Genomic DNA, 144,179 nt, shown 5'->3' with positions numbered 1-144,179 from the left:
TTTCTACAATTTCTATTTCCACAGAGGTGTAAAATAGTCCAGTAAAGACAATCAAAAGTGATCACTAGATGTATGAACCAGCAAGGACACACCATAATTTTAGTCTTTCAGTTTTTCCTTACATAGGTAACCTGGTGAGACATAACCAAAAGGTGGTGCTCTTTCTTGACCCCCATCCTTGGGAACAAGCTTTATTGGCCTTTCCTAGGAGAAGATAAAAATGGGGTTGCAACAGAGCAGTTTTAAAGGACAATACTAGGAAACTGAGTAAGATTGAGGCCATTTGTCCTTCCCATCCAGGTAGGGGTAATGTTAAAAGTTTGGGCCCTAGAACCATAGCTGTGGTTTAAATCCCATTTTTGCCACTTACCTATGTGTCACCTATTGCACAAGTTACTTAGTCTTTTGAAGCCCAACCTTCTTTATCTAGATAATGAGGTTATTGATAAGTTTGTTGAAGGGGTCAAGTGAGATGACCTAGTAGAATGCTTAGCATAATAACTGGCTTGGCAAAGTGCTCAATAAATTTTAGTTGTCACTGTTAATATTTTTGTCAATATTACAATTTCATTTTAAGTAAAACTAGTATGTCCAAGTTAAACGAGCTCAGAAATACATAGCATCCAATTTTCTAAAAAGCTTTACTAAGGCATAATTAGTATATAATAAACTGGATATCAAGTGTATAATTTAAGCTTGGTATATAAGTACTGTGAAACCATCACCATAATGAACATATCCATCACCTCCAAAATCTCCTTCATGACTCTTTATGATTTCTACCTTCACCCTTCTCCGTTTCCCCTCCCTATCCCCAGGCAATTACTGATCTAATTTTTGTCATTGTAGATTAGTTTGCATTTTCTCGAATGTTTATAAATGGAACCATACGGTATGTATTCTTTTTGTCTGGCTTCTTTCACTCAGCTTAATTATTTTGAGATTCACTCTGTATTAATAATTCATTCCTTTTAATTGCCAAGTAGCATTCCATTGTACGCATATACCAGTTTATTTACTCATCCACCTGTTGATAGAATTTGAATTTTTGGCCATTACAAATAAAACTGTCATAAACATTTATGTGCAAGTGTTTATGTGGATGAATGCATTAATTGAGTAAATACCTAAGAGTGGAATGGCTAAATCATATGTAGGTGTATGCTAACTTTTTAAGAAACTGCCAGGCTATTTTCTTAAACTTGTATAATTTTTCATTCCCACCAACAGTGTATGAGAATTCCTCTTGCTCTACATCCTGTCAACACTTGGTATGATCAGATTCTAATTTTAGCTATCCTAATAATTATATGGTAACACCTGATTGTGGTTTTAATTTATATTTCTCTCATGGTTAACAGTATTGAGCACCTTTTCCTGTGCTTATCATATACTTTGAGTTGATATAAGGTGCTTTGCTAAAACGTTGGATAGTACATTCATATGTAATGTACTTCATCTAGTTGAAATGCATAGCCATAATAGATAAAATGTAAAATCCATAGGCCGAATCCAAAACATGGAAACATCTTTGTGGCTCATAAACTGACAGAAATATGAATGAGTAAGTGGGACTGAAGTCGAAAGACTGCCAGATGATGAGCCTGGAAACAGAAGTGGGGAAGGGATGGCTCCTGGTGGTAATGAAGATTAAAAATCCTCCACAGGAGATGGGGCACCCGGCCTGACTCATAGCTTAAAGCCAGTGGCTGGAGTGGGACCTTTCCTACTCACCCCTATGAAAGGAAGCTGAAAAAGGAAAGGCCCTGATTTTTTACCCTCCACCTCCTTGCAGCTGACTGGGGCTCACAGGAACATGTAGGCTAAGGACGCAGGAAGCAAGAAGACTTGTAACTGGAAATTGAGTCAAGCTGCCTTCTGGCCCCAGGCCGAAATCCATTCTAAACCCATAGGTTGTAATAGCGTGGGATCCCAAAAACAGATTTTAAGACTCAATTCTGAACCACAGGTCTGAAGGAGTGGGAGAGTAAGTAAAAGTAGGATAAATAGAGGAGAGAGGCTGAGAACCAAAACAACAAATCGAAGCAAAAGCCACGCCTCAAATGAACCTCATGAAAAAAGTAGTGATAAAAAAGACAACCAACAAAGTTAACAAGCAGAACATAAATTCCCCTCCTATGAAATCAGTTGCGTGGTATAATATGATGAAGATCTTAAAATAAGTTTGTTCTTTCAAAGAAAGAAATTTAAAAAATATATTCATTACAAGAACAAGATTTCATGCAACAAAATAGGCATAAAAAGAGAGTATGTGGATGTGAAAAAAGAGTTACAAATATTATAAACGAGAAACTAGACTTGTAATATAAAATGTAGATGATGAATAAATTCTAGCCAGGTATGGTAAACTATGAAGAAAGGCCATACATTTTTTGTAGCTCCTGCCATCAGAAGGTGGAGTCTATTTCTCTGTGACTTGTTTTAGCCAATGAATCACTAGCAACAGTGATGCAAGTAGAGGCTTGGAAAGTACGTAAGTATTGGGTCTTATACACTCATGCTGCTGGGAATACAGAAGCCGTGGTTATCTCCCGGGCAGTGAGAGATCACGTCCTTAGCTGTCCCACAGCCCAGGGAAGCCCAGACTCGAGCTGACCTGCCACGTAGCTGTAGTTGCAAGAGGGAGTCCAGGCAAGGCTCACAGAAAAACCACCCAGCCAACCCACAAAATCATGAGAAACAATACATTGTTCTTATTTCAAACCACTAAATTTTGGAGTTGTGAGGCAACAATACCTAATTGATACATTAGCATAGTAAAAGAGAAAATTAGGGAATGAGAAGACAGTCTGAGGAATTCACCTAAAACACCACACAGAGAGACAAAAGAGATTAAAATATGAAAAGGTAACTAAGAGATACGGAGGGTAGATGTGAAGATTCTAATGTCCTTCTAACAAGAGTTTTAGAGGAAGGGAATGAGCGACTGGCAGAGAGGAAACATTTGAAGCAATGATAACTTGGAATCTTCCAGAACTGAAAAAAGTCATAGTTTCTAGTTCAAAACTATTAAGGGATTAAGTAATTTACATATACATTAAAATTTACCATTCTTATACGCTGTTTACATGTCGACTTGAAGAAAATGTGAATTCTGCTCAAGTTAAACTGAAAAGGGTCAGTTTCTCATTTTAAAATCTAAGCTTTTAAAAAATTTGATGAGTGGCCAGGATAGCGAAGGGGAAGGCCTCCTTGTAGCAATCGTCCATACACTGAACATGCTATGCTTTTTGTCAAGTCTTTCCCACAAACCACATGGTTTTGATTGTCTCTATATCAAATATCCTCCATTCCAGCTCCAGTATTGTGGGGAGGAGGTATGAACCAAGATACTCCAAACAGTTTTGACTCCCCTAGGAATTATACACTTCAAATAAGCTCATTATAAAAATGCCATACATTCTTGTATTGCACACATACAGCATTGATTTCCTTTATTTCTAAGGATTTGGGAAAGGAAGATGAAGCACACACACCGTTTTGATCTAATCTTTCTTGTGTGTTCTTATTCTGCTTAAGATATCCATTTTTCAAAATAGTAGAAGATAAAAAAGCAGCAAATTTAATATCAGGAAAAAGGCTGCCAGAGATAGATTTATTAGCAGCATTGAAGAATGACAGACTGGAGTCTGATAGTAAGGAAGAAAACTGAAAAACTTTAAAAAGGAGACAATACTACTCAAAACACATTAATGGCATGCTAATGTACGAATATATATATATATATATATATATATATATATATACACACACACATAATATCCTTCAGAAGACTCTGAGGGCCTCCATTAAGTTGAATATACAGTGATAACTCTGTGGGTCATTAAGACATTATTTTTTTTTTTTTTGTATTCTCTGTTAAGGCAGGAAAATGGCAAATGTACCTATACATTTGTAAAAAGACTTCTATCAAAACAAAACTTTTATTGCTTAAAGGAATGAACACTCATGAGTAAAATTTATTCCATAAGGACCTGAACGATTTTACTCCATTAGCTAAAATCTGACAGTTCAGAAATTTATCAATATTTTTTGTTTTTTTCACTTTCTCATGCTCATGTTTTCATAAAAAACACTCTAAAATCCCATGCTGATAAAAATATAATGTTTTTCTTTCCCTGATATGTAATGTTTTCAGTTTTATCCAAGGGAAATTTCTCTTCTCTGTATAATTCAAAATAGCTTTATATTTCAAAAGGGAACACTGTGTCACGTTAGGTTCTTTGTATTTAAAGCACTGACTACTGATTGTTCTCAGTCACAGGAAGATCAGGACCTAATTATTTTTGCTAGTAGAAAATTGCGAGTACTGCTTTCCCCAAATATCCTCTTTCAGACATTTTTTTGAGTTATGTTAAAAAGCGTCCGGTGCAAAGATTCATTTGTCATATTAGGAAATAAAAGATGAAATGAAAGCCCAGGGTTCCCAAGTTAGTTACGCACCCAGGTTAACTAATTTAGTTGTCATTTGGAGCTACCCTTCTTTGAAGGCAGGAATGAATCTCCTGTACAAAACTCTGATGATTGGCATCCAGTCTCTGCTTCAATGCTCCCAGTTACAAGGGGTTCATAGCTTTACAAGACATCCCATCTTACCTTTAGACAGCTCTCATTGTTAGAACACTATGTTGCATATACTGAAGGAAATATGCCTCCCTTTAACTTATACCATTGAATTCAAAACAGTTCTTTTTGTTTCTATATGTGAGTCCTTAACCATGAAGAAGACAGTGGTCTTGGTTCCCCTTTTGTTTTCATTTGTCTCAAATAAATTTTCCTAATTTCTTACCTAGCCGTCTTTTCGTAAGTCAATGAAAACCAAGCGTTATTCCTCCCTCTCTCTATTCATCCCTCCTTCCCTTCCAACTTTTCTTCCTTCCTTTTTTCCTAATTCAGTCCAAAAGCCATGAGGTGCAGCAAAGGCAAGTAGAGGTGTCTGTGGTAGGGAGAAACATGATGATATAACATAGGGTAGTGGAGCCTAAGTGAGATGAGGACACTAGGGCTTGACTGGAAATGCACGGTCAACTGATCTCACCAGGTACTCTTGCCATCTCTTGGCTTCAACAACGGAGTAACAGCCGCTCTAGCTCGAGACTTACTCAAACAAGTCTGGGGTTTGACTTTCTCAATCCCTAACCTTGAATTAATATCTGTGGCGGCCTGGGAATACAATGATTGCTTGAGACTAGGTCACATGCCAACTCCTTTGTTGAACTTGGGGGTTTGAGTTAATTCCACCCAGTCATTGAACAGAGGATGAGAAAAGGATAATTGAAAAGTCTAGGTCTTGCTATTAGGAGGAGAAATAGATACTGGGTAAGCCAAAACAACAGATGTCCACTCTGGTATAACTGTTAATATTTTCAGTAATAATGTCTAGACTTTTGGGTACCTGCGTGGCTCAGTCGGTTAAGCATCTGCCTTCCAGTCAGGTCATGATCTCAGGGTCCTGGGATGGAGGCCTGCATCGGGCTCCCTGCTCAGCGGGGAGTCTGCTTCTCCCTCTCTCTCTGCCCCTCCCTCTGCTCCGGCTCTCTCTTGAGTGTGTGCTCTCTCTCTCTAATAAATAAATAAAATCTTAAAAAAATAATATCTAGACTTTTTTATACATAAATTTTTCTTATAATGGAATCATTCTGTGGAAATTCTATTTTTGTGACTTGTTTCTATTTTACTTAGAACTAATGATAAAAATATTTTCATGTTAATGAAGATTTTTAGAAAATCATTTTGATGGCTACAAAATACCAATTTTATGTAACATTCCTTCACTTTTGAACAAATAAGTTCTTTGCATATTTTTCTTTGCTAAATAACACTGCGAAGCCTTTTTTTTTTTTTTTAAACTTACAGTAGGCTCCATATGCAATGTGGGGCTTGAACTCATGATCTTGAGATCAAGAGTCACACACTCTACTGACTAAGCCAGCCAGGTAACCCCAACACTGTGAAGACTCCACACACAACTCATTGTGTACTCATCCAGGGTTTTTTCTCAGGATAAATCCTTAAAGGTAGGACTATCAGATCAAAGAATATGCTGCTTTTCAAGATTTTCAACCAGTTGTAAGTACCATTCTTCATTTGGCATTTGAGAAACACTCTGCAATATTTGTTGTCTATTATCTTGCCTAACTAGTCCAGTTTGTCAATGCCTCTCTATATTAGTGTCAGAAAGGAGCATAAAACTCCCAGTATATGTACAGATATTGGGATGAATACTTCTTTTTTTCTGAAAAGTATACCTTTATTTTTTTTTCCACTGCTTATGATTGTATTAATTTGTATATTTCACAATACTGCTATTCATACCTTTGTGTTGTCCCCTCCAATGTTTTATCTGAATTGGCCTGTGTGACCAATAGAATACAAGAGAAATTATGGCATGTTCAGTTCTGAGATTCCATTATAAAAGACATTATGGGTCTCTCTATATATACCTTATCTATATCTGTATCTATCTCTATCTCTGTCTTGTACCACTCACTCTGTGGTAAACCAGCTGCCATTTTGTGAGGACAGCAGTTAGGTAGCCTTGGAGAAGCCCACCAGGGAGGGAACTAGTAGTCAATGACCAGCAAGTACTGAGGCCTGCCAAGAGCCTCATGAATGAACTCGAGGTGGATTCTCTTCCAGCTGAGTCTTCAGATGATGGCAGCCTAGGCTGACAGCTTGACTGAAATCTCATGAGAGATTCTGAGTCAGAAGCAGCCAGTTAAGCTGCTCCCTGATTACTGACCCAGAGAAACTGTGAGATAATAAATGTTTGTTCTTTTAAGCTGTTAAGTTTTAGGGATAATTCGTTAACACAGCAATAAAAAGCTAATATACCCTATGCTGCTAAAGAGATTGAACTTTTCATAAAAAAAACCTTTCCACAAAGAAAACTCCTAGCCCAGATGGCTTCACTGGTGAGTTCCATCAAACACTTAATTAATAAATAATATTAAATGTACACAAATTCTTTCAGAAAATAGAAAAGAAAAAACACAATTCCCCATTTATTTTATAAGGTCAGCATAATGCTATTACCAAAACCAGATAATAATACCACAAGAAAAAAAAAAATGAACTAATAATGCTCATAACCATAGATGTAGAAAATCTTAACAAAATATTAGCACATCAAATTAAATAATATATATTAAAACCATAATAAATCACGACCATGGGGGGCTTAGACATAAACATGAGATTCTTTTAACATTAAAAAATTGATGTAATTCAAATTAATAGTTTAAACTAGGAAAAAACTCACAATCACTGCAAGAAATGCATAAATAGTATTGGGCAAAATTTAGCACCTATTCATAATAAAAATTCACACAAAAACTAGAGATAGCTAGAAACTTCACCCACCTCATACAATGCATTTCTGAAAAGCCTACTGCCCAGTGTTGCAATATTAAAACTTTTCCCACTTCTGTTCAACATTGTACTATTTAGACATTCTAGCTAATGCCATGGGAAAGAAAAAAGACAAGATTTGAAGGAAGGAGAACATAAAAACTATTTTCAGATGATATTATTGTATACAAAAAAATCTATAAAAATCTCCAACTAAATACCAACTAAAAGTAAGTGAATTTAACATGTTGAGAATCCAAAATTAGTATACAGAACTCAATTATTTTTCTCTATAATAGCAATGAACAATTGAAAAGAGGTTTAAAAAGCAATCAGCATTTGTAGTAGCATCCAAAGTCATAAAATACTTAGGAATAAATTTAATAAAAAATGTATAGAACCTCTACACTGAAAACTACAAAACACTGCTGAGAGAAACTAAAGCAGACCTAAATAGATAAAGATATACCATATTCTTGGACAGGAAGGTTCAATATTTTTAAGATGTAAAACCTTGCCAAATTGATCTGTACATTCAATGAACTTTTAATAGAAATGACTGTAAGACTTTTTGAGAAATTGTCAAGCTGGTTCTAAAAACTATGTGAAAGATTTAAAGAACCTAAAATGGCCAAAATAATCTTAAAAGTTGGAGGGTTTACATTACTTGGTTTTAAGACTTACATAAAGATATAATAAGCAAATTACTATATAAAAGTATAGTAATATAGTATGAGATTGGTCAAAATACAGACAAATTGGTCAATGGAACAGAATAAAGGGCCCCCAAAGAGATCTATGTATATACGGTCCAATGACTTGATACAAAAGTTCCAGAGTGGTTCTGTGCTGAAGGAACATTTTCAACCAATGTTATAGGAACATTCGGATATCTATACGGGGAAAAAAATGAACGCACCTACACTACCTACTGCATATTATACACTAAAATTAATTCAAGAGGGCTTATAGACTTACACATAAAGGCTAAATTAATAAAGCTTCAAGGAGCATTCGATGTAAAATAGCTTTGCAACCTTGGTGTAAAATGAAAATTTCTTAACAACAACCCAGAAAGCACTAATCATAAAAGAAAGAAAATGTTAATTGAAGCTCATTACAATCAAACACTTCTGTTCTTCCAAAGACTCCGCTAAGTAATGAATAGTCAATTCATAGACTTGGGAGAAAATATTTGCAACGTATGTACCTGATAAAGAACTTATTGCTCATATGTTAAGGAAAAAAAAAAAAAAAGAAGATAGCAGGAGGGGAAGAATGAAGGGGGGGAAATCGGAGGGGGAGATGAACCATGAGAGACGATGGACTCTGAGAAACAAACTGAGGGTTCTAGAGAGGAGGGGGGTGGGGATGGGTTAGCCTGGTGATGGGTATTAAAGAGGGCACGTTCTGCATGGAGCACTGGGTGTTATGCACAAACAATGAATCATGGAACACTACATCAAAAACTAATGATGTAATGTATGGTGATTAACATAACAATAAAAAATTAAAAAAAAAAGAACTTATTGCTCAGCATTATCAAGCACAGGGAAGCAAATTAAAACCACAAGGAGATACCCCTTATTAGAAGGGTTCAAATGAAAACAACAACAAAAAAACTTGCAATACCAAATGCTGTCAAGGATATGGAACTTTCAGAATTCTCATAACGCTAGTAGGAATAATAATGGTAAACCACTTTGGGAAATAGTGTGGCAATTTCTTATAAAGTTAAAAATTATGTATTTACAGAGTATTGTGCTTCCCGCTGTTTATCTGAGAGAAATGAAAATATGTATCAACATAAAGCCTAGTAGAAGAATGTTTATAGCAGCTCTATTCATAATAGAAAAATCTGGAAACTGTCCAGGGGTGTATCCATCAAGAGAAGAATGGATAAACAAACTAGTATACTCATACAATGGAATACTACTCAGAAAAAAAAGGATTAGTGTCACATTCTGCAATATGGATGTATCTCTAACAATACCATGCAGTAAAAGAAGCCAAGAGTCCAAAAAGTACATGTTGCATGATTCCCACGTACATGAAGTTCCAGACCAAGCGCAATTAATCTCTTGTGATAGGATTCTGAAAAGTGTTGCTTTCTGGGTGGGAGGGATTGACTGGGAAAAGGGCACAGGAACTTCCTAAAGAGAGAAATGCCCCATATCTTGAGAAATGTGTGAATTACATGGGTGCCTGCATTTGTTAAAACTGAAAGTACCCCTAAAATCTATGCATTTCACATGTTTTAATCGTATATCAATAAATTTTAAAGGAACATACAACATTTTAATTGTTGTTTTCCCTTACAGCCTCCCCTTTATTATTCCATTAATTAACACATATTGGGCAAGGCCATTCAATTGCCAATGAATCGATCTATCTTTATGCAGACAGTATCCATTGTATCCAAGGATATAATGAGTTACTTCATCATGTTAAATAAAGCTACGCTATGTTTGTGATTCTCCCCAATACGTTAATAGAGCCAGTAATTCAAACTACTGATGAGATTAGACACAGAAGTCAGTTTTAAGTTTCATAATTCTTAAGTGTTCATTTTACACTTATTTTCTGTTTCTTATCATTTATGCCATATTTGTTTTATTGGGATACATAACTCCTTTAAGACATCATATAGTGATTATTGCCTGGCAACTTGTTTTTTGTTCCAAAATGTGAAATAATACAGAGCATGTATAGCGTATATATAAAGGAAGACTAGTAGAATAGGAGTAAACATAAAATCCTAAATTAAATGGTGGGGGGTGCCAGGAGGAGGAATATTAGAGTGGGGATTTGGAGTGTGCCAGGAGCTGTCCGAGGTCTGAATGAAAGAACTGTCATGGAGCCACCTTTTCCAGGATGGTCCAAAAAATGGCAGAAGACTTCATGAGGAAGAAGCCCTAATTTATTTACAGCAAGTCCATTACAAATCTCTTCACTTAGAGAGGCAATTATGGTAAAATACTGTTATCCAAAAATGAAAAATATTCTTTGTAGAGGCCTGACTTAACTAATGCCATATTTTTGGAAGTATTCCTCTCTGTAACTGCTATACAGATTTTTGTTGTTGTTGTTGTAGTAGTGTTATAACTACATTTGGTTCAGTCAATATCTGTCAATGTCCAGTTAAAGGGCATTTGTGTATTACAGATAATACTATTAAGTATTAGATATGTTATTTCAGAATCTAATTATTTTGGATAGTTATTACTGCAATGTTTAAGGATTATTTATAATGTTGATGATGAATTAGCTGATGAACAGCTAATGTTCCTTGAGTTCTTAATATATACTAAGTGCTATTAAAATACTTCCCATGGATTTCTCTAAGTAAATCTCTGCAACAACACTAGGACACAGTACAGTAATTATTTCTACTTTACAGATAAGAAGAGTAAGTTATAACAGCCTATGACACATGTTCAGTGTTACTTAGTTAGCAATGGTGAAATCCAAATCTTTCCTCTTAACCAACACACTATGATTCAAAGAGGTCAATTTACATGTAATTGAATGCTTATATAGGTGCTCTTTTCTTTTAAAAATATTCTATGCATAACATGTTGCTACTTTTAAAGCTCCCTTTTCCTTAGAGTTGTTTATTGTTTATTTGTGACAGCGTCTTCAAAGAACAGGCACAGCAATCTTATTTCTATGTCCTTCGATGTAAAAAATGAAGCTTTTAGCCAGCAGAAAAATATTAATACAATCTTTTCTCAGAGAGAGAGATTATCAGTGAAAGTAAACGACAACACTTTCTGGCAATAAAAATAACGAGACAGACAGGACAAAAGTAATGACATCCTCTAGCATAATCCCGGCAGAAAATAACTAAATCACCTTGAAGGAGATAAATTGTTACAAAACACTATCCTTGTCTAATATGGATTGACAGGGAATGACAGGATCCTTCAAGAGGATGGCAGCCCACAGGCCCATGTGCTTTCAAGGGATCAAAGGGACTGACACCGCCTGCCAGCCCCATCTAAGCAGAAAACAACTAGATTCTCTCCAGGCAGATATTTACACTAAGATATTATTTCTGGGAAAAGATAGCGTATTTGGGAAGGATGACAGCCCTTTCCCTACACATACTGTCATCTGCTGGAGTGGGACTGGGCTGGGGGAAGATGAGGGAAATCTACCAAATCTGTCCTCGGGATCCAGATCCATCATAAATCTTGAGCAAGCTAGGAAAATGGAACTATTCTGTAACAATCGTTTTCAATGTAGAACATGTGGAGCATTTGGTTTACAGATTGTTATTAACTTCCCTTCCATCAAGATAAAACTGTACAAAAATGTTAAACTTTTAAAAAAGTTTTATATAGATTCAGTTTCTTTTTTCTTTTTTTTTTTTAAAGATTTTATTTATTTGAGAGAGAGAATGAGAGAGAGCATTCAGGGTCAGAGGGAGGAGGGCCAAATGGAGGGTCAGAGGGAGAAGGGGTGAGGGTCAGAGGGAGAAGCAGACTCCCTGCTGAGCAGGGAGCCCGATTGGGGAACTTGATCCCGGGACTCCAGGATCATGACCTGAGCCTAAGGCAGTCGCTTAACCAACTGAGCCAACCAGGAGCCCCTAGACTCAGTTTCTAAACATGATATGAAATCCTGATCCCTATGGAAAAGACTGATTTGATTACCTAAAATTATAAAGCACAATTAAAAGGTTGAAAGAATCCACATTCACAATCAATATTACATTCGTTATTCTTCTCAACATAATAAATTTTACAAATGATTAAGGAAAAAACTGACACCTGAAATGGCAAAGCATATGAACAGGCACTTTAAACAGAATGAAATTAAAATGATTACTGAATCTATGAAGAGATATTCAATCTCTCTGCTCATCAAAGGACTGCAAACCCCAATAGTGAAGAGATCTCATTTCTTGCTTATCAGACTCAGATTCAAAAGAGGGACAGTGCTCATTGATGTCGAAGTGTCAGAAATGCACTATCTTCTGTATCATTTGTGAATTATCAAATGGCACATAAGACTAAGGATTTTTTCAGTTTCTCTGAAAATCCAAAATGTGTATATTCCTTGATTTATCAGTTCCACTTGGAATTTATTCTACAGTAACTCCTTTAGAATGATACAAATATTTATAAACACTGATGTTCACTTGAGTACTGTTTACAAAATTTACTCTTGGCATAATCTGAGATTTACAGAAAAATCACAAGAATAACCAAAGAATATAACTTTTACCCTGAATTCCCAAGTATTAACTTTATTACATTTGTTTTCTTTTCCTTCTTTTTCCTTTCTCCACACACCCTTACACAACTTTTTTCTGCAGAGCTTGAGAATGAGCTGTACAGAGTACTCTTTTACTCTTAAATACTTCATTGTATATTTCCTAAAACTCCAGAACATTTCCATATAATCTCAGTACATTTATCAAAGTTCAGAATTGGGTATTATATGCAAACAATGAATCATGGAACACTACATCAAAAACTAATGATGTAATGTATGGTGATTAACATAACATAAAAAAAAAGAATTCAATATTGATACAACACTATTATCTTAGCTAGAGAACTTACTCAGATTTCTTCAGTTGTCCCAGTAATGTTCTTTATGGCAAGAAAATCCATGGCTTGTATTCATTGTCATGTCTCTTTAGTTTCATTTAATCTGGAACCGTTTCTGTGTCTTTCTTTGTAGGTCATGACATTGACATTTTTAAAAGAGTACAGGCCAGGTAATTTGCAGACTTTTTCTTACTTTGGGTCAGTCTCATGTATTTTCATGACTGGGTTCATGTCATGTACTTTTTAGTTCTTCCCTTCGTTTATCAGACCAGGAGGCACATGTTACAGTTTTGTCTTCTTACTGGTAATGTTAACTTTGAACACATGGTTAAGGTGTTTGCCAGGTTTTTCTAGGGTAATATTACCATATTTCTCTTTGTAATTAATAGGTCTTTTGTGGGTACATACTTTGAGACTAAAAGAATTCAGTTACTCTTCAAACTTTCACCCACTAATTTTAGGATCTCATGTTGATTCATACCCAAGTCAGTTGTTAACATGATGGTTGTCAAACAGTGATTTTCTAATTTCATCATTCCTTCTATATTGTTTGCTTTCTACTGTAAGGAAGAGCTTTCTCTTTTCCTGTATATATTTAGATTTTCTTTTTATCAATATGGACTAGTGACTTCTAATTTTATTTTATTTTATTTTATTTTAAGATTTTATTTATTTGACAGAGAGAGACACAGCGAGAGAGGGAACACAAGCAGGGGGAGTGGGAAAGGGAGAAGCAGGCCTCCCGCAGAGCAGGGAGCCCAATGCGGGGCTCGATTCCAGGACCCTGGGATCATGACCTGAGCCAAAGGCAGACGCTTAACAATTGAGCCACCCAGGCGCCCTGTGACTTCTAATTTTAGTCAATAAAATAATCTTTATTAACATACAATATTAACAATTTTATCTTAATTAAGATATAATCCTCATTATTTTGGGACTCAAATTTGTACCAGACTTGGCAAATGGAACCACATCAAGCAAATTTCTGCATCCTTTTGACATAATCCAATCATTTTCAGAACACTTTCCTACTTTCTGGTACAATAAGATGACCTAGGCTCACTGTCCTCATCCTAGCACTGGAATCAGCCATTTTCCTGAGGAGTTCTGGTTCCAGTCCAGTCCTAGAGACTGGTATTTATAAGCTGGGATGTGGTCAGTGTATATGTAGAACACCACTCCTTCTTTGCTTTTTATCTTTTGGGTTTTTTTTGGTATCATCTTAAATAGTAAAAAATTAGAAATAATTTAAGAATTATCAGTGGAATCAGTTAAAGTATGTATATGGAATGGAATACTATACAGCTATTAAAAATAATGAGAAATATTTATTGTACTGATATGGAAGAAGGTCAGATATATATTACATTTGGAAAAAGGGAGTCACTTAAAAGTTTGTATAGTTTATTTTAAACATATGTAAGTGGATATATATTCAAATAGAAAACATTTTTAAATCTGGAAGATTACATATCAGACCACAAATTTTTTTTAAAGTTTATTTATTTTTAGTAATCTCTACACCTAACATGGGGCTCGAACTCAAGACCCTGAGATCAAGAGTTGCATGCTCTTATGACTGAACTAGCCAGGCGCCCCAACCACACCATCTTTTCAAATTTCTGGCAGTGGAACAGAAATAAGATTGAACTTTCATTTCCTTATAGGTTCTTATAACTTTTTTTTCCATTAAGCATTTATCAATTTTTATTTAAATATAAATCTATAAACAATAATTTCAGAAGAAAATAAAGACTGTTTGGGTGTCAACGGCTTGCAAGAGAATAAAAGTAATTTATGGGAGAGGTTAGGGAAACTCAACAATTGCTAAGATTAGTTGTCACTAGTCAATTAGTTTGTAATAATTGCCTCAATCAGTAAGTTAATTTTCCCCAGGTCTCATTTACGAGCCTCATTAGTTAAGTGTTTTCATCTGTAAATAGATTTTCACTTACCAGGGCACAAACTTAACATATGCCCAAATCAAGACTAGTAGATGCCACTGAGGCATGATTTACATTCTCTTGGCCCACTCTTAATTTCAGCTGAATCTACAAGGGGCAGTTCCGTGCCAGTCTGGACTCCCCTTTCACTGACAGTAAGCAGCCTAGATCACATGCAGCATGCTTCCACATTCAGCCAGGGGCCACTCAACTCTAAGATGACTTGGTCCTCTTACACTCAATACCAGGAAGCAGGGAAGTGAGAAAGCTCCTCAAGAAATCCTCCAACAATGGTGGATGGGAGCTTGAGGATAAATGCTCTAGAAGAAACTGGTAAATTTGTTCTGAAAAGGGCCAGGTGGTAATTATATTAGGTTTTGTGGGCCATAGTCTCTGTGGCAGCTAGGAAGCTCTATCCTTATTGCCCCAACACAGCCTTAAGCAATAAATAAACAAATTAGCATGGGCCGTGTTCCAATAAAACTTTATTTACAAAAAAGCCACTGGTCAGATTCGGCCCACAGGCCATAGTAGGCCTACCCCTGCTCTAGACTCCTGCCTTCAGGTGGACAACCCTGGGAGGCATGTTATATAGGCTTCTGAGGAAGCCCCACTGGAATTGAGACTGTTGCTCACAGCAGTGACTTGGGTGATAATCCCTTCATATCGGCTTTTTCGCCTTTTCTGTTCACTCTACCTGCTTCTTCACTCTTGCTCCCTGTGGTAGCTTCTACAATAAAGCTTCGACATACACCCAAGTCCTAATCTCACATCATAAATAAAAATGCTGAATTTCCACATTAAATTGTGCTGTGAATGAACTAAGAATACAAGTGGAAAAGGTACCAACTTTTGATTTCTATGGAGTCATAAAAAGACAAATAAATGTAAAGACTCTGCTGCAGACAATATCTCACACTCCAAAGAGGCCACAGTTCAAGTGTAAGGGGAGTAGGAAGAGAGGTAGCATCATGCTCTTATTTTTTTTACTGTCAAAATTACTTAAATGATCTCCTGTGAATGGTGTAGAACTTGGTGGCTCTCTGACATTTTATACCAAGAAACAAATGATACAATACAGATCTAACCTTAGGGAAAGTGTATGGCAGGCAAAGTTTGTCTTCGGTACCTACGTATTCCCAATTAGGTCCTGCTTCTCTGCTCTCCCATGCACCTCTCCAGCAGTGCTTATGCTGCTTTTTGATCATCCAAAGCTCCTCACTGCATCAGAAATTCATTCATTCAACAAATAGTTGCTGTGTGTCAGGCACTGTTCTAGGCACTAGAGACACAAGAGTGATCAAAATGGACAAAGTCCCTGCCCTCTAGGAAGTAGCGTTTAAGTGGCAAGAGAATGACACAAATAAATACACAGTTAGTCAAGAGGTGGTCAGTGCTATGAGGTAAAAATAAAGGTAGGTAAAGGGGATGGAAGGTAAGATGCTATTTTGTATAATGTGCTCAGGGAAGGCTTTTTGAGAAGGCGGTATTTGAGCAGACACTTGAATTAAGGTGTGCAGATAACTGGAGGAGGACCTTTCCAGGCAGAAAAGCAAATGCAAATGCCCTGAGGTAGCAGCAAGCAGGAGGCCAGTGTAGATAGCTGCGCCTGAGGCCCGTCCAGCAGAGGGTAAGATATGAGATCTGAGGAGAAGGGGGGGAAATGCGGGGGACAGCAGGAGGGTGGAAGAAGGGAAAGATAATTAACATGGATTTCATTTTGAAGAATCAGATGAGTTGAGACATTAACGTTGAGAGGAAGGCAGTTGCCATTTACTGACACAGAGAAGAGAATGAAAAGAAAAGGCTTGGGGCAAATTCAAATGGTGAGTTTTGTCATATTAGATTTACAATCCCTATTTGATATTAAAGAGGAGATGTAGGATATATAAGCTTGGAGTTCACAGGAGTGATTGAGATTGGAGATAAAAAATATAGTCGTTCATTTCTAGATAGATCTTAAAGTCATGGGATTGGATGTAACCAACTAGAGTAAAGAAGAGAGGGGTCCCAGGACTGACCCTAAGGTGCTTCAATACTAGGCTGGGGGAAAAGATGCAGTAATTTACCTTAGCTTTAGATTTCAGAAGTTGGGAGGGGGGATCTAGGGGGAGAGAGAAAGAAAGGGAGAAAGAGTGAGAGCAAGAGAGAGATGAACTAGCAGTTTAATATGTTCATACTTGGGCTCTTCTTTTCTCTTCTTTCTACCTCTATCAAAGTGTACCCTTGGAACACGCCTTATAGATGCGGTAAATGAAATGATCCTAGCATTAACAGCAGCAACTTCTGACTGAACTGTTAGTATTTTAACAGGAACCCTTAATGCCTAGGATACCAGTTTGGGATCATAGGGAGTGCTCTGAAATGTCCGCTGAAAGACATGTGTTGAGGTGTTGATACGGGGATGCGGTATGTAACAGGGGGTGAGAAATCTCCCGACACGGGAGCTTGAAGGTAACTCTAAAAGAAGTATACCTGAAGTAAAATAATCCCATCATCTTAAGTAAAGAAATGAAAGTTTTAAATTTTGGTAATGAGATAAAAATACCAGAAGCTATTCTTTAAACAGAGGATGCACAAATGAAAACACAGGTAATGACCACTGGCAAAATTCTCAGTGTAGACATACAGATTATTTCTTTTCTTGTGAGAGAAGTAAAGATTAAAATGAGTAATAACTAATACACTGTGACATTCAGTTTGGGGATAGCAAATTTAAGTAAAATAGGCTGTTTTAATTTAAAAAAACAAAACAAAACAAAATAGAACTACTGTTTTGGAATTACCAGGCAACTTTAAAGTGTAATAGGAATAATTAGGAAAGATTCTTAGAACTAAGGGAATTTCTGGGAAGATTTTTAGCTCTACTTACAAAAATGTATATATTTTTTGCTTTCCCCAATAGGATGCTCTGCTTTTGGAGAACTTTGTCACTGCTGCATCTGCAATGATTAAGCACTAACTGTGCAAAACTTCATGACTTTTCATCTCATCTTTATTTATGCTGCTTGTATCTAGATAATTTCTCATACATCTGATCATGTGTCATTTCAGTTTCCTAGTTTCTGTTGTATTGGCATCATATTTTTAAGAAATATTTAATTCCTATGTCATTTTAATTTTTTTATTTTAAAAACACATAAATGAACAGGACAATCAATATTAAGAGGCTATTTATCCAATTTTTTAGGATAAACACATAGAAAGAGGAATGTATCTGCCAGGAGAGTATAGGTTATGCCGTAGTAACAAAAAAACAAAACAAAACAAAAAAACCCCAAAATTTCAGTGGTCATAACCACAAGAGTTTCTCACTCATGATATTATGCTCACTGCAAGCTAGCTGTGGCCCTCCTCTATATTTTCTTATCTCCAGGAACTAGGCTGAGGGAGGTACTGTTAACTTGGATGTTGCTGTTCTTGAGGCAGAGAAAAGTGGCACAGCCACACACAAGCTGGCTCTTAAAGCTTCCACTCAGAAGACACACGTTAACTTCTGTTCGTGAACATTCCTAAGTGCAACAGGAAAGGAATGTACATCCCTCCCATCGGGAGGGCCCTGCGGTGAGGAACACTGTAGGCAGAAGAATTAGAAATACAGCTTATTACGAAGGATAGAGAGTTGAAGTCGGAAATGTCTTTGTCTTTCCCCTTTTCCAATATACTGACTACAAACTACTCCATCTTTTCTTTATTTCTTCACATCTGGTTCTTTTCTCTATTTACTCACAATGTCCAATGAAGTATTTCTCAGCCACCAGAGTTCCTAATAATTCATCTTAGGATTCATACCAACTGAGAATCGAGCAAATTCTAGAGCTTGGGCCGTTGGCGTTCTTACCATTGGCTAGTTCTCATCTAATCCTTCTGTGTAACAACTCTTTACCCTTTTTTCCCCCCTCGGTTGTGGACCTTGCTATTTAAATCTGCCCTCATCTAACATCACCTCTGCCTCTATCTCTTGAGTCCTCACAGAATTTTTAAAGAAACCATAAATGTCCTCACAGTGTTAACATAATGAAAAGAACATACTGTTGGAAGCGAAAGGAGGTCTGCGCTCACGGCTGTGCAACTATCTAGCTTTTTCACTTGAGGCAAGTTAACTGACAGTTGAAGAACCTCAGTTTGCTTATCTGTACAACTGGAATAGTCACATCTATGTTAAAGGGACTGCTGTGAGGATTGAATAAGAGCATATTTACATGAAGTGCTTTACAAATCCAAAGGAAAGGGGAAAACGTTAGTTGATGTTACAGTTGCTATTCCTCCAGAGGAGTTAGGAATACACAATCCTGGCATGTTATTAATTCAGAAATGAGGGTAATAAAAAAGTTTTATGGGGCCCGAACATGGTGCTGTTGTTCATATCTTCTAGTGACTCAAATATCCTATTTTGGAAAGGGACCAAATGATGAAATAAGTGGAAAGAATCTTCTAACCTACAGGCCTGGCATTGCTGTACTATATACACGAAAGATCCGACTATAACAAATGAATTTCTACTTGTCAAGGTTCCAGTTCCTTTTTGTCTACAATTTGTCAGGGTTCCCGAGTGACTTTGGCGGAAGCAGCCTTCATGTTAGCAATTTTGTCCCTGGTTAGCACTGCTGTAACTGATTAGCTCCTGAGGTAGCTACTCCACCATGTCAGGATCTACAGGTAGACATTTATAGAAATTTACCTGTCAGCATTTCTGATAAGACTAATCTGCGAGGCCTTAATGCAGATAAATAACAGGTCCTAAATATATCAGGTCTGCACACATTGGAAATTTAATACATTTCATGTACATCTTCAAATTTCCCACCATATGGAACAGTAATTCTGAGGTACTGGCAGGACAGAAATCACAGTAATCAAACTTCACTGAATAATGGTTTACTTTTACAAAGACCTTTCCCACCCCATTTGGTGCTGCCAAGGCTTTATCCAAAGGAAATCTGTATGGATTGGGAAGAGTATTTCTCCAGATTTTTTCAGCTTAAACCAAAGAGGGAAACATCTGGTCAAACTCATTTATCACACTGTTTGTCTGTAGTATGAAGCATTCCTTGGCCATATTCTTAGCTGGTTTGTCCTTGCCAGTAACTCAAAGACCATAAAAAAGTAATAGAGTAGGAAAACAGATTTCAAAAAATTCAGTGAAAAGACAGGTAGACTTCTAACTTAGGGACTAAAGTGATACATGGCATATGATGGGTAAGATAATTCTTTCTTTTTCTTTTTTTTTTTTTTTTTTTAAGTAGGCTCCACGCCCGGTGTGGAGCCCAACGCAGGGCTTGAACTCATGACCCTGAGATCAAGAGCTGAGCTGAGATCAAGAGTGGGACTCCTAACCCACTGAACCACCCAGGCGCCCCCTTTCTTTTTTTAAAAACATTTTTTTGAGGGTTGAAGATGTGCAAAATATGTTGCTGAAATTCAAATATCTCAAAGAAAAAGAAAACAAGGGAGCATTAGTGAAAAACCAGTATGACTGTATAAGGAGGTTTCTGATTAATATCTTTTGTTTAAAAAGATGTGCAAAAAAACAAAGAGGAGACTTAAAAATAAGGACTAATTCAAAAGAGTGCACCAATATCTAGAAATAGTATCAGAAAGATTAAATCGGAGGGGGAGACGAACCATGAGAGACTATGGACTCTGAGAAACAAACTGAGGGTTCTAGAGGGGAGGGGGGTGGGGGGATAGGTTAGCCCAGTGATGGGTGTTAAGGAGGGCACGTATTGAATGGAGGAGCACTGGGTGTTATATGCAAACAATGAATCATGGAACACTACATCAAAAACTAATGATGTAATGTATGGTGATTAACATAACATAATAAAATAAAATTAAAAAAATAAAACAGAAAAAAAAAACAAACCCTGAATAAACTGAGGGTTTGAAAAAAGTTACTGGAAACAGCCCATGTGACTTTTTCAGCTGTTGTTTAGAGCAGGAAAAAGAATAAAAAGAAAGGGTTAGAGTCAATGTTAGAGGCAAATGATTTCAGGTTTCTAGATTTCACAAACAATATCCAGACCCTGTTTTACTTTCATATTTGGCAAGGTTTCCAAATGAAAATGGAAAATCAACAAATTATAGATGCAATCATGGACCAAGGTATGTAAGGAGGTAATATGAACCTTCTGATAGCTACAACTGAGTTTGAGTCCCCAGAAGCATGAAGTGTCATTCTAAGATGGCAAAGAAACTTTTATCAGTTGTCTAAGATGTCCTTGGAAATATTCCAAAAATTCATAGAGCCTTGCAAAGTTTCCTGGAGACTTGAAGGATAATAATAGCCCCATTTCAGAAAAGTAAAAACCTACCCATTGTGAAATGGTAGAATACATTATTATGTAAATGATTAATATTTAGAAAAGAATGTAAGATTTTGTATGGCTTTTTTAGGATATAACATTCCAAAATATTTGATTCTACTTTAACAGAGTTATTAGGTTGGTAGGTACAAAATGTTAAGATCGGTAGAAGATGTTTTTAGAAAAAGGAATTACCGTCATAATACCCTTATGGATAAGCTGGTAATGTAGGTGGGATAATAGTCCAGTTTGGTGTAGTTACTGCTTATTTAACAATCATGGCTAAAACAGTGATGGCTACATTACTTTTAAATATTCACTTGCTTTATTTCTCATGGATAGAGCGCATGTTAGGTTAAGGGATATTGAAGATCTCCCTTTCTTCCTGATGCTGTCTGAAACTCACAGGCAGTTTGTATTGGCGGTGAGAGAGCCTGTATCCATCCTCAGGATGGACACGGATCCCCCTGGAAGACTCAGTAGCACAGAAGGGAAAGCAGTGAGCTCTGTTCCAGTCCTCACTGTACCATTTGGTAGTTGTGTGGCCTTGCTAGCATCCCTATCTATAAAACAAAGATATAATAAATCAGTCTTACAGATGGCTGCAAGGTTTAAATAAGATCATAGTTTTCAAAGGTTTTATAACGTGTATCCAGGCATGAAAATGCAAGATAATGGTGCCCGCAGTATCTCTGTTTCAATCTGGAATGAGAGCGACCATGGAAGACCAGAGGATTCCTTTCCTGAATCTGTCCTAATCAATACTTTGCCCATGGAAACAGAAGACGTAACTATTAGATTTTAAAAGTTTAGCAATGGGTAGTCTCAAGATTCAGAACTTTCCCCCCGCAACCCTGCCAAAGCATATCTCCAGGCAAAAATACCAGATCAAAACAAGAAGAAACTTAGCAGGAAAAAAGCTCTGCTACCTAGACTCAGGCAAATATGTAAGTACAAAACAGTGGGAAAAAAACAGCAGTTCCTGTGAAACACTGTGCAAGTTTAGCTGACCACATGGTTTAAAAGAATATTATGAAGAGTGTAGATCCTTTCATTCTGAGATAATCAGACCGCATTGGCCCAGTGCCTGGAATGTAATAGATACATGAAAAAGTTCCTTTGCTTAATTCAGCACTCCTTCCCCCTTCATTCAAGAGAGACATCTATGATCGGTAGTGACCACCGGATGCTCGCGGTGTCAGGAAACAATGATCTGCAGGAAGAACTGAAGGAACTGAGACAGGTTCACTTTAGGAATCAGAGGAGTGAAAAACCTTAAGAGCTGTCTTCAGGTATCTAAAGGATTGTCAAGCGTTGTTGTGGGGATTATTTTCACTCTGTCATTCCAGAGAGCAGAGCAGGAATCAGGGGGAAAAGCTGAAAGAAGGCAGATTGTTGACTCAAGGCAACAACTTTAAAATCACACTTCAATCTGTACCCCTATGAGAAGGGCTACCTGGTGAGAAAATAAGATCTCTGTTGTAGGAGTTGAAGCCAAGGCTGGCTGTAATCTATTAGGGGAATCCTTACAACACATTTCTGCTTTGGGCTGGTCTCTAAGGTCCTTGCTGACTCTCAGGTTCTACTTTATTAGAAATTTGACTTTCTTTTCAAGACTCTCCTATGTCCAAATGTTTATTTTTACTTATCTCCTTACATCGATATCAATAGACACTTTGCAGTAGACGGTATATTGTTTTTCTGGCCATAGGAAGAAGCTAGTCAACCCTTAAAAACTGCTGATTTGTCATCTTAGAGGTTTCCTTACCCTGCAGAAGTAATGTATTGCACACAATTATGATATGTAATATGTCTATCTTATTAAGCATGAAAAAGCCATGTTTCTGCACTATTATGGTTAACTTTTCTACCTTAGAAAGCCTTAACGTTCATACTTAAGGTTACTATGGTAACCATAACTCAATTCTTGGTGACTATAAATTACTTTTTATTCCTGTATGTTAACTTAGATTCTTTATGTCCATATGATATCTAACTCTTCAAAGTAACAAACTCTCCATAAAGATAATAAATTAAATGGGTTAAAGATCTTTCCCCCTAATGATTATAAAAAGAACTGTTTGAAGCAGATAGTGATACAAGCAAGAATAGAAAAATTAGTGTGTTGTGTAATAAGGGAGGGCAACACAGAGGGTCATGGTAGACAGAAGCATGGATTATAGTGAAAAATAAAATGACCATAAGTCAGTGAATTATATTGTAGGTAAGATATATAAACTCTGCTACTTCACAGATGATTAGGGATGGAAAAAAATACTTGAGCTGTATGCACTGACTTCCCCTTCCTATGCCCATGGCAAATATCAGTAATTAATTATGGCAACATTTCCCTATTGATCTCAAACACATCTTCAGAATCCTTCATAACACAATACTGTAGGCAGTGACCATTAATTGATCTCAATTCTCAGTTCTTCTAGAAATGCCTTAATCACGAATGTTGAAAAGGTAATAGTCTCCATAAACTTTGCGTGGATCAGATTCTGCAGTTCCTACAGACAGATCTAGGAGGTTCGTTGGAGGATTTACTAAAGGAACCGTGATTCTGACATTAGTGATACTACAGGGGAAGGTGACCAAGTTTTATTGAAAAGATGGGGGCTTGGACTCAAGAGGAGCCCTAACTGTGGCACCTGGGGAAAGAATTTAACTTCTCAGAGCCCTGATTTATTTGTAAAATGTATATAACAATAATATCAACAATGTCATTCGGAGGAAAGCATTCATCACATTTTATGACGTGTACTCGAAGAGAGGGGCAGCAGGTACACTTGCCATGTGAATGGCTTCAAAACTGGTGATTCATGGAGTCTGGACTGGTGCAGCAGATCATCTTCATCTTCAAATGAATATGAAGTTTACACTGCAAACTTTATAGTTTAAGCTGTACAACTCAAAAGAACTTGATTAAGTCCGGCTGGGAACAAAGTTTGGGTGATTATAATTTGTTTCACTTCCCTAGCTAGATTGACATTTCCCTGAGGGCAGAGATAACACTTAGTTTGACTTCAAGTCCGTAAAAGAGCCTTGTATTTATGAGACTTGAAAACATTTTAAGATAAATTAAAAAGTTAAGGGGCGCCTGGGTGGCTCAGTCATTAAGCGTCTGCCTTCGGCTCAGGTCATGATCCCAGGGTCCTGGGATCGAGCCCTGCATCGGGCTCCCTGCTCGGCGGGAGGCCTGCTTCTCCCTCTCTCACTCCCCCTGCTTCTGTTCCCTCTCTCGCTGTGTCTCTCTCTGTCAAATAAATAAATAAAAAAAAAATCTTTTAAAAAAAGAGATAAATTAAAAATTAAGTGATAAGGCACATGAAGGTTAATTTAAACCTAATACCTCTTAAAAACTAAAGATAAACACAGAAATGACTTCCACTGGTTTGAGAATATCATGACACAGAATTAAACTATAGCATGATGAATGTAGCTTAGGTACAAAGTAATACAATACCACGATTAAAGATGATAGGACACTGAGACTAGAGTGGTTATAATCCAGTTCTACGGATTGAAAAACCAATGCTATCTTAAGAATATTATCACATATTTTCCAAAATTATTAATTATCAGATTAGACTACCCATAGAAATGATAAACTATCACCTAGATAGTTAACAAATGAAAATAGTTTTCTGATATAATTACCTAGGCCATTCTCAACATCACATTTATTAATCTGCATTCCTTTTGACTATAATTAGTATATTACATATACATATATCTACTTTTAAACATTAAGTAGTACTAGAGTACTAATAATCATAGCAATAGTAATAAAAAAGAATAATCTAGGAAGCTATATATTATCTGATTGGGAATGGTAATTATAATAGCACAATAACCATTTCTAAAATGACAGTCAAGTGAAATTCATGTGGAATACAGGCCTGTGGATGATTTAGAAGAAAATACTTTGGAATAGAAAACTTAGAAAGGAAAGAAGCAAAAATGTAATGAGAAAGAAAGCAGTATTCGGTATACCCGTTTCTTCAAAACAGGTCCTTAGACAAGGAGAGCTATACAACAAAAGAGATATACAAGACTAAACAGGGATCAATAAACAATAACTAGAAAAAAAATGATCAAGAAGGTAATACTATGGACCTTTCAGAGAGGATTTTGACAGTATGACAGGTCTCATCAAAGAGGCTACTCAAGTTAGGATCAAAGCCATCATTATAGGTAGCACTACAAAATTTTTACGAGGGGGCATAGGACTATTGAAGTTTGTCAATAATTGTTTTACTTAAAAAGTTTCTTCTGAATATTTTATGACCACTGTGCTTACAAGAATCTTCTAGGTTTCTAAATGGGATCTAGAGTTGTTAGCAGCATCATGTTCCTAATTTGGGTCCTCTGGTCAACTGGCCACAAGGATCTTGTATAATAATAAATTAGCAATAAAATATACAAAACCTGTTGCTTGTGGGAACAGATTTAAGCAGTTGTTTTGTTTTTGTTAAGAATCCTGGAGTTCTGAGTGTTCTTTTGTACATCATTGTTTGTAAAGAAATAGGACCGTGTGATATCTTGCAAACAGCGGAAATTTTTCAAGTGGTAACTTTCTCTTATTTCAAAGGTGTTAAATGTAGCAACTTCAGAAATGTGATTAAAGAAAAAAAGAAAGAAACTCGCACTGCAAAACTCTGCCTCCCAGAGATACAGCCAGTAGTTGGTATGCTCCTGAGGGCCAGGCCCGGGTCCTCCTTGTTCACTGCTGTATCCACAGTAAGAGCGTGGGATGTGGCACATGGGAGCAAGAATAAATATTTGTTGAATAAAATAAGTGTTGGCATTTTGGTGTATGCAGTCCCAGAATTTTTTTATATGTAGATATTCTTTTAAAATGAGATCATAGTGTGTGCATTTTGAATCCTGGAGAGGAACTGAATTTTGAACATTAATCTTGAATTGATAATACATTCTCTTAATACTATTTTGCAGATTCACGAAGTCTGACAATTGGAAGGGAACTCAAGCCATGTAGTCCAAAGCTTTCATTTTACATACAAGGGAAAACTTGGTCTTACAGCGGTGAACAGATAAAATGGGGGTCTAAAACCCAGGCCTCTAAATTCCAGCCAGATTTTTTTTTCTGTCATATAATATGACTCTTTACACAGTATCTTAATTCAAATTTTTTGAACTGAAATTGAAAATTCATGGTTTTTTTTTTTTTAAAGATTTTATTCATTTATTTGAGAGAAAGCACACATGCACACATGTGAGCAGGAGCATGAGTGGGTGTGGAGGGACAAGCAGCAAGCAGACTCCCCGCTGAGCAGGGAGCCCAAAGTGGGGCTTGATCCCAGGACCCCAGGATCATGACCTGAGCCGAAGGCAGACGCTCAACCGACTGAACCACCCAGGTGCCCCCAAAATTCTGCTTCTTTAAGAATTTGAGTCACTTATATTTGGGTATTCCTTTGAATACTTCTCACTCTGATATAAACTTTAAAGTGTTTGGCTAAATTCTCTGTGAAGATACTTAGTGCATTATAATTACCAAGTCTAGGTAATTTCAAATATTTTACTTTATGTCTTCTGTTATTCAGTAACTTCTATTTATTTTAATATTTAAAATTTATTTTTTTATTCTACTTCAAGATAAATACATATTTATTATAACTTGATTGATATGTGTTTTGAAACCGCCAATGGCTTTTCTATTACCAAAAAAAAAAAAAAAAAAAAGGCAAGAAATCTCTATAATTAAAGTAAGTTGCTATCCTTCAGAGGTAGCATCTGCTTTCCCCCAACACCAGTCAGTAATTAGAAAGATTTATTTTCCTCCCAAATATTTCCATTCTTCATGTACACTGTTTCTTGTACCATTCATCTTACCTGACATAACATGATTTCAATTAGGTTTTTAATGGTCAAGATACATGTCTGAAGATTTTGAAGGTGAGTAGTTACAAGTATGCCCAGCATTTCCTGTCAAAATGCTAATACCTCAGGCTATTTAAGCGGTAGCCTCAAAAAAGGAAACATCAAATTAAAATAATTATCAGGGTATATTTTGAATGTCACCGTGCAATATTATTAAACATAATCAGAATAAACCAAGTCAAATTAACAAGGCAACAGTCCCACATCCATCCCCCCTTCTCCGCCCCATCCCCGTTAAAAGTGATCTTCCGAGCTGGGAATTTACAACCGTCTGGTTTTGAAAGCGTACATGGTAAATCTTTAAGCCATCTTAGTCCCTTCCTCCTGCTTCAGTCGTTTTTTCTAGACTTTCCTAACATGAAAAAATAAATTTTAGTAGCCAACCCCCTTCCCTCCCATCCTTTTAAGTGTAGACTTTTTTCCTCCCTCCTTTACAATATTACAGTATTAACTCAAGGCTTTGAGGAAGTCTGTGGCCCTTTCTGACAAAATGAAGAAAATGACAAAGCTGTAAAACAGATCCTGACTTTTTGTGAGAAGTGAATAGGGAGATGGAAGAAAAGGAGAGGGAGGGTGGTGGAAAGCAGGAAAGAAAGAATATAATGATAGAGATACTATGACTGTCATTTGGCTCTCATGCGGTAGCACTGCCTAACTATTTTTCTTAAGTTTCTTTAATTTTTTTTTTCTTTTTTTTTACTTACAATCAAAGGCTGAACAAGAGCTGGAGTAAGCAACTTCTCCGTATCCTTTCTCAGTCCTCCCATCCCGGGTCTGTGATCATCTGCTCTTCTCCAGCCGGGAACTATTTGCAGTGGGGTTTCCAGCTTAGCTTTCCCTCTAATTGCTATCCATCTGTTTCCATTAAGCCTCTAAGCCATTTGTCTCATTTAAATATCTCGTTCCTTTTTCTGAACACTTCAAACCAAATTCTGACCTCAAATATTTACATAGCATTTCCACAGATTTCTGCATCTGAGGACAGTGTCTTTTGCTTTTTTTTTTTTAAAGAATGTTATTCAGCACCTTTCACACTGTGAAAGTGCTAAATATGCAATCGTTATTACTTTGATAGTAGGGTCGTAAAAAGAAAAAGTTGAATGGAGCTTTAAGTTCATCCTCTTATAAGATATTCTATAATTTAATCTAAGGACAATAGTATCTTCCTCTGATCCAACTTCAAGAGAATTCTCTCTCTCACTCTCTCTTTTTTTTTTTTTTTTAACATTTGAGCTTTTTTCTTTTACTTGAGGTATAGTTGACACACAATGTTACATTAGTTTCAGGTGTACAACATAGTGATTCCACATGTCTATGTGTTATTCTGTGCTCACCGCAAGTGTAGCTGCCGTCTGTCCCCATACAATGCTATTACAACACCACCGACCATAGTCCCTATGCTGTACCTTTTATCCCTGTGACTTAGTCAATCCATGACTGGAGGTCTGCGTCTCCCATTTTGCCCCTCCCCCCTCCCTCCCCTCTGGAAACCATCAGTTTGTTCTCTGTATTTCTTGAGAAATTAGATCTTAAAAATACGATTAAATAAAACTAATCAGCAGTTGGAGTTATCACAGTAGCTCTAGAGTATTCCTCCAGCAATCTAAAACAATATTTGAATGACATCCCTAGTCTCTAAATTCTGCCTTGTTACATATGAAATGAAAGTCTCATAAAAAGCCACAAGTGAACAGATTCCACTTCACATTCACTATGACGTAAGCGCTAACTTATTTTCCCAGAGGTAACTTACTGGGCGTAAAACAGTTCCTCCAAAGACAGTGATGACAACAAGATACATGCGCGCACGCACATTTCATGTATCTGTGTTTAATTGGTTGCTGTTTCTGCAGTGTGAAATCAGCAATGTTGCAGTCTCCAAAGAATCTCCTAAATGTTGCTTCCCCCCTTGTTAGCAGGCGTCTGTCACCAGTACTCTTAGGTGACTGTTTAACCTGTGAAAAGCCAAAAGAAAAAAAAATTCAATATTTTCATCATATCCGTTTCTTGGCTCCTGTATGTTTATTTTTAAAGCTCTTTCCATCAACTGTTTACTTCATTGCTGTCCAAGGTCGTCTTCTATTCCTCTAGGCATCTCTTCTATTACCTCTTGATTATTGTCTCTTATATGCATCTTTTACATCCTCCCCTTTGTACCTTTGCTCACGGAGTTCCTTTCTAATTAAGTACCTGTCAGTCACTTTTCCCACAGACCAACAGTTCAAGACCCAGTTTGAATTTAATTCCAGCCAATGATTCACTTTGCTCTTATCAAGTTACTCTCTTCCTTCCATGTGCTTTCAGTCTTTGAACAGAAGCAGGTGTAAGTGATAACTTACCTTTTGCAGTTTTTCTCTTCCCAGCATCTCAACATACTGTACTTGTTTGTGGGCTTTTCCTCTGGTTGTCACTTCAACCGAGCTTTATGATCTGCAAGGAAAAGCAAAATTCTCTTGTTAGTAGCCTCCCATCCCGGCATACTCCCATACAGGGGAAGTTTTCAGTAATGCTTCTGGAGTTTATCTACAGGGATACTTCTTTTATGAGAAGAATTCTATTTACCAGGATTTTGTATTAATACACACTCTGGAACTTAATTATGATAATATCTTCCAGATCCACTTAAGAGATTGCCTTATAATTGAGAGTGTTATAGATGTGGTTTTTCTGAATTTCATTAAGTAAATATTCCAGGAGAGGGTCCAAGATGATTCTTCCCTATAATAAAATTGATTCTAAAATCAACAGTATTCTAGCAAGGCTACACAATCCACTTGCCCCAGCCCCCACCATATTTAAATGTGCCTTATGGATTTCTACCCTGTTCCTACTCAGGGAAAAGCTGGCAAAAGGGGAACCTTGTCAGAGACTTGGTACTTCAAATAGTCAGTTAGGCTGCACAGTGCCAGATAGCCGGTGTAAGGTAAAGTCCTGTGTAGTTTCCTTCTCCCCGCCCTTTTCTCCCTCCTACCGTGTAGTTCCTTCTCTCCCTCATTTTCATGATCTCTTTCTTGGGCTCTTTCCCTTTCCCGTGGTCTCTGGGTCCCCTTTCCAGTTTGGGAGCTACCTCTCCACATTTGTTTTTATTCATTACTTCAGGAATTTTTCAATTTGGGAACTACACATTTCTACATATTAAGGCATCTTTTGGTGTCTCTGTCTCTGGATAATCATGAAAATATTCCTTTTGTGTATTTTGCTAATTTCTTCTCTCAGTCCCAAAATGTGCCTTTCTTTCCCATGTTGTTCTACAAAGTCTTGGGCACATTGGCTGGTTTAAGACTTACAAACACCTACACAAGACAAAGGCCAGTTGGTAGCTAGCTTGTGCATAGAAAGCTGGGGGGAAACTATCTCTCATCTCCTTTTGCCTTGCTTTACTTAGCATCACTTGAATTCCCTTTAGCTTCCATTTTTTTCTCAACCTTCAACTTCCTTCCATTCTCTCTCAGCCAAAAGCAAGGACAATTTTTCTACCTTCACTCCTTAAATTTTGAGTCAAGTCCATTATATGCCCCAGTGATTTTTCTTGGACACTATTGACATCTGATTTAATTGGTTTGACATGAATTAATCTTGGGATTTACCTGTAGCCTCCTTTGTAATTCTTTGTTTGGCTAGTGCTCAAGTCTTGATTTTCTTGGCAGTAAGTTCTGAATGGAAATACCTAGTTTTCAATGTAATACATAAGATCTCCTAGAGTCTATTCACAAAATTAGACAAGTAGATTATGTAAATTGACCTATAAAGTCTTCTTTCCTCCACTATCCAATCTGTTCTCCAGGTTCTGATAAAAGAAATAGACATGGGAACAGTGTAGAGTATTTTTCACTGGTAGTCTATGTATAGATATTTTAGTATGTGTTCATGAATATCCATTCCTGATTTTTAGGTAATTTGTCTTTTTACCTTGAATGTCCGGTGAAAAGAAATGTGGGCCTTTTCTATTTTATTCCATCTCTTTCAGTGCTACTGTACAATTTAATTTGTATGTATTGGCTTTTCTTCTTTTCTTCTTGGCATCAAATTTCGTATGAAATACCAATACCAATATACTAAATGAGTTTTTTCTTTTTCATTACCCACAACTTTCATTTTCTTTTATTTTCAAAATCCAACTCCCCATTAATAGTTTCCCTTTTTCTATCTTTTACTTTATAAGTTCTATACTCATAGTCTCTACTACATATTAAAAGAAAAATGAAGAAGTTATGTAGCATAGAAGGCTTAAGGAATATTTCTGCCCTTATTCTAATTTATTTGCAAATAAATGATAGTTGGGCATTTGGCTATATAGGTCATACTTTCCTCTAGTTAACTTCAAAATTATAGATTAAAATGGAGTCACTTTGCCACTAGCTACTTGGCTAGGTTCCAAGTCTTGATCTACCTTGCCCATTAGGGAACTGGGTCCCTGTTCTACATGTTTGTGGCTCCTGTAGAATTAGTTTTCCTGGCCTTTGATGCTCCAGCATCAGCCAGCTTAGGGAGATATTATAAGAAAAGGCCTACGACAGTATTAGTGTAGAGATAGAGATGTGTTGTTGATGATGCCATTTACTATATCAAAGAGGGTTCACTTTATCATGATGCATGGGAGAGATGTCTTGGCACCAGATGTCAGCACCAGAAATAACCACATCTCCTGAGCATTTGGACCCCATGTATTATCAGCCAATCATATTTTTCCCTTCAGCTAAATTTGTAGTCTTTCTCTGGCAAGTAAACTGAGCCATATGCATTCTAACCTCACTTTGAACTTAAACTTACTTTTCCTACACTCATTTTTTACTTATCACAGTTTCTGTGACTATTTTATGCTATGGTGCAGCTATTTATAATAGGGCATTGTAATCCTGTTTGGAAAGCAGAGGGGGTATAAACAGACAATCCAATAAAATCACATTGCCTATTACTTGCATATAACTCTACAGGTATACTTTGAAGTAGATATCTATCTCAACTTGAGAAAAAAAAATTAGCTGCAGGATAGAAAATGATGGATATTGAGGAATCACACAAGTTTATGTTTGCACTTTAAATGGTGTTAATTTTTAACAGTAATTTTCCTTAAGACAAGGAATTAGTATTTTTGAAATAGAAACATGAAATTAGTTACATATTTAAATATGGAAAGTAAGGCAAACCCCCAACACTTGCATATTAAAAATATTATTGTTAATTAAAGGTTATAATTTATGGGTAATACTAAAATTATCTCAATAAAATACTATTTATGATTTTCAATATTTAAGACAGCTAGCTCTTAGATTATTACTCAGTTGTTCTTATAAATTGTTCATGAAGGCTTATTTGCAATTATTATTTAGAATTATTTTATAATTTTATATTTGTGAAGTTTAAAAATATGTTTATATGAGCCATTTATTCTCACAGTATTCAATATCATGTTCTTACTTTCCAATTAGTACAGCTATGAACATTTTGAAATTCTTCCAGATATCCTTGTGGCCCTCTGCATTTGTTTCAGGGTGTCGAATAGTGACAGGTAGGTGTATGCTGTTAGAGATCTTTTGCTCCTAAATGTAAAGCTTAAGAATTTAGCAGTACCACAGCTAAAGTGCCCTTTAATGGAAAGGCTAGAAATAGAAATAAAATATATCTTTTAGGTTTCTAAAAGGAAAACTGTAAAAGGCATACAGTATTTGCATTTGCCAAGGGAGCTGGCCACTTTCGTGAGTTATAGTTAATAGGATCCATCAATGTCAGCAAATATGTCCAAGCCATTTCCAATTTGGAACCATCACCCTTCAATTAACGACTCATTCACCACACACTCGTTTTGATCATGAGAAATTTGCTCTATTTATATAAACTACAGCTTTTAAAAAATGTCAGTTTCACAGACCTTTAAGTGGGCAGCTAACAATTAAGAACTGATTTTTTAAAATGGTAATAATTATGACAATGGCAAAGTGGTTAGCATTTTGTAACTTAAAGTGCTTTCTTATATTATTTCTTTCATTCTTCAGAATATTATTATTTCCAAATTTACATATGAGGAAACTGATAAGGATCTCACCCAGGGTCAAATAACCAGTAAGTAGAATAGCAGGGACGTGAAGAGAAGCCCTCTATTTCAGGTCCCATACTGTTTCCAGGATTCTGCTCTAGATCTCAGTTATATATCATCTGTAATATCCAGTTTTGCTTAGGAGCATCAGGAACTATTGTTAAATAAAGTTGAATCGGATATTAATGTGGAATTTTGATAACCCTTCATAATTATAGTAATTAATATAAAGCTTACTAATTTTTAATTTTTAAATTTGGGTCAAATCCTCTTTATAGAACACATTTGTCATTCTGTTATCCTGGGCAATATGAAAGATCCCTGCTGCTATTTACCTTGGTTTACACAATTTAGAATTGCCCCTTCTAGAAGCAGTTTATCACAGATTAATTCCTGAAATTTAAAGCATGTTTCTCTTGCATCTTATTCACGGCCACAAAAAAGTAAAAAGATTACTTGAGAGAATCACTGACATTCAAAAGATAAAATATTGATTTCTTGTTTTAATACAGCATATTGAAAAAACACCTGTGTTATTTTTAAACTGCCAGGGATCTGAATACTGCTTCATTAAGGTATAGGTAGTTCAGGGGCTCAGTAACTAGCCTTAATATAAATTCACTATTGGAATAATATAAATCTTTGGGTTTACTTTTCTTTTACAGGGTTCAAAATGGTGACAAATTTCAGACACCAAACTAATGTTACATTCCTTGGTGTAATATGGTGTTCCTTAGTCCAGACTGCACTGCAGAATCATCTAGGATAATTATGATCACCCTAACCCAAAAGAGTCTGAATCACCAGAGACGGGGCTGGACATTGAATATTTAAAAAACTTTCCACTTAGTTCTGGGGTGCCTGGGTGGCTCAGTCAGTTAAGCGTCCAACTCTTGATCCCTGCTCAGGTCTCAATCTCAGGGTCGTGAGTTCAAGCCCCGCATTGGGCTCCATGCTGGGTGTGGAGCCTACTTAAAAAAACAAACAAAAAAACTTTGCACTTAGTTCTAATCTGCAGTCAAGGGTTAAAAAACATTAATATACTTGAGATTCATATTGGAAAGGAATGATTGTTTTCTCTACCACAAAAATCTCTCTGTACACAGCCTTTCTTCTTAGTTGGTAGCCAACCTTCCTTTGCGTTGTACTTTGCTTTCAAATGCCCTTGGCAGTCCACGGCTCTTCTGACTAGAAGCCTCAGTCACTCCCCAGAAATGCCTCCCAAATGAAATTAAAATGAAACAGACTTTATTTTGAAATAATTATAGACTCACAGGAAGTTACAAAGGAAATACACAGAGGACCTGCATACCTTTCACTCAGTTTCCCCCCCAATTGGTCCATCTTACATAATTATAAAACAGTATCAATGACAGGAATTGAATACTGACACGATGTATGTATGTAATTCTGTATTTTCTCATGTGTAGGCTCCTGTAGCCATCAGCGCAATCAAGATAGAAAACTATCCCATCACCACAAAGATCTCCCTCCTGCTACCCCTTTAGAGCCACACCCAGTTCTCTCCCCCACACCACCCCTAACCTCTGGCAACCATTAATCTGTTTCCCATCTCTATAATTTTGTCATTTCAGGAATATTATATAAATGGACTCACAGTGTATATGTCCTTTTTGAAAAAAAATTTTTTTCACCTAGCATAATGTCCTTGAGATCTCTCCAAGTTGTGTATATCCATAGTTCATTTCTTTTTATTACTGAGCTGTATTACATTTTGGTTGTTTCCAGTTTGGGGCTCTTACAATAAAGCTGCCACAATAATGTTTCATTTCTCTGAGATAAATGCCCAGGAGTGCAATTGCTGGATTATGTGGTAAGTATATGTTTAATTGTTCTAAGGAACTGTCAAACTGTTTTCCAGAGCGGCTGTACCATCTATATTCCTACCAGCAATGTACAACTGACCAAGTATCTTTGTATTCTTGCTAGCATTGAGTATTATCACTATTTTTATATTTTATCACGCTGAGAGGTTTACAGTGATATCTCATCACGGCTTTAATTTGCGTTTCCCTAATAGCTAGTGATGCGGAACATTTTTTCACATTTACTTGCCATCCATATATTCTCCTCAGTGCAACGTCTCTATGTTTTTTGCCCATTTTCTAATTGGATTATTTGTTTTTACTGCTCAGTTTTACAAGTTCTAGATGAGTGCTTTGTCAGATTTGTTTGCAAATATTTTCTCTTACTCTGTAGCTTGTCTTTTCATCCTCTTAACAGAATCTTTCGCAAAAAAAAAATTTAATTTTGATGAGATCAATTTATTGTTTTTTCACTTTTATGGATTATATTTTTGGTGTCATGTCTATGAACTCTTCACTAAGTCTCGGGTCCCCCCAATTTTCTAAAAGTCTTATATGTTTTGTATTTTACATTTAAATCTGATTTGGGTTAATTTTTGTGAAAGTTTGAGGTTTAGATAGAGGTTTATATTGTTTTGCCTGTGTATACTCAGCTGCTCTAGCACCATTTGTTGAAATGCCTATTCTTTTTCCATTGAACTGCTTCTGCACTTTGGTCAAAAATCACTTCCCCACCAGGCCTCTGTTGATACCACACCGGCTGCGACAGGGAGGGACATCTCACTGCCTTCCACATTGCCTCCACTGGCACTGTTGGGGCCATCTTGTCACCACTGAGCGGTGGTGAAAGTCCTGACTCTCTACTAGGCCCTCTCTGACACCGCCACAGTGGGGAGAAAGAGGGGTGCCTATTCCCTCTGGGTGGGGGTGGGAGTCCAAGCCTCCCCTCACCTCCCCCCACCCCGTCTCACATCACACTGATGCCATGGAAGGGGGTCCTCTTCACCACCTGCGAGAGATGAAAGTCTCAGCCTCCCACTCTGCCTTCTTGGACACCACCCTGGTGGTGGGGAGAGAGTTGTAGTGTTCCCTACAGGTGGGCAAGGGTGAAAGTCTTGGCTCTGGGGGGAGTGGGGCGGCAGTGTTTTCTGTGCATCTGGCTGGAGTAGAATGGCTATTGTCTAAATGTCGTCTGCCGTGCTAGGCTGTCCCTTTCCTGGTCCATTGGCAAGGGAGAGCAGACTGTTCTTGGGGCTTTATTTTTTGGCTCTGTGTCATTAGTGTTTTGGGATTCTTCAGTACCCAGTCTGGGATGTGTGAGGGGAGAAGAAAGACCAGGGAATTCACCGTATACTTCCTTGAGTTCTAAGTTCCCTAGTTTGCCTGCCTTCTTCTTCCTACTTTTCAAAATCTTCTTGTTTGTTTTATATATAACGTCCAGGAATTTTAGTTGTGCCTTGTGGGAGGAATAGGGAAAAGCACCCCTATTCATCCTCCAAGAAGCAGAAGTCAGCATGAATTTTGGATAGGACACCTGGCTTATCATTTACGAGAGACTAACCTCCAAATTTGTGAAAAATCTATCACAGTTTTTGAAGACTATGGTCATGTAGAGAAAATGGATTTTACTCACATATGTAATCATGATAATAGTTAATAGTTCTTTGGCGCTTAACTAGTATAAACGGACAACAATACTAGGTCATACAGAATATTATAATCCTTTTACTAATGAATAAACTTAAAGAGGTTAAATAATATTCCTTTTGTTACCTTGGTCTTCCTAATTCCAGAACTTGTGCTTTTTAACTATAATGCAATATTGTTTTAACTACACTTCCAAAGTTTCTTAGAATAATGCAGTGGAAAAAAAAAAATTATGGTAGGAGCCAAGGGACACTATTTTCACACAAATTACACAAAATTCATTTCCTGAATCTGGGCAAAAGCTTTCAACTTTCTGACTCTCAATTTTCTCAACTGTAAGATGATCGGTCAGCCTTGATTTTTAAAATCTTTTCTTGAGTCCTAACTTTATGAATGTCTAAACATACGAAGAGAAATACAACTTGGAATTTCGAGGGAGGAGGGGCATTCTGAAGCCTGTGGAGTCCTACCTGCAACAGTGCAGTCGATGGCGGCGGCGCCAAGTGGGAATGAATGAAGTAGAACGATCCAGAACGTTCATCTTCTATCTTTGCCATTTATCACCAGATGCACGTTTACAAACACCTGTTTCTGAATACACAGGTTATGTGAGCCATGCAAAGATCTCATGAGCCTTGAGACAGTCAGGCTGAAATGACAGGATGCGAAAACCATTGTCACGTGGTGTTAATGTAGGCGGAACATGGGGATACATGTGCTGGGAATCTGCTCCTCCAAATATTGAGCAGGATTATTGCATATTTGGATGCCTCACTAAATGGTGAATGACAATGCTTAATGCCCTGATTAAAGCTCACCTATCATATCTTTTCTGACTGTTCCATGACTTTCTGCCAATCATTTTCATTTTCTCTGCTTCCTATTTCAGCCTATTTGTAATATTTTATGTTCCAAACTTGCTCAAATTTTCTGAAAGGAGGAACATATTGCCATGTGAAAAGATAATGGATCTGTACATCTGCTGAGTGCTCTTGTTCTCACAGAGAAACTTCATATGTACAAGAAAAAATAATTCAGCATAAGTTCTCTTTTTTTTCTGTAGCTCTCCTCAGCTGTTATCTTTCTTTAAAACTGTATTATATAAATGTCTAGCAATGAACAAAGTGATTTTTAACAGATGTTTAATGTAACTTCATAAACCTTTGCAAAACATCTAAAATTTTCCTGGATGGGGGGGTGGTAGGTGCTGGAGGGGGTACTAATGGAATAGCATAAATGGGCTTTTCTAGGAAGAGAGCTACATGTATATTATCTGTGTATGTATAAAAGTTCTCCTAAAAGTTTTTGTTTATGGATACCATGCATGCCATCGTTTCATGAACTGTTTTTCTTATAATATTAATTGTACTGGATAGTGGATTAAATAAAATTTTTATGTTTCTTTGCTGCAAGAATTCTGCCTTTATATACCCCTCTTCATTATTAATCTTCAAGAAGATTACTTAATGTGGAGCATTTCCTCAGATTGTTCCTCTTCTGAACTTTTATCCTTCATAGTAAATAAACATTGGTGAACTGATATTCTATGAACTGGATTCGGGTAATGGTGCTACAAATAAATAATTCAATATCCATATTCACAGTACACATTACTGTAGAGTAGGGTTATTCAAGAAGATTCATAGGGAAAATGAAATTATCCAGGACCTGATGGAATTTCAGGTTGTTCTAGATTTATATACACTCCATTTATATACATCCTTTACATATGAAAAAGGAAAAGCTGGTGGTTATGTGAGAACTCATTCTTTTCCCTTTTATTCTTCCTTTCTCCTCTGCTAACTGGTCCCAGTGCTGATATTCATAAGACTCTGGGCCAACTCTAGGAAAGCAATTGTCAAAGGACTTAATCAAAAAAGAAAGAAAGCAATTTGTACAAAAATATTTATAACAGCACTATTTTAAGCAGCAAAGAAAGTAGGGAACAATTTAAGGCCATAAATTTGGAGACAGTTAAGAAATCCACCATGGAATACCACAAGGGCATTACAAAAGACAAATATGTGGATGGATTTGCTATAAGGTATTTATGTTAATATCAATCGAAAAATCTAAATCCAAAATCACATATGCACGCTAATTATAACTATGATAATTCAGATCTAAATCGAGAGTGCTCAAAGAGATATCTTACAAATAGACTTGGATATTTATTCATTTTTTTGCATAAGTTTTTCTGTTGTTCAGATAATAATTATAAAAACAAAATGTCATCCAGTTTGCCTCTCTTGGGTCAGGTTTTCTGGAGGCAAACGTGGAGATGGGTTTTCGAGTGCAAGGCGTGGAAGGACAGGGAGGAAGCTGGACTGGGCAGAGGGAGGAATTGAACTGACACAGGCTAACAAATCTTTGACCAATCCAGCAGGAGCTAGGAAGGGACTATTGCCCTTTACAGTTCTTCTGCCTTGGACGAAATGCTGGGGCCTTTCAAGTCCTGCCTTGCTCATTCAGCGGACATGGGCTTTCTTGAGAAAGGGCCTGAGCACAGAGGGGTGGCTCCTTACAGCAGAGGTGAGCCCTGGAGTCCCTGCTCTGGGCAGGAAGTACTTTCTTGAGGGGGATCTGAAAGAGCAACTCTGGGTCCATCCCACATCCCTATTACCAGATTCTGTAGAACTGCACTCAGATAACCTCAGAGGGAGGCCAGTTCTGAAAGATTACTTTCCCTACTTTTTGGAGACTCTCCTCAGTGGCACACTAGATAAATATTCCCTTTGCCGTGGTTTTGGCTCAGATTGTCAAGTTGTTGTTTAGTGTTCCAAACTAGACTTATTCCAGACGAGGCCAAACACCAAATGCCAGGCTAAGACATGAAACTGGTACTTAACCTTAATGGTCAGGAAACGTTCGGCACTGTTGAAATGATAACATTCCCATTCACATTTTTGACACTTTCCAGAGGAATAACTGTGATTACTTTAGATGGGGCAGAGATGATTTCCCATTCATTTTTTTGCATCATTTCTCCTGGGCAACAACCTCCTTCACAGAGCCCAGAGAACTTCCTTCATCCTAATTGTGGGTTACTGGCTTATGCAAAAATCCACAATAAGAAAAGTGTTGGGGCGCCTGGGTGGCTCAGTTGTTAAGCGGCTGCCTTCGGCTCAGGTCATGATCCCAGGGTGCTGGGATCCAGCCCAGCATTGGGCTCCCTGCTCAGCGGGAAGCCTGCTTCTCCCTCTCCCACCCCCCCTGCTTGTGTTCCCTCTCTCGCTGTCTCTCTGTCAAAAAAAAAAAAAAAAAAAGTGTCAAATTTTAAATAAGGACAGGATCGTAACAGTACTGTGCTGATCCATATTAGAACAAGAGGTTAAAGGAAAAAAAATCAGTAACACTGATCTTATTTTTATTTAACATTTTGGTTTTATGGGGGCACCTGGTTGGCTCAGTTGGCTAAGCGTCTGACTTCAGCTCAGGTCATGATCCTAGGGTCCTGGGATCAAGCCCTGAGCCCCAACTGGGGCTCCCTGCTCAGTGGGGAGTCTGTTTCTCCCTCTGCCCCACCCCCTGCTTCTGTGAGCTCTCTCTCGCTCAAATAAATAAATAAAATCTTTAAAAAAATTTTTGGTATTATGTTCATTATGGGGTTTTTGCATTAGTTTTGATTTTTAAAATATAGCGCATTAAGATATTTCTCTTGATGATGGAGTTTTTGGAACCCTTTAAATTTTGTACCTGAGGTGAGGCCCTCCCTCAGGTACAAAATTTAGTACCTGAGGGTACTTAGTCCCAGCCCTGGTAACTTAAAAACTTAAAAAAAAACTCTTTGTCCCAAGTTTCTCCTTGTTATGTGTTACACAAACTGCTTTTCTATTACTGGAACCAGAACCCACAATACTCAGAGGTAGTAGTTTTGTATCATAAAAGGTGAAGGCTTTCAAAGGGCCCGTATAGTTTCTCTTACACACAGAACAGAAAGACCTCAGTTTATAAAATACCAGACACTCTTTTTGTAGTTACGGGGGCTCATCAGTTCTGGCCTACCACATTTAAACCATTCTCTCCCATTAGACTGATGGCAGAGTTGTGTGCTATTCATCTTGTTCTTCCCCTATTATCTAGTCCCCTGACCCCTAAGCAGGTGTTAAATGTCTGTTCCAGATATTGAAAAAAGTAAGTGTTATAGGAGGCATGAAATACATGAACTAATGTGTATTTGATGTATTTCCTTTTGATTTCAGTATTTGTCATTTTGTTGAAGAGTATAATCTTGACCATGTAAATAATGCTACCAAACACTATCATCATAATTTTTCATAATCAAATCACACTTAATACTATACTCTATAACTTACACAATATCCTAAATAGGCCCAGCTATTAATGTATAGACTATTTTGACATCTTTGACTGAATAGTAAGGGATACGTTTGAATTATATTATGAAATCTGACATAGAAAGAAGGGAACAAATATGTAACTACAAAGAGGTATAGTTATTCACTACTTTTTCAAGTTGTATAATTTTTTTTTAATGGAAAACTGATATGTAACAAAAGCGTGTAATAGAAAAGTACTATAGTCTGGAAATGCTTTTTCTCTTCTTCAATTGGGTCTTGAATATAACTGGGCCATCTTGAGGCTTTCCTCTTTTCTCCTGTATATCCAAAAGAAACACATACTCCACCTCAACTAAAACAGAAAAAAATCTTGAAAAGCAATGGAAAACTTTATTAAATTTTATTGAGGGCACAATGGGCAGTTTTAAACAGGCATCCCAGAGGAAAACATATTACATTTTTCTTTATATCTTTCCCCTACATCCCTACTTTTATTGTAATTTCCCCCACCTCCCCTTGAAGCCCTCCACCTCTCCTGGGTTGGACTCTGCCTTGGTCTTCTACATCTATCTCCACTTCTCTCTTGCCCCACCTTTTTTTTTCTCTCTCAACACGTAAAGGGCCTTTTATTTGTTTCCGGCTTTGCTCCCCAGGCTTCATTCTGTTGCAGAGCAAAATCACTCTCATCATCTAGCCTCTTTAATTCTATATCTGTACCTATCAGCTCCAGTACCATCAGTCCTCTCAATCAACACAGCAAACAAGTGTTAGTCATGCAACGCAGTCTTTTTTTCACAAGCAGGAGAAGACAGGGAACATTTGGCTCTTAAAGTTTCTTTTCTTTCTTTCTTTTTTTTTTTTTTAAAGATTTATTTATTTGAGAGAGAATGAGCGCGAGCAGGCAGAGGGAGAGGGAGAAGCAGACTCCCCGCTGAGCATGGAGCCCGACACAGGGCTCAATCCCAGGACCCCGGGATCATGACCTGAGCTGAAGGCAGACGCTTAACCGACTGAGCTACCCAGGTGCCCCGCTTTTAAAGTTTCTTTTCTCTTCTATCATATCATTTGTTTCTGGAGATTATTACCTTCTGTCACATACTTTGGGTCAGTTGTAAGTACCTAGAGTTTATTGAGATCTGTAGAGGTGATTGGGCATTTATACTTTATTTATGTTTATACTCAAACATGAGTACACAATATTTTCTGCCAAATTCATAATATATTCTTTGATACATAGACTTAAAAGAGACCTTGAGTTTTTAGCATCCTTTTCATAATCACTGGGAAGTAGTTAAATCTGACACCCAAGAAGCTAGTGTGACATGTGTTAATTTCTTTTTTTGTCATGAGATTTTTACATGACTGAGTATCATGTCAAGCTTCTGTCTTCCACAAATAAGGGCTTTAGATATCTCTAAGCAGTCCTTTGGGGTTATGGTCAGGTAAGCTGTAGTGAGACTAAATATATGATACTTATCAAGCTCTTCTGTCAGAATAGAACTGATGTCCAGTGAAACAGGTTTAAAACCATTTTCACCCAACCACCACCTTCCCCCACCCCACCATCACAAGACCAGGAGAAGGGGAATAATGTTCCCGTTTATTGTGTGAGAGCTTTAGGAGAAACCAATACTAAGAGGCTTTGAATTGGTTTTTGCTATTGTTTTTGTTGTATTTTTGTATTAGGGCACAATCGGGATAGGAACCACAATAGTAATTTGAACAAGAAAACATAAATAGAAAGAATTATCAATTAGATTTAAGATAGTTAACTCCTAAAACAGGTAAAAGGAAAATCTAAGGCATTTGAGGTAGCAACTATAGAAAGAAGGACTCCTAGAACTCAGGGGAAAGCAAAATAGAAAGGAACCTCAAGAAGAAAGGCAGAAATTGAGATCTGTGATAAGAGGCTGTGGCTACTGCAGGAACCTACTTGGTGCTGGGTTGGTGCACAGGATGAGCAGCAGAATACTGGACAAGGAAAACGGTCCCCCTTCCTCTTCCTGCCTTGCAGTCTCTCTCCAGCGCCCTCTATTGGCAGAACCTAGCCCTGAGCCAGCTGGCAAAGGAAAAACGTGATCTGCAGAGCCTAGTTCTGGCATCAAGAAGCAGGGCAAAGAGGATGTGTGTGGAGATAAAAGATAATAAATCAGGAACTAGAACAACCCACTTTATCATTGTCATCAAAGAAAGTTAACTCACTAAGCAGTATTATCTCACTTCGAGAGTTTTTATTTGATGAATGATAGCTTGGATGATAATATCAACAGAAGCATAAATCAAGTTTGCTAAATTTACACTAAGTTTTATGTGACATGTGTGATTCAGAAGAGAAGGGGGTTTTTGATTAGCTCTTGCTTGTTTATATACATCATAAAATCAAGGAATGTGAATATGGGAAAATTCTTCAGAGGTCAAGCCTACACAATAGGCTTCCATTATATGTGGGAATTCTGATTATAGTTCACGATCTAAATTCTTTTTGAATATTTCTAACAACCAGAGGTTAGCTCATGAGCTGATAAGCCACTTTCTTATCTACAAAGTTCTAATTTTTGGAAAGTTTCTTCTTACCCTGTGCCAAAATCTGCTTCTTCTTAACTGCCTGCCACTGGGCCTCATTCTGTCACACAGAATGTACTAAAAACCTCTGTGATAACCATTATGACAGCACTCCCAATATTTGAAGGTTCTGTTTTATCTTGTCTCAGACTGTGGTCATTAACCATTCCTCATATGGCAGTTTCTGTACCCCTACACATCACTAATGTCATGATCCTATAACCTCACTCTTCCTTAACATCTCTTTTACATTGCGATGCTCAAAAAAACCCCTTATTAGTTGGATATCATAGGACTGATGCAAAATACTGTGGGTACATTACTTTTAGGATCTGGTTACTATATTTCCATGAATGCTGCCTTAAGATATGACTGGCTCTTTTGACAATTATATCATGTTTTTCCTTTAGTTATCACCCTTCCCCCCCTTACCCCTACCATTCAAAAAACCTAGGGATCACTTTTTGGAAGCATCAATGGTTGACTGAATTGTTTTTATGCAGGAAAAATACGTAACATATCTTGTTCCAAGAATATCATTTTATGTACTAAATTATTCTCCACTTCCCTAAGACAACCTTCCTGACTGGGGTGGCAGGAAGAGGTCATGTGGAAGCTGTCCTTGACTCCTCTGGGCCTCCTCATGAACTTTTAATATTGGCCTTAGAACTGGGGAAAGCAGAATTTACCTGTGACTACACAGTCAAAAGTGAAAGTTAGATATGAGGTTAAATGACTTTTTAATTACTCCTCAGGGAGGGCTCATGACATATTTATTTCCTCTAAATTACCTAATACAATGTGAAACATGCCAGGGCAGAAATGATCCTTTACAAAGCAGTATTTTGTAAGGGGTGCTGCTTCCTTCTGGGATCCAGAATCTTGCTGGTGGTTGTTAGTTAAGGTCCAAGAAGCCTTGCAAATCCATCTCTAATGACTCCCGGAAGGGTTTTTTTTTTTTTTTTTTAACTTAGTGTTTTTGAAGGCAGGAAAAGGATTTGCCCGAAAATGGTAACTTGTGCTTAAAATGTACTTTAATATATGTATAATTATCATGTGAATGAAGGAAATACTCATCCTACTACATAAAAACTTAAACGTAAGTGCCTATAACAATACCTGAGCCACATACTCTTAACCTAGAATTTTCTCTTCCCTCAGATATGCGCTTGACCAATACTTCATCTTTTTCAAGTCTTGGCTGAAACGGCACCTTTTTCATGAGGCCTGGCTTGAGTTGGCCTTTCCCAGCACCACCTTCCCTTTCCTGCTCTTTTTCATTTTAAAATTTCATTCCTTCCTTAACATACTCTGTCATTTACTTATTTGTGTTAAATGCTCGATGCCAATCTTTTCTCCCCTCACCCTCCCAGCTCCTCAGTGTAAGTTCCTTGAGGGCAGATATCATTGTCTCCTGGTGTTTCTTTGTACCCTGATGTGACACAATAAATATTTGTTGCATTAATGATATTAATTTTTGGTTCCTTCTCACAAGCTGGTAATAATTATTTTCTTCCCAATTATCCAAGTTCTGTAGCTTCTTTTGTGTGCACTCCATAACATTTTACTCTTACAGAGAGCCCCGATTGAGGTTTTTTGCTGTTCTAGCCCGTTCTCAAGCTCTGTAAACTTAAATAAAGTACAGCCTTTAATTGAAACTGAGGTCCTGCTTGCCTTTGAAATTCTCTGCAAAATGCAGGCAATTGGCTCTGTTCTCCCTGCAGCTCCTTCTAAAAATCAGCTTCAGCCTCAGCCTTCTTTACTGGTCTTTGGGGAATGTTCCACTTTCTAAATGTCCTGTTTAGTGAGAAAAGTCATTTTCTGACTGGAAGTTGCAGCGACACTCAGGTCTTCGAGTGTAGGGCTGGGACACTTCCTGGGAAGCACCATTAGACATCCTCTTTGTGCAAGCAGGAACTCAGGAGCATTCCCGTTTAACTGTTCCCTGCCTGACTTCTCATCAATATCCTTAGCCACTTTGCATAAAGCCTTCTGGTTTAGTCAATCTGGGCTGCTCTAACAAGCTACCACAGACTGGGTGGCTTAAAATCAACAGAACTTCATTTTTCCCAGTTCTGGAGTGTGGAAGTCCAAGATGACAGTGCCAGCATGGTGGGGTTCTGGTAAGGACCCTCTTCCAGGTTGCGGACCGCTGACTTCTCACTGTGTCCTCTTGGATGGAGAGCAGAGTGGGGAAGCAAGCTTTCTTGTAGCTCTCAACAGGGGACTATATTCCTGAGGGTGCCATCATAATGACATCATCCAATCTCATTACCTCTTCAAGGCCCCACCTCATAATACCTTCCTACTGAGGGGGAAGATTCCAACATGCATTTTGGAGGGACACAAACGTTCAGTCCATAATACCTTCTTTCCTGATTAGTCACATTACTGACACCTCCATCCTTCAGATCTCAACCTAAATGTTAATTCTCCATAGAACCTTTCTTGGGCTATTTATGGTGAGTAATTACCCTTTATACAAATACACTGTGCCCTGGTTGTATTCTTCACAGTACAAAGTACAGTTCATAACATATATCGTTTATTATCTGTCTCTCCCACTGACACTGGACTGTAACCTCCAATATGTCTGTTTTATGTACCCAGTCCAAGCATAGGACCAGAGCAGTCATCCAATAAGTAAATGGATTTGAGGGCATATTGGCATGTTGTCAACTTATACTACCTATTCGGTATATATGATGAGTTCACCTAAATTCATGCTTATTTAGATGTGGGCCTGTGTCTCCTAAAGAGTTGGTACAACATACCCCAGTCATTTTTATATTTAATAACTTAGTAATGGATACTTTCTTGATGAGAAGCCCAGGACAAAACTGGGACCGCTCAACTGGCAGCTTTCCTAACTCTTCTTGCTTATGATCCTATTTACTGTCTTGGTGAAAATGTGGCCACAGAGGTTTGCTGAGGAGGTACCATCACACACCTGTGGGATATCTATTTTAAGTAATTTGTCATATATATAGACACTGGATTCTGCAATTTATGTAATTAAGATATTAAATGTGAACACATTCAATGCAAAAACCTCCTAGCACATATAAGTATTAGAAGTGTCCCTAAGTTCAACACAATCTTTAAAAAAATAAATAGTGCATCCTACAACTTGTACTAGAAGGAACATATTTCATAATTCATATTTGTAAAAAATAGTAATGATGAGCTGCGCTCAGTCTCAGCATGCCTTATCTCATTTAACCTCATTTCTGTGAATTCGGTTTATTGGTTGTTTTTTTTTTTTTTTCAGTTTACTGAAAAAAAGAGAGGACTGAGGTTTGATGATTAGATAGCTCCCCAAGGTTATATAATAAGAAAGCATCAGTTTTGTGAAAGAACCATTGGTCTTAACCACTTTGCCCTGTTCCTCCAGAGGGTTATTCAAATGATCACTTTTTAGAACCGTTGCTTAGGAGAGCAAGAAATTTTAGTAGCGGCAATACAAAAACAGCACTACATGAAACAGGAAAGAAGACTGTTGTTTTACTTTTTTGGTAATTGTCTAAAATGAAGGCTACAGATCCCAAATAAAGAAGGCAGTAAATTGATTTTTCATATAATTTGAGAATAGTACCTATGTTTCCTTATAGACATTTGAGTCAGGATGGGTGGAACAATGCAGAATCACCTTTGTGAGTTTGTATTCATTGCCTTCTCCAATATTGTGTATCTGCCACCTTGCACTCCTGTTCAAGTCAAGGTTATAGAATCAGGTTATAGAATTCTGTGGTCCAAAAACCATGCAGAAAACACCCATAAGTACTCTGTTTTCACGGGACTAATTCATTTTTATAGCTGTTCCCCTGAGGCCGTAAACAGAGAACTAACACTGAAGATGGGATTTCCAAGGTAATTATATCTGATAGACAGCCAAAAATGGGAGACAGGCATTGAAAAATTATAAGAACTTCAAATCCAGAGCTAATACTCCATCAATTCCTACTGTGATTAGTTTAGTTTGACACTTTCCGAAGTACAAATCGAAGCTATTGAAGTGATTTGTGTTTCATTTCAGTTTGCAAATGCTTATTTTTCCTTAGAAAGTTTCTAAGCTTTGACTTGATTGACAGCCAGTTGGTTTTCATATAAGAGAAGAGAGGAGACCATGAGACAAATGACAGTTTTGAGTTTTTCTGTTTCACAGAACAAACACTGTTAACTGAACTAAGTTCTGATCGAACTGATTTCTGGTCAAGTGGTCAAATTTTGTTCAAATGAATTCTTTCTGTGTGGCAGTCCACGTGACTATAATAGCTACGAGCTCTTAAGAGACCAAAGAGAATGAATTCCTTTGACTGACATTATGATCTAAATAATTGTGGAACTATTCTGTTTCTGCATAGGCAGCCTTTGGAAAAGTGATCACCAAATGGTTAAACAATAAGACAATAAGGGATGGTGTTGGCGAGGGAAAGGTGTCAGTCTAAAAAGAAGGATCCCAAAGGGTGAATTTTTTATTTTATATCAAGCCTGGAATGTGTTCTGTTCCCATCTTGCCAAAAGTTAGAATGAGATATAAAACTCTTCCAGCAGCTACATTAAAACTTAGGGGAAAAAAAAAAAACTGTACAAAACTGTAAACAGAGAAGGGTCATCCCCTGAAAGTTGGTCAAGGCTTCAAATGAAATAAATGAGGCGAGTGTACTTTTTTTTTTTTTCCAGAATGGCAGAGCTTTGCTTATGAAAACAACTTCAGATAAATTACCGCTCTTCTGGTCTTTTTAGACCACTGATAAAGAATCTGTGTTGAAAGAGTAGAGCAGATGTAGACAGAGAATTTGACAATTCCTTCCTTTAATATCAGAAGCCCTGATGACAGAGTTTATCTTGGTGAAGTAGGCAGGAGTGGGATTCAGTAAGGATGATCAGCAGGCAGGGCAAGATGTCCATGTGAGCCTGTCCCAGACCTGGGCATTTCCCTGGTGGCAAAGGGTTTCCCTGCATCCTCATGAGGAGGGATTGATTAGTCAATTACTACCAGAACAGTCTTCCGAAGCTTTTGAAGTTTATCACATTATAGTTACCTCTCAGGTAAATAGTATATAGTTCTTGATACATGGCGTTTGGTTTATTCATTCCCAATGAACAGTTTGGGTGTCTTTAACAGAGTTCCAAGTTCCAAGTTAGGGAATTCCAAGTTATCTGTGACAGTGCCTACAGAAGTTAAAGTATTCTGGTCTTCACAATACTTAGGACAGTTAAAGGATTGTTAACAATACTTTGGTATTGGTAGAGATAAATACTTGAATAGGATGGGCCTCCAAACAGTATTCAGTGTGAGCAAACAAGATAACCTGCCCCAGCCTTGCAGAATAGTGTGGGAATAAGGTCAGTCTCGGTCTGTGTGTTACAACTTAACACAAGTGACTATTGTGCTTTGTGACGCGATGCCAGTTCAAATAGGAGGAGGGAGCTGCTCTGCGGAACGTAAACTAAGCTGCCAGTTGTTTAAGGGGCTTGCTAGACCACCTGCCTCTTACTAGATAACAACACACAAGCCTTCTCTTAGCATAACTGACAATACAGCACTCAACTGGTGCCAACGTGCGTATGCATTTTCCTCCTTGACATGAGTAGGATTTTACAAACGATTGAACATAATTACGCATGTATTTTTTCCAGCATTTTTTAGAGGAAGACTTTGTGTTTGGAGCATGGTATTTGCAGAAGCATTTGACTAGTACATTGATCAGATACATAAAACAAATAGAAACAACTGTGTACTGTTGACATACCGAAGTATCAAAGTAGGAGATGCGCGCACCTTGTCTTCATGGTAAGAGCAGTTTCTTGTAATTTGGGCTTGTGGAAAGGCATTGCTGACTGCCTTTGGTCAATGAGGTCAATCGAGAATTCCTCCAAACAGACCTTAGCAATTCCTCTGTGGCAGAGAGTGTTTTATTTACCAGAGCTGTCAGAATTCAAAAGATGAACTTCAATAATGGTTGATGTGGCACTTATAAATAGCATAAATCAATTGAGAAATGAATTACTCATGCTTTGTGACCAAAATAAAATCACAATGATAAACTCATCACAAAACTCTCTAGCAATGGGAGAAAATGTGACAAGGGCAAAATATTGGTAACAGATGATACAGACAGACAAAACTATGACTTTGGAAGAAGGAAACTTGACTTTTACATGAAATACTGTTAACTCTAGAGCTGCTCTGAAGTAAGGCATGTTGAATATTTTGGACCATTTACCATGAAACACATGTTAAGTACATTTACCTTCTCTATCTAATTGCCTGGAATGACATACTCAGCACGCGGTGATTCAGTTGATTGGATAAATATTTTATAAATGCCCTTTGATTCTAAGATGGCTCAAAAGCATGCATTCTTTTTATCTAAAACTCTTTGTAAATAGCATTTTGGTAAAAACTGAATCCACCATGAAATCATAATGCTTAAAGGAGTTCTAAAGGTTGTAGAATGAGTTTGCTAGCTAAATATGCATGACAAGTCCTTGCTATTTTGGATGATAGTGCACATATATATATTTTTTCTTATTATTTGTTATGCCTATACATATACAGTGCTGGGAGATTAAAAACAAAGAAGCTGAGACCCAAAGGAACATGCCAATTCATAAATTTAGAAATAGCTAGTTTTATCATCAAACAAAGCAAATATCCTGAATGCATGCAGGTAGCTACACAGTTATAGTGGATTTTCAGCTCTATTTATATGGAATGAAAGCTACAGTTAGACATCCGCGTACTATTAGTAAATAGCAGATAATCCATTTGCATCAGTAGTTACAGTGATCTTACACTGAGGTTCTGTTCTTTCATGCATAATTCTCTGTCAGGCTTACCCTGAGGTTTTGTTCTTCACAATTCTTCACCGGTACCTCCTACAGTTGCCCCTGACAGTATCTAGTATATATGATGGGTCATCTCCTTCAACGTTCCTCAGTGAGGTTAGATTAGGGTCAGTTTTCTCGCAACAGGCAATCCCCAATATTTCCAATGCTTGCTAGAATTTCTGGATCCTGTAGATTTCTCCTTGCCTCCTTCCTGGCGTCCCACAGAAAGCCAGGCACGTATCAGGCATTCCGTAAATACGTGCTGACACAAAACAAGTGTCTCTCACAAACGATAGGTTCAGCTGGGTAGAATTCCCTCTTTCTGCTGACCACAGAGCTTCTTCTTTTTTGTTCTCTTCTGTTCAAATGTTGCAGAACATACACTGTAAGCCTTGACGGTGTACTGTCTTCTCACCCCACTTGGAGAAGTGTACTGCTGATGCCCAGAGGCCCTCTTCTCTCTCCTCCTCTCTACTCCCTACCTTCCCACATTCTTACTTCCAGGTCTGAGGAGCCTCGGGTCCAAGAAGACATCCATCAGACCAAGTGGAGTCCCCACATCTGCTGCAAATAGTTACTATACAACGGGCATGCCCACACATTCAAGGTAGAACTCCGAATGCATTTGTCAAGAGAAGTTGTATTCCCTTTCATGATTAGCTTACAAAACTACTGTTTCTAGTATGCTTTAGTAGCATTATGGAGCAAACAAACAACTGTGGTCCGTCTCGGAAAGCTACCTACAATGTCAAGTGTTTTTAGTTTTGTTTTTTTTTTTTTTTAAGTGAAAAAGGTTTTAAATTTCCCCAAATTTACATACAAAACTTTGCAACTTGATCTGTTAATAAGAGAAGGATTTTAGTGGATGTGCTGGTGTACCCCCTAAGTCCCACCCCTCCCCCTGCCAATCAGAATTGACACACTTATTTTCAGCTGCTAGCAGTGTTGGCTGATGGCTCAGAGCAGAGTCCCCCTCTAGGAATTTCCTTCCTTCAGAGGAAGTTGCCTCACTTAATGTCATGGATATACCTCCTCTCTGGGCTTGGTCACCATCTAGTGACTGGTCATTGGAGTCAAAGACTCCCTTCCTTCATTTGGGACAACTCAGAAGAGCTATCCCAGCTCCAGGGCTCCCCATGAAGCATTTCTTACAACCACTTCTCAGTTTAACTCCCCTTGTCTAATCCCGCTCCCCTCCCTCCCTTGGGAGTATTATTCCCACAGATACCCCCCAGATCTCTTCCACGAAATTCTTCCTCTCACAGGGAATCCAACCTAAGATAAAGACGATATATCCCTTCTGTCAACATAGGGCTATCTCTCATGACTACTAATACTTCTTCATTCTTAGTATGATAATTATTTACACAATTTTAATTTTTACACAATTTTAATTTTTATTCAAACAATATGTATACATGGCTTAAAAAGTTGGGGTGCCTGGGGCGCCTGGGTGGCTCAGATGGTTAAGCGTCTGCCTTCGGCTCAGGTCATGATCTCAGGGTCCTGGGATCGAGTCCTGCATCGGGCTCCCTGCTCCTTGGGAGCCTGCTTCTCCCTCTGCTTCTCTCTCTCTGTCTCTAATGAATAAATAAATAAAATCTTTAAAAAAAAAAACAAAAAAAAAAAGTTGGGGTGCCTGGGTGGCTCAGTTGGTTGGTTAAGCATCTGATTTCAGCTCAGGTCATGATCCCAGGGTCCTGGGATCGAGCCCCTCCTCGGGCTCTCTGCTTGGTGGAAAGCCTGCTTCTCCCTCTCCCACTCCCCCTGCTTGTGTTCCCTCTCTCCCTGTGTCTCTCTCTGTCAAACAAGTAAATAAAATCTTTAAAAAAAAAAAATGTTAAATAGCACTGACGTGTTCACCAAGGAACCAGCAGTGCCCTGTCCCGTACCTCTCCAAGAGCTTACACAGCAATTTCATGGATTTTAAAATTGTGGTCCGTATTTACTGACTTCCTACTATAAAGGATTAAGATTTCCATTTCTTCTACTCCTCCATATTCCCCGATATCCACTCCCTCATTAGCCAGTTTGAAAAATAAATAGTCTTTGTGAGATTATCATTACTATACGCCATTCTCATAATAATCTTTACTGCAGAACCACAGAGTGTGTTTTGGTCACATTTCCTTTCCTCTCTTAAACGACTTCGTTTTTCCCCTAAAGTTAGTAATTTTCCTTTACATTTTAAAATTTGGTTTAGTTTTCTTGTACCTGTTGTTAATTCCTCCCCAACCTTTATGTGAAAAGCCTCTTTGATCGTCAAATATATTTGTTCATCTTTCAGTCCCATAGTTTTTCTGCTAGGGGAGGGGATATCTGGCATCTGTCTCCGCACCCTCTGTCCTTCTCCCCCAGTCGAAGCTGCCTGTTCTCCATGTCTGGGGCATCAGTTGTCATCCCGGGGCCTTCTCTTCAGCCTGGCCCTGGGATTTTTCTAGTGTTGACTTCTCTGTATCTTGGATTGAGTGCCTACCTTTCCCCTGGCTTACTCCTTTATTTTGCTGGAGTCTATTCTCCAGAACTCTCCTGAGAATGGGTATATCTCTGGAATAAATTGTTGAAGCTGGGAATGTCTGAACTTGTTTTTATTCCACTCTCACACTTGCTTGATAGTTTTCTTGGGTATATACTTATAAGTTGGAAATAATATTTTTACGCAGAATTTTGAAGGCATATCTCCATTATTGTTTTGAGAATTATAATGTCATTCTGACTCTTTATTATTTGGAAGTGGCCTGTTGTTTTCGGTTTGTTTGCCTTTTCTCACATGCTTTCTTCTGAAGATTTTCTCTATTTCTGGTGTTCAAAATTTAATAATGAGGGAGCTTGTTGGGAGTCAGCTTTGACTCACTGGACTGGGAGCTCCCTGAGTTCTTCCAGTCTGAAAACTCGTGTACTTCAATCTGAGAAAAATTCTGCTTTTATTTTATTCATCATTTCCTTTCCTCTTATTTCTCAGTTTTTTTCATTTTGGAATTCCTATTAGACATCTTGTGTCTTCTGAAATGATTCTCTTATTGACCATTTTTTTTACTGAATATTTTCCTTGTCTTTGTGAACTGTCATTTTTTTGTTTGTTTTACTTTTACAAGTAATTTACTCGACTTTATCTCTCAAATTTCATCAATTCTGTTTTTACATTTTTATTTATTTTTTATTTATTTTTTAAAGATTTTTATTTATTTATTTGACAGAGAGAGACACAGCGAGAGAGGGAACACAAGCAGGGGGAATGAGAGAGGTTGAAGCAGGCTTCCCGCTGAGTAGGGAGCCCGATGTAGGGCTCGATCCCTAGGACCCTGGAATCATGACCTGAGCCGGAGGCAGCCGCTTAATGACTGACCCACCCAGGCGCCCCTTTATTTTTTTTTTTTTAAAGATTTTATTTATTTATTTGACAGAGAGAGATAGCGAGAGCAGGAACACAAACAGGGGGAGTGGGAGAGGGAGAAGCAGGCTTCCCGCGGAACAGGGAGCCCGACGCAGGGCTCGATCCCAGGACCTTGGGATCATGACCTGAGCCGAGGGCAGACACTTATCGACTGAGCCACCCAGGCACCCCTGTTTTCACATTTTTAATTTATAAGAGTTCTTTGTTCCCTGAATGCTACCTCCCTTTTCTCAAAGTAGCACTCTGTTCTCGTTTTATGAACGCCCCATCTCTTATCTCTTAAAGGAGATTATAGTTGCTTGAAATTTTCTTCTGGTTCCTGAGATGGTCTTTGTTTTCTCCCATTTTCTTTCATTTTCATATTTCTTTGTTTTGCTCTGGTCTTGCAAGTTACATTCCCTCTACTTATGTCTCATGATCTTTGACTATCCGTTCATATTTAAAAGTGAGACTCTCAAAGATAAACTGGAATTTCCCTGTGCATTATGGACTCTGCCAAGTGGTGAAACGCACTGTGACTGGGCATAGCAGACCATTTCTTTGGCAATCCCCACTGCCGGTATCGATAGGTATTTTCTCTTGGGCTTGTCAGCTTCTTCAGAGAGGGAACTTTCCACCTTCTGCCCTGGGCGGCAGGGAGGCGGAGGGTATAAGCTAGGCAGCAAGAGTTCTGGGAGCTGAAGGGAATGGGGCTGAGTATCTCCCAGTGAGCAGAAAAGATTTCATTCCTCCCTTCATTACTCTTGTGGTCGCCCAGTAGGGCCTCTGGGGTTCAAGATCTCCAGAGAGTAAACCACATGCCTGGAAAAGAGACTAGAGTGGTCTAGATATCCTTTATTCAGAATTTTAATCAATCCAGTTGTCTTCAGCCTTGCCTAACACACCTGATGCCAAGAGAGAGCTGGTAGCTCTTCCAGGATTTTTGTGAAATTCTGAGGTACTGATCAGTTCATCTCTTAATGACTTCCTCCCTCTGCCCCCAGCATCCACTTCTGCCCACGCAGGCCCTCAGCAGAGAAGAGAAGGTTGAAACCTTAGCCAGTTACCAATTGTCCACCTACTTTCCACTTTTTCTCAATTCTGTTTAATTATATTGTTCCCTGTTCTTTCCCATTCTCTTTGTCTTTGTGAGTTTGTGTATTTTTACTGTCATGTGAGTGGTCTCTCAGGAGGAAGCAGTGGTACACTGTTGTGTTCAATCTGTCATGGCTAACTGGAAGTTTATAATTACTTAACTCCGTCTTCCTTGCTTCACGTCTATCTGGTTGACTATTGATTTCTAGGAAAAGAACAATGGTTAGTATATGCAAGGGGCTCAATAAATTTTTGTTAAATAAATGAAGGGATGCAAATTTGTTTTGGTGTCTGTACAGATTCAATTTAACTAAAACTCTCCTCAAATTATAAATTATTTGGTAATGCCAGAAAGGGAATTTCTAGAAGTTTAACAAGGTCGAGCTATCAGAGGACGGCCGTCAGAGCTCTAGGGGTGTGATGGTGTATGATTAGCTAAGGCTTAGCTTTGTGATGATCAATTCTAAAATAAATATTGAAATTTGTTATATTGGAGTGGATCAAACATTTCATATTTTGTCCTCAACTTTAACAGAGGCGATTTCATATCTTGAAGAGAATTCACAGATGTTACTAATGTTTTGGTAGATGATTAAGCAGTTACTTCAACCGCATATGATACACTCAGGAAAATTATTGATTAAAGAAAAAAAGCATTATATCGGGGAGTTTTATTTTCATAATGGTATTTCTCTTCAATTTTATCCATTTTTGGCAGAGTGTTTTCCTATCATAATGTTAGGGATGAAAGACTTTCTACATTGTGTGAATGGAGGTCTCGGTCCTTGTATTCCCCAAGAGAAGATTTATGTGGGGATACACGCTCAGAATAAGCAGATCAGATGGAAGTGGCCCCTGGGTTGTTTTGGGATTGGATATTATTGGGTCTCTCTGGGAGGAGCTGTGGCAGACAGTGGGGTGGTCTCTAATGGAGGCTGCTTCCACTCATTTGGGAAACTCCTCCCACAGGTTGGGAGGAGGAGTTTTTGACCCTTCAAGGTTTGTACCAAACCTTCAGACAGCCTTTCTCCGCTGGGGGCGGGAGGATGATACTGGTAGTGCAAACACATTACAGTCTAGGGGTTACCCTGGGGCAGAGCTGGAAGAGGAGCGTGCATATTCTGCCCCTGTAGCTCTTGATCTGTCAGGCCCAAGGTCTTGAAAGCCATAAGGTCAGGGTGTTGAGCTCCTGGACTTATAATGTGTAGCTTTTTTTTTTTTTTTAAATCACGGTCCTTGCCTCCAGCTTCTGTCTCTATCATTCCCCTTCAAGGACTTGGGACTCTGCCCTGGGGCGTTCCTTCAGGAACTGCTCAGGTCTAGCTTCTACATAAAAATCACCTTTTCATAGACCATTACAATTGTAATTTTTTTTCCAGTAATTAGCAACTAAAAAACTGCACAAGAAAATTGAATATGGTCTTGCGTGATAAATAGGAAATGGCATTTTAAAAGCTGTAAGTTGTACTGCTTTTTTGTAAAATATATACAGTCTATTTTTAAAGGGATGGGTTTTGAAGTGACATATATAGATAATTCATCAGGGTAAAAATTCAGTTACTATCATGATAGCTTTCATATGTGTGTATGTCTTCAAAAATCTAAAATTGTATTGCTACAAAGTTAGCCTACCAAATGCCATGCTCTGCCGTGTGGCATATGGCCTGGATACAGCAATAAGCACCAAAATTTGTGTCAGTGCCTTCAGAAAAAGGAAGAAACTGTCCCTGCAGTGGAGTAATGTTAGCAAATACAAATGAAGCCTTAACTTTGGCTTACATTTAAGTTCATTTCTTAAAGTTTAAAATATGACATGAATAAGCAGTTTGGTATGTACGGATATATGTGTATATGCGTGTGGGTATGTGTGTGTGTGTGTATATATATTTATACGTCTAAATCTTTAAAAATTCTCCCCATTATACACAATTAAAACTATTGTTAGATAGCTTTGTTTTGACAACTGATTTTGATAAGTTAACCTCACTTAATAGTTCTTTTGTGCAGATTTGGTTAAACTTTTCTCTCTTCATTGCTATGGGACATTAATTGGTCTTATCACTGGACTCTGAATAAATTCTATTTATTCTTAAGAGGCACTTAATAAAAAATGGTAATATTTATGGTTTTTCATTTATTTTTAGTTATTTCAACTCTTACACAAACCATATACGTTTGAACACTGGAATAGAGCCTGGTGCAAAGGATCATATTTTACATGTTGAAAATCAAATAGTTCGCTGCACAAAATTAAATTTGTTATGTTCATGATTACTTACATTTCATGTATGCTCATTTGACAATACGACATCTCAGCAACATAAAATTCTTTTTAAAGATTATTTTTTTTTTTAAGATTTTTTTTTTTTATTTATTTGACAGAGAGAGACACAGCGAGAGAGGGTACACAAGCAGGGGGAGTGGGGGAGGGAGAAGCAGGCTTCCCGCTGAGCAGGGAGCCCGATGTGGGACTCAATCCCAGGACCCTGGGATCATGACCTGAGCCAAAGGCAGATGCTTAACGACTGAGCCACCCAGACGCCCCTCAGCAACATAAAATTCTTATTCTGTGATTAATCTTTTCCTAAGAAATGGTCTGAGAACCAGGTGTTGTAGAAAATTATTTATCACACAAAGTTCAATATGTAACACAAAGTTACATATTGGCAATTCAGGAAAGGCTCCATCATTAGAACCTAACCTGTGACCCTGCCCTGAATTTTATAAAGAGAATGGAATACATCAAAAACCTTGGCCTTGGATATCAATGACTCTTTACTAAAATGAACAATTGGTACCTTCTTTGGCAAGTGGCCCCCCAGGGGCACCTCATCATTGTACAGGTGCTTTGCACTTTCTCTAAGTACCTTTTGCTTGCTGCTTCCCCGGTACCCTCATTTTAAAATTAGCTATGTCTGTTAAAAGAGATTTCCCCATAATTTGCCTCAGGAGGTTCGTTTAGCTAACAAATATTTATTTGGCATGAATTGTGTATTGGATACTGTTTTAGGTCCTGGAAATGCAACAACAATCAAAACAGACAAAAATCCATGCCCTCATATTTTCGTTACATTCTAGTTTACATTCTAGTGGGGAAAGAATATATTAAACAGGATAAAAAAGAAACATATATAGTATGGTAACCCGAAGTAAATACTAAAGAGGAAAAAAGTAGGGAGGAAAACAGATGATTTCTAGAGCTGGAAGTAGCTGTTGAATTTTGGATAGGGTGACCAGGAAAGGAATAGCTGTGGGAGGGAAATGTGTGACTATTTGGAGAAAGAACATTTTAGAATGGGGGACAAGAAGTAAAAATGTCCTGAGGCAGGAGAGTTCTGATATCCATAGGCAGAGACCAGGGTAGCTGGAAAGAGTGGGCCCCCTGGGCAGGAGTCAGAGGAGAAGTCCAAGAGATAAGGAATGTGTGTGGGGGGGGTGGGGGTGGGGGGGCGCGGAAAACAGTGCTGATCACGTGGATTTAAATCCAAGGAAGACTTAGGCTGGGAGGGAAATGGGAACCTACTGCAAGGTTTGCAGCAGAGGAGAGAGGTGTTCTAAGAGGTTTTAACAGGATTTTGTTGGCAGCTGGATTAATGGTAGTATTAAAAGGAGCAAGAGAAGAAGCAGAGACCAGATAGGAGGCAAATGCAATAATCTAGAGGGAAACCAGTGACTTGAACTTTGGTGATATCAGTAGAGATCGTGGGCAGTGGTTAGATTTTGAAGGTAGAGCTCAGAAGATTTGCTAACAAATGGGTGTTGTGTGTGACAAAAATGGAGAAGTAAAGGTTGATTCCTAGTTTTGACTTGAGCAACTGGAAACATTGTCAAGTTTCCATTAACTCAGCTGGAAAGACCCCTAGTGGAGCAGGCTTAGTGGGGGTATGAAGGAGACTGATTTATTCAAAAGAAAAAGCGGAGTGGGCAGTTGGATATACAAGTCTGGAATTCAGAAGAGAGATGTGAGCATATAATTTTGGAGTTACCAGTATGTGGAGGGTATTCAAAGCTGTGAGACTGATGATCCATTTCATGCAAAATGTGACAGCTTTCTGCCATTACTAGGGAGGTTTATCATATTAGATTTTAAGAGTAATGCTATTTTTAAGGTAATGCTATCTTAGAATAATGCTAAAATCTCTGCATTTTCTGGAACTCAGTAAATTTCTGCAGGCTTAGAAGAGTTGCAGGTCATAGTGTTTGTTACACAAAACACAGCATAATGCTTATGCTAAAATGTTAAATAAAAGAGGAACATGCAAAATTATAAGCATGATATAACTAGAATACTGTAAAATACACCCAGACAAAAATGTGAAGAAAATCTGACATTTTAAATATCGATTGTCTTGGGTATTAGGAATATGGATGAAAATTTCTGGCTTTCCCAAATTTTATTTATTCTCCAAATTTTCCAAACAAGTATGAATTATTTTTCAAATGGGAAAAAAAAAAATTTCTTCCTGTGTGATTAGTTCATGTTTGGATACATAATAGGACCCAGAGCGAGTAATTGCCCTGCATTTCAGCATTTGTGGTTATATTTGGTAGGATATAAAAACATAGAAAATGAAGATGAAGGGCACTCACCAATCTCATCTGGATAGCCCATTAAAAATATTTGGTTAATTGACAATTTATCGATACTCAAGACCAAGTTTTCTAGAAAAACCAAGAAGAAAACAGGCCCCGTAACTAGCCTAGGCCCCGAATCTCACTATATTCAGGCTGCACATTATTTCCAAATCAAATTGATGTAATTTCCAGCTTCTGTTTTGGTCTCTGATCTCCTTCTCCAGCACACAGGCTCCCTTTGGGATTTCTTTTTTAACACAAACTTTCACCATGGGGTTTTTTTCACCTTGTTCTTCCAGACACACTGAAGGGTTTTGATTCTTCAAGGTTTATTTCAAAGTACTTCAAAGAGTGACCTCCTGAAGTGGGGTAAAATAGATTTAACAATACCAACCTACCTCATAAGGCTGCTGTGAGGAATAATAATATAAAGGACTACAAAGCACTTTGTAAATATAAAGTTCTATACAAATGCTTAATAATAATTACTGGGTACAGCACAATGCAGTCTTTTGTGCATTTATAGAAGTGCCGATGAGTAGGATAAGTTTCCCTCCTCCAGCCCTTTTTCGATTTTTATAATAAAAGTATTTTATTTAAAATCATGTACAGAACATCCTTGTGCTCCAGGCCTTGGATATGTTCCCAAGTAAGAACTGAAACAATGTCAGGCTGTGGGAAAAGAAGCAGAGTGTCCTGGGTGCAGTTCTTTTCATGTCTGAAGATGCTTTGGCACAGTAGGGAACCTGGAGATGTATAATCCTGGGCTATTTTTTTTTTTTTTCTCTGAACGGATCCATATAGATACAGAGATATCTTCCATATATATATATATATATGGAGATATAGCCCAGCCTCTGGTATGTGTGTTCCGTTCTAAATTCTGTAGCAGCCACTCTCTTGTAAGCCCCAGATAGTCCTGCACTGTTGATATGCAACCTTCAGAAAAGACTCATAGGGGATGTGTATAGGACTTCAGCCCGTCTTCATACACTTCCTCCTCCTCTTCAGTAACTTGCTGTGTAGATTCCAATCATTTTTATTTTTTTTACAGAGAGGGAGAGAGAGTGCATGCGCGGGTGTGGGGGAGCAGAGGGAGAGAGAGAATCTTAATACTCCACGCCCAGCCCAGAGCCCCATACGGGGCTGGATCTCACAACCCTGAGATCACGACCTGAGCCGACACCAAGAGTCAGAGTCAGAGTTGAGCCTGGGTTAAGCCTGGGTTAAGATTCTAGTTATTTTAGCTACTCTGTACTCTAATCTCTTCCACCTAAGGTCAGTAGGAATTCCACGATCTTTTTGGATTCTAGCTTTCTCTGCTATGGCCAGGAAATGGTCTCCAGGTAGAATGAGCACAACCATGAGCCTCACCTCATGATGTTCTCTTTTCTCAGGGATCCCACAAATCAGCACACCCATTAGAGCAGACTGGGTCATGAGAGCTCATATTTGGGCCGCTCATGTTGGAGAGATGATTCAAAATCAGTTCCAGAATTCCAGGTCTTGCATTTAGGTCTTCAGTCCATTTTGAGTTTATTTTTGTAATATGGTGGTAGTTGGCAGAGGGGAGGGAGGTAGAGGGATGGGTGAAATTGGTGAAGGGGATTAAGAGGTACAAACTTCCAGTTATAAAATAAATAAGTCAGGGAGGTAAAGTACAGCATAGGGGATATAGTAAAAAGTGTAATAACTTTGTATGGTAACAGATGATAACTACACTTATCATGGTGGAGTGTTCTATAATGTACATAAATGCTGAATCACTATGTTGTACACCTGAAACAAATATAATATCATGGGTTAACTATATTTCAGTTAAAAAAAAATCAGTCCTAAGACAGCCCAACCAGAAATATTTCCACCTGGTGATTTTTAACATAAATTTCCCCTTCTTTCTGATCCTATAACTGTACATTACTTTTATGTTTGATTACTGCTCCTTCTTTCTTTCCAAACTTCTCTGGGCTCTGTTTTCATTGTAAGCATGATTTATTTCTGCTTATCGAGACATAGATATTGCTTCTGTAGATCTGAGTATGATTTGAAGCTTGATGAGAAAATAATTGAGAGAAATACACTATCATGGTTATCAATTTTTAAAAATTGGCTTCATTAATACATTTTTCTCTTTCATAATAATTTCCCAAATCTCATCACATAACTACTATATATATTTAATTATTAAAGAATATAGATTTTTTTTTTTTTTGACCAGTGCTGGGGTTTGTGAGTATTAGTAACATTTATCAAAACCACTTCTCATCACTCAATCTGGGTTCTCATTGCTCACCATCACTTAAATATCAGTCCCGATAAATAGAGCTGGGAATTGAATTGCAATGACTTAAAACTGTACACCGAGATGCAGCTCATCTGTTAAGCCAGTAGGAGAGCTCTATCATTTTATAATTCTGATCATGAAAAATTGAAGGCAGTTTTATGTAAGGAGATGGATACTTTACCTTCAGAATGACTTAAATAGCTTGTGATATTCTACTACTTGTGAGGAGACAAATAATGCTACTAACGTACATTTCTGGAATGCCTTTAAACATGAGAAAATAACATTGGATATTTTGTAAATTGATTGCCTAGTAAAAAGACATTATCTCCACAAAACGACCACCAACAAAATCCGGTTATGTAAAAATAAGTTGTAAGTTTTGTGTATCTTTAAATTGAATCCCTTTTCAATCTTTTTAATATTATGAAAATGAATATGAGATTTGTTCCCCATATATTATAAATAATGGATTTTCAACAGTTTCCAGCAGAATGGTATGGTTAGACAATACGTGTCTTCATTTATTTACAAAGACAAAATTCTTTTAATCTCCCATTAGAATATGATGAATACCAGTGCTGCATTCACTTTTATAATCCTCAAATTTTTGTTAATAACAGATATCTATGGAATACAACATATCTGACTCCATTTTCAGGCAGACTAAGCGTTCACCTCTAGGGAATGATTTTGAAGCAGCGCAAAGCCTGCCTGTCCCAAAATATTTCCTCCAGAAATCTACTACAGTTCCTTGATAGAAAGGCACTGATTCCAGAAAAGTTCTGTCAACCTGAAAATATGCTAACCGACCAATAGTTATGGTAAGGCAGTTTGGTAGGTTTTAGCTATACGCAGGTACGTATGGAAATGGAACTAAGATAGGTAAATGTCGATGTCTGGGAAAACAGAAGGCTCTAAATATGAAGCACTACTGGCCGGAGCAGAGCAGTAGAAGGGCCTGCATCGGGTACCTTGGGAGTCCCAAGGGTCAGAAAGGTGGCAACATGAAATATTAAGAGGCACTAAAAATGAGCAAAACCTAAAGATTCTGCTTCATGTGAGCTCTGCTGTCTAGAACAAAACAGAACACGCATTTTGGATTCTCTCACAAGATTTTTAGGTAAGGGGATCAGTCATGGTCCTGGCAGGAAATGTGAGCTGAGTGTGATGAAAGGCAGGCCCCCATTGCAACCTGACAGCAGGTTAATAAAGGGGTGTTTATTGCGGGCAGGGTGCAGGGAAACTACAAGGGAGACTCCAGGAACCGGGACTAGTAAGAGCAATAACCACCACCAGGCAAGAAAGGACAAGGGGAGGGCATAGTATCCAGAGCCCAGATTATCACCCATACGAGAAGGGATATTGGGGGAAGAGAGCTGTACCTGAAACTCAGAGACAGGAAGTCTGGTGAAGTGGTCTGCCTGAAAGGAGCTGTGACTTTTGGTAGAGGGATCAGTCAGTCTCTGTCATAGACTTCACTCTCTCTTCCTTTCTGTTGACCTCATGCTAATGTTTACTAACCAAACCCAAAAGGAAGCTGGTGGGCAAAGGATCCCCTTATAGTCCATAAATATTGTTCTCCCAGAGAGGAGAGCAGATAGTGAAGAGTGGGAAGGGTACCTATGGGGCAAATGAAAGACATTCTGCACTAGGAAAGGGGAAAGAAAAACTTTGCTAAATATGTAAAAAAGATTTTTTACAAATGTAAAAAATATGTAAAAAAAAAATTTGCTTTCAGAGTTTGGATTTCACAGAAATATTTTCATATGGACAAAAGTTTTCAATGATATAAAACAAATTTTAGAAAATCTATTTTGAAAACGTATAGAGAAGTTGGACTACCTTTCAATTGACTCTATCCATCTGCTCTATGTGATATACATACATCCTTATCAAAGGATATATACCCGATCAGAAGTAACGTAGCTTGAATGGGCTAAGAGTATATCCTGACTTTATTTTCTTTCTATAACTGTATCTGTCCCAAGTTAGAAAACCAATGTTTTTATGTTGTCCTGAAAAATGTAGATATGAAATATTCAGCATATTTTATGTTGGAGAATTTTTAACCTGTTTACACTACTTGGTATCCAGGAATAGTATATGTTTAAATTTCTGGGTGCTAAACTAAGTCATTCCATTACTATCTAAAGTATTTTTTATTCATGTTATAAAAATGAAAAAGATATGTGTCATGAATTCTACACTAGTAAAGAAGCCTTGTCTTCTTAAATGTGGCAAGTGTTTAATGTTATTAATTCCACTTGATAGCAATAATACCATCTCCAGTTTTTAGAAATGTAGATTCCATACTGTATATTTGGAGGAAGAGGAAAGAAATTGACAATAAAACTTGGAAAATGATTAGAAAATCTGTTCAAGATATTACTTTTTTCCTGTTTTGTCAAGACTGTTTTTTTGTTTTATTCATCTTTTTGGAACGAGTGGTTAGAGGATAACTAGAATATATGATTTCTGAAAAGTTCTCTCTTTTTTTTAAGATTTTATTTATTTACTTGACAGAGAGAGAGAGAGAGAACACAAGCAGGGGGAGTGGCAGAGGGAGAGGGAGAAGCAGGCTCTCCGCTGAGCAGGGAGCCCGATGTGGGGCTCGATCCCAGAACCCTGGGATCATGACCTGAGCTGAAGGCTGACACTTAACCGACTGAGCCACCCAGGCACCCCAGAATTCTGAGGAGTTCTATTAATCTGCTGCTAATCACCTTAAAAAGAAAATGTACTCAAATTGATAGCTACTATAAGGATTGGATTATTGATAGTCACATCTAGAAAAAACAATACTAGACTAGCATGGGTCCAATATGGTTTTTATCAGATTAATACGACTTAATTCTAAACCTATGCCTTACTAAGGAACTGTGAGTAAACATAAATATGATCTGGTACTATGTTTATGCCTGTATATAGCATTGTTGTGAGAAACATAATTTTTTATGACTATAATCTGTGGATAAGAGAGTAAAAGCAAGTAAGCTCACAGTTATAACATACTTGTATATGCCAGGCCTTGTTTTAAGTATTTATATATAGCTATAATTATTTCATCCTCTAACAACCTTACACTATTAGAATCAAAAGGAAACTTTTTACAGATGCAGTAACTTTCTCAAGACACACAGCTAGTAAGTGGATTGAACCCAGACAACCCAGCTTTAGAGTTTGGGCTCTGAACTAGTACTTGATTCTACCTCTTACTAAACCTCAACAGGGAATGCTCAAGTGCATTCTTTTGACTCTGAATTACTGTCATATATTATGAAAGAATGATAAGTACATCAATCATGATTTTATTTCTGAAGCTAAGAAAATACTCTTGGGTTTTCATACAGATGGTAAAAAATAATGTAGACAATCTTTAGATCTTCCATTAAACGAAATAAGGCCGTTGTTTTGCCTGTTGCAGATGGCAAAGATCATTTCAACTGGTTTATTCGTCAAAGCTCAGTTTTAGGGAAGAACATGTTTATTACTATTACTTTGGCATTATGTAGACATAAGCCATGTGAGAGATTGTTAAGTTTAAACATGTTAGTTTTAACATTGTCTCTGAAATAATTATTGCATGATTTGGAAAAAATGCCTGGACATTTCCCCTGTATAACTGTATTCTTGATATAAAGCTATTTGTAAAGACCTGCTGAAACTGAAAAAAAAAAAAAAAAAGAAGAAGAAGAAAAGAAGAAAGAAACTTTCAGAGGGCATTCCCTTTCAAAGAAAGATGGCTAAATGAATATACTAAATGGTAAATACACTCAGCTGTTTAATGAAATGAGAAGATCTGGGCTCTTCGGGGAAAGGATATCTTACAGTGGCATTGCAGGATTCACATGGCAAAGGCAGGAAGACAATCCCTCTATTCAATTTCTATTGGGTTTTGTAAACATTACTCAATTAAAATGCATTCTTTCTCGGGGATGCCTGGGTGGCTCAGTCGTTAAGCGTCTGCCTTCGGCTCAGGTCATGATCTCAGGTCCTGGGATCGAGCCCCGCATCGGGCTCCCTGCTCAGTGGGAAGCCTGCTTCTCCCTCTCCCACTCCCCCTGCTTGTGTTCCCTCTCTTGCTGTGTCTCTGTCAAATAATGGATAAAGTCTTTAAAAAATAAAAAACAAATAAATAAATAAAATAAAATGCATTCTTTCTCTAACCTGGGGCTGTCCCATGCATTGTCACCTTCTCTGAGTATTTTCATCTTTGCTCATATTAAGGGATTCTATACTGAGGCATCTTTAGTGAAACCTTGTCCGAGCATATTTTATAGGCACCTCGAGATGCAATAAAGTCACCCACACCTAAGACTCCAGTGTGACACACTGAATATAACATATGATCTTTGGAATGATAATTTATACTCATAGGGCTATGAAATACCAACAATTCATAAAAACAGTCATGAAATAGTTATGGAAGATTTAGAAATGTGGCATTTAAAAGCATATTTTTAAGGACAATGAAGTGAAAAATCAATATAAAAAGAACCAGGATTTTTATTTTTCATCAGAGTACAGAGGGCACATTGCCACAGAAATGAATCTACACAATTATTCACCACTCATAACATCTAGGGCTATAAGCACAGTTTCTCAGCTATTTAAGGACATTTCAGTTCCCATGACAAAATTTTAGCCACTGCAAAAAACTGCGTCTCTTTTCACCAGTCCATGGACATGCTGGCTAAAAGCTAACACATGTTTTAAGTAAATAGCCAATCATTAATCCAAGAGAGAAATCCCATGTACCAGAAATTAAGAAGAACCTCAAAGTCAGAGTAAGCAGGAGCTGAGGTGAAATGTTAGGTGTTATAAAAACAAAAGAAAACTTAGGCTAGGGTGGCAGCCTCCTGCAAGAGGGGTGAGGGGGAAGGGAGCATTATTGGTCCTAACACTTGAGTGGAAAAGGAGTCTTATTTGAAGGCTCCTTGTAGTCAGAGAGCTAGAGTTAAAATATTAGCACAAAGCCAGGATTTAGGAATCTTGACTGGAAATGGTGCTCAGAAGCACTTTATGTCTTGGCGTGGGCAAGTGACTAAGCAGCTGGAGTTGTCCCTGGGGGAGTGAACACAAAATCACGCTCAGAAACTAGAAGCTGGGGCGCCCCTGGGTGGCTCAGTCGTTAAGCGTCTGCCTTCGGCTCAGGTCATGATCCCAGGGTCCTGGGATCGAGCTCCACATTGGGCTCCCTGCTCTGTGGGAAGCCTGCTTCTTCCACTCCTGCTCCCCCTGCTTGTGTTCCCTCTCTCGCTATGTCTCTATCTGTCAAATAAATAAATAAAATCTTTAAAAAAAAAAAAAAGAAACTAGAAGCTGGGGCATGGACACGGCAATGTCTAGCGCAGGTCTGGGCACACTGTGGGTGGGAGGTATTTACTGAATGAATGAGTGAACGCTGCTTCTTCAGACAGGTACCGCAGAAGAATGATAGGGAAGGAGGAGGCAAAGTGATTTTCATTTGTAGGTGATAGAATATACATCAAGTTTAAGAAAATATGCAGATACACATTAGAACTAAAAAGGAGTATAAAATGATTTCTGAACACACAAAAAAAGCACAAAATATAATTCTGTGCATCAATAATAACCAAATATAAAATCTTTTCGAAAACAGGTATTACTCAAAAAATACAAATACACAGAAGTAAACTTCACAAAAGATGGGTAAGAACTGTATGAAAGAAATGACAAAATGTTATTGAAGGACATAATAAATGTGAGAATTTGCCATGGCTATGGATGAAAAGACTCAAAACTAGAACTATGTCAAATTTCCCCCTTATGAGGCCACAAATGTAGTGCAATTCAAATAAAACTCTTAATAGAATTTTACATGGAACCAGACAAAATGAATCTGAAATCTGTATGAGGGGATCATGGTCAAAATTGAGAAAGTAGAACAAGATGGGGGTGGGGGGGTAGTGTCTTTTCTTAGTGTATTTTATGGCGATATAAAGCTCAATAATTGGAATAAAATGGTATAGACCAAATGTTGAGCATCTGTGAGCACTTAGGATGTGATAGAGGAATCATCAGAATTCAGTTGGAAAAAGAAGATAGTAGTAAATAAGTGATATTAGGAAAACTGGACTTTTGTATAAAACACAATGACTGGGGCACCTGGGTGGCTCAGTTGGTTAAGCGTCTGCCTTCAGCTCAGGTCATGATCCCAGGGTCCTGGATCGAGCCCTGCATCAGGCTCCCTGCTCAGGGGGAGCCTGCTTCTCCCTCTCTCTCTCCCTCCGCTGCTCCCCCTGCTTGTGCTCTCTCTCTGTCAAATAAATAAATAAATAAAATCTTTTAAAAAAGTAAAATAAAACACAATGACTTTCATATGAATTCACTTATGAGTTTTCATTTATATTTAGTAATATTTGATAGACAACTTCAAAAGGATTTTTTTCCCTGAGCATTCTCCTTCCTAAAGAAAAAAAAATTACTTAAACTCAAATTTTTCAATCTTGTTTAACCAAAGTGCCTTTTATCAGACTTGGGTAAGATCTAAATAGCACTGTAGCAACGTCTGACTTAGTGAAAGAGAGTAACTGAAGTTCTGAAGGCATTAGACCAAACAAAGCATATTCAAATTTTCCGTATTATTTTATTGTACGGTTCTAATTTCAACGTTGACCTCTCTTTTGATGTTTTATATAATTTTCTTGGGCTGTCCCATATTTTAAGAGTTGAAAACAGAAAGGAAATATTTAGAAACAGCATGGTATTTATTTCAAAAGCCAATTCATAAGTAGATCCATTTCTGGTAAGTTAACTCTAGGAAATGGACAAATGCAAAGAGTAATTTTCTGTGATTTGTAATGACTTGACCACAGCCTCATTGATTAGGCTCTTCTAAACAAATTATGTGATATTAAAAATGTTGTTAATCAAATAATTCTGACACTAGGACTTTAATATGGAAGCCAGTCCTGCGGGGAGTAGGCAGTGGCCTTACAGCTTAGTGCGCAGACTCACCCTTGAGAAGGTTGTTAAAAATGAAGATCCCCCGGAGGCCACCTGAGAGATTCCAGGTGCAGGTTCTAGGGGTCAGGCTAGGGCTCTTCACTATGAATAAGCCCGGAATAAGCCCCCACGTGACTTGATGCAAGAGTCCTTTGATCACTTTTCAGCAAGGTGGGGAAGGAGAATCAGGGGCATCTTCTTTCTGGTTCCTCTCTCGACAGGCAGCATTGCCATCTTCCTCTTTCTCCCTTTCTGCTCCCAAATTCAAAGAGGAAGGTGCTTGAAATGGACATTAGCCAGGGTGAGCAGAAAGAGAAATATCAACTCCCTTTATACCCTTAATCTTAAAGTCCTTTAAGGTCTATTTATTTGAGGTTCTCTGTTATTTCTGCACATAGTGACTTGTTCCAAAGGATCACCTGAGTTGTGAATACCAAAACTGTAATTTGGCCCAATTCACAGGGGTGCAGTGTTGCTAAAAAGAAATAGCATAAGCAAAATGAGATGTGATGCAAATGTAAAATCTTATTTTCATCACTAGATTTTATTTATCAAATAGAGCTGAAATATTCTAAAGATAAGTGACCACACTGTTTTTGAATATCAGTCATTTTTTAAAAACTTTATTGAAAAAACTTTATTGAAAAACCATATTAGTCAAGCAGAGAAAGTCAATTATCATATGGTTTCACTTCTTTGTGGAACATAAGGAATAGCATGGAAGACATTAGGAAAATGAAGGGAAAAATGAAGGGAGGGAAATTGGAGGGAGAGATGAACCATGAGAGACTATGGACTCTGAGAAACAAACTGAAGGTTTTAGAGGGGAGAGGGGTGGGGGGATGGGTTAGCCCAGTGATGGGTATTAAGGAGGGCGCATACTGCAAGGAGCACTGGGTGTTATATGAAAACAGTGAATCGTGGATCACTGCATCACAAACTAATGATGTATTGTATGGTGACTAACATAACATAATAAAATAAAATTAAAAAAAAAAAGAAAAAGAAAAACCATATTATTCGCTCTAAATAAGAATTTGAATTTGAATCCTCTACCTGAACAATGTATTCAAGAATCTTTGATTTCTTAACGAGCTATTATAACCAGAAAGACCCACTTCTTCAGCCAGAACTACAAATATGCTATCTTTTCTCTTTCCTTAAGTCCTTGACCCCTCCTCTATCTCCTTTAGCCATATATAAGGCAGAAGTCTAGAATCTTAAGACATCACTGGGCCAGTTGTCAAAGCTTCTGGGCTGTACTCAAGTCCAAAGTCGTTGGAACTGCTTCCATGCATGAAGTGGTGAGTGGTGGCACAATCTGATCAGTTCAAGTAGGTCCCTGATCCAGGTTGTCCTTCCGTTTCTGCTACAGTGTTGCAATTGTAATTTGTTCCTGTGCCTACAGCAAGGACTACCCTTTCTCATTCAGTCAATGAAACCTTTGTTAAATCACATTCCTGTACTTGGCATCCAGGTTACAGCTGTTTAAAGTCACATTCATGTGCAGAACACTTACTTTGTACCCAAAGGATGAAACAAAGAGGCTTAAAGGCAGGTCTTACCTTCTAGTCCTAGCTAGATTTACCACTCATGAGCTTCTTGGTCCTAGCCTTGAGTTCTTTCTCCCTTATATCGTGGCAAGGTCCTCTCTGTAGTCCTTGGTATCCTTTTCTACCAGTGACCCTTAGTCAGACCATTTCAAATCTGGAGCACGGAGAGTAAGTTAAATCGGAATCCCTTTCTTTCTAGTAGCTTTCTCTGATGATAGGACACTCTTCTCCTTTTTCCCCTGGCATGTCCTGCATTTCAAGAGGGTATTGGGAGTAGCAGCCTTCATCAAACCAAAGATTAGATGTTTTACATTCTTCTCCCAGAGTCACTGGTGTCCAGCTAGCATTGGTACAGTAGGAGGGACTGGTCCAGTGACTCCTAAAGCAAGTCAATGTTCCGAAGTGACTTATATTTCCAGAATTCCACCAAACAAGGGTTGGAAACTGTGGACTACCATTTGAAGAGATCCTTTGTTTAATTGTAGTCAATCCCAGTACAAAATTTTGAAGGGTCTGTGCCTGAATGCTTCTAAGGGCTTTTACGTACATTTATCCTTGCCTGTCCCACTACTCCTTGTTACCTTACATTTACAGTCCTTTTGCACATGCATATCCACCTTGCCCTTGCAAGCACTTTCCTTCACGCACCTCCTCAAAATTGGCTCAAATTTGACTTTTTTTGCTCAGTCAGGAAAAGCTTAGCCTACCAGGCACCCCCGCTACACAAATAAAACCTTTCCTAGTTGATTCATATATCAAGAGATTTTTACATTGTTAAATACTACCTAAGGTTCCGTTCTATACTTTTGAGGTTTATTATTTAAAATAATCGAGATATAGGGACGCCTGGGTGGCTCAGTTGGTTAAGTGTCTGCCTTCAGCTGAGGTCATGATTCTGGGGTCCTGGGATCGAGCCCGCTTCTCCCTCTCCCCACCCCCTGCTCGTGCTCTTATCTCTCTTTCTCTCAAATAAATAAATAAAATCTTAAAAAAAATAATTTATAGAAAAAAAGTTCAAGCGGGACATATAATATCTTGTTTATCGGTTTAAAATATTTTTCTTTCTGCACAAAATATTTGCCACCTTGTAATCTATTCACGTGCTCCTATGGAAATGGTAATGCATTTGATGATGGTGATCATCAGAAGTATAATACCAATATTAAAGGTCATTTCATTTTAATTTAAGCTTTTTTTCTAGACTATGGTTATTTCAAGTATGAAACTGTGAATATGAGCTTCTTTGAGATGAAAATATCAGTAAACTAGGAAACATGGACAATGAACCTGTTTTGCATCTGATGAGGCAAAGGCCTGACCTCACTGGATTTCCATTTTCTCTTATGCAGAGAGGGGATATAACAGCTCATGCTGATTTTGTGAGCATGATGTGAGAAAAATACATCTTTATGATACATTATTGAATAATTGAACTTCTAAAAATTGTGTGCAGATTGATTTTTTTCAGGTTGAATTAGAAATGCAGTAGGAAAAAATATTTTTAGGTAATTTATAGGGAATTCTTTCATGAATGGTATTGTTACTTCCTAATAGCTCATATCTTTAAGATTTAATGCATTATTTTCCTAATAGAAAAATATATTTAACCATATAACAATCCTCTGAAAACATTTTGAAGGAAAGTTATAACATTTTTTTAGGACCTTGACTTTTTTAAGTATAAGAAGGTCAACATTCTAACTAAATTTTTTATAAATAACTTTTTAATTGTGTGAAAATTTGAATAATTTGCCAACATACTAATTGTCTTTTTTTCTTTCTCATTTTTTCAGAGACTTAGGTAAACAAGTTTCAGGTTTAAAAAGACTACATTTGGAAGTTTTTGAGGATTTGGAATACTGATAAAGATATAGTAAAAATAATAGGGGACAATTTAAAATAAATTTTAGTGTGTAGGTTAGAATTCTAACTTGAAGACAATGATAATAGTGCTTACCAAGAAATTTGGTAAAATATTAATTAATATTTTAATTAAGTGGTACACATTCTCATTAGTGCATTGAAATAATTGCTTATAAATATATTTCATTGTAATATACTTGTTCAGTTAGGGCATTGCTAGTCATGTTCATTTCATAATCACTAAATCCACAAGCAAACCCTGGGGAAGAAAAAGAAAAAATATAGACTAGATATATATTTATACTTAAATTACACTTAACTGACCCTTAGTTTTTAATTTTTGTCCCAGTCATGATGTTTACATATTTGGTTCATTCAAGTTACATGATTTTGAATTTTTATCTATAGCTGGAATCCACCATCTTGGCTTATGAGAATTACGATTCAATTGTAAAGTAAAGAAAAGTGGTCATTTATCATTACAGCTACGAGGATAAGTTACTTAGTCATAAATTAATGCATAATCTATCTTTTCCAGTGTTCACTGGTTCTATGTGAGGCACATTTTGTTCTTTTATACAAGGTCTCTTCTCAAAAAGAAAAGAGATAAGAAAAATACATTGAAACAGTTTTTCTATCTGTAGTCTTTTTTTAAAAAAAAAAGTTCCATTAATTTTTTTGCTAGTCTGCAAAAATTTTTCCTATTTTTTTAATCTTTTTCAAAAATTTCAACACACCACCATATTCTCTATCCTTAAATATTTCACATGCTTCTATTTTTTTAATTTAGTTTTATTTTATTATGTTATGTTAGTCACCATACAATACATCATTAGTTTTTGATGTAGTGTTCCATGATTCATTGTTTTCGTAAAACACCCAGTGTTCCATGCAATATGTGCCCTCCTTAATACCCATCACCAGGCTCACCCATCCCCCCACCCCCTCCCCTCTAAAACCTTCCGTTTGTTTCTCAGAGTTCATAGTCTCCCATGGTTCATCTCCCCCTCCGATTTCCCCCATTTCATTTTTCCCTTCCTTCTCCTAATGTCCTCCATGCTATTCCTTATGTTCCACAAATAAGTGAAACAATATGATAATGACATTGTATATTCCCACTGATAAAGATACCATTAGTTCAATTGTCTTTTTCCTCTATTTGGCTGACTTATAGTAGAAAGACTGCTTTGTCTTTTATAAACATACAAAATGACATTGCTCAAGTCTCTTAAGTGGTAATTTTGGGAGAAAATAGTTCTACTATTGCTGTTGTTCAAAATGACAAAGGTAGAAACAACTGCTTCTGTCCCAAAGGCACAACTGTCCACACTCAAAGTGAATGTCATTCCAAGAATCAATTATGTGTTGAGAAAAAAAAAAAAAAAAACCACTCAAGGCACTAGAATGTATTTTCAAAGAGGAAAACAAATTTCTAGTTTACAGGTCTTTATTGGAGGAGAAAAGCTTAGACTCATTCTTTTCACTCTTTTCTCCTTTTTTTAGATGGCTTTAATCTCAGAAATATATAAGCACAGTTTTACATTTACTTTCTATTTTTTTTTTTCAATGGAAAACTCTGTTTCAGCTTATACCAGGCAGCAGCCTTCCTCTGTCTAAAATGATGTTTACCCACAAATGCTACATTCTAACTCAAATGTCCAAAGTGGAAACAGCTAGGAATTCTTTTGGCCATAGCAAACAATATAAATTTTAAAAATAAAACCCATCCCAATGAATATTTTTACATGTTTATAGTAGGGATATTATGTACCATAATAACCAAACACTGACATTTTAATTTTCCCCTTTTGTTCAGTCCAGATAATTCCCCCTGATTTATTAGTGGGGACTTGTTCACATCTGTGAAAGATGTTCCTTTTCAAGAGAGGGGCTGGGAACTCAGCAAACATGGGACCAGTCAAGGGTGGCAGTACTCGGATTCTAGACTATTCATTCATGTGAAAGCCAATCCCGCTGGGTAGGGATGCAGTGTTAAGTCCCGTAAGAGACTGGGAAGGAGCCCTACACTTGCCAGGCCAGGGCTGCATGGGTGGTGCCATTTTCATTGGATGAAAGCGAAGGAAATTTGAGGCAGACATCGAATCACGTAAGTGAGGCATATAGGGGAGAGATTACCAGGCAGGTTTTCATATTTTAGTTAGTAGGCTGGGCCAAGATCTTACTCGGCATCCCCAATCCTATCATTTGAATGGCCATATTCATTGCAAAGCTGTTAAAAACTGCAGGACTTTGAAGGGACTGCTTCAGGACTCAGGTGGTGGAGACCCAGGAGGCTGACGTTACTTCCACTCTGGACTTCTCACACAAGGCAGGGGCTGACTCTACTTCAAACAATGTAAATACTTCAAAATTATTCCTAGAAAAGAATGTAAAACACACTGAGCAAATCCTCCTGTTCTCTGCTAAACTCGACCCATAGAATCTTCTCTTCTTTACATAGATTCCATTCTTTTTGAAATCAGCAGATACTCAGATTTGGGGTCAGACCCCAAATTCCTCCTAGGGAACCCTTTTGATACAGCTTCTACTAACTCTACTCAGCAGGCCAAGAACGTCGCAAGACACAATATCCCTGCATGTAGTATTCAGAATGGAGGTCTACAGACACAGCGACAATCTACATGGGGCGGCGCCAGGCGGGCAGACAGAGGTCCCGTCTTTAGCTGATGACCACTGCCATTCTCTGGCGGTGTCAGTGCTGTCAGCACACCAACAGCCTAACTGAAAACCAAGGAAGCAGACCCGAATGATTTCTCTTACAGCTGCGTTTGGCTTTATACACTATTCTCTAGTACTTTGAAACCTTTTACGGGTTTGTTCATGCCTACAAGACTGGTGCCCGTTCTACCGGTGTAACACTGAAACTTTTCAGCGGCCTCTGAGTGAGTCTCCTGCTTCCTTCTTGTCTATTGTTGTCTACCTCACACTATAGTAAGGTCCTGTTTCCTTTGAGTGCATTTTAATTGCATATTTCCATCTTAATCTATCAACTTCTAATAGATTTACTTTAGCAAACTATTTGGCACTCAGAACTTCTTTGTATAATTTCTCTTTTTTTCCAAAAAAGATTGTATTTATTAATTTGAGAGAGAGCGAGAACGCACATGCATGCATGGGGGGGGGGTGGCCGAGGGGTAGAGAGAGGAAGAGGAAAAGAATCCTAAGCGGACTCCACACTCACCACAGCACCACAGGGCTCAATCCCTTGAACCTGAGATCACCACCCCAGCTGAACCAAAAATAGGGCGCTTAACCGACTGAGCCACCCAGGCACCCCTGTATAATTTCTTATGTTTACTTATTTTGCAGGGAGTCAAGGTGGTGTTAAAAGTGTTGTGTCTGAATTCTACCCCAGCCAATTGCTTGATATGAGATTAAAGGCGAGTTTCTTCTTCAGCAACATGACCTTAGTAACACATCCTTCTTGGTTTGATGAGGACTCTCTGAGATTAAATGGCCTATGTCCAGCCCCTAGCATGGTATCAGTTACATAGCAGACTTTGAACATTGGGTATTTCTCCCTGTCCACCTTTAACTTTCTGAGTTCTGAGCCATTTCGTCTGAAGATTCTAAATTTCTTAATGGTAAAAGTTAATAATATTTGTAGAAATATTATTCTTTTTTCATGTACATGTTTTATATATGAATGTCAAATTTATCAATAGTTTCTTTTGCAACATATGCACTTATATCTTTCAAAGGTCTCCTGTAATCCAAAATTACAAATATATTCCCTTAGAATGCTTCCATAGTTTTGTTTTAGACATTTATGTTTTTAATGTATATTAATGTATTATTGTCATATAATTCTAATTGCTATATTTTTATAGTATATTTTGAAATTAGATAGTGTAAATTCTGTCTGTTTTCTTTCTGTTAGTACATTTTTTAGTTAATTTTGCATCTTTTCTGAGAACTGGACTGTCAAGTTTCATTTAAAAAATCTTGTTAGGCTTTGAATCAGGATTATATTTATTTTGTAATTTATTTAGTGGAGAATGACTACCTTTACTATATTTTCTTTCCATTTAGAATAGGGTGTGTCTCTCTATGAAATTATATCTTCTTTTATGTCCTATCGTACAGTTTTTACTACAGATATTGCAAATTCGCATTAGTTTTATTCTTAGATATTTTCTTTAATTCTCTATCATTTTCAATTATGACTAGGGCTTTTTTCCTTTATATTTTCTAATTTGTCATTGCTGATGTTTAGATATGTATACTTCATCAAGTTAGGAAAACTTCTTCTTGTATTACATACTGACCAAATAAAAAAATACCATTTTTAATAAATGTATTTTTTGCATTCATTAAAATGGTTTTGTGGTTTTTTATTTAATCTTTTAAAACATAAATACATTAAAGCATTTTATAGTGTCAAACCTTCCCTGCATTTCTGGTGTCAAGCAGCTTTTAAAACACTGCTATATTTAATCTATTAAATTTTTATTTTGAAGTTTTGCAGCTATACTTAAAAGTGAAGTTGACCTATGATTTTATTTTTTGTGCCATGTTCGTCTAGTTTACGTATCAAGGTTATAAAATTATCTTAGAAGGATACAGGAAGATTTCTCTATTTTCTTCCAAATGCTTTGAAAGCTAATTATCTCTAAAAATTTCCAAAAATTCTAAAATCTCTACAGATTTATTCAGTGTGTATCTTAAATTTTAATTTAACTTGGCATCTTGTCCCTTTATTTGCTAGATTCAGCAACCACAGCTTAGAACAAACAACGCTGGGGCGCCTGGGTGGCTCAGTTGGTTAAGCATCTGCCTTCGGCTCAGGTCATGATCTCAGGGTCCTGGGATGGGGCCCCACATTGGGCTTCTTGCTCAGTGGGGAGCCTGCTTCTCCCTCTCCCTCTTGCTTGTGCTCACTCTCTCTCTCTCTCAAATAAATAAATAAAATCTTTAAAAACAAAACAAAACAAAAAAACAATGCCTGGCACATAGTAAACACTCCGAATTATGAGTGGCTCTATGATTCTATTGCTTTGAGATCAGAGAATTTTGCCTGTTGAGAGTTCTTTTGTGGACTGAAAAATGGTAAATTTTAATGAATGTTCCCCTGAATACAAAGTTCCCTATATATTTATTATTTATAAAACCAATTTTGAAAGTTGTGCTTTTGAATTCTAAATAGTTTTAATTATTTTTAGTTTATTTGATCCATCAATTTATAAGGAAGATATAATCTCTGACTATTATGCATTTATTAATTTCACTTATATTTCTTTTTGGTTTTTTTCTCCCTTTTTGTTTTATATATTTCTGCTGTTAAGAACCTAAAGTATAAAGAGTATACATTTTTATGTTGTTCCTTTCATCTCTGTACAATTCTTTTTCCTTTTCATGCTCTGTCTTGATTTCTATTTTGCCTGATATTGACATTTTTACATCTGCCCTTTTTGTTAGCAATTTTCTGATATATTTTTTCTCCATTATTTTTCTTCTCAAATATTTTTATATCATGTTGCCTTAGATAGGTCTTTTGTAAACACCACACATTTAGGTAAAGATTTTGTTTGTTTTTACCAAATTTGAAAATCTCTTTCAGTAGAAGTACATATCTCCTTTATATTGTGCTATAAAACTTGTGTGTCTGGACTTTTCTTGCCATAGTTTAAAAAAAAAGTTTATTGTTATCAAACTTTCCTATCATCTATACATTTTCCCTGCCTTCTATTATTTCAATATTTTTTTCTAATATGAATTATTTTTGTTGGCATAAACTTATAGTTTCAGACATTTTTCCCCTTTAGAATTTTTGAGAATTATTGTATTGTCTTTTTACATCTATTTTTTTTTTTTTTACCAAAGTCTTACCTCCATTTCATTTCTTTGTAATTAAATTGTTTACTTCTGTCTCTTAACATTTTAAGGATTTTCAAATTCTCGTTTCTCTCTTGCATTTTTCCAAGGGTTTCCAGGTGCTTGTCCTTTTTATGTATTCTGCTTAGCACTAGATGGTACATTTTAAATGGAAAATTCTTGTCTTTCTTCAGCAGTCAGCATCCCCAACCCCTTTTAATTTTGACTGTTTCCTCATATGAGTCCTTTGAGAAACAGTATTGGCTGAACGTATTGGCTAAATGTTGGATCTTCTGAATTTCTCTTCCATACTTCTTTCTTTCCTCCCCCACCCCCACTCTGTCTCCTTGGGCCCCAGTATAGGAGAATCCACTGCCTTATTAGTCTAGCTTTCTAGTTTACTTTCCAGGCATAATTATGTGGCTATTTAGTCCATCCCTCTGTTTATTTTTTTAGTACTAACAGCCACGTATTTTTTATTTTCAAGATTTATAACTCAGCCTGTTATTTTTCATGGATAAGACAGCCTCTCATATCCTGCTGAAAATATTTATGATTCTTTAAATTATTTGTTGCTTCCTTTCATTATGGAATTTTTGTGATTTTTTATAGTATTCTTATATGTGTATTTGAGAAGACCTGTCTGTGAAAGCTAATTTTGATGATCATTGCCTGCATTTGGCGATTGCGTGTGTGTGCGCGCGCGCGCATGTGTGCGCTCGCATGTGCACATTTATTGCTTTAGCTGTGGACTAATAACTCTCTCATGGCTTAGCACAAGAGAGGAGGGTGGCTGGAGTCACCCTGGCAGGCCGATATGCACCTAACTGTCTCATCTTCCTCTCTTGGGCTTTCTATTCATGCCTCTCAGTTTGGAGCAGCACCTACCTTAGCAGGCTCTCCCACACTGGAGGGTTGTGGTTTCTCTTGCTATCACTGGCTTGGGGTAGGCTAATCTTCATTCATCTTCTGGGGCTTGGACATATTACCACCAGGAGAAAAATCAGGCATTTTTTAACAAAAAGGATCCAGGAGAACGGCTATTGGTTAAAGACCCAATAAGGTGTCCCCTATAGAGCTACTTTAGTTTATCTAAAAATTTCATTAATGTGACACTTATTTTACTTTCCTAAATGCAAAGTGCTATTTTTTCAAACCGGTAAAATGCATATGGTTTAAAATTGAAGAGTTGCAGAAGTGCATGCAGTCAAAATTATGCATCCTCCTAACCTATTTCTCAGCCCCCTGGTTTTTCTCCCCTGATCAACCATCCCTACCAGTCTTTCAACACCTCATTTTTTTGATCATGGAAGATAAGAAAAGTATTGCTATACTTGTCATTCAATTACACAACAATGGCTTTTCAACTCACTGGATATGCAAGTTTTTGTTCTTTGCTTTAGGTCTGTGAATTCCTAAATCACCTGAGATGTTTAGCATCTGGGTTACTAATACCTATGGACCCTGGAATACTGATTCCACAACTTGTAATAGCTAATAAGGTGCCCTTTCCTTTGTTGATTATAAAACCAGCCAACTATTCCCTTGCTATTATCTCCTAGTGTACTATAAAGGAATGGGGTGAACGTTCCATGGGGGAGCCGAGAAATACCCTTCTTCCTCCCAAGTCCAGTCCAGTCTCCCCAAGTTGTAACACTAGGAATAGGGCAACTGTTATGACCCCCCCCCCACCCCACCCACTGTCCGTCACTCCCCTTAGACTCTTCCCTGTTCTACTTGACTTCTCTGCACTTCTGACCCTCAGAGGAGCCTGTAATACCTAGACTTTATCTGGCCCAGGATCTTCTCCAATTTACATCTGCTCTTTAGACCAAATTGCAACTAGGCCAGCCTCCAAAGAGGAGAAAGTGTAACTTTTTTTTTTTTTACTGTGATTTACAATAAGAAATACATTTCATATCTTTCTCACACTTACACATTTGAAACAGAATGTTAACAATTCTTACCCCTATTAGCTGTAATGCAATATCATTTTTAAATATTATTTTTCATTTTAAAAATGTTATGATTGGGGCGCCTGGGTGGCTCAGTCGTTAAGTGTCTGTCTTCGGCTCAGGTCATGATCCCAGGGTCCTGGGATCAAGCCCCACATCAGGCTCCCTGCTTAGCGGGAAGCCTGCTTCTCTCTCTCCCAGTCCCCAGCTTGTGTTCCCACTCTTGCTATCTCTCTCTGTCAAATAAATAAATAAGTTCTTTAAAAAAAATGTTATGATCAACTCAAATGGATTTCATGATCCACTAAAGCGAGGTTCCCTGAAATTTGAAAAATACTGCCTAATGGCAATAAGCAGATTGTCAAAGGCTTTCCTCCTAGAGCTATAAAAAAGAAATTTCTACTGTTTCATATAATTTGCCACAAGACAGATTTTTTTATAAAGTGACTCTTATTTTCTTCTATTTTGATTCAGACCTATACTTTTCTGAACCAATGTTATTCCAATTGACAAATGTGGTCACTGCTGGGGTACCCGCACTTACAGTGTTTACTAATCCTGAACCAGGTCCAGTCTGGATGTGCCCTGGAGAGATCAGGGATCTCCCTGAATCATTCCCCTGTACCTTGTTGTTCAGTGACAATTTTTCATCATTTTCCTTACACTTGGGATTTTTTTTTTTTTTTTAAGTAATGCCCAGTGTGGAGCCCAATGCAGGACTTGAACTCACCACCCTGAGATCAAGATCGGAGCCGAGATCAAGAGCCGGACACCCAACCAACTGAGCCACCCAGGCGCCCCTACGCTCAGGATTTTTAAACTCACATTCATGTTCTCTCAACACTACACAGTTTTTGTTTTACCTTAAATCGGAATCTGTTTTATATATTTGTAAATAGGACCCTGCGTTCTCTCTCCACACCACAGCCCACCTGCATCTATGCGTGACAGAGCTGGGTGGCAGTATTATGGTTTGCCAGTAGACATATTTAACACATGATGAAATCATTCAGAAAATTCTTTAAGTTTCAAATTTTGGTTTATTTTGTAAAAAATCTTCTTTATAATAATCACTGAGCTCTTTTAAAAAAAATGAAGTTCATTTAGAGAGCTTTGGCATGTAGCTGTTTAAAAAATATTTAATTTTCAAGTACAAACTTTTAAAATCAGGGCTTTCCAAAGTTATTAGCACTTACAGTATATCTCTGTCCAGTGGAACAGATGTTGCCTGTATCTACAAATATTTCAAAAACAGATTGAAGGCATGCAATATGCAATTCCTTTTGGCACGATTCGCGTACATTTTGCCAGAAAACATTTGAACAGATTTTAAATCTTTCTGCTCATTATCTTTGAAAAATATACAAACTCACACACATTTTTGCAAGGTGTCTGTTATGAGTTACATGCTGTGAAGAGTACCTCTTAAACAATATGCCTCTCAACATCAAAAGCTTGACTATATAAAGCTTGGAAAGATGAGGAAAAGGTCATGTGTATAGTAATTGTTAATAGCAACATCAGACAAGTATGTCTTAATAAAAAATATTTAGCCTGATAGGTGCATAAAATTAAACTGCTTGAGCAGAATTAACAGCACCTATACTGTACCGCATTTCAAAGAGGCAGTACTTTATTCAAGAATCAAAGCCACGAACAATCCTTATTTTTCATGTCTTATCATCTAATTATGTTTCGGAGTCCTGTTAAATTCTATCTTTTGACATTTCTCAAAGCTCCCAGCTCTTGTCTCTTTAAACTGTTTATTCTACCTGGAGTACTCGCCCCCCCCCCCATCTCCATTTAGAGTGTGTGGAGTTTGGGGAAATTTCATGGAGTTCAGCGTGAGGAAGGGATAGGGTAAAACATTTGAGGGTCTGCGAGGAGAGAAGCCTGGGGAGGTGGACAGGAGCCAGATAACTGGGGAGACTTCTATACAACGCTAATTTGGGGAGTTTGCAATTAGCACTGGAGATTTGATAAAAAACAATGGAGGATTTTAATCAAGGAGATGAATGACGGGATTAGAAGTACATTTTATATAATTGAATCCAGATACATCATGTAAAATGAATTTAAAAGAGCAAAGCTGGAAGCACAACAGCCAGTTAGGAGTTTGCTACAATAGCTAAGGCGTGGAATGTTTCCAATTAGAATCCGTGAACCCACCGTGCCTCACATTCCTGCCATTTGTGGTTACTGCTCCTAATTTACAGCTTTCCACTGTGTGTTTTCCGTATTCTCATCATCATGCTGGAAAGGTTTCTCTCCTCTGCCCCCCACCTCCCAGACCTTCCATGCTAACCTCTGTGATGCCGATCTTACGCAATCTACCTCTCCCACATCTTGACCTTCTGCAACAACGGTGGATCCCATTCCCTGGCTTTCACTGAAAACTGGCTTCTCCAGCCTCTGGATCTTACACAATCTACTTCTCCCACACCAAGCTAGTGGCAAAATTCTTATGCCTCCGTGCCAATCCAGACTTGTATGACTCCTTGTCTCACTCCTTCTTGGAGCTTCATGATGCTTTTGCAGTATCACCTTCCATGCCTTTTTTGCTCTCGTAAGCTCCTCAGTCACTACTTTTCCTTCATCACATGTTTTGGTACCTGACACATCTTTCTTTCTACCCCATTCCTGCCATTCTCCAGAGTAGCTTCGGTGATCATTGGGTCTCCCAGCAAACAGCTTAGCTTCTCGTTAGCTTGGCTTTTCTTACACCAACAATCTTCACATCCACTCCATTTCAGAGCACCACTGCCACGCCTCTAGCCCAGACTGTGTTTTCATCAGACGATGCCCCTTTTCTGAAATATTCACAACTGCTCTTGGGCCACAAACTCTTATCCTTCTAGTTCTTCCCATCAGTGTTTCCACAATCTCACTGGGATCTATAACTTTGCGCTTCCTTTATTTTTATCCACGGTTCCCTCCTACTTCCACTTCCTTTTCTATCCAAGCTCCAACCCCTTTTCTATCCAAGCTTTAAACCTTTTTTTTTTTTTGCCATTTCTCTCAACTCTGGCCACTTTCCCTTCCCCTGCTTCCACCAGCAAAACCAAAGTGTAAGCCCCTTTCTTTGCCTACTCTCTCCATTCTCCATCCCGGACTACTAAGTACTACTGGAGAAAATTAGCACAGACAGACTGATGGCCTGACAAATTAACAGTTTCAATAATAACTGGGTCCTGAAATCTGCCTGGAAAATTCTCTGACTTTCTCTAATTGGTTCCCTTTTTCACTTTCCACAGATCCTTTTCAAATTTTCTTTCTCCTGAAACCTTTGATCTCTCTCTGTCTCACTCTTCAGTTAGAGCAGATAATTTCGAGAGAAAATGGACAATACTAGATGGAACTTTCCTCAGACTCCTCCAGCTGCATTTGCAAACCTCCCAACTCCTGCCCCCTTCTCTTGCCTCCTTTCCCTCCGTGGCGGTGCAGCAGAAGTTCATCCTTCTAATCAAGGACCTCCCTGCTCCTGTACTAGACCCATCTGCTCCCACCTCATCCTTGCCTTTTTGATTGGCTGACCATCTTTTCTCTTCAGTATCTACAAGCACCCTCACTGCAAGATGTCTTCCCATCAGCATGTCCATGGTCAAGTCTTCGCTGTTGTATCAACCACCAGCCAAACTTCTTCCCCTATCCATCTTTCTCTATCATCTTTCTTTTTTCACAAACAATGACTATAAAGACTGTCTTCCTTTTTCTCACCTTCTATTCATTCCTCAGCCTAGTTGTAATCTGGCTTTTGTTTCTAGAATACCCATGACTCTATGCTTGTTAAAATCATTTGATGCTAAATAAGCCCCTCTTTTACTTCCGTCACTGCATTTTAAACTGTTGTCTAGTTTTTCTTCTTGAGATGCTCCTTCCCTCCCTCCCTCTCCCCATGTTGGCAAATGTGACATTACATTCTCTGATCTTCCCCCTAACTCTGGTTGTTGTTTCTCAGAGTCCTTCATGAGTAATTTTTCTCTGTTTTCCTATTAAAAGGTGTCAGGTCATCGGAGTTTATCTTCTAGCTTATAACAACCTCAGCAATAGTAATAATAGCCAATATTCATCAAATTTGTACTTGTATTAAATGCTTTTTTATAGATGATATTTTATTCTTTACAAAACCCTATAAGGGAGATACTATTAATAGCTCCCCTTACAGAGAAGTTAAAGAGCCTAAGCATGGTCCTAGAGCTAGCAGGTAGCAAAAGCAAGATGCCAAGAAAACCAGAGCAAAACCAAGTTACCCAAATCTGATGGAACAGAGACTGTCCCCTAATCACTGGTTCTGTGTCCTTACCCATGGCGATCTCACCCACCTGCATGTATTCCCTGCCAGATTCTCGTGGTTCTCAAGTCCAGTGTTCCTTCCCAAATACGGTTTCTGAAGACCAGGCCCTTATACCGCACTGCCTCCTACTGCTTTGCACAAGTAACTCAAAGCCCACATTTCTCAAACTAAACTCGCCATTGCATCACTCCCTGCCCTTGCAAAATTGTTCTTGTTTGTCTCATTTTGGTCAGTGGAGCTACAGTTGACTTTGTCTGCCAGGTCAGAACCTTGCTTTCATCCTTGAATCCCCACAATCCTTCCCTCCTCTCTCCAGTTAATTACCAGGTTTTCTTACTTTGGCTTGTGTGAAATTTCTGGTATCTTATTGCCTTCATTTTCACTGTCTAGATTATTAAAGCAAGTAGGGGCTCCTTGCTCCCAGTGTCTCTGCCTTTCTAATCTGTTCTTCACAATGCAGCTTAATTCAGTTTCCTCAAGTGCAAATTTGATCATATCAGCTCCTATCTTTAAAACCTTTAGTGCCAGAGGGGAGGTGGGTGGAGGGATGGGTGAAATAGATAAAGGGGATTAAGAGTACACTTATCTTGATGAACACTGAGAAATGTATAGAATTGTTGAATCATGATATTGTACACCTGAATCGAATATAACACTGTATGTTAATTAAATTTCAAGAAAAAAATACTAAAAATTAAAAATAAAATGTCTGATAGAATTTTCTAGTGAAACAAACAAACAAACAAAAATCTTGAGTGGCTTGTCACTGATCTCTAAACTCCTTAGGATGCCATTAAAGGCCTCATGACCTGCCTTCAGCTTACTGTTGTGGTCTAACTTTCTATAATTACCTACTGCATGTTCTATAATCCAGCCATGTTGAATTATTATCATTTCCTTAAATGTGCTGAAATATAATGTTCTTTCTCTTGATTCTGACCTTCTGCAGATAATGAGGTCATCTTACCTACATCTAAAATGTAAATCATTCTCGTAAGAGTTACTTTTCAACTTCTATAACATCTGTTCTGGGAAGTGGTTTCTAATAACCCAAGCCTGGGCAAGTGGCCCTGTGATGTCTGTCCACGGAATACTGTGCTTACCTCTACTTCAGCACATACCACAGTGTGTTGTAAGTGTCCATTTACTGTTTGCTCCAGTAAGACACATACATAGCCTGACGGCCGGGGTGGTAGTTACCTTTGAACTTATAGTGTATGGCACTACATGTAGCATATATCAAATGATCAACAAATATTTATTGAATTGATGAATTAATGACTTTCTACAAGTGTCATGCTAAAAAATGGAAGCCATCTGTTGTACTTGGCAACTGATAATCTCTGCCAGAAAAGCTTCATTAGGGTTGAGCAGGTTAGCAATGAATGAGAAATAAGGAAATGGTTAGACTTCTCACTTGAGAAGCTTAGCTATTAGTTTCATTCATAAGAGCAATGGTAAATAAATAACTAACCCACAGCAATAACCTCTTAAGAGTCATGTAGGACTTACAGGAAGAAAGTTTAAACGCTTGACTGGAGGGTATAAAAGGAGATGAACACATGGCGAGACATACCAGATTTCTGGCTAGGAAAACAATATTGTAAGATAAAATTATTTTCCTAAATAAACTTATAGTTTCAATGCAATGTAACACAAATATTCCATTGAGTTGTTTTTTTTTTATTATGAAATGGTTCGTATTTGTGGGGAAAAATTCAAATCAAGTCTCTCATTCCCTTAAATTCTCTTGAGTGTGTGTGTGTGTGTGTATGTGTGTAAGTACTCACATATGAATATATATTTATACACACACACACATATATATGATAGTCTTTTTTTTTTTAACACATATGGACTCTCTCTCTATGTACCCTCCAACAACTATTTTATTTAACTTAGCAGCATAACTTGGATATCTTTCTACATCAATACATATGGATCTACCTTATACATTTTTAAGCTTCTAAAATTGAAATTTATCATACATACAAAAGAGCGCAGAAATCATCCCTTCCTCATGTCCCTTCCCAATCTTAATTCCCTAAAAGGTAAACACTACTGTGACTTTTTTTCAGCACGGATTAATGTTACCCATTCTTGAGCTTTATATAAATGGAATCACGCAGTATGTTATTGTGTCTGGTCTCATACTCAATATTTAGGAGTTATTCAGTAGTTTGGCTTTTCATTGCCATATTACATTACATGACTACAATACAATTTACACATTCCTCCCTTAGTGGATAATTGCAGTGTTCCCAGGCAGAATATTATGAATAGAGATGCTGGGAACATTCTTGTAAATCTTTTTATGAACATATGTATATATAATCTGTTGGATATATACCTAGAAGTGGAAGAGCTAGGTGATAGGGTATTCATATATTGAGTTTTCGTAGATACTGCCAAAGAGTTTTTCAAAATAATTATAGCAGTTTATGCTCCCATAGCAGTGTGTGTACCATATTCTTTTTAAAGACCTAGAGTATCACATTGTGTAAATATACCCTAAGTGTATTTAACATTGGTTGTTTTCAGTTTTTTTACTGGCACAAACAATTTTTAAATAAACATTTTGTATAGGTATTTTTGTTTATTCATGTGAGTGTTTCTTTAAGCATGTCAGTAAGATAAAATTTTTTAAAAATTGAAAATAATTTTAAAGTTCACTTGAAAAAAATTAGTTTTTCCAAAACAAAATTAGGGAACAATATTTTATAAAACCTGAGTGAAATGAAAATGTTTTCTAAAAGCTGCAATCACTGAAATTGTAGCCCGGGTACAGAAAAGAACACATACGTTAGTGGCTAGGAATGATAGCTGTCAGTTAGGTTTCAAGCAGGAAAAGCAAAATTAAACTGAATATTTAAAGCAGAGGAGACCTGATGCAGGCACTGGGTTACACTGGTGATAAAAGGGACTGAGAAGCCACCCAAAGATGCACAACACAGCTGCCGCGGGAGGGACACGCAAGAAGGGGGCAGAACTCCTAGAGCTCAGCGCTGGGTCAGTGAGGGAAACCAGGTAAAATGACGGGGCACCTGTCGAAGCGGGGACAGAGAAATGCAATCTCTGCTCAAGGTGTCACCTGAAGCAGGAAGAGGGGAAAAATACCTTGACTCTTCTTTTCCTCTGATCAGGGCTTCCCCCCAGATGCGCTGATGGCAAGTTACTAAGGAGTGTGGGAAAAAGCCTGGGAAGGTCAGCTTGCTGGAGAGAACGGAGCAGAGTGGCAGAAGGACAAGAAGGCAACAGGATGGCATAATAGAATAAATAATAAAGATGACATCACAAATCAGAGTAGATAGGAATGATGGTTTAATAAATCCTATGGACATCATTGTTGCCCTATTATGAAAAGATCAAGTTAAATTGGATTTTCACCTCATACTGTAGCCCCACATAAATTACAAGGAGGTGTAGAGTTAAATGTAAACAATTGAAGTCTCTATGAAAAAGAAAAATTGTGTATATTTTCAGGAATGGGGATGATTTAAGTGCATAAAAGCGACAGAATAAATCTAAAACTTTGATCATTTAAATTTAAAATAATACCATAAATAAAACTAAAAGGCATATAACAAAGTAGGAAAATTATTGGTACATATATGAAAAAGAGTTAATACTTGCAGTCTCATAAATAAGTAGAAGCATGGGCAAAGTACAGCAACAGATATTTCATAAAAGAAGACAAAATGACTGGTAAACATAGATAAAATAATATTTAAATTCCAATAATTGAAGTCATACAAATTTAAGTAAAAATATATTTATCTGTCCATTCAAGTGACAAATATTATAAAATATTGTTAATCCCACAGTGTGGGGGAAAAATGTATGCTACAGCAATAAGTGGACTAACCTGTCACCATTAAAATTATTTTTCAAGAAATACTTGACAAAGATAATATTCTTTTTTTAAATAATATTCTTGATATAATAAGGTGAAAACAATAGGATTTAAACAGTATTTTAAATTAAAATTTTGTTACAAAATAAAAAAACCCACACATATAAATGTACAAAATAAAATACCAGAAGGAATACACCAATATGGTAAAGAATTAACTGAGGGGCACCTGGGTGGCTCAGTCGTTAAGCGTCTGCCTTCGGCTCAGGTCATGATCTCAGGGTCCTGGGATCGAGCCCCACATTGGGCTCCCTGCTCCGCGGGAAGCCTGCTTCTCCCTCTCCCACTCCCCCTGCTTGTGTTCCCTCTCTCACTGTGTCTCTCTCTGTCAAATAAATAAATAAAATCTTTTTTTTTTTAAAGATTTTATTTATTTATTCATGAGAGACAGAGAGAGAGAGAGAGAGAGAGAGAGGCAGAGGGAGAAGCAGGCTCCCAAGGAGCAGGGAGCCCGATGCGGGACTCGATCCCAGGATCCTGAGATCATGACCTGAGCCGAAGGCAGACGCTTAACCATCTGAGCCACCCAGATGCCCTAAATAAAATCTTAAAAAAAAAAAAAAGAATTAACTGAAATGGTAATTTCTGGACTATGGGATTGAAGTAACTTTTATTTAATTATACACTTCTGCATTTTTCAAACATTCCACTGTGAGCCTTTATAATCTAAAAAAAGCAATGATCATACATATCCATACAAGTCAAAAGACGGTGAAGAATGCATTATTTGCAGAGAGAGAGATTTACACAAATTTGCAGACTGAAAGGAAAGAGCCAGTGGAGATGAAGCCCTTGAAGGTGAAAGGCCTCAAAGTTGCTGAAGGAAGGTCTTGGAGGAGACTGGTTGAGTTCTGGAGCATGGATGGGGAAATCAGGCTTGGATAAGAACTTGTGAGGAAAAAAGGCCTGAGGAAGCGCCCACGAGAACCAGACCCTGAGGGAGTTCACACTCTGTGATCCTGGTTTTCTCCCTGCTGAGACTAAGGAGCAACGATTAAATAGTACATTTACAGAGACTATTGGAGGTTCTGGATGTGTGCTGAAGAGAATAACCAAGAAGTCATTGCTGAGGAAAATCAAAGGATTAACAGGTTGTCCTGAAGGTCTCTTGGAGGTGAGACATCTTAACTTTGTAATGGTAGCATGATTTTTTACAATTACGTGAGGTTTTCGATCAACAATACATATTTTTTGGAATAGAAGCTTTGGAAGTTCAGAATGTTCTCCAAATGAGAATTTGCAGGGTGGACAGAGGTAACAGACAGGAAGGTTAGGAGATTGAAGGAACCTGAGACTGAAGTCTGCACTGGGATCTATGCTGATTAGGAAAGGAAGGAGACCTGGAACGGGGGTGGGGGACAGGAAGAGCAGGTGTTTGGAAGCGCATTACTGCAGTGGGCAAAAGAGAAGTGAGGATATATTATCTGCCTTTACTGAGCTCTCAAAACCTTTGCATTATGAATCTAACTTTTGACATTTACCACACTCTCCCTTGCGTTTTAGTTGATTGTACTTTTCTTTCTTTTTTTTTTTTTTAACCACAACCCACTCTTGTATGTGGCTATGTGTTCCCAAGGCACCTACCCAAGTGGCAGTTGTTCAAGGACTGTTGTTGGAAGAGTAAAGGCAACCAAATATGTTAATTTTTGGCATCGTGGCAAGTGCTTTGGTTAAATTTAGAACTACTCTTTTGAAGACGGTGCAGTCAAAAGTATTAATTAAATTGGCACCACTGCTTGCCAGCAACATCAATATGGCTCACCTTGGGAAGACGCCAGTTGAAGGTGTTACTGGGACTCTAGCAAGCTCAGAGCATCACATTTAATTGCACTTCAGAAGGCACCATCTTTTTAAGCCTCAAACTAATGGTGAGATGACCTGTTTTGCATGCAGGAAGAGTTTGCTCTGGATTTACTGTCTCGTAGTTGCAGGAATGATAACTGTGGCTGTTCTTTGCTCAAATAGTACCTACTCAGGAGGATGGCAGGGAACCTTTGGCTTCTCCCTAAAAGCTTGTTTTCAGAGAGTGAATTTTCCTGATGCTACACCTCCAGGGCATACTCTTCTTATGGTATACTCTTCAAGGCCTTTCCTATCAAGTTTCCATAATTTAAATAGAAACTCACAAGATTCCAAGTCTTTGGTAGGAAGAGTAAAGATGAGGAATATATTACTCTCTGATGGTGGTGAGGCTTGGGGCTTGGGAGGGAGGAAGAATTACAGTTCCTCCTTTTGGTAATCTTAACTGTAGTTCTCCACACATGCACGTACACATGCGTGCACGCTCACACACACACATACACACGCCCCTAAACACACTCAAGCATACTCAGTCACTTGCTCAGTTACTCGCTCACTCACTCACACAAACTTTTCCGGTCTTATTTTCAGCTGGATGTTAAAATCCCGACTCTGGTATTTAACTTTTAGTGTTTTCAAGGCTCTTTCTTATATATTCATGAATCTAGTAGACCTCATCCCAGTGAACATTCTTAATTACAGTCAATTGCCCCAAATTGGCTTTCCTGAATTTAAATGCATTTGCCATTTCATTTTTCAAGATGAATTTGATTGAACGTCTTGTAGTGATTGATGCAAGCTCATTCAGAGTATGTGAATAATAAATTTATTGCTCTCTGGAAATAAGTAATAGATCAAAAAATCTCTTTGGTTTAATATTTTACTGTTAAAGATTAAACAGTTCTTCTAAATAACTTAGCAACCCTTTCAAACTCAAATTGTTTAGCTCTATGTTTAAAGAAACTATTGAAATCGTTTCAGTCCCCTTGGGTGCAGTTGTGCAATTTGGATTTAGCTGGTCTGCAGATTGTACTCATCTATGTTAATGTTTCTGTAATGAGAATGATCCAACTGTGTCATAACCTTTTGGGTCTTAACCTCCTTCATTTACATAACCTTTTACTTCTCATTCACACTAGCCTTGCCATTTAAGGATGAATACATCAAACTCCTTCCTTTTTCTCCCACGACCTGATTTTGTTGCTAAAAAAAAAAAATCAATTAGTTTGTCTTACATATGAGAAAAACATGTTGTTCATAATAGATTTTTTGACATTTGAAAGATGTTAGGTGTTTAACGAAAAGAAATGAGTCAAAGGATTTTAGCGCTACTATCATGATTTTAAGAGAAAAACAGTAAATTACTTTTATTCTTAAAAATACACTAAATTTGAAAATATTTTAAAATACAGACTGTCAAAGAATTGACTTATATGTATATTTAGTGTCTTGCTTCAAATAGAATATGTTAAAATTTAGAATAGTGCTACTACCCGATATCTTAAAAATATATGTGTTAAATGCATATATGCATTAGGGTCTTCTATATTTAAAATTATGCCAATTTAGGGCGCCTGGGTGGCTCAGTTGGTTAAGCGACTGCCTTTGGCTCAGGTCATGATCCTGGAGTCCCGGGATCGAGTCCCACATCGGGCTCCCCGCTCAGCGGGGAGTCTGCTTCTCCCTCTGACCCTCCCCCGTCTCATGCTCTCTCTCTCTATCTCATTCTCTCTCTTAAATAAATAAATAAAATCTTTAAAAAAAATAATAAAATAAAATTATGCCAATTTATATACATTTACACACACATATTCACAAGTGTTGATTTTTAATAACATAAAATATTATAAAAGTTGGACTTGCTCAACTAAAAATGTAATTAAGAGATAATTGTGTTTCAAAAATTAATGACAATTTGTTTAAATAGCAAATAGGACACATATGGAATGATTTATTTTAAAAATCCTATTCACATGCAAGTTTTTAAAAAACATTATTAACTTGGGGCACCTGGATGGCTCAGTCGTTAAGCATCTGCCTTCAGCTCAGGTCATGATCTCAGGGTCCTGGGATCGAGCCCCATGTTGGGCTCCCTGTTCCGTGGGAAGCCTGCTTCTCCCTCTCCCACTCCCCCTACTTGTGTTCCCTTTCTCACTGTGTCTCTCTCTGTCAAATAAATAAATAAAATCTTTAAAAAACAAACAAACAAAAAAACATTATTAACTCTTGTATTTGTGATACTCTGAAGAAGAAAGACCAGGTATGTAATAGGAAAACCAGATGTAATCTGTGGTACCAAGGAGGGCTTCCCCCAGGAAATGTCATTTGAGCTGAGTTCTATAGGTGAATAGAAACTGAGAGACTAGGGTCTGGGGAGGAGTAATCTTTTTATGTAAACCTGACCCATAAGCCACTCATGCATTCCAAACACCTGTAATAGCTTTTCTCAAATCTTCAGCATCCCATGCACACTATGCATCATCTGGCCCTACTTCTGCCACGTCTTCCCCGGCAGCACTCATCATACTTGTAATTGTTGTGTAGTGGCTATGTTCCTAGAGGATGAACGTGGACCTTGTATCCTCAGAACCAGGGGCCAAGCAAATACTTGATGAATAAATAAGGGTGCATAAAACCTTAAATCTTTAAATTTGAAAGATAATGTGTTTTATTAGTCATTATAAGAACTGTAGCTACCACTTAACTAAGCACATGTGTTAAGCACAGTCCAAGAAAACAAATGTGATAGATATTGACTCCCAATAGTGATTAAAAAAAAAAGAAGAAGAAGAAAAGGAAGTTTGGGACTTCAGTAAATTGCCCACAGTCAGGCTGTGATCTGCTCTATGATGTTTAAGAAAGACAGAATCACTAACTTGTCTCGGGAGAGAGGAAGCACTACTGTTTGATGGCAGTGTTGATGCAGTTCACCCTAAATTTTAAGACTTGTATATAAATTTTGTTTAAAATTAAAATTTTTATATATTATTAAATTTATTCTCATTTTAAAGCACTCAATTCATAGACTGTCAGACATGTACTATATATAAATGAGCAAAATAGGTGATATGATAATATATGGTTTACCCACATATGGTTATGGGCAAGGTTACAATTTGAGTTAGAAAAGCAGCTTGGTGAAAAGTATATATGTTATAGTGGAGGTAGCCATAAAGTCCTAAGGGCCATAGAATTATGTATATTTATCAAATACTTAAAGAGTGAATAATATGTCCCACATGTTGTTCTAGGTACTAGGCATAAAGTGGAGAATGAAATAGGATCCTTGGTCTCATGAAAAATACACTCTAGAGATGAGACATTAAATTTAATTGGGGAGGCCTAATTAGGCAGGGTTTACTAGAATGAGTGATATTTTAATTGAGTCTTAAAAGATGAGTAAATAGTGTCATGGATTGATGGGGAATGTATTAGTCAGGATTAGATTAATCCTTGAGTAGTTGAAAACCCAAAATAACATTGGTCCAACAACTTAAGAAATTATCTCTCTCTCCAGTAAAAGAGACCTGGATATAATATCTGGTGTTAGTATTGTGCTCCAGGGATAGGAATCCACGGTGTTGTTCCCTCCATGCTGTTTTCCCACCCATCTTCTGCATGTCACTTCCAACTCAGGCTCTAAGATGGCTGCTTGATTTCCAGTCGTCATATCTGCATTCCAGCCAGCAGGAAGGCAGGAGGTGGTAGGGAAGAAGGGCTTACCCCCTTTATTTCCAGACACTTAATGGTAGTTGCATACACTGATTCTATTTACTCCCAGAATCAACCACAAGAGAGGTGGAGAGGTGGAAAAATGATGTGTCTTGCTAAAAACTGAGGATTTTATTACTGAGGAAGAGAAGTGGAGAATGAATACTGGGGTTATATGGTAATTTCTATCATAAGAAAAAAGGCAAAGCATAGTGGTATAACAACAAAAGACTCAGAAAAATAACTTGAAAAATTATGTGTGTGGCACAGCTTGAATTTTGTGTATGAAACAATATAGAAGGGAGTAAGACTATAAAGCTAGGTTCATGAAAGCATGAATGTGCCATACTCAGAAACATTATCATGGAGGAATGTATAATAATTTAAAGGTCTTTTTTCTATATTATATATTTTATAATTTACAATAGCATTTTTCATATATAATCTCATTTAATATTCACAATAATCCTATGGAATAGCTATTATTCTTATTTAGCAAATTAAACAACCAAGATCCAGATGTCTTTTCTATTATACCTTAAGTATCTAATATATTCAGAGAGATTCACGAAGATATTATTACATTCTTAATCTAAGGATAGGAAGGCAATGCAAAGGGAACTATTAGAGAATAAAAAAAGAGCTCCTAGAGGTTAAAATATGAGCACTGAAGTAAAGAAGAAAAATCGATAACCTCCTAAAAGTTAATGAAAATTAGAGAGATATGGAAATGTTAGTGAAAAGAGAGGCATAGAGTTCAAATATGGAACATTCCAATTTTGACAAAAGTCCTAGAAAGACAGGACAAAAAATTGTGTGTGTGTGTGTGTGTGTGTGTGTGTGTGCAAGTGTGAGTGTTGGTGATGGTGGGGGAGGGAGTATTGTCGGAGACAAAAATAGAAAGAAATTATCCAAAATGGAAAAAAGACATGAGTCTTTATAGTAAAAGGATTCACCAAGTGTCCAGAACTATAAAAAGACCCCCATGAAGACTTATCCTAGTAAAATTTTTTTTTTTAAAGATTTTATTTATTTATTTGACAGAGAGAGAGAGAGAGAGACAGTGAGAGAGGGAACACAAGCAGGGCGAGTGGGAGAGGGAGAAGCAGGCTTCCTGCCGAGCAGGGAGCCCGATGTGGGGCTCAATCCAGGACCCTGGGATCAGGACCTGAGCGGAAGGCAGACGCTTATTGACTGAGCCACCCAGGTGCCCCCTAGTAGAATTTTACACAGTGACAAGTCTAAAAGACACTAAAAAAGCTTCTAAAAGAAGTTCTTCAAATTCCTAAGGAAAAAAAATTATGTTCAAACTATTAAGCAATTATGAGGGCTGTCTGAAAATATATTTAGATATGCAAAGGTTCAAAAAATTTATTCTTCATCAACATTTTCTCTGTAAAATGACTATAGGATATACTCCAGCAAAACAGGAGAACACAAAAATAGGAGATATGGGCCCCAGGAAATAGTAGATTTAACTTGATAAAGACATCAAAGAAATCCCAGAACTACAGTTTTGCATAGTATCATATTAGAGCTGGAGAGAGAGACCTCTAGGAAGCTGATCTCTGAAGAGAAAAAAGAAGGAACTGTATAGACAATATGATTGCGAAAGCAGGAAAATGTGAGTGTGATCAAGTCACAAATTCAAGGAACAAAGAATGCAATGAGAAATTTCAGAGAAACCTATGAAGCAAACTAAGATGTGACACAATGGTAAGCAATTGTAGCATGTTTTTAAAAAATTCATTTAAAATTGATGTTAGAAACATCTTTGTATCAGAGAGATACATACACGCAATTGTAGAGGCTGTTTACACCATGAGGCAACTGGTGTCTGATGTTGGACCTTGAAGATGTCTTCAGGGCAGACAAGGGGGAAGGGAAGATACATAAAATAGCAGGGAGTCATCATACTAGAACCAATAAACGCTAGCTGAAATCTACAAGAACAGACTGAGAATCTGTGTCCATTTTTCACCACCTCCAACTTTGATGATGAGGGTGTTCTGCAGGATAAGCTGGGGTCTTTTGTCATGGAATTAAACAACATCCACCTGGCCTCCATGTCAAAGAAACTGAAAAATCTAGGGAAGGAAGCAACAATGGATGGCCAGGCTTCTGTTCCTTGCCAACAAAGTGAACCAGTAAGGAAGCAAAAACTGCGAGAGAGCGGCAGCCCCTGTTGCCCCTGCCTCAATCTTCTGAGCAGAAAAACAACAGGACCACTTCTTCACTTCAGCCCTCAGCATCTCACACAGAGTGTCTCTCTGTGGCCCACTCCCAACAGGAATTAGACAGAGAAGGGAATTCTGGGAAATGTAGTTCAGCCTAGCCTACACAAGGACACATTCTATAGCCGCCATAATCCCACAGTCTCCTCTGAGTGTCCCTGGGAGTTGTAACATTAGGGCTACAGAAAAGAGCAATACAATTTTAATGTAATACTTGGTCCAACTTCGAACAATATTTCCATAACAATAACATAAATGCTGTTTCTGGGTCACTACATCTAGAATCAATCTGTGAAAAAGCACAGCAAGCTGGGCTGTGGTTATAAGAAAGAAGAAGGATGTTAACTTTGAAAATACAAAAATAAAAGGTAGGTGGTAGAAGGTGGGATATGGAAAGGGGTGGAAGAAAAATGAAAGGAAGGGTAGGGAGCTGATGTCTTAATTTTTTAAAGGGAGAGTTAAGGGCTCTTTACTAAAATTAATGAACAAGAAACAGAGGTTTAAAGATAGTATTTAAAGTGATAAATGTAAGCAATAGGAGAATTAAAGATAATGATCTAACTATAATCATTGGGAGAAGAAAGCAAAGGTGAAAAAAAGAGAGTATAAATATGCTAAATCTCAAAACTCCTAGTGCTGAATCAATAGATAGCATCGAGAGTTGTTAGAACAATAAACTGACGTATATGGAAGCATATTAGTTACTAAAACAGAGATGGTTAAGAGGTTGTTTCTGAGAAACACAAGTGGGATTAGGAGAAAAGTAGAGAAATAATGTTGTTTTCATCATATTTTTTTGGTAGTATTTGAGTAGTTATAATAAGCATGCATTACTTTGATCGTGTTCATTTATTTTAAGGGAGAGAAAACACAAGAGGTCAGAGGATAGGACCTTGGCTAAAATCCTGCATTAAAAAGGCAGATGTGAGAGAAGAAGCAAGAAAAGAAGACGAAGTGCATTTAGACCTTTAAGATAAATGTTACACAGCAGCATATTAACTTTGTGATAGATTTAAACAACAGAAACCTTATCTTTATTATAACTTTAGAATGGGTTTGGCCACTGGTCTACAATGATAGTTTCTATATCTGTCAAATCACTCCTTTTTTCTCTTGAATAGAAGAAACCATTCCGATGAAAACTTATGACAAAATCCACCAACTACAATTTTATAAAACAAGAAACTGTAATATTGATAAATTACTATGTATTCTATGTTACTATGTGTATTATATTACTATGTATATGTATCATTTCTGTTCTATTCTATTCAGCCGAATAGGCTAGATTTTTCAAAAACTCTTATTTGTCAACATAACATAACATTTTAGTGTATTCACAATAGAAATGAAGTTATTCCTCTCTGAAAAGAATCCTAATAACTTTTAAATTACATGGGTATCACATAAATATAATATTTAGGGTGAGAGCTTTACCTACCAGTTTATAATTTTTTATAATTATGTTCAAGAGCATTGGTCACGCTATTATCAGTTCTAAGTGTTCTGATTATTTTTCTTAATTTATTAGTTACTGTGTATTTTCTGGACTAATATCATTAAAATAGAGCAGAACCATGTTAATGTCATTCACATTGATATTAGTATATTTTTAAACCTCGCCTATTTCCCATCTTTACATGTTTTCCTTTGATTAAACATCTCTGTGAATTATTCTCAAGTGCATTACTATTAACTTCAACAAGTTATGCTAGTTTAAATCATTTATTCTGTTGAAATACTATATTACATAACCAATTTCTGCAAATCTGTTAGTGATTTGAATTAATTTGTTCTTTAGAAACTATGCTAGAATAATTATGCTTTGATCTTGTAAATTAGCCAAATGGAATATTGTTTATAATATAATTTAAATGAAAACTGCCATCACATTAAATAGTGTTTCTTGGCTCAGTGCTTAATGGACCTCAGTTAATGCGTTGTTCATGGGGAAATGGCAGACTGGATCCACTGGGGTTACCAAGGTAACAGGAACACAGTTGTCCTCACCAATGTTTTCATTATGTAGGAAATAATAAAAACCAAATCAATCTACTTTCAACACAAATTTCAGAGTGTTACTTAAGAATTTATAAGGTAGAGTTAAGTTGTGTCTGCATGACACTTACGTTAGTGAAAAGGAAAAATGATAAAACTGCCTCTTTTGGGATCTGTTCCAGAAGCCTCAAGGTTCTGGAATTTAATCAACAACAGTGGCCACCACGTTCATGCATGTTAGCTGCCTGTGAGACCCTGGGTCCCCATCCTGGACCTTTTTATTCTCTGCAACTATTTTGTCCTAAACTCTAATATCCCATCTCTGACCAATTTGAGATTCTTTCAACCCCTCAGCTATTTACTCCTGTGATTCATATCTTGAGTTCATCGAGGCCTCCATCTTCTTGACCTCTTCATTTTCTTTCAGCCAATTTACTCAACATAAATCACAATTTACTGTGCACTTACAGTGTCCTAAGTGCCTTTACACACATTATCTTGTTTCAACCGTATGAAGTTCCCATGAGTAGGAATTCTCATCCCATTGCACACATGAGGACATTGAGACATAGAGAGGTTAAATAAATTGCTTAAGAGAAGGGGGAGGACAATGATTCAAATTCAGGTCTAGGTGCTCCATAGCCTATGCCGTCCAGCTCATACATTCCTACTCCCTTGCATATTCCACTTTTATCTTGTAATACTTTAACATCTCTCTCTCACACACACATTCTCTCTCTTTTTTCCTAGTGCCCTCAGTTCCTTTATTTTCCAGTCTCATCAGCTACTGTCACCCTTAAGATCCAAGTCCATTAGCCAAACCATCTACCTTCTCTGTTCTTACCTTCGGGTTGCTGAGCACTACAGGAGACATCCTGTGTTGGTGAGAACTGGTGTCACCACCCGCTCATTGTCTCTAGTCTCAGCTGGGTCTTCAACACTACCCAGTGGTGTGTCCTTTGTCAGCTCCCTTCTCTACTCCAAACTTAATTTCCTTAAGACTCCTGCTCTGCCATTTCCCGTTCATTTAGCTAACTCAAAAGGATTTGATTGCCAAATTGGCTCACATAAATATCTCAAGTATCAACCTTTACTAATACTTTCAAGAATACAAGTAATCAAGAGGCACAGGGGAAGCATGGAGAGGTCTAAGATATCCTGCATAGCTCTTATGGTCCATCATTCCTGTGTTAGACATTCACTGTGTGGTCCAGAGTAATAGATGAGGTCTCCAAGAAACACTCATGGGTTATTACCTTATATAGTAGGAACATTTAGTTTATGAAATATCTTCATTTTGTATCCCAAATAGTTACTTTGCTTGCATGACATTTTCCAGAGAACCATGCTTCATAAATCTATTCAACCTAGGTCCCTTTATCATGAGCAATCCTAAAATAGGAATATCCTGTTAAAATAATCCCAGAGATAGGGGCTCTTCTTCTAGCAAAGATCATCAGTCTGTTTACAAGGGGTTTGGCGATCAGCATGTCTATGAGGATCACCTGACTTATTTCTTTCCCAAAAGTTTCCCTTGTCCCAACTACAAACATACACAGGTAACTGCTTTAACTCCTTCCATCTTTCATATTTAGTTAAGAATCCTGCTTTCTATTTTATAAAAAATAAAGCATCTCTTAGGTAGCCAAGTCCTTTGACTTCCTATTTCCTGTAATATGCATTATTCTATGTCCATACTACCCTCTTTCCTCTGGCCTCAGTGGGAAAATGTATCATTTCTTTTGTCCAAAGCCAAGCCTCTTCTTGATGATTTGTTTCTCCTTTGCTTTCTCTTCAGAGACTTGGATATTCTATTAATCAATTGCAAGTCCACCTAACTGCATTCTTAACTAGCCAACACTCCTTAGCAATAATTTATTTTTTATCTATCACTTCTATAGAGTTTTTTCTATGCCGGGCACTTTACTAATATGAACTCACTTAATTTTCATAACAATCGTATGAAGAATATGCTGGTGAATCTCCAGCCTACATACGAGAAACACGAGTACCAGAGAGGTTAAGTAACTTTTTCAGAGTCACACGCTGGTAAGTGGTAACACTAGGAGTTTATACTGTGCTGCAAGTGCCTTTTCTAATGTCTTTTATTATTATTATTATTATTATGAACCTTACATTTATAGAATATGGTGCAAAAATAGGTCAAAGGAGGTGTTTATAGCTCTAATCCCCTTTCCGTCTAATGTTAACATCATACAATTATCAAGAACAGGAAAGTAACTTTGGAATAATATTATTAAAGTATGATTTTATTTTTATTTTAAAAAATTAATTTTATTCCATTTTTCACTAATATCCTTTTTCTGACTTAGGATCTACCTTGAAGTTGGGAGTGATTTCTCTTCAGTTGCCTCTGGCCTTTAATATTTTCTCAATCTTTTCTTGGCTTTCATGACTGTCATGAACACTTATTTTTTGTCATTCTTACTATTTTCTCTTCATACTTTAGAGTGTATGTCGAATTTGTTCTTGAACCCACCTACTCAGTTCTTTGCTTTGGTTATTTTATTTATTTTTTATTTTTTAATGTTGTAAAAACATACAACAATATTTATCATCTTAACCATTTTTTTTTTTTTTAAATCAGAGAGAGAGAGAGCACAAGCAGGGGGAGCAGCAGGCAGAGGGAGAAGCAGGCTCCCCGCTGAGCAAGGAGCCCGATGCGGGACTCGATCTCAGGACGCTGGGATCATGACCTGAGCCGAAGGCAGATGCTTAACCGACTGAGCCACCCAGGCATCCTGTCTTAACCATTTTTAAGTGTACAATTAGGCAGCATTAAATATATTTGCACTGTTGTGAAACAGATCATCAGAGCTTTTTTGTCCTGCAAAACTGAAACTCTATACCCATTAAAAACCTCCCTTTAATGCCTCCCCCAGCCCTTGGGAACCACCATTCTACTTTTTGTTTCTATGAATTTGACTACTTTAGATATTACATATAAGTGGAGTATTACAGTATTTGCCTTCATGCCCCACAAATTAAATGATCTTCATTTTTCAGTCATTGTTTCACATGTCCATTCAAGGAAGTTCTGAGAGTAGAAATCATGACACAATTTTTCCACTTCATATGACAATGACCACAATTCCAAACATTTAGTACATTCCTCAAGAATAATTCATTTGGGGTGCTATTGTGGGTTAAATTATGCCACCCCAAAATTCATATGTGGAAGTCCTAAACCCTAGTACTTCAAAATGTGACCTTATTTGGAAATAGGGTCATTGCAGAAGTAATAAGTTAAGATGAGGTCTTACTGAAATAGGGTGGACCTTAATCCAATACAACGGGTGTCCTTATAAAGAGGGGAGATTTGCAGCTAGCACGTAAGGGGGACGCCGTGTGAAGACACAGGCAGAGACTGGGCTGGTGCTTCTGCAAGCCAAGGAATGCCAAAGACTGCCTGCAGACTGCCAGAAATTGGGGCAAGGCAAGCACAGATTCCCCTCACAGTTTTCAAAGGAATTAAGCCTGCTGACACTCTGATCTTAGACTTCCAGCCTCCAGAACTGTGAGAAATAACTCATTGTTGTTGAAGCCACCCAATTTGTAGTAGTACATTGTTATGACAGCTCTAGCAAACCAATACGGGGCTGCTGACTCTTACATTGCCTATGTGTGATCCATAAAGCTGTATATAAAATTGTGTGTATTTGTGTCTGTGGTCACACATTTGTTTTCCCCTTTTGCACAATTTCACAATGTCCTCCTCTAACAACCCCCTTTTTGTCATTAGTGGCAGGAGCATAATCAAGGGAGAAGAAAAAAAAACAGGAAGAAATGAGCCTCTGATGTGACATTTGTTCCTATTTTTAAACTTTAGGGTTCTCCTAAGTGTCTTCAGCTCATGAGTGTTTCACATCGTATGACACAAAGGGAATGCGCCTATGGTCTTCCAGATCCACCTGAGCTTTAGTCAGCATCTGGAATCCAAGGGGATCTCTTGGATCTTCCCCCATAGTAAGCATTAAAAGCAGGATTAAAAATCACAAATAAATGAATCTTAAAGGAAAACCAGGGGAAGGGGAAGGTAAAGATATTCTGAGACAAAAACAGCTACTCTGTTGAACAGATTTGGGGATGCAGAATGAGAGACAGCTCTCTATCATTTTCCTAGGACTGCCATGACAAATTACCACACACGAGGTGGCTAATAACAACAGAAATTTATTTTCTTGTAGTTCTGGAGTTCAGAAGTTGGAAATAAAGTTACCTTCTCTCTGAATGTTTAGGGGAGAATTCTTTCGCACTTCTTCAAGTTTCTGGTGGCTCTAGGCTTCCACTGGCTTGTGGTACAATCACCCCAATTTCTGCCCCTATCTTCTGGTGCCATCTCTGAGTATGTCTCTTCTCTGTGTGTCTCTTTCAAGGATACCTGTCATTGGGGGACCCCTGGGTGGCTCAGTCAGTTAAGCCTCTGACTCTTGATTTTGGCTCAGGTCACGATCTTAGGGTCATGGGATCAAGCCCTATGTTGGGCTCCGCACTCAGCAGGGAGTCTGCTTGAGATTCTCTCTCTCCCTCTGCCCCTCCCCCCACCCCCGAGTGCTCACTCACTCGCAATCTCTCTCTCAAATAAATAATTTTTTTTTTTTTTTTAGGATACCCGTCATTGGATTGAGGGCCCACTCTAAATCCTGGCTGACCCCAACTCCAGATCCTTAATTATATCTGCAAAGACCCCCTTTTCCAAAGGTCACATCCACAGGTTTCATGAATTAGGTTATATACATACCTTTTGGGGGGTGACATTCAACCCAGTACAGGCTCTAACATTACTGAATTCTAAAAATAAATGAATAAAATTAGCCCAACGAGATTTGATTTCTGGAACTCCATTTCTTAAGTGAGAAACCAAAAGTACACTCTTAGTTATGAATGAACCCCCCACCAACAAAAGGACCTAAAAATAGACTATGGAAATAGAAACTTAAAGGGTGCAAAGTAAGTCCAAATTCTTTTTAAAGATAATAAATTTGATGTTTCAAACCCTAAACTATGTTGGGGGAGAAGGGGTGATATGATTGTGGTCTTTTCATTTTTATAGAATAACACATAGGAAAAGGATTAGATGTATGCTGTGAAGCTCTCCCTTTTCAGGGAGGCACATTTGAACCTAATTAAACCCGAATAAGACCATTAGTAAAGATATGCAGAGACAGAGTGATTGATGTTGTAAGCTCTGAGTGCTTTGCACAAAAGTCTCCAGCATTGGGAAGGAGGTTAAGCTAGAATATTTTCAAGGTCCCTATCAAGTCCACATTCTATGGCTCTGTAACTTTCTCTTCTACATACAAGTAAAAATTACTTATGGATATTTTTTAAGTCTGGGCACACTGAACAACAGTGTTTTGCTTAATAACATTGCTCATAAGCTCCTGGTAGAAACAGCTGAAGCATTTGTAGGTTGAGCATATAGAATAGGACTATAATAAGTTAATGGTGGGCTCTAGAGTATTTGAAAGGAAGGAGCAATAATTATAGAACTTCAGCTGACAAGGATTATGAGGGGCTATTAATGTACATGCGTTGTTCTGTATATGACTTTAATAACAGGATCATCTGCTAAAAGTTCAGGTAATGAGCCATTTCATTTTTCATAAATGCATCTTTAAATCTATTTCTTTCACTTTTTTATTATAAAAGTATTTCTTTCCCAAAAAATATTTGATAATAATGAGTAGGCAATCATTAGACCAATATTGTGTTCCAAATAACTTTGAAATTATGCCATGGGATATAGGAATAAGGGCTCAGGGGAGAAGAAAGCATAATATAACAAGTAATAGTTCCATATAATTTTTTTCTCTGCTTGCCAGAACTTTTTACAGATAGGGGTTTGAAATTGGATGCGATTCAAATAATCTGGAGTAATAAACAATGCCAGGTGCAGATCAGGTCCAATTTCTTTTTAAAAAATGTTGAATCCAACATTTCAAATAACCAAAATATGTTAAAGTTGGAAACCGATCAGAATAGCTGGCTAAGGCAGATATCCTGAAGTAACTGATGAAGTTCCATATAACCAAAGCCTTTTTGGCATGGGGTCAGAAAGACAGCATAACACAAATGCTAAAATGATTTTCATCACTAGGGCAACTTGGCAAGCAACTAGGAAGGGTCAAGGTCTAATGATTATGAAAAATGTTGCAATTTTCAATGTACTAAAGTCCACTGAACTTGGGGATTTTACTTGGGTAAGAAGAATAATTGCTCACCATACGTCAGGTGTTATTTCAGATGCTTTTCTCTATGGCATTTTATTTAATCTTCATCTCAACCTAATGAGGGGATTATTCCTCCCAGATTTCAGATTAGGAAGTTGAGTGTCAGAGTAACTTGTTTAGGATAACACAGCTCATAAATACATAGTTCAGTCCAGATTCCAACCCAATCAGCCTGTCTCCTTGGGCTCCTCTCTTAGCTCCTATATTATTAAAAGTTCTGCCCTAATCGTAGGACATCTCCTTAGTCTGAAACTGCAGCCAATTAGTTTGCCTTGGTGAATTTGACAATTCATACTTTAATCTCATCTGTTTAAAAAGAATTCATATGAATCATAAAATGAAATACTATATAAAGTATGAATAAGATAATAATTAAATACTATATAAAACTGAGCTTTTTGAAAAGTAGAAAATGATAGGATGAAATATTTATTAAAAAATCATTAATTTGTACAACCAATATTAACTGAGAGCCTGCTACATGCCAGATATTGTGAAATGTACAGGGAGGAAAAAAGACCTGTTCACTACCCTCAAGATGTATATAGTCCTGTGGGGGTGATGGACAATAAATAAATAGAGAGTTTTACATTTTGCTAATTTTTGGGGGGGAGGGTATATTCATTTAAGCTGAGATCAGATGGTTGAGAAGAAACTCTCCATGAGAAGGGAAGGTCAGAAAGAAGCAAGAACATTGTAAGCAAAGAAAACAGGAGGTACAAAGGTCCTGAGGTAGGAAAGAACTTGGGGTGGCTCAAGAAACTAAAATGCCAGTGAGTCCAGGAAACAGAAAACAAAGGGAAGAATGGCTAGAGGTGAGGTTTCAGGAAGAGAGGGCAGAGGGTACTGGATGCTCTGATGTGCTCTTTGAAGTATATCCTAAGTGGCGTAAGAAGATATTGGAGGGTTTTAAGGAGGGGGAATGAGATGATCTGATTTGTGTTTTAGAAAGTTCACTTTGGTTCCTGTGTGGAGAATGGATTTGAATACAGATTTTTACATCCTGGGCAGAGATTTTCAAACTCAGGCATCTGGAGCGCTTCTTAGGAGCCATTAGATTAAAAAAATAAAATAAAATAAAAGTTTGAGAATTATTTCTATGGGTTGATTTCCTTTCTGCTTAATTCCAAAGGACTCTAGCGGTACCAGATTTTTGTTTTATTTTATCTATTATGAAGTAATTTGGACTGCTATGCTATTTATTACAAGGTATTTAGCCTGGGATTTTAACCTCTTCATGTTTCCATCTTTTTTTGTCTACAAATCAGAGATTTATTTCAATGACAATGATCTTCCACACTCAGTCATTTTGTACCTTTCCAAATATATGAATACCATGTTAACAGAACATCTGTTAGTTTATTGCTTCTTCCACATTTTATCTGCCAGTTTAGTGCCATGTCATTTATAAAATGTGGGTAAATAGATTATGTTTGAGGTTTTATTGAAATTCCAGTTGACTGAAATGATATTTTGAAAACTGTTTTTCATCTAAGACGTTCAAATGCATTGCAGTCATTTAAATTATCCTCCACAATTCATACAAGGTTGGAGGGCGCTGGAAGATGATCATCAGGTGAGTCAAAAAGAGAAGGCTTTTGTATCTCTTGGTCTTATCTTCATACCTTACACCTTTTAGAGAAGGTAACAATAACAATACCAGAGACACTCTTCTTTCACTTTCTTCTTTGTTTCTCTTCAGCATCTAAGATCTGCCTTCCTTTTTAGAATGACCACACTGGGCATTGTGTGAGCGGGACCCAGTAACCCACTTCTGTTATGGAAGCTGAGTGGGAAGATTCCCCTCTCCCCACCAGCGGGCAGACAGAACTAGCAGCGGAAGGGCTTTGAATGAAGGTGTGGTGTGCTCTGGCAGTGAAGGGCCAATTGCTTGCAATGTTAGTGTCTTGGCAACTATGTTCATGCTGCCTAACTTCCAGAATCCCTTTGGGTCTCACATTTTCCAGAACCACTTCTCTCCAGTTTGCAGATTTTATATTCTTCCAACAATTTCCTTTTCCCTCCAGACAGCCCATACATTCTGTTGCTTGCACCATGAATCCTACAATCATTAACCTGTACCTGTGGGAAGGCAGCTAATATGGTCTTGTGGAAACATGACTGACCTGCTTTGTGTAGGTCATAGATCTGCTTCTTGACAGAACAAAGAATAAGAGTCCTACCCCTTCCTGCTCGAACTCTTGAGTACGATGACAGAACAAAAGGAACATATAAATAAATATGTATTACAAATATATTTTTTAAAGTTTCAAAACATTGAGAGAGTTTTGAAATCCCGGATGGAATAAACCTTTTTTACTAAAGTTTAGAAGGAAATATGGTCCTGTTACCAAACACATGTATTTTTATGCTATTTTTCTGTTTTCCGAAGGAGCTGTTTTACATTAGGGCAGTAGTAAGACCATCTTCTGACAGGCAACTTTCACTTCTCAGCGTCCTCCCTGCAAGAGTCCCTCGTATTATCTTTTAAACAACCATTCATTTTAAAGAACAGCAAAGTAAAATTATTCAAATTGGTGTCATTTCTGGAAAATGCCCCCCCCCCCCACCTTTTACTATGTCTTCCGGGAAACTTAAAAACAATTTGGAAAAAAGTGGCAGCTCAGGACTCGATTTTCTTGCTCTGAAAGGAACTTGGAGGACAAATTTTTAAGTGCGGGTTGAAGCATTTAGGTTTCGATTTCAAACGGAGTTTTGAATTTGTCGTAATATCTTCTTTTGTGATGAAAACAGGCATTGAATTATACAAAGGGAGATGCTAGCATCTTCCCCATTCTTATATATTATACTCCCTGTTCTGTGTTAGTTTTGTGTTCACAAAACTCCTGCGTGTTTTTCCTATGTTTTGCTCTCATCAAGGGGAAAATTCAGCATATTGCCTACTACTGTTATTTACATGTAAGTTGGCAGATGAAATTCAACAGTTTTTAAACCAGTAAAGTACTGGTGAAGACGAGAGAACCAATGACTGCTGTTATTCAGAAAGGACTTGAGCTTTTCTCCTTCCCGCACTCTGAGACTCCATTAATGTTAATTATTGTCAGTGCTTATTTTCTACTCGGGGATAAAGACTAAATCTTCATCTACATGGGAAATTACTTTGACTACAGGATCTGACTAGATATTTGAGTTACTCAGACAAATGGTCAATTCATTTCAGTAAGTGGTTTGACCAATTTAGTAAATTCATTTTAAATGATTAAATTGTTCATGTTGATATATTATAATTTATTTATTTCATCAGGAAACATTTGCAGCCTGCCAGGCATGGTGTTAGGCATTAACTATATGATGACTTCTTTATCTTTTAGTATTTTTATCATTTGCTCAATTATCTTCAAAGCTACCATGGTATTAAATCACTTTATATTAAAACTGCATTAATTAGAATTATGTTGGATTGATTGGAGTAAGAACCTCAGAGCTGTTACATTCAAATGAAACTAATCTTATTTTTGAGAGAAGTAAATTTTCTAACTCTTGAAAGAGAAGTGAGTGATTTTTAGGCCAATTTATGGGAAATTTGGTCAAACATCTTGGTAAGAATTATATAGAGAAATCCATCTTTCAAAATTATTTTTCCATCTAAAGAATCAGACACAATGTGGATAGTGCACAATAACTGTTTTTTAAAAATAATTTTTATATCCACATGAAATTAGAATAGAGATCATTAAATTAATAGAGATGACTCTAAAATTAGGAGTCTTTAGTAAGTATAAAATAGTAATAAATTTTAAGGATATATTATTTACTCAATGATTATCCTCAAATAATCTTTGCTCTTTATTTTTGAATGGAGGGTCAAATGCCATCCTGTGAATGCTTTCTTAATTCCCATGTGAGAATTAATTACTCTCTCCACTGTCTTCCCACAGCATTTTTATACCCTTATTACAGCACTTAACACATTGAATCTTCATTATTTTTTAACCTGTCTTCCACACTGGACTGTTGGTTCTGAAGTAATGTTTTATTCACAGCTGTGTTCCCACAGAGCCCGTCACAGAGTGGGCAATCAATAAATGTTTTTAAATGAAATGAGTACAACATTCTCCTAAGCAAATATTTTACTAATTCTCCATTTCCCTATTCTATTTTTTTTTGCTATTATTTCCTAATGCGTATCTCTTCCTGTCTTCTCATTGCATTTACCCTCTTTGCAAATGTTCACCTTACTGCCGTTGCCTACTCAACACTTCTAAAATTTCCCCTACTTGCTGGAATTTCTGTCTCTATTCCTTGTTTCAAGTGGCTCACACTAGCCCTTGTCTGCTACTGGAAATCCCTTCAGGAGGTCAGACCACTTATTTTGGAATCTAAAACCTTCATCATCAAAGCATAATACTGCAATAATGACTACTGAACACAATTTATTATCTTAGGAGTGTTGGCAACATTCTACACTAATCCAAAAAGATGGTCTCATGAAGGAATTAAGAATTAAGACTTTGAACAAAAGCATATTTTAGAAAACTACTGCCTTGCTCAGTAATAAGATAGAACCATGGCAACACACCGAACGATAAGAATTCTAGAACTTATTTTTTTTTTTTTAAAGATTTTATTTATTTATTTGTCGGAGAGAGAGCACAAGCAGGGGGAGTGGCAGGCTCCCAGCTGAGCAAGAAGCCCGATGCGGGGCTCAATCCCAGGACCTTGGGATCATGACATGAACTGAAGGCAGACGCTTAACTGACTGAGCCACCCAGGCATCCCAAGAATTCTACAATTTAAATTAGTCCATGGACTATTTGTTTTGGGGACTCTGTTAATACACTTGCTTCAAGGTTCTGGACTTTATTTACATGGCAACCTTGTGAGGATAATTTCCACAGTCTATTGTAGGTCCTTGTCTCCATTTGGGTCAAAACAGGAGTCTACAGTGATTGTGGTGTGGCAGAAATTTGGGTGTTTCAGGAACTCCATAGGTTTAATAAGGTAAGAAAATGTATGCACAAATAATGTCATACACTGAAAATAACCAGACTAAATTAGAAAACGAGAGGTATTTTCAGGTCTGAAATTTTAAATTTTTACTTTTTCTTCTCGCTCTCTCCTTCCCTCTTTTTCCTCCTCCTCCTCAGCTGAAGAGTGTGGAGTTAGTCTTCTTAGTTCACGGCACAGTGTAGCACTGATCCCCACAAGCCCCTTCTCTTGTTTTGTTAGCATATTCCTTCTTATGTTATTATCTTTCAGTTGCTCTCCCCTGTATGGACCATGATTTTAATATGTGAAATATATAGTAATATTTTTGCATATATTTTAAATTTACATAAAGTTAATTTCACCATAGATCCCATTTTGTTTTTCACTTTTTCCACACTATGTTTTAAGATACATCTTTATTCTTAGGACACACATTAAAAAGTTTATTTCTTCTTCTCCTCCTTTGTTTTTTTTAAGATTTATTTATTTTAGAGAGAGAGAGCATGAGCATGAGCAGGGGGAGGGGCAGAAGGAGAGGGAGAGAAACAGATTCCCCACTGAGCGTGGAGCCCCACAAGGGGCTTGATCCTACAACCCTGAGATCATGACCTGAGATGAAACCAAGAGTCCGACACTCAACTGACTGAGCCACCCAGGTATCCTAAAAGTTTATTTCTTCTAATGCTGAGAAGTATTCTGTAGTACCCATCACCACCTTTATCCTATTCTGTTCCCCTGGTGAGGAATATCTAGATGTCCTCAATCCCCCTGCGAGATGCATACTCTCATATGTCCCCTGGTTGAGAATTTCTGTGGAGAGGGAATTCCAGTAGAGGATTTTCTGGGCATAAGATATACTTCTCCTTAGTATTACTAAGAATTGCCACATTGCTGTCCAGAATAACTATACCATTTTACAAAACACAGGCTAAACCGTGGTGGTTTCTGTTTCTCCATATCTAATTTTTTCCAATCTTTAGGGCTTAAAATGCGTTCTCATTGTGTTTTTATTCATTTTATTCTTATTATGAATCAAATTGAGTATTTCTTCATACAATTATTTAACATTTGGGCTTCCCTTTTTCTTAAATGACTGTCAAGTTTGGGTTTCTTTTCTTTACCTTATTTTCCTGAAGTAGCTCCTCCTAATCTCCAGCATATGTCATTCCTTTGTCAATTTCAGATGCAACAAATCTCTTCTCCTGTAGTGTCATTGTTTGTTAGCTTTGTCTAAGATATTCTTTTTTTGAACAAATATCCTTATTTTTATGCATCCAAACCCATTAATATATACACTTTTAGTTAAAGATTTTACTTTGGCTTTCCCTTTTAAGACCATTAGTATGTTGGATGTTGCAAGGCTAGATGTCAGTCCTCTTCCCCTAGTTTATGTCATTAAAAAAAAAAGGTGGGGGGGGTTAACATAGTTATTCATGGATCTTTAATCTGTTATTTTGTTTTTTTTAAAAAACATGTTGTATGGGGCGCCTGGGTGGCTCAGTCAGTTAACTGTCTGCCTTTGGCTCAGGCCATGATCCCAGGGTCCTGGGATTGAGTGCTGTGTTGGGTTCCCTGCTTAGCGGGGAGTCTGCTTCTCCTCTCCCTCTGCTGTTCTCTCTCTCGCTCTCTCTGTCAAATAAATAAATAAAATATTTAAAAATAAATAAATAAATAAATAAATAAAGCATGTTGTATTCTTCTAAAAAAGTCTAGCTAGATTTCAATTGTGATTGCATTGCTTTGATACATGATTTATGGAAAATAGACATTATAATACTATTAAGTCATCCTTTACACAAGCACAGAATAAATTTTCACTTCAAATGTCTTGTGTCTTTCCATAGAGTTTGGCAACTTACTCTAAAAGGTCTTGTAAATTCTTTGTTAATTCCTCTATCTGTAGTCTGTTTGCTGTTATTGAAAATGATATATTTTCTATTTGCTGCTGAGAAAAAAGTGACATAAAATTTGTACATCTGGAGCGCCTGGGTGGCTCAGTCGTTAAGCGTCTGGCTTCGGCTCAGATCATGATCCCAGGGTCCTGGGATCGAGCCCTGCATCGAGCCCTGCATTGGGCTCCCTGCTCCGCAGGAGGCCTGCTTCTCCCTCTCCCACTCCCCCTGCTTGTGTTCCCTCTCTCGCTGTGTCTCTCTCTGTCAAATAAATAAAATGAAAATCTTTAAAAAAAAAAAAAGAATTCGTACATTTATCTTGCATTACTCTGACAATGTATTACTGGATACTGCTTTTTAAATCTAATCTGATTGTCTCCATCAGTCTGAAGATTTGAATTTATTTATAGTTATTACACTTGTTTCTATACTGAGACTTTAAAAATGCCATCTTACTTTATATTTTCTCTTTACATATTTTAGGTTTTTATTTTTTTCCTGCTTTGCATTGGAGAAACCAAATTGTCTTTTGCTGATTAAAATGCAATATATTGATTTTTTCCTCTTTTTCAGTTGTTGTCACTAACATTTCAAGGCACATGTAAGGTTAACTTTTGTTGCCAGATTTATGAATTTACCAATATCTATATATTCACTCAAATAAAATAAGTATTTTGTACCTTTTCACGGCTCCACTTTTGGGGTTCTGCTACTGTGTTGGCAGCATTTAAGTTCTAGAATTTTAGTTTTGTATCAAATGGATTTCCTTTTTTTTTTTTTTTAAAGATTTTTATTTATTTATTTGACACAGAGAGACAGTGAGAGAGGGAACAAAAGCAGGGGGAGTGGGAGAGGGAGAAGCAGGCTTCCGCAGAGCAGGGAGCCCGATGTGGGGCTCGATCCCAGGACCCTGGGATCATGACCTGAGCCGAAGGCAGATGCTTAATGACTGAGCAACCCAGGCGCCCTGGATTTCCTTTTTTTCTCCTTCCTTCTTTTATTTCCTTTCTTCCTGTTTGCTTGCCTTTTATTATTAAAAAATGTTTGGTCCTTGCTATTTTATATGACAGTAACTTTACTAAGTTCACCCATTTTTTTCATGTTTCTAGTAGACTCTACTTTTTATTGTAGTACTTTCTCAAAGAATGTTTTCAGACCATCTTTGTTACACCAAATCTCTGAAGTCTTAAATACATAAGAATATCTTAATCTCACCCTTACATTTAAATACCAGTCTAGGAAAATTAGAGTATTCTAAAATCAGAGGTTTTTCCTTCCATATTTAAAAAATACTCATCCATTGACTTCTTTCCAGGGCTTTCTTTCATTAGGGAGTCAGATATCAATCTGATTATCATTCTTTTTTTGAGTGATCTGCTCTTTCTCTTTTAGAAACTTTTGTCTTTGATAATCTTGAATTTCACTATAATGAGTTCAGGTATAGAAAATTTGCTATCTATCATTTTTGTCATGCTAAGAATCCATTCTATCTATTTTAATAATTTTTTGTTTTGTTTTTTTCTCCAAAAAATCCTATTTTCTGATTATTGGAAATTTTTGTCTTTGGTGGAATTTTTCAGCTCCATCTTCTAGGAACTTACTATGTCGACCTTCGCCACTACAAATTCTGCTATTTATGGCTTTCATTTTGTTTTCCCCCTGTAAGTTCACGTATCATTTAGCTTTAAAATTAAAATTACATGTGTACACAATCAAGTCAAGTTCAATGTACCACAAATTGTGTTATGAAAAATAGCAGGCCTTCAACCCCTTCTACTTTCTTATTAGAAACTACCACTCTCAATTCTTAACTGATTATTTGGTATTTATTTCTATATATACTAAATAAAATGTGTCAGTTCCTATTTTTTGCATTTTAGACATTGTCTATTGATTTGATAATTTGGAAGATAAAAATTTTAAGTCTATTTTACCCTTCCACCCAATTATAAGCCTTCCCACCCCGCCCCCCGCTCAATTTCCCAACTCCATTCCATCAATATGGTTATATAATATTTTGGTTACAAAAAATACATTATTCACATTATTACATCTTCAATCCATTAATAAATACTTAGAACATAACCTAGCATGCAATAAGTTCTATGTGGGTATCTATAAGTATAAATAAATGAATAATCAAAACAAAACAAAAATCCATATTAGAACCTTGAAAGCACTGTGTATTCTTCAAGTCCCCATTCAGCCATTATATGACCCAACTATTGATAACCACCAATAGCTACCAATTTTGTCTTCTATTTATTTCTTAAATAACTCTCTAGACTATAAACTCCATAAAGACAATTACCATGTCTTTTTGCTTGTGATGTTATTTCCAGTTTTTGAGTATCACAGTATCAGACATACATAGTGAGTGTTCAATATAATTTTTGTTGAATAGTTTAATGAATTATACATCCCACATCATAGTGTTAATACATTTTTCTGTTAATATATCTCCCCCACTAGATTGAATTCCTTGAATACTGAATTTTCTATGTCCCAGTGGCTGTGATAGATCAGGTACAAATAAATATCTGTGATATGAATGAATGAATGAATGAATGAAAGCATTTGGATGGGAGAAGGATTCAGGTCTAATAAGTTAAACTTCTTAGTGGCAGTATTACTCTGAGAAACAATTAGAATGCTGAAGTTAATAAGGCAGAAGAACTTAATGTTATGTTGGCTTTACTTGGTGTCAGTTTAAAAAAAATAACAAGCATTTAACTCAGACCATTGAAAGTAACGAAGACATCTAAGGCACACTAAAGTAAAGCCAATTATCCTGACAACGAGGGCTATGTTGTGTTTGCTATGCATTTAATTCCCAGAGCTGAGGATGAATTTTTAGTAACAATTCAGAGGGTAACACTTCTGGTCCCTTCCATATAATGTGAAGAACCCTACTCCAGAAATAGAATAATATTCCTACCAAAAGGATCTACACTGTTATATTTATAGCAAGTTAACTTATAAAACTAAAGTAATAATGAGGAAAATAGTAAGACTGTAAGCATTCTAGGTGATTAAAATGTCTTATTACTAAATGTAATAAACATCTTATTTTTAATAATGTAAATGCTTGAATTGTATCTAAATATTATAATTTACAATGAGTGACTGGTAATTGGACTATCTATAAAATGAAAAGAAATCTTTTTATTTGAAATCTTAATTAACTCCGTGCTATATGTATGAGCAAAGCACCAAGAGTACAACACATTGTTCCAATAAAATGACAATTGACTGATCTACTTCACAGAGAGAAACGAAATAAACAGAGCAAAGTAACTGACATGAATTATGACAGTCATATACAGATAATACAGAAAACAAATATGCTGACTTACTTCCTTTTACATACACATAAAATCGTTCTTTGTTACCATGCACAGCAAACTATTTTATTTATATTTTCCTTCATACTACACAAGAAAGATTATATTTAACATTGCTAAGGATAAGCATTCCAAACATGCCACCAAGTATTTCTTAAATGTTTTAATTTTGTGAAAATATTTCAGATGACACACAAAATGACAAAGTTGTGCCCCTCCTTTTGCTATGTTCATTACAGTTGTATTGAAGAGGCTACTATTTTTACACTGTAGTATTTTCATACCATTTGCAATGCAGTATTTTAAGTCCCTTTTAAAAATTCCAAGAAATTGTTACTTCTCTGTAGGAAACTATGATCCAGGAAAAAAAAAGTCATGCATTAAACAATTTTTAATGCTTTTATTTAATAAATATTTATTGCTCATTCACTCTGTGCCAGGAAATCTGCTAGGAGATAAAAAAGCAAAAACAAAAACAACCACAACACACACACACACACACACACACACACACTCGGGAATGTCTTATCTCTTGGTTCCATAAAGAGGCCCAGCAGCAATGAAAGATGTTTAGTGAAGGGGGTGAAACAACTTCTGGTTTATAAGAAGAGAAATACTTCAGGGAGAAGGAAAACCTTGACAGGTAGAGATGACAGGGAAGGGACTGGGTGGAAGTTCCATTGGGAAAAGCACAGAGGCAGGAACTCTGAGATAGTAGCTCAGCTGGGTGGATGATAAGGAATGGATGTACTGGAAAGCACTAGGAGGTAAGCCAGATTCATATAAATGACAGTCTTAAAGACCCGCTTAAGGAGTTTGCACCTTGATGATAATTGACGGGGAGCTGTTATAGGTTAGCATATATTTGAGTACAAACATTTATTCCTTGCTTGGCCATTTTATTAAGTTTTTTTTTTTTTTTTTTTTTTTTTTTAAGACAACTTCTAAAGAGCAGTTTTAGGTTCATAGCAAAAATGATAGGAAGGTCTATATAGATATCCCATATTCTCCTTGCTCCTACTCACACACAATCTCCCTCATTATCAACCCCATCTCTCACCAGAGTGGTACATTTGTTATGATTGATGAATCTACAACAACACATCATTATCATCCTAAGTTTGTACTTTACATAAGGGCTCACTCTTGGTGGTGTACATTTTATGGGTTTGGACAAATGTATAAGGGCATATAGCCATCATTATAGTATCTTACAGAGTATTTTTACTGCCATAAAAACCTTTGTGCTCTACCTTTTCATCCCTTGCTTTCCTCTAACCTCTGGAAACCACTGATATTTTTACTTCCTCCATAGGAGCTTTGCCATTTCCAGAATGCCATGTAGTTGGAATTATATAGTATGTCGCCTTTTCAGATTAGCTTCTTTTACTTAGTAATATGCATTTAAGGTTCTTCCATGTCTTTCATGACCTGATAGCTTACTTCTTTCGAGCACTGAATAATATTCCATTGTCTGGGTGTACCAAAGTTTATTCATTCATGCTGTTGTTTCCAGTTATGAATGAAGCTACTATAGACATCTATATGCAGATTTCTGTGTGCACACAAGTTTTCAATTCCTTTAGATAAATATGAGGAAGCATAGCTGCTGGATCATATGGTAAGAGTATGTTTAGTTTGTTTTTGTTTTTTTAAGATTTTATTTATCTATTTCTCAGAAAGACAGAGAGAGAGAGAGAGAGCACAAGCAGGGGGAGCGGCAGGCAGAGGGAGAAGCAGGCTCCCCGCGGAGCAGGGAGTCAGACGTGGGACTCCATCCCAGGATCCTGGGATATGACCTGAGCCGAAGGCAGACGCTTAACCGACTGAGCCACCCAGACATCCCAAGAGTATGTTTAGTTTTATAAGAAACTCCCAACTGTCATCTAGAGTGGCTGTATCATTTTGCATTCCCACCAGCAATGAATGAGAGTTCCTCTGGCTCCACGTCTTTGCCAGCATTTGGTGTTGTCAGTGTTCTAGATTTTGCCCACTCCAGTAGGTGGGTACTGGTATTTTGTTGTTATAATTTACATTTCCCTGAGGATATATGACGTGGATCATTTTTTCACATGCTTATTTCCCATCTGTATTTCTCCTTTGATGAGGCATCTGTTAACTGTGGCCCATTTTTTAATTGGGTCATTTGCTTTCTTATTGTTGAGTTTTAAGAGTCCTTTGTGTGTTTTGAGTTAACAGTCCTTTATCAGATATGTCTTTTGCAAATATTTTCTCCCTGTCTGTGGCTTATCTTCTCACTCTCTTGATAGTGTCTTTCATAGAACAGAAATTTTTTATTTTAATGAAATCCAGCTAACCAATTATTTCTTTCATGGATTGTGTCTTCCATATTGTATCTAAAAAGGCATCAGCATACCTAAGGTCACCCACATTTTCGCCTATGTTATTTGAACATGTATGGGCCTTTCTGGGTTTTCTATTTTGCTTCTTATATTATTTGACTATCTTTGCTCCAATAAATAATATGTGCTGTTTTCTTTCTTATACTTTTATTATAGATCTTGATATTTGGCAAAACAAGTTTTCTCTTTTTATTCTATCAAATTGTTCAGCAAAATCTTAAAACTTTATTTTTTTATATGAGTTTTAGACTCAGTTTGCCTGGTTGCACATAGAATCCTGTGAGATTTTCAATTGAATTGTATTAAGTTTCCATATGAGTTAGTGGAGAATTAACTTAATTACCATATTGAGTCACTCCATTAGTGAACTTAGTACATCTTGATATTTCCTCAAGTCTTCTTTTATGTCCTTCAACAAAAGTTGCAATTTTCTCAACAAAAGTCTTGCTCATCTTTTGCTAGGTTCCTTCTGATGATTGTTATTATTATATTTTCTAATTAGTTTCTGCTTGTGTACTGGGAAGCTATTAATTTTTGAACATCAGTCTTGCATCTAAGAACATTGCTCTCCTCTCTTAATAAAAGTTTACTTATGAGCATCTTTTGATTTTCTCTTTGTTCAATTATATTGCCTGAATACAAAAATTTTGCTTCTTTTTTCTTTTTACCCTTTTTTCCTTGTCTTCTTGCAAGAACTTCCAGTACAATGTTTATTATATTGGACCAAGCAGTCATAATTATTATCCTTTTGATTTTGATAGGATTGTTTCTAAAACTTTATTGTTTACTATGGAATCTACGATCGGTTTTTGTTAAATATACTTTATATCTTCCTTCTATTTCCTTTATTTTCCTTATATTTCTTGTCTACTAAAATTTTATTTTTTGAATCATGGTTGAATGTCTATTATAGCAAATTTTTTTTCTGCAACTTTTGAAATAACATGATTTTTCTCAATCTGCTAATGTATTTAATTACATCGATAAATCTTCCAATAGTTAACCATTCTTTCACGCCAACACTTTGTTTTGTTTTAAATACATGGTTGGAAATTAGAGGGCTTTTAACTCAAGGTTATGTGCATTTGATGTATTCTACAAGAGATTCAATCATTTTCTCAGACTCAGAACTTCACTTTTGGATTGCTATAATTAGGTAAAGCTTATGAAACTTTCACTGTTACATTAGTGATTTGAATGAAAATGGTTTTCTTTAAATCAATATAATTTAATGAAAAACATATTTTAATTTTAGTTTAAGTTTTCCCTCTATTGTTAATATTTGGTATTAAAATTACTAAATTAGGCTCTTTTTACATGAGAGATTACATTCAACACACACACATATAAATATTTAAGTATAAATTATTATCATTTTACCATGTATCCAGTCTCCGAAAACAGCATATAAATAATCAGAATCTCTAGCTCAAGACTCAAATTATCTTTTTTCTTCACATATTACGTTGGGTTATCTCAATCCTAGGAGGGGTAGGATGTCAGTAACATCCCTCTGTTCTCATGTTTTTCTTGACAAAATCACACAGAGTTTTCCCTTGACTGCCTGAAAACCGAAAACATAGTTTTCCAGATTTTATCAAGTTATATTAATTTTAGTGCAAATCCCTGTTACTAAATGCTCAATATTAAGTCTATAAATTTTCATAAAATAAGGCTTTCTTCAGGAATTCTACACAGTTTTTATGTTCTTTCCATTAAGTTGAGTAAAAGCATAACTTCATCTACAAAAAGATTAAAACAGGATTAATATTAAGAAGTGATAAATGTCACGTAGAATCCCTAGGTGTAAAATACAGATATTCCATTTTATCTTTATTTTATAACAGGGATTATTTAAATTATGTTAAAGCAATCATCACCATCAGTATGACTCACTTGCCTATGATTAGACTGGATGGAAAAAGGATTGCCTGGAATAATCACTGATTTAAACTTTCATTTTTGCTGAGTTAGATTCCTGGTGATGGTGTGTTTAATCATTATATGTATAATGACTATTGAAACTGGTAAAAGATACAGAAGTCACAGATGTATTCAAGAAAATTAGCAAATCTTTTTGGAAAACAAAGCATCATGACATAATGTGAAATACACTGAAATTCCCTGCTCAATAAATTAGGAATGTTGAGCTTGCTGTCTGGCATGATACCGTACTATGTTATATTGCTTATGTGTTAGATAAGATCAAATTTATCTTTAACATTTGAAAACAGAAAGAAGCATGATCAACATGCCTGAAGTCTACAATGGCACTGTCCAGTAAAATTTTCTGCAATGATGGAAATGTTCTATATCTGCACTAAGATAATAGCCATCAATGACCGATAAAGCGGTCAAAGACATTTTGAGCACTAGAAATGTGGTTAGTGGAATAAAGAGCTGGATTTTCCATTTTATTTAATTTTAAGTAATTTAATTTTATGTACAAATATCACATTTGGTTAGTTTTACCATAATGGACAGTGCAGGCTAAGAATCTTAGGTTTTCTGATCTTGTCATTAAAGCTATAATCTGTTACTATAATTTCAATTTAACTCTTGCTTCTATAAAATGTGTCTATCAAACTTGAAGTTTGAGTATCCGATATTTAAACCTGTCAGGTAAATTTTTTGCATATATGGAGATCAACTTAACCTTCTAAATAACATGTTTTCTCAAACTAGAAAGATTCTGGACAGAGCAAATGATGAAGATTTTAGTTTATGTAGGGACAGCTGGTAAAGAGTTAGTGTGTTTGGGGGCGCCTGGGTGGCTCAGTCATTAAGCGTCTGCCTTCGGCTCAGGTCATGGTCCCAGGGTCCTGGGATCGAGCCCCGCATCGGGCTCCCTGCTCGGCGGGAAGCCTGCTTCTCCCTCCCCCACTCCCCCTGCTTGTGTTCCCTCTCTCGCTGTGTCTCTCTGTCAAATAAATAAATAAAATCTTTAAAAAAAAAAAAAAAAAAAAAGAGTTAGTGTGTTTGACAGATAGTTTCTGCCAGTTACCATGTCAACAGAATTCTGATTATTATGATATTTGATAGCAATTAATATAATGAAATAAATATAGAATATCCATTCTAAAATGATTTTTTATTTTCTGATCATGTGAAAAACTCCAATAGAATTGCTTGTTGGTAACTTTCTTAAAATAAAAATTTTCACCAGCCCTAGATATAATATAACTCAGAGGACCAGAAAAATAACTTAATATTTGAAATATATTAATTTCTTTTTTTTTTTTTTTAAAGATTTTATTTATTCGACAGAGAGAGACACAGTGAGAGAGGGAACACAAGCAGGGGGAGTGGGAGAGGGAGAAGCAGGCTTCCCGCGGAGCAGGGAGCCCCCAATGCGGGGCTCGATCCCAGGACCCTGGGACCATGACCTGAGCCAAAGGCAGACGCTTAACGACTAAGCCACCCAGGAGCCCCGAAATATATTAATTTCTTTTTAATTTGGACCCTTTCCTGAGGTCCATATTTTCAAGGGAAATTAAACTGTCCTGTAGAATTACATAGCTATGTATTACATTAACATTTTAAGAGTTAGAAATAATAAGAAACCACATTTTTACACAGCAAATGACTACTGCCATAAAATCTTTTATGTAAATCTCTTTATTGCTTAGTATTTAAATTATAAATTAAAAATTGATGAAAAATTGTTGCATATACTCTATATGGAGGGTAAGAAGAAAACAAGAAATAATTTCTCAGACGCCAAAATCAAAAGCTAGATTCCACACTGGTTTTTCAAAAAGTATTTTTATAAGTATTTTTATTCCAGAGTAAGAAATAGTATATAACTACATAATTTATGTTAAGCAGTTTTTTGGCAACTGAACTTCAGACATTAAGTACTGTCTAGACCTTCTCTAATATTTCTTAATATTCCTAACATATATATGGATATGCAGTATACATACATAATTAAGACCTATATATAATCCCTTTATTAATACTGCTTAAATGACATCATTAGTCACTAATTCATACACACACACAGCTAAAATATTTTGGAATGCCAAAATGTAATTTTTAAAAATTTAAAAACATAACTCTCATATAAATATAAAATAAACACGTTAAAGATTTTTTAAATTTTAATATTTTATCATTTCTTTTAATTTAAAGAGTAAACTAGCAGAATGGTAAAGCTGATTAAGAGAATTATCTGAATAGCATTTATATCACTAGTCAATAAAGGAATGCTAAAATAAATTGGCTAAATTATTTTTTTGTATCAATTTTTAAAATTACATTGTAGTTAACATATAGTGTAGTATCTGTTTTAGGAGTAGAATTTAGTGATTCGATAAGTTGGCTAAATTAGAGGCAAGCCTGAGTAATGTCTTTTAAAGCAAGAAAACAATCTTTGTGGCTATCTTTTCTACTAGAAAGAGGTAATTTGCATCTCTTTCGAACAAAAATATCCAATTTAACATATAACTTTAAGTGTCGGGCCTTAATCAATAGTAAATAGTAAGTGCAACAGAAGTACATCCCCTCCAGGTGCAAATTGGTGCTTGGATGTGCTTGTCAGCCAATGCTCAGTCCACATGGATAGGACATGCATCCACTCTTGTTCTCAGGTTTTGGATAATTTTTTTAATAGAAAGGAAGTATTGCATTTTAGAATTTTTGGGGATAATATTTTTAAAAATTAGAACTCCTTATTATAATAAAAAGTCAAAGACTATCTCTTTGGAAGCTCTTGTATAATTTTATTTTGTAATTTATGACACAAGTTTTACCAATGCTGATAAACTTGGAAACCAGAATATTGTATATTTCAATAGGATTAATGAAAGAATTCAGGAATCCTTTGAATTTTAAGTGTTAATGAAACTAGTAGTCAAGTCTGTATGAATGACAATGTACAATGTAGAACATGATCCTTCCAGCTTTCTGCCAGGGATACTACTACCATTGTAGAGACCACTCTGCTGCCATGTGTCAGATTAAGACTCTCCAAAAACTAAAAAGGTTATTTGGCATATTTCTAGTTCTTGGGAGCAAAACCTAAAACTGGAATGTAACCACAATATTGGAAGAATTTCCCTCCCTTCCTTTTACCTTTCCTTCCTTCCTCCCTCCCTTCCTTCCTCTTCTCTTCCCAGCTTTCCTTCCTTCTACCCTCCCTCCCTCCCTTCCTTCCTCTTCTCCTTCCTTCCTTCTCCCCTTCGTTCCTTCCACTCTCCCTCCCTTCCTTCCACCCTCCCTCCCTTCCTTTCTTCTCTCCTTCCTTCCTTCCTTCCTTCCTCCCTCCCTCCCTCCCTTTCTCCCTCCCTCCCCTCTCCTCTTCTTCCTGAATGCTCCTACCACAGAACTTTCTGGTACAATGGTCAGTGAGCATAAGGAGCTAACTGCCTTGCATCCCCTCTTCCATTCAGCTGTAGGAGTACTGACAATACTGACTCCCTCTTTGGCCCTCCATCTTGTTCATGCTTGTGCAATGACCTCCCCCAGTGCTATATGTTCCAGGCCTCTTGGAGGTTAATGTGTGCCCTGACTGGAATGTGGGAAGGCTTGTTCTGATCTTCCCTAAAGTGGTGCATTGAAGGCGCCACTCTAGATAACTAGTAGAGATGACTGGTAGACAGAAGGTACCACTTCAGATAATTATCCTTTGACCTCACCTGAGTGTCCCTCACTCTATAAAAGCTGAAAATTAAGGTCTGGACTGGGGAGAATAGTTGTGTAGTGCCTGGATCTTCTGTCCACCTGACCTGTAAGTAAATTACCCTAAATAAAACTGTATAAATGGTATGGAGTGGCTTGCTTTAGTTTTTGGTCTCAAAGTGCCTTCCATTTGGAGGACAATTTACTGTCTCTCCTCCACCTTCTGCCACCAGCAATCCCAGGAAAATGTTCAACAGAATTAAAAAACCTGGGGAAAACTTGTGTATGAGTTCTTCATTCCCTCTGTGACAAATTGCTACCAACTTAAGTGGCTTACAACAACACAAACTTACTATGTATAGTTCTGTAAATCACAAATCCAATACTAGGCTAAATCGAGCTGTCAGCAAGACTGCCTTCCCCTCTGGAGACTCAGAGAGTCTGATCTCTTGCCATTTCCAGCTTCTAGAGGCCTTCCACATTAGTGGGCTTGTGGTCTGGATCTCTGTCTTCAAAGCATCTCTCTGAGTCTTTTTCCTAGGCACGTCTCCCTCTGACCACAGCTGTAAAAGCTTCTTCACTTTTAAGGACCTATGCCATTAGATTGGACACACCTGGATAATCCAGGGTAATCTCCCCATTTGAAGGTTCTTAATTTAATCACATCTTCCAAGTGGCTTTTTCTATGCAAGCTACTGTATTTACAGTACCCAGTATGTGGACATCTTTCAGGGGCCATTATTCTGCCCACTGTGACCTGCACCCATGCTGTAAAGTTTGAAAGTTAACCATCCACAGATCCCAAGCTTCAGGGACTTTCTGCTAGAACTAATCAGTGGGACCTAGATTAAAGAGGTTCATGTTCTCCTTGTGAAATGGTGGGGTACCTGGAAAATAATTTAGGAAACCCAAATACCCCATAATTTGGAGAGGTTAGGGCAGAGTCATAGAGCGGGATGCAAGGGCCTTAACAAGCAAGTCAGCAAACATATTTAGAAAAAAAAAAAAAAGAAGGGGAAAAAATAAAAAAGAAAGAAACCACAATGGCAGTGCTTCTCCAAGAAAAAAAAAAGACTGCACAGGCTGGGTTTCTTTCTGAAGTGAGAAGCTGAAGCAACAGAAGATGCCCAGGTAGGACTTTTTTCTTTTTTTCTTTTTTTCTGTATTGGATGGTGGCAGAAAGTTCTCTCCCAAATTATTCCAGAGATGCAATGCAATTCAATTCAAAGTAATGAGGCAAATATTTGCAATATTAGATATGAAAACATATTGTAAACTTAAAATAGTGAAAACACAGTCTTAAGTAGACAAGAATTCAGAACAAGAAAAATGGCATTTAAAAATTTGTACTAGTGCTACTATTAAGATTTTGGGTTATTTTCATTTTTTTCCTTATGATGGTTTCTCTTTTCTATATTTTTTAAGAATAAATCTGAATTACTTAATGTAACATATATAGCATATTGTATCAAAATGCAAAATCATATGGAAACCATAATACACACACATATTCACACAAACATACATACACAAACTTTACACCTCACATTTCATTAAATTTATTCATTAAAGAATCGAAGTATGCTTTTCTTTGATCTTGTCAAAATTAAAGAATAATGAAGTACGGATAGGAAGGAAGGCAAGGAACAAAGTCTTCCATGGCTAAGAAGATTGGATTGCAGAAAGATTACTTTACCATATACTGCCCAACATTTTAGGTTTCTCTGTTTTTCATCAAAGCAGATCTGGCAGAGAAACACTTGTTTTCAGTTTTATTCCATGAAAAGATAATCTTTCCTTTAGCATTCATTATGCGCAATGTATGCAAAATGCAATGAGCCAACTGACTCACACTTTGGTGTCATGCAAATAAAACCTAAACACAAGAAAGTGTAACATCTAGTAAAATGTGCATAAAACCACAAAGGCTGAGATAAGAAAATGGATAGCAGGGAAATGCAATTAGCACATTCACTGAGGGCAACTAGTAGGATTTGGAGATGAGCCATACAAATATAATTTTGTTCTTTTGGCTAAGAATAACATTGCATTTATAGGCAAATGCAGGCTCACATTTGCCAAGCAGTTTCTGCATTTGATTAAAAAAAAAAAAAAAAGGAAAGAAATCTTCTAGAAAGAGAGGTGGAAGGCAGGTATACAAGTGTGTCAGATGTGATCTTCTAAAAAAAAGATAGGTGCACATGCTTCATGTTTTTGATATTTCAAATGGTGTTCATGTTATTTTCCAATATTTGAGTAATATTCAATCATTCAGCATTTAGTAATTTAGTTAAGAATCAGACTTTTTTCATAAAGATAAAAAGGTTGATAGTTTTCCCCCAGAATAGTAGATAGTTGAAACTATGTGTTTGATATATGGATCAATACGTAACTGTGTATGGATTGATCATTTTAGTAGTTTGGATCTTTCAATCAATGGCAGTATTAGACATACAAAATCAGTCTGACTGTTTTGTCTAAGTGACAAATTAGAATTGATTATGAAATACACAGAGCTCATACATTTAGGTCACTAAGGCTAAAGGACTATCAGGCAGCCATTTATTTCAAGTAGTTAAATTGTTTTGGGTTAAGATATAATCAGAAACTAGTGAGACAATAAAGATTGCTATTCAGGACGTCAGACTCAAGTGTGGTAAAATAATGGGGACATGGAAAATTTGGGGGTAGCAAGAGGTTTTCTAAAATATAAGAAAGTCACTGGAAGGAAAAGGATGAAAGGTAATTTTTTCTAACATCAGCACTATATACAAAATTCAAACATCGGTCTATTTCAGTGGTTCTTGAACTTCCTGGGTTTGTGCCACCACTCACAGTGATTACCACACAACCCCATTCACAGTATGACAATATCTCACTAACCCATAAAAGCAGCCTTAGTCATCAAAGCATTCAAGTGTTGCCCTACAGCACTGCATCTCTGCTTGAGAAGAACTAATTATTGCAGATGAATGCTATCTTAAAAACCCAATCGACAAAGATCTGGAATTCACTGAGGAACCTTCCATGTTACTTTGAAGCCAGCTTGGAAACACACCAATCAGCTTTTAGTCCTAACCTGCTCCAGAGCAAATCCCGGAACCTCTTTTGCTCCACACTACTCCATCTCAAAGACATCTCAATGACCATATGTATCCTTACTTGTAACCAAACTACATTTTACACATTGCTCAAAATTTGGCAACACACTCAGGAAACATTTGTGGTGTATGGGCATATGCCCCAGGATGCCAGTGGAGGGCAAGTGATTCATGTGATCATTTCAGTCACATCTGATCATAGAAGAGGCCAACAAAAATGTTTGACAAACATGACCTGAAATGTAAGAAAGAAAGAAAGAAAGAAAGAAAGAAAGAAAGAAAGAAAGAAAGAAAGAAAGAAAGAAGGAAAAAGAAAGAGAAGGGAGGGAGGGAGGGAAGGAAGGAAGGAAGGAGGAAGGAAGGGTGAATTAAGTAACCCCTAGTTGTCACTGCTCTGGAGGAGAAAAAGTCATTTGTGGGGGCAATAATAGAATATGATTATGAATTTGAAATGCTCAAGTAGAGTTCTCTATTCTGCATTTCTTCTAATTGACACTGGAGCAGAGCCAAATGTTTGTTGTTGACATGTATTTATATGTTAGAAGGGTGCAATCTGTGAGCTATGAGAGGATCATGACAGCTGGTAATTTATTTCTATTTTTAGTTTATTAATATTTCCCAAGTATATTTCTTTTGATTATTTATTCAAGAACTGAGAAGTTGGATAAAATTCCTTATTTAGAGCTTTTTAATCAATATGAGTTTCCGTTCTAGAAGGGACTAGCTGTGCAACCTTGGGCATGATACTTGTAATCCAGGCCTTCGCTGTCACATTTATAAATGCGGTTAATTAATAAAGACCTACCTCATATGGTTATTGAGAAGACTAATATATGGAAAACACTTAGCACAGTACCTATAAATAATAAGCACTCAGTAAATGTATCCTGCTATTATTATCTAGCCTACTTTGATTACATCCAGATATTTAAACCCCTGGAGTGGTGAGGAAAATATAACTCTAAAATGACCCAAAAACCAAATTTAGTATGTCACAGGTCCTGAGAAGCTTAAATTAGCAAGATAATGGTGAGCAAATTCTAGGAAACACTCTGAGAAAGAAAAACACGTAAACAAAATTATTCTGTATAAAAGACATCTATCACTGAGTCTAGGATTTATGAGAGCCCAGGCACATAAACTTGTTCCTTCAGTGCTGCAACAAAATGCTTCCATATATCCCGGGCAATGAGGAAAGACCATGGGAACCTCATGATTATGTGAGAATGAAGAATCTCAGAATAATTATTGCTTTTCGTTACTACTTGTTTTCAGAATCCATTTGGCCGGCATCTGTTTCCTGTGTCCAGAAGTATCCAGAAAGTGGTTCTGGAATTACATTTCATACATGAAAAAGTCTAGGAGCACAGACAGATGTTCCCCAAAAAAGAACAGGGTTATTTTGCTAAGAGATGTTAAAATACTGGAATATTTGAGAATACGAAGTAGGATGAGCAGGTACTTGCTGAGAGAAGTGGGACTAAGTGTGACATAACTAGGATCCAGAGAGCAATACAACTGGAATTGTCACCACCAAGGCCACTGGGCATTTCAAGGTGTCTGATCGGCCCAATGGTGAGCTTTACTTGGAAAATAGTCCTAGTCAAAATAGAGTTCTCCCTCCGGTCACTGCTTTGGTTCCTCCCTTATTTATCCATCTTCTACTTAGGGGGGAGAGGGAGAGGGGGAAATGCCAACTTCAAAGTGGGTCTTCCATATTCTGGGGAAGATTAAAGCTTACAAAATAAAATGCCACAGTCTCCCATGGTCAGTGACAGCACCTTTCAGAGGATGAGTTCTAGTTAGTTGAGTGGCTCCCTGAAGGCTTACAGTTTCTTAAACATCATGAGTTTTTTGTTTTTGTTTTTTAAAGAAGCTGACTTAAGAAAACTGGAAGGTATAGTTCTTTGTTTTAAAAATAAAAGTGTATTTGGGGCACCTGGGTGGCTCAGTCAGTTAAGCCTCTGCCTTTGGCTCAGGTCATGATCCCAGGGTCCTGGGATCAAGCCCTGCATTGGGCTCCCTGCTCAGCGGGAAGCCTGATTCTCCCTCTCCCTCTGCCCCTCACCCCTGCTCATGTTCTCTCTCGCTCATTCTCTCAAATAATAAGTAAAATCTGTAAAAAAATAAAGATGATAGCTATGTATTTCTGATTAATTTACATGAAGGAACTCAGAGCCATTTAAGTTTAAAGATTTTTATAAGCCTTGTAACAATTCTGATTCTTTTTTTTTTTTCTATTGTAAAGGCTATTTCATTTCATAAATTAGTCCTACCTATCCTTAACTACCATGCCAAAAAGGTAACGATCTATCTTAACACATGAACAACTATGTTACTCCCAGGATCCAATAACAGTAGTGATTCAGCCAAATGAGCCATTCTTCAAATCAAAGCATGACTTTAGTGTGTTCCTCCTTAGACCAGTATTAGGAATCACTGCAATATACCTCCCAGTTTGAATATTTATTTATTTACTTTTATTTATTTATTTTGTTTAGAGATGGAGAGAGAGAGAGAGGGGTGTGGGGGGGCGCGAGGGAGAGGGAGAGAGAGAATCTTAAGCAGGCTCCACTATAGCATGGAGCCTGATTTGGGGCTCCATCTCACGACCCCGAGATCATGACCTGAGCCAAAATCAAGAGTCAGACACTTAACTGATTGAGTTAAGTCAGGTGTCCCTGGGTATTTAAGTTTAAAACATAAAATAGAAATACATTCTTTCTGGGGCACCTGACTGGCTTAGTTGGTGGAACATAGGACTCTTGATCACTGGGCTGTGAGTTCAAGCGCCATGTTGGGTGTAGAGATTACTTAAAAATAAAATCGTAAAGAAAAAAAATTCTTTCTGATGTTCCATCCTGACCTAAAGCAGAAGTTATTTTTATTTTTTAAAAAGATTTTATTTATTTATTTATTTCGCACACACAAGTGGGGGAGGGGCAGAGGGAGAGGGAGGGAGAGAGAGAACGTCCAGCAGATTCCAGCTGAGTGCAGAGTCTGACATGGGGCTCGATCCCATGACCCTGAGATCATGATCTGATCCAAAATCAAGAGTCAGAAGCTTAACTGACTGAGACACCCAGGTGCCCCCAGAAGTTATTTTAAAAACATTGTTAGCCTAAAGCTAATTTCCAAATGCAAAAAAGTGCAAATAATTTCACATATTCTAGCTTCTAGAATCTAGAAGTAAATCTTTCCCTGTGCTTTTAATAATAACAATTTCTATCAATTTAACAATAACTGTCAATAATTTTTGGCAGTTAGAATCACAGAAATTAAAATTATAAGAGAAAGATTCCTTAGGAAACACTGAATGCAATCTCCTTCTGTTCTAAGGGAGGTAACAGCTGTGGACAGCCAGCACAGTGCGTGGATCTCGATTCATCCCATGCTGCATTTATCTACCTTTTGCCCAAATTCCCCAAAAAAAGCATTTAATCCTTAAACATGTACAATACTATAAAAATTATATTCTATTAGAAATAATGCACAATTAGGAACTGAAAAAATATTTATGGAAAATTTGATCCAAAGCATGGGAGAAGGAAAGAAGGAATTGAACCTTTCAGAGCTATTTTATTACCAGATTACCAACACTGTTGGTCAGCCTGTTTGGAATACTGTCATTTGGCTTTCTTTCATGACACTATCAGTAGGTTCTACACCTGGACCAAACCACCAGGTAGAATGTTGACTCATTTGATACAAGGCTGATTTTTCCAAGAAAGGTAGAGTCGTCACTACATGCCATGGATTAATCAATAATATACAAGCAAATTGAAATTCTACAGACTTACACAAGTCCAGGCATAGGTAATTAAAATAATTCAAAGTTAATTGAGCTGTCAGGAAGAAAGTAAACATTTCTGGGTCTAGAGTAGATTGCTAATCAACTCCGTAGTTACACATTATCTTAAGTTGGGTTCCCCTATAACTCTAAGACTAGTATTTGAGGTGCAGGTAGCTTATTTGGGAAGTGATGCTAGGAAGCACCAATCAGGTAGTGGAGAAGTGAGACAGGAAAAGGAAGACAATATGATGGGCTTAATGAACAATCTAGGAAACTGGGTGATTGTGACTCAATCCCACTGGAAACCCCTGGGAGATGATCTAAAATAAACTTCAGAGCTGTCCTATCTGGGGATGAGGAGGCTGGAGTTTGTCACTGGTTGCAGGCTATTCCCAGAGGTATTAGCCCTTCAGCACTTCTGGTCTTCCCTCCTCTTGGCTGTGGCTAGAGAAAATCCTCATGGATGTAAGTGACGCATGCTCAGTCATATCCCATGTGTCTCTATGGTAGTGTCTACTTGATTAACACCTTCAGATAAGTGATAGTGCCATGAAGAAGTCTGAATTTACCAGGTTCTCTCTGTAGCAAGTACAAAGATATGATAGCCAGATAGTCTTACAATGTGGTAATAAGGTCACTGTGAGAATGTTATTACGGAAAATTATAGTGGGTGATAGTAGGTTTCTCCAACCTAATTATTAGGGTGTAGCTTTAGGTGAATCCTGTCTGTAACATTATGTCTAAGCTTAGTGATGCAGATTAAACTGCACTGTCATCACTTAATAAGCAGGGATTTAGTCAAAATGAGGTGTTTAACAAAAAACATTGAAGAGCAGTGTGAATGGCAAAGCAGTTAGCGGTGCTCATGCAATATTCTACCATAACTGAGTCTGGAACTCATGGGACTATGGCTCTCTTTGGAGTATGGTGGATCAGGCTCTTAAAGCCTGATATGATGTCATTAATGATGTAGGTCATATCACTAGCTCCTCTTGCTTTGATCCATGGTCACCAAATAACCTTCTGATTTTAATCTGGCTTCCCAGATAGATCAATCTACAAAGAGAAGAGATGCCAGGCAGAGACTATGGATTCACAGCTGTGTTTTTCACTGTAAATAAGTGAATTTTTAAGAAGTAATTTAAGTCTATATCTTTGGGATTGATATTATGATAGTGGACATGACAAAATCAAGTTTCGGGCCTTAATCATGATGGATTCATCAACATATTGTGAATCATCTGGTAGTGCTTCTTTGTGACTATCTGGTAAGCATTTCTCTGGCATAACCTCTATAACTAGAGCAATAGAGACCTGGGTTTCAGGAACTGGATTCTAGAACAATGATGTCTCTACTTGCATTTCTCTAAACACTTTATCGTTTGTAGAAAATCCTATTTCAACCCTGGCCATCACAGCAGAGACTGGAATAGAATGTGGAGTTCCACTGAACTCTAGGTCTGAATCAGTCCGGAAGACATTCAGTTCCCTGTGTGTTCCTCAGAACTTTAAGTTCCTCAAGTGCTTTGTCTAAGAGTTTCAAGGTCTAAAAGGTTTGAAAACATCACACACTTTATTTCTATTTAGAGATTCGGAGTTGAGAAGTCTTTTTTTTTTTTTTTTAAGATTTTATTTATTTATTTGTCAGAGAGAGCGAGCACAAGCAGGGGGAGTGGCAGGCAGAGGGAGAGGGAGAAGCAGGCTCCCGACTGAGCAAGGAGACAGATGTGGGACTCAATCCCAGGACCCTAGGATCATGACTTGAGCTGAAGGCAGCCACTTAACCGACTGAGCCACCCAGGCATCCCCAGACTTGAGAAGTCTTGAGGACATCTCCTTAACTTTATTTAACACAGTGTTTTCCCGCTCTTCCCCACCCCTTCCCCACTTTGTTTAACCAAATATTTATTAATATCCCTTAGAACACATTTGTGGATTATCATTACCATCAATCTCTTACCCTATTTCATGTTTTAAAAGTCATTTAATATTATTAAGGTTTGTAATTGGGAAAATTAATCTGGTTTTGCACATTTATAAAGGTTGAATGCATCGTGGTTATTTACTTTGCCCTGCAATAATATTCAAATCAATTTCTGCTTATCTCCCTTTTACATGAGGTTTGCCCTGTTAATAACATTCAGTTTACCATTTATGGCAAAAATGCATTTTCATTTCTCACATAGCTAGAAAATCTTTGCAGTATCTGTGCAAATAATTTTCTTCCTGCATTTCCTAGTGTACATCTATTTGCATTGCTCTGTCAATATGCTTGAGTTGCAAATGTAAACATTGAAATGATCTGAAATTCCCTCTAACAGAGAGGTTTCTACCACTGATATTCACTTCTCATTGTATGTTTTGCTGTGTGAACAATTCCTTTCTTTGTTCATACATTAAGTCTTTGCCAGAGGCAGACGTTTATGGCATTAATATACAGAATGTTGTGTGTATCCCTTTCATTATCTGGGAGGAGAGCAGATAAAAACAACACAGAACTCTAAAGGCATAAGCAAATATAAAAGATTTCAAACACTGAGTAGTAGCTGAGGTTTTTCTCAAGTTCAACAGATAGCCACCTAACCCTGGGGTGGGGTGTGTGTGTCCATGTGTGTGCATGCTTGTATGCATGCACACATGTGTGTCCATCAGAGGAAGATGGAGAGAGAAAAGTTTGTCTCACAGCCTTGTTTCAAATGCTACCCTCCTTTGTGCCTCTAAAAAGAGAATAGGGATACAATTTTGTAATATACTAATACAAAACCTAATTTTGAATCATCACAGTGGGTCTAACAGTATTCAGACTACTGTTTAAACGAATAAGACAGTTTATATTTGAGGCGGAAATATGATGGAAAAAAAAAAACATCAAGCTGCATACAACTATTTTTGTGAAAATCCTAAACAAAATTTGGGGTTATCCAGAGTAAGCAAAAGAAACTAAAAGAAGCACCACTATTATCAGGCTCTCCCAGAAGTTAAGTGATTGAGTAGATTAGGCACTTTCACTAGTGGGACTCAGGCTTAATCTCAGCTTTAAAAGGGACTTTTGGAATTTGTAATAATTCTTCCTGATGTCCAGAGCACTCTGTTTCTCCATTTAGCCTTCTCCTCCTCCTTCTCCTCCTCCTCCTTCTCCTTCTTCTTCTCCTTCTCCTTTTTCTTCTTTTTTTCATTAAGCATGTCTATGATGAACCCCTATATGTATGATTCTCCTTCTTCTCCTTCTCCTTCTTCTCCTCCTCCTTCTTCTCCTCCTCCTCCTCCTTCTTCTTCTTTTCATTAAGCATGTGTATGATGAACCCCTATATGTATGACATAATTTCTATTTAACCACATTTCTGAGGAACTTAGAACTGTGTGGATATTTCCAGTCTCCATTATTAATCACATTTATCAGTGTGAAGAAGGGAGCAGTCATATTGTTCCCATCTTATGGACAAGAGAATAAAAGCTGATTTTCTCGAGTTCATAGAGAGGACTTGGAGTAGATGCAGGTAAATAAATAAATAGCTCAAAGCTCACTACTGCACCTGTAGAGGCTGGAAGCTGGAAAATAAGCCAGTGATGTGTCCTTGGGGGTTAGAGGCAGAAAAGGGGAAAGTAAGGAGTCAGTTCCTTCTGATATTGTAGCACTTTCATGCAATGAGGTAGTCCCTGTGCTCATCTTAAACTAGGAATTCTGGAAATGAAGTAGAGGCCACAAGGATTGACAGTCAATGAATGGAATTAACCCAAGTTAATTTGTTTCCCACGCACTCCTCCTAAATAAGGGCAGCCTTTCCCTCCTGGTCATGGCAGTCTAGGACAATGGACACTCAGGAGGAGGCACAGGCATGCTTTTCTGTTTCTCTGTACCCCAGGAAAGCTATAAAGGGAAAAGAGAGAATTAGCCATTGCTACATTAAGAAAATGAGGTACCAAGTGAAACCCCAAATCTCATTTTTATAGCCACCAAGAAGTTGCAGTTCAGGACTCATGTCGGGAAGCAAGCTATGAATCTTGTGAAATTCATGGCCCACATCACAGGACAGCACCAGAGATACCTCTGGGCCCACTGCTAGACTTGGCACAGAGAGAGACACTTGAAAATCAGAAGAATCCACATTTCATTTTTTAAAAAACAGCATTATTGAGGTATAACTGATGTACAATAAACTGCAAATATTTCAAGTGTACGATATGATAAATTTCAACATTTGTATACATCCATGAAACCCATCAATATAATTAAGAGAGGGGCGTATTTATCACCATCAAAAGGTCCTCGTTGCAGGAGGTCCTGTCCAGAGAATTCTCTCTGATTTCTATAGTGCCTCTCTCTGAGCCGTGAAATAGCTCAAGCAAATCACCAGAAAGCTACCGGCTGAGAAGGAAAAGGCTTTGTCCAACTGTATTCAGTGTCTGACATTCCCGTGAATTACTCAGAGTCACTGACACTCATAACAGAGAACATCCAACTGCCCCTCTCTGCCTGTCAGTTCTTGTATTAGTTTCCTATTGGTGCTGTAACAAATGATCACAACCTTGGTGGCTTATACACACTAATTTATTATCTCCTTCATTTCTGGAGGCCAAAATCCCAAAATGAGCCACACTGAGCTGAAATCAAGTTATCAGTGGGGCTGCATTCCTTTCTGGAGGTTCTAGGGGACAATGTGTTTCCCTGCCCCTTCTACTTTCTCGAGGCTGCCTGCATTTCTTGGCAGTGGAGTCAAGTTGAGTCCTTCTCACATTGCATTACTCCAATCTCCTATCTCTACATCTTCTCTGACTCTGAATGGGCTTGTCCCTCCCTTCCACTTTTGAAGACCATATGATTATACGATAAATTTCCCTATCTGATGGACAGCTGATTAGCGACTTCATCCCATGTGCTACCTTAATTTCCCTATGCCTTACACCACAATGTGTTCAGGTTCTGGGGATTTGGACGGGGACATCTTTGGAGAACCTTCATTCTGCCTAATATAGTTCTATAGCTACCCATCTCCCCATCCACTACCATGTTGTCTCCATATAATCATGGATGTTCCTACCATGTGAAAATTAATGCCTACTTTGGTTTACTCTTGCTCTTTTATATTTATCAAATATTTTCACACACAGTGCCTGTCCAAATTCTTAAAAAGTATGACAAACCCCAATTTTACAGATGAAAAATGAGGCAAAGAGGGGCTAAGTGACTTTGTCATATTGCGGATGCCCTGGTGGCAGAGCTAATATTGAAGTCCAATATGACTGTCTCTAGATTCGACGTTATTTTTGCTATGTAACTCTACCTCCCATGTAGCTACACATATAATAATAATTCATACAAGTACAAATGGATGCCTTTATTTAAATGCATACACATATTCTTGTACTCTCGCTGATTAATGAAATGGGGACAATGATACTTCACTCTCAAAGCTATTGAAAGAATTAAAGAGAAGATATTTAGTGTCAGACACCAGGAGAAGGGCAAGAAACTAGTATCTCCATGAATGAATTTTGTTTATCTCCCTTCACCCTCTCCAAAGTGTTTAGAACATTAGGATTTGAGGGCCTTTAGGTGGGGCTCATACTCTCTAGGACCGGCCAACCCCTAGTGTTTTATAACGAGCTGAAATCAGGACTAATCATTACCTGCCTGGGCCCTATAGGAATATGTTTGTATCCCTGAAATAACTCAGCAAGGAGAAATGAAAAATCTATGAATATTTTGAGACATCAGTTTTTTCTTAACATATACAAATATCCAAACTCATTGGTTAAAGAACAGTACCTTAGATTATGCTCCTTTTCTTTGGGTAGATCAGAAACCAGTTAGCAGAAAGATATGAAAAATAGAGAAATCAAAGGGTTTTTTTGGGGGGTATTATGTAATTCCTTCTTTCTTTCTTTCTTTCTTTCCTTCCTTCCTTTCTTTCTTTCTTTCTTTCTTTCTTTCTTTCTTTCTTTCTTTCTTTCTTTTCTCTTTCTTTTCTTCTTTCTTTCTAAAGATTTCGTCTATTCATTTAACAGAGAAAGAGAGAACAAGTAGGCAGAGCTGCAGAGGAGAAGCAGACTCCCCGCTGAGCAGGGAGCCCGACGTGGGGCTCGATCCCAGGACCCTGAGATCATGACCTGAGCCGAAGGCAGACACCTAACCAACTGAGCCACCTGGCGCCCCAATACGTTCTTTCTTTAAATGCTGAAATATGTGATCTGTTCTTCCACTGTGAGCAGATTCTCAGGCACAGTCATATTCAGCATCAAACTACATCAAATTATTCTCTTTCTCTCTCATTTTTTTCTCCCGCTAACTAAAATTCAAGATAATGCTCTATTGTTACCAGATGATGTTCCAGAACTGTAGGTCAGACTTCTTTGACAGAGGAAGTTCCTTTCACCTTATTATCATTGCTGATGGTGAACTACCAATGAGTAAAGCACTGACAGCATTAGCACAGAGGATTCTGGCACTTAGAATAAAAGCAAATTAATTACTCCTTCTTGTACATATCTTTTATAATATTAATGATTCCAGAACCAAGGGAGAAATATATAATCTTAAAAAGAATAAATGGTGGGACGCCTGGGTGGCTCAGTCGACTGTTAAGGGTCTGCCTTTGGCTCAGGTCATGGTCCCAGGGTCCTGGGATCGAGCCCCGCATTGGGCTCCCTGTTCAGCGGGAAGCCTGCTTCTCCCTCTCCCACTCCCCCTGCTTGGGTTCCCTCTCTCGCTGTGTCTCTCTCTGTCAAATAAATTAAAAAAAAAAAATCTTAAAAAAAAAAAAAGAATAAATGGACTACATGCAGTAATCTGCATATAATTCTTTTGCAAATAATATATGTTTTAGTACTAAAATGAAGAGAAGGCTGCCAAAAATAGGACTTGAAATTGATGCACAAAACATTTTCACCTAGAGTTCAAACCTATCTATAGAAGCAGCAATTATTTCATAATTTAAAAAAATGAGTACAAAACTTACCCACAGGAAATAAGTACTCTACTAAAGAGAATTAGCAGAAAATCCAATGCTAAGTGACTTGTATAAAGACTTCTGACTTTTAGTAACTAAGTAACTAACCTCTTCTGCAGATAATTTTCTTAGTTTGAGCTATTTTCTATCACAGAGTATTTTTTTGTGTGTTTTTAATTCAAACAAAAAGAATACTTTTTAGAAATATTGATAGTAATAAAGAAGAGTGGATTATTTTAAAAAAATACATTTCAAAACTGTTCAAAAAGGATTACTGGTTTGAATAATGAGATGTTCATTTCCAGCAACTTAAAATAAAATCTAATGAAAGATATCAGAAAACATTAGAAATTAGGAATAATAGGGGTGCCTGGGTGCCTCAGTCCATTAAGCGTTTGCCCTCAGCTCAGGTCATGATCCCAGGATCCTGGGATTGAGCCCCACATCGGGCTCCCTGCTTAGCGCGGAGCCTGCCTCTCCCTCTCCCTCTGCCTGCCGCTCCCCCGCTTGTGCTCTCTCTCTCTGTGTCAAATAAATAAATGAAATCTTAAGAAAAAAAAAAGAAATTGGGAACAATATTTAGGAAAATAAATTGATTACATTAAAAAGCCATTATGAATTGTTTTTAAAATGTCTGTCTTACAGGTTTTGATATATCTTGTCTTGATTTCCCACTAACAAGAGATAGAAACTCTCAATAATACTAAAAAAACAATGCTGCCGGTCATGCTCTTTATAGAATTTGGGATAAGATTCACTAAGCATGGGATTAATGGTCAGCATATACTTTGCCTCTGTAACCCAGCAAAGTCACCTGCTTGGGAAAAAAAAGTGGTAGGGAAAGGAAGACGTATTTTATTTATTTTCTATTCTCTGACCTAAAGCTTAGGAATTGAGAATCTGAACCATGCACAAAACTAAATAGTGGTCCCCTCCCTCACCTTTAAGTATCATGAGGGTAGGATATGGACCTGTTTTTGCTGACACTTTATAATCTAGGACCTACTGGAGTACCAGGAATATATAGCCTAAATATATTCTGAATGCATGAATGGATGAATGAATGAGTAGCTAGCAAGGGGGCACCTGGGTGGCTCAGGTGGTTAAGCATCTGCCTTTGGCTCAGGTCATGATCCTGGAGCACGCTGACAGAGCCCCTCTTTAGGCTCTCTGCTCAGTGGGGAGTCTGCTTCTCCCTCTCCCTCTGCTCCTCCCCCTCTTGTGCTCTTTCTCTCTCTCTCTCTAATAAGTAAATAAAATCTTTAAAAAAAAGAAGTAGCTAGCAAGAACTGAAATCCAACAATTAAAGGAACATTAACAAAAATTAACAACAAGCAAAGAAAAGTTCTTGAACTAAAGTAAGATTTACAGATGTGGGGCACCTGGGTGGCTCAGCTGGTTAGGCATCTCTTGTTTTTGACTCAGGTTGTGATCTCATGGGTCATGGCATCGAGCCCCCAGTAGGGCTCCACGCTCAGCAGGGAGTCTGCTTGGGGAGTCTTTCTGTCTGCCCCTCCCCCCACTCACACTTGCGTGTGCTCTCTCTCTCTCTCTCTCTCTCTCCCTCTTTCTCTCTTAAATAAATAAATCTTTTTTTAAAAAAAAGATTTACAGATGTGGACTGAACATTATGGTCTAGTTTGAGGCAAAATGCAGAGACTTATACCTGTAGATATTCTGTGAGTTTTTAAATTCTAAGAATAAAGAAAAATATTTATAAGAATTGAGGAAAACATCCTTTTCATAACTTTTCCGTACAGGGGGAATAGACACTGCTGAGGAGCATCCTAGGATTGGAACTGCTTTGGAAAGGTAGCTAAACATAACTTGATCAAGAATAGAAGTGAGACATTTACTCTGAGATCTGTCCTACATTCACATAATGGGAGTTTGGTCACAGAGAGATTCCTGGCCTATGAATCATAGGACCATGTTCTTGGCTCAGCTACTTACCAATTAAGCATATCATTTCTTGGACCTCAGTTTTTTTAACCTAAACAGTGAAGAGTTTAGACTCCTAAGGGTGTCAACTTGGTGACCTGTGAGCTGAATCCAGCCATACAGTTTTGTTTGGAAAGAATAAAGTAAAACTGTCTTTATTTGTAGAAGATATGTACAGAGAAAATCCAGATGAACTTATAAACAAATTATTAGAACTGATAAGTGAGTTTAGTAAGGTTGCATCAGAGAAGGTCCTTTTATAAAAATAAATAGTGCTTTCACTTTCTAGCAATGACCAATTTGCAGTGGGGAAGCAGTAAAAAATGTCTTACCAAACTCTTAGGAACAAATTTAGTGAAAGGTTTATTAAGACTTGCACACTGAAAACTACTGTTACTTAGAGAAATTAAAGAAGGTCTATATAAATAGATATGTTATAGATTGAAAAAATTGAGGATTTCTAGGTTTTAAGAATCCCCAAGTTTATCTATAGATTCAATCAAAATCCCAGCAGACTATTTCATATAAATAGACAAGCTGATTCTAAAATTCATACGGAAATGCAAAAGAACTAGAATAGCCAAGAAAATAATGAAGAAGAAAAATAGTTGGAAGATAACCTGATTTTGAGATATACCATAAATCTACAAATATTAAGTGAGCCTACTATTAGCATAAGAAAAGACAAATCAGCCGACAGAACACAGTTCAAAGATTGATTCACCTACACATGGTAAATTCCATTTTGATAAAGGTACCAAAGTAATTAAGCAGGAAAATATTTTCAACAAATGTTGCTGGAAAAAATGGGACAGTATATAGAAAAATAAAGCAAAACAAAACAAACAAAACCTTGACATTCTTTTCCACCATATATAAAAGTTAATTCAAAGTAGCTCAGAGACCTCAACGTAACATCTAAAAGGATGCAGTTCTGGAAGAAAACATAAGAGGATATCTTCTTCACTGTACAGTAGGCAAAGATGTCTTAGGGCACAAAATCATTAACCACAAAAGAATAAATAGATAAATAGGACTTTATCAAAATGAAAAACTTCTCATCAAAAAGTACTCAAAAAAAAAAATGAAAAGGCAAGACGGGGGGGAGATATTCATAATACATATATCTGATAAATGACTTTCATCCAAAATATAAAAGATATAAATATTATTACATATACAACACATGTATAATAATATAAATATAAGATTTAAAATAGATATTTAAGTCACTTTAATAGACAATTCACAAAAGATATATGATTAGCTAACAAGCACGTAAGAAGGAGCCCAACATCATTCGTAAACAGAATAATGTAATGAAAACCTCAAGAAGGTACTACTTTACATCCATAGAATGGCTTAAATTAAAAAGGTTAATCATACTAAGAATTGATGACAATTTGGGTCAACTGGAAACCTAATACATTGACAGTGTTAAATGATACAACCACTTTTGGCAAATGAGAATTTTTAATAAAGTTAAACATACGTCTTACCTATGACTCAGAAATTATACCCCCAAAATGAAAGCATATGTCCACAAAGACTTATATAAGAATATTCATAATAACTTTATCAATAATAACTAAAAACTAAAAATGACTCTAATGTTCATCAACAGGAAATCATTAACTAATTGTGGAATAGTCACCTAATGGAATTTACTTAGAAATTAAAATAGCTATTGATACACACAACAATATGGATATATCCCTAAAATATTATGTTGAGCAAAAGAAACCAGGCAGAATATACACTTATAATTCCATGTATTTCAGTTCAAGAACAGTAATACTACTCTAGAACAGGGGTTAGGAAACCTTTTCCTGTAAAGGGCCCAATATTAAATACTTAAGGCTTTGCACTGATAAGTTTTTAGTATATATATCATTTGTTTTTGTCCAGAAAGCAAACAAGAAGTTTCTGGATCAAAGGAGACTACTATTACTTACAGCAGCAATAAATGCAGAATTCCCCCAAGCCCCATCCTCTTCCTCTTAGAGCAGTGTGATGAAAGCCAAAAGTTTAGGCCTGTAATACAAAAAGGAGGTTTCTGTATCGCAGGAGAGGAATCCTATAATTATGAATCTGAGAGTTTATACAGAGACTGCTCTACAGCTGCCCTCTACCGAAGGGTATAAATCTCACCTCCCTGAGGCACATAAATCTTGACTAGGAATAAAAGAGGAATGCTTCTAGTTTACAATCCTTTGAAATGAAAACAAACAGCTCTCGATTTCATCCTTCTTTGCAATGTAAATATATACCCTTCAAATGTGAAGAGCAAACGTTTCTAGGGAACAAAAGAAGGTATTCTCTATCTTTATTGCCATGCCAATTTTTCATTGCTCAGGAGGCTGGGTCTCTGCAGGATCACTGAAAAAATCCAAAAAAGACTGACTGCCCAAGTACGGGGCCACAATGTCTGGGTTTCAACTACTCAATTCTGTACTTGAGCCATGAAAGCAATAGTACAAAATAAAAAAAAAGGGGGGGGAGGGATTGTGACTTTATTCCAATAAAACCTATTTCCATAAACAAGTGGTAGGCCATATTGAACTGGTGTGAGCTGTAGTTTGCTAACCCCTGTTCTAGAATGATAGAAATCGTAGCAATGGTTTCCTCAAGAATAAAGCTTATTGACTGAGAGGAGGTCAAGGGAACTTTCCAGAGTGGTGGAAATATTATTCATCTTGATTTGGGTGTATTTGTCAAAACTCATCAAACTATGCTGTTCAGATCTGTGCATTTTACTTTCGTAAAATTTACCTGATCAAAAAAAAAAAAAAAATCACTACAGATTCCTACAGCCATTAAAAAGATAATAAAGGAATACGTGAACAATTTTATGCTCATTAATTCAACAACCTAGAAGAAATAGACCAATTCCTTGAAAACCACAAACTGCCAAAATTCAGCAAATATGAAATAATCTGAATAGCCATATAATCATTAAAGAAATTTAATTCATAATTTAAAAGCTCCTGAAAAAGGTATCTCCAGGATAAAATGGTATCACCAGAGAATTCTGCTAAACATTTAAAGAAGAACTAACATGAGTTCTACACAACCTTTTTCAGAAGAGAGAAGAGGAGGAAATACTGCCTAACTTGTTTTATAAGGCCAGTAATTACCTCACACCAAATCAGGCAAAGAGAGTATAAAACCAAACAAAGCAAAACTATAGACCAATGTTTCTCATATTAGCACAAAAATCTTTAACAAAATATTAGCAAATAGAACTCAGAAATATCTAAAAAGTATTACACACCATGATCAAGTGGGGTTTTTTCCAAGGATGCAAGGCTGATTTAACATCTGAAAATCTATTTTTGTAATCCACCATCTCAACAAATCCCAAAGCAGTAAAAATCAATTTGCCCTCAGATTTCATTTTCCAACACTAAATGCTGATGAAGTCTCCTATATTTAAATGGTAAATAAAATACAGTATGTTCCTAATTTGAATTCTTACAGAAAACATATACATCCTCACTCACATGTGCACACCTGACACAAATATCTACTCTTACACACAGATAACTGAAAAAAAAAAAAGGAGGATATATTTTTTAAACGGTGATGTTTCTAGATAGTAGAATTATATATGGTTTGAATTTTCCATTTTTAAAATATAGTTTCTACAATGGGCCTGAATATTTACAGTCAGGAAAAAACTAACAGAAAGTAATTGGAAGAGAGATGCTCACTGGTATTTGTTCTAATTTTACTCATTTTTAAAAATCTTGAACATTATATCAAATATCAATATGACTAATCCTATAATTTCAAGAAACACTAAACTATTTTCACAGATAATTCCCCTAAAATTTATGTCTCTATAAGTATATTCTAAAGGGCAATGTGTGAGGCACTTGACTATTACAGATTTAATGAATGACCACCATACCAGGCTTCAACAGATTGCAAGATGGATTAACACTGACTTATTGAAAAAAATGATACAATTTTACAACATCAACTATTGCGGTCCAGTCAAAAGGAATTACGCTTTTAAAATATACTTTAAAAACACCAACTTTCCATTATGACAAATCAGGTGTCTTCCATAGATACATGCTATTTCAAAAATACAGATGAAAAGTATATTGGTGGCTATTATTATACTAATATCCAGCATTAATATAATGTCCAGGAATCAGATGTAATTATAGTGAGAGCCCCGTGGCTTAGATCTGCCACTGGTTTCTTAAATAATCAATCTGACCAGCTGAAATAGTGAGTCTGAGGCATCTTTACCAAAAGGAAAATTATATTTTCATTAACAATTACACATTGATTTCTATTTTAAATGGACATTAATGAATAAAGCATATATTTACTGTCATAACATAGAATCCCAGGTAACTCTCTATCCTCGTTAATGTGTTTTATATTTTCAAATAATTCCAACTCCCCCAATTTAAAAACTGTAAATGTGACTGTGATTCCTTGAATGAAGGAAGGTATAGAGGCTAATAGAAACATAATTCTAAAAGTCTTTCTTTTGTGGATCATACGGTAAGTACACACACACACACACACATCAGGGGTATCTCCATTTATCCATCATAGAAGCAGAAGAGCAAAGGGAAAAGAACCACTTGAAAGAAAAATAGTCTGAGTTGACATATACCTTCTCTTTCTGCTTTGAACTCTTATTTATTCTGCCCTAGAAACTCTACCCATAGTCTAATTAATAAAAATGACATTATCATAGGCTCACGCTCTTCTGGGTTTGCCACGTACCACAAAGCTATAAAATCTACACACTACATTCTGCAGACTCCCCTGCCGGCAGGATTCTAGGCAGAAACTACCAATGAGTAGTACTTGCATGACATTTGTAAGGAAGAAGAAAAGCAAAAGCCATTATCCTTGAGCTTTAGACAGACCCTTGGTAGATGGGAGAAGTAAGGTTTTATTTACCTTTAGCATTTTGATATTCTTCTGCATATCAGCCACTTTGATGCTGCGGGTATCTGAGACCTTTGGTGGTGGTTTTCCTACAATTCTTACATATTTCCCCGAAGAGGCCTTCCTGGCCTTCACTCCTACCTTTCCACAGTTGTGTAAGCCTTTAATTCCACGTTTGATCCACAAAACAGCAATTTCATTTGTTTCGGCCTAAAAAGAATATAAAATTAGAAATTATTTTTAGTAAAAATGTAATAATAACACCGTCCATCTCCAAATGGACCACATTTCCATTTTAAACAAAAATGGCCTGGAAAACAGGTATTTCTTTCATGTGGACAAGTATGTCTACACAAGGTGTAATTCTAACATCCTATACATATCTTCTGTTATGGTAGAAGCATTCTTCCGTAATTGGCCTCCACAGCTCTTGATGAGCTTGGATCACTTATCTCCTATTTGCATACTTCAGTCTTGCCCTGGATTCTAGAATAGCCCAGGCTTGATGACAAATGCGCTTATGTTACTTTAGTCACACATGGGTACCCCTCTGCACAGATCCCATTCCTTATTTCACTAACTGAGCCACTTTCTTCTTAATTGTCCTTCTCTAATAAATCTGAAACCCTGTCATTTATTGAGGTCCTGCCTACTTGTGGACAGACACAGAAACCATGTGACTGGGTTCCAGGGTATTGATCCTCTGATTCCCTGTCACTTTGCTCTGCCTATCAGGACACCAATATTTTTTTTTTTTTTCCATTTTGGATCTCACCTTGTTGATGGACATATTGAATGGTGATGAAATATTGCTATACTATTGTGCACAGTGCCGAGCGTACTTCATTAATATTAAATGAAAGACTAAATGAAAAAATGAAAGACTGTTCAGCGCAGGCCTAGGTTAATGGGAAACTGGTATAGGAACCTAAAAATATCTAGATAGAGCCTTTTAAACACATTTACCTCAGGGATTCAGTTCATGCAGGCAGTTGATTGAGGTTAAGCCCAAGTCTTGGCCTGCTTGGCCAAAACTGACTCAAGATAGAGGTTAATTTTTTTTTCCATGAAAAAAATATAGACTTGAGCAAACAATGTGAAGTAGAATGTATGGTCTTCATCTGTATGGCTGAGGCTGGCTGAGCATACTCTACCCCCTCCCCACCCCCACACTTTTTGAAGCTTGCAGGGGAGAGGGAAAAATGGAAGGAAACCAGCTTCCTTTTTTAGACAGCTTGACCTGGAAGTTTCATAGATATTATTCTGCTCATCTCCTAGTGGCCACTGTCATATGACCACA

The 144,179-nt window shown here is 37.2% G+C and overlaps 1 long non-coding RNA gene across 1 annotated transcript; it reads right to left on the bottom strand.

Annotated features, from left to right (window-relative positions):
- Window positions 1-28,904: 28,904 nt before the first annotated feature.
- On the bottom strand, window positions 28,905-143,081 carry LOC118527847 (uncharacterized). Its single transcript, XR_013446772.1, has 3 exons — window positions 142,892-143,081; window positions 29,430-29,520; window positions 28,905-29,045 (listed from the first exon to the last, which is right to left on the bottom strand). It is a non-coding gene; the product is annotated as an uncharacterized LOC118527847 (long non-coding RNA).
- Between the last annotated feature and the right edge of the window lie 1,098 nt (window positions 143,082-144,179).

The sequence above is a fragment of the Halichoerus grypus genome, chromosome 4, assembly GCF_964656455.1.
Source record: "Halichoerus grypus chromosome 4, mHalGry1.hap1.1, whole genome shotgun sequence".
NCBI classification, from domain to species: Eukaryota; Metazoa; Chordata; class Mammalia; order Carnivora; family Phocidae; genus Halichoerus; species Halichoerus grypus.
Note: the sequence above shows the minus strand (reverse complement) of the source record. Positions and strands in the feature narration are given on the sequence as shown.